The sequence below is a fragment of the Plectropomus leopardus genome, chromosome 5, assembly GCF_026936395.1.
Source record: "Plectropomus leopardus strain MGB_pleo_1.0 chromosome 5, ASM2693639v1, whole genome shotgun sequence".
Classification (NCBI taxonomy): Eukaryota; Metazoa; Chordata; class Actinopteri; order Perciformes; family Serranidae; genus Plectropomus; species Plectropomus leopardus.
The window spans coordinates 18,701,845-18,846,023 of NC_142180.1; the positions used below are offsets into that span (position 1 = coordinate 18,701,845).

The 144,179-nt window shown below is 41.3% G+C and overlaps 1 protein-coding gene across 8 annotated transcripts; it reads right to left on the bottom strand.

The window, feature by feature from the left end:
- Positions 1-15,030: 15,030 nt before the first annotated feature.
- On the bottom strand, positions 15,031-101,882 carry ephb3b (eph receptor B3b). 8 transcript variants are annotated; one of them, XM_088077660.1, is made up of 16 exons: positions 101,160-101,882; positions 69,599-69,663; positions 63,586-64,258; positions 59,255-59,410; positions 57,925-58,260; positions 55,386-55,510; positions 54,568-54,730; positions 53,919-54,027; positions 52,293-52,345; positions 51,903-52,025; positions 49,579-49,826; positions 48,807-49,022; positions 26,086-26,235; positions 25,391-25,590; positions 22,329-22,484; positions 15,031-19,409 (listed from the first exon to the last, which is right to left on the bottom strand). In XM_088077660.1, the coding sequence occupies exons 1-16, from the start codon at positions 101,221-101,223 to the stop codon at positions 19,301-19,303; spliced, it is 2,946 nt and encodes a 981-aa protein (XP_087933786.1). In that variant the 5' UTR covers positions 101,224-101,882; the 3' UTR covers positions 15,031-19,300. The 8 variants fall into 8 exon arrangements, with proteins under 8 accessions (XP_087933786.1, XP_087933782.1, XP_087933785.1 ...); XM_088077656.1 differs by having other exon boundaries at positions 51,819-52,037; XM_088077659.1 differs by having other exon boundaries at positions 55,374-55,510.
- Positions 101,883-144,179: the final 42,297 nt, after the last annotated feature.

The following is a 144,179-nucleotide window of genomic DNA, read 5'->3' on the forward strand; positions in this document are numbered from 1 at the left end:
TATAGTGTTTCATATATATATATATATATATATATATATATATATATGTGTGTGTGTGTGTGTGTGTGTGTGTGTGTGTGTGTGTGTGTATATATATATAAAATATATATATATATATATATATATATATATATATATATATATATATATATATATATATATATATATATATATATATATATATATATATATATATATATATATATATATATATATATATATATATATATATATATATATATATGTATATGTTTGTATGTATGTATGTGTGTATGTATGTATATATGTATGTGTATATATATATATATATATATATATATATATGTCCAACACAGAAATATGAAAAAACCCCCTCTGTACACCAACCAACATGGTACGGTCCAGGTCCCCCCCTGTTATAAAACCCATTGGATGCTCTCACTTCCTGTTTGGCAGTTTGAACCCAGCAGGTAGGCTAAAATGGATGGGAACTCATGCTAACAGACATTTTAGTGTATGAATTGAATTTAAAGGTTGAATTAAATGTGTTTTGTGTGATAAATGAACTAGTAGAAATTTCACCGGCAGTAATGTCTGAAATTATTGTTGTTAGCAGGTTAGAATGCTAACTTCATATGTTCACCATGCTAACCTGTAACTTAGCCTCAGGGCTTAAGCTACATAATGCATAGAGAAGTGGTGCAGTGATAGTTAGCCTAAAACCACAAAAGTAGAATCACAAGTCAATATTGCTTGTTGAAATAAATGAAATAAATTACAAAATTTCCAGTACTAGTGTGACGCTCTCACTTTCTGTTTGACATATGGACCCAGCAGCTCATGCAAACAAACAATTTGGTGACTGGAACTGAATACAACCAGTAAATGATTTTGGAATGAATATATTAACGGTTGAATTAAATGTGTTTGTGTATGATAAGAAAATGTGTTGCTATATCATTGGCAGTATGCATAAGAAAATAACCAGATATAACTGCTGTTAGCAGGTTAGCATGCTAACTTCATATGTGCACTATGCTAACTTAGCCTTGGGCCTTAAGCTACATAACTAATGCAAAGAATAGTGATGCAATGATGGTTAACCTTACTACACAACTACAACAACTCTATATTTCCTGTTAAATGAATTGTAAAATTGCCATTGCTATTGTGTATTTCGGCAGACTGCAACCAACTCTAAAAGGGCACAGGTTAGCACAGTAACTGCTCCCACTTTTGGCTCTGCTACTTTAGTTCTGGTTTTCTTCCCTCCCCAGTGACCTGGAAGATTTCATCAGCCTCCTTTCCTGTAGATGAGCAATCTGCTATACTAACTGGCTGTTGTCCCTCAACCTCTTAGTGGCCAGGTGAAGTGATATTCTGGAATTAGTATTTCTGGAAGCCACCAAAGTGGTGGGCAAATTGACTTACCAGATTTAAGAAAGTTCAGCCTCCTTATTAGTGTGTTTAGCTTCTTCCATATGCTATATGTGAACCCCTGACTTATTGCCAGCTGTATTGCAACTGCATGGCTGTGTTAAGTAGGTTAGATTATAGGATGAGCTGAAGTTTGTTTTGTTCCACTGCAGATTGATGGTGACTGCCATCACTTTCCTTTTTTCCTTTTGACTTCTGGTTTTCTTGATCTTGGTAAAACTATGTCCGGCTTTCTATTGCCTGAAATTACCAAAGGATTGTTAATCCCTTAGCACCTGCGGGAGTCATTCAGATGGCATGTGTCTTTTATTTTCATCTTCTTTTGTGTACTTTTACTTGTTCACTTATTACAGGACAAAGCCTGGGTGGAATATAAGTTACATTACGTAACCTTTCCACCATGTTAACAAGTCTGTGACTTCCTAGGTGCCAAGGTAACCACAAGCCAAAAACCACTACAGTTACACGGAAATACATACTTCTTTAATATCCATACTTGTAGTGCCTCTAATCCTTAATTTCAACCGAATTATTGCATAATGCTTGTAAAACTTATATTGAATAGCTTTGCGGTGAGGTTGGGTGTGTTTTGATTACTAGCTAGAGGCTCAGAGAGGATGTGGCTCCATCCTCCTGTTCCAAAGCAGGTTGATAGCCTAGGAAACAGGGCCAAGCATGCCTGCATGCTGACACTGTGTGGCATGGCTGGGCAAGCGTTAAGCACTTACTGGAGATGGAGTAGGACTGGTTTCCCTCCCATCATGCCAGCTGGTGCACCTGTTGTTATCAGGTTAACAGGCTTGGGACAGGTTACATTGTGCTTACTCACTGACACACACGGCAAAGGCAATAAAGACAGTGACAGTTGCTTCTGAAATGCAGTTTTTTAATTTGTTTTGTGTCTTTGTCAGATAGCCTTGTTTACAAATCAGTAGTGCAGGCACAAATGCATTTATTGACACTTTAAAGGGATTGCCCTGAATTTTTGAAATGCGGCTGTATGGGGTACTTATCCATAGACATGACATACTGGCACGTGCGGGGGGGGGGGGTGCTGGAGCACCTGCCCCTTTTCCTCTCGATGCCCAAAGTGCCCTTTTGTCGAGTATGTGTGTGTGTATGAGGTTGCCCTCGGTCGGTCACATGATCCACGTAAACGTGCCCACACTTCGTCACTCACCGCCCAGACGTGCACGTCTGGGCCAGACGTGCCCGGACGTGCCCAGTGGAGCCCTGTTCCTTCGCGCTGCTAATTATTTAACAGCTGATAGCCCAATGACTCCGGTGAGTAGGATGTGCAGTGATTTGTTTGTGCACATCTGGTGTATTCTTTCATTGAAAGATGACTGACGAAGTAAAGTGAGCATGAGCAAGTGAGTGTGTGCAACTGAGTCTGCACAATGACACATGCTGAGTCAGGCTTCTTTTTGTTTCTATATGTTTCTTTTGTCTTTGGCCGAGTGCATTAGAGAGATGTATAATTTTACTGTCAGTTGCAGTGGTTTTCCTGTGTTTGTAGAGGCAATGAGGCATAGGCTGTACTGTATGTTATTTCAGTAAAACTATGCAATGTAGCCTACATATACAACAATAACAATAGTAATAATTAGAAGAATTTGAATTGTGATTTTCTCAACCTCTTGTTTAAACATATCAGTACACTACTTGTTTCTAGTTGCATACACACAAACTAAATATATTATGCATTAGTATAAAATGTAGTTTTATAAACTTTTATAACTTTGCTGTCAGTCAAACTGAATGAAAGCCCAAATACATCTAAATGCATGATTTTTATATCATTAGATTCATTTTTACTTAATTACTAGTGCTGTGAATCAGCACCATGGAGCAATTTCATGTTGGTTATAGAGTATATGCCTTGAGAAGGTATGAAATGTCACTCTGTGTGTGTGTGTGTGTGTGTGTGTTTTATGCGCATCAGATTGTAGTTCATCTTCTTCATATTTAGTTACATTCTTTACGAATATAGGTTGCTACCATTTAACCAGCTATACTGTAAGGTATGTTTCTCTATGGTGCTTCAAATATGTGCTCCATGTGCCCCGTTTAAACTTTGAGCACCTGCCCCTTCAAAGGTCTCTGCACGGCCCTGATGACATACATGACATTGTGAAGGGGTCAACAAAATGTTTTTTAGCCACTTAAAAAAAGTCCCACTTAAAAAACAACATTAGTTTAAGTGTGCATTAAATTTAGAATATTTTTCTAGCTTTACCTTAGCGTCAGACAGATTTCCAACAGAAAAATGAAGCAGTTACATCACTCTATTCAAAGCCAGACTCCACTGAAGAAAACAGTTATGACATCGCTGAACACAGGAGCTGTTGGTCTACTGCTGCCTCAAGCTGTTATTTTGTTTGTGTTATTGGTGAGTTTTTCACTTAAAATGATTAGTGTGGATTCACCAAAGTCACACAATAACACAAACTGATCAAAGCAGCAGCAGCAGCAGCTCCTGTGTTTAGCGTGCTTTAAAATGACTGTAACTGTAGCATGGTGACTTTGATGAGAGCATAGATGGGAAACTGAAGCCATTAACGGGTTCCCTGTTGGAACAGGCTTGCTGATACAAAGGTAAAGCAGTGAAAATATTCTAAATATAGCATGCGCTTAAACTGATATTGATTTTTTTAGGTGTTCAAATCACTCATTAGTAATCTTTTGATAACATTTTGGATTTGCTGTTGATGAAGTTTGTGTTGTCCTCAGGCATTAAAAAGTGTAATCATCTGATGATGAAAGCTACACAGGGTGGGTACTTCATGCTAAGTAAGATAAACCAGCTGTCGTTAAGAAAGACTGTGAATCATACTGACTCACATTTTGCCAAATTGCTCAGAATTTGCTGCTCACTGGTTTGTGTCTTTAGTCCCAAATCAGCAGGTTAAAATAATACAGTTATCATTAACAAAGGATAACAACCTTATACAATGGTGTAGTAAAACTTATGAAACTATAATTTTACTTCAGCTTGATTAAATTTTACAGATTGATGCGACATGTTCTTATTGCCAGGTGCTCAGTCTGCAAAGTACTCCCTGACAACTTTCAAACCTGAAACAAATTAAGTTTAACTTTCACTGATCTTAGGCGAATACAAATTATCTTAAAATGTGTTTAAAAAGACATCCCATCTTTCACAAGGTTAAATGTTTTTTTTAATGCTTACCACTGATGAACCCCATCAGATTGTAATGAATTTCCTACAAAGTAATCCGAATAGCCTTTCTTCTCAACAGCAATTATATGACTAAACCCCTTCCAAGAGGTGTGTGAACCCATTTCGTGCCCTGATTGAAAGCTATTCATCACAGTTGGCAGTCTCCTCACTTTCTGCACAGTGCATCTACATGTGCCATGTCTCAGTCCTCTGCAAGAAGCTTCTTACTTTTCAGAATGAAGCATAATGGTCTATGCTTGTGTTTACTGCTCAAGGCAAGTTAAAGGCCTTTTAGCTTTCATGTGGTAAACACCCAGCACTCAGGGAATAAATACAAACTACATTAAGTTACTGTGGATGTGTCACTTGTGACATTGGAAGTATTCTTTTGTAACTCTCTCTGGTCATACGCACTCAACATCAAGTTGCAGTCTTCACTGTATGTGTGTAATGCGGAATGGTTGAAGTACATGTTAAATCAAACACCCGGAAGTTATTTTGTACCGTTTAATAAGCCAGCTAAATAGAAGTGGTTATGCTTCACAATTGGTGCACAGAAACAGACATCGAAAATGTGCACAAAAATAGTTCATATACACATACACATTACATGTCTCTAAGCAACCATATGACAGGAAATGTAGGCAACATTTAGGTGAGTAGGCTGTCATATTAAATTGAAATGGTGGGTGAAAAAAATGGTGTTAAAGATATACAGCATGTGCAGTGTTTTTCCTATAGGCTGCACTGATGGCATGCACACTTAATTTCCCCAGTCATGAGTTTGCGTCCGCATGGAGGACGATGGAGGAGAGAGTCAGTGGAGGATTGCAAACATGATCTTGGGACAGCTTTGTAATAAACCTACAGTACATCATGATTTCTCACCAGAGCTGAACTCTATTTTAGTAAACATGACCGCTCTTTGACCCTTGGTGCAGAGGGCAGATGGTGATGAGGATTAAACCAAAGGCAACAGGGAAAGGAGGGGGGCAAAGGCATGTGGAAGGCGTCAGAAGAGGAGCGTAAAGTGAGAAATTAGAGCCCCTTTTAGAGCTCAGCTGTTTTTTTTCTTCTTCTTTTCTATATGCCATAACAAAGACGTATTACCATAATCACCACTTCTCCACTATCATCAAATCGATTCAATTCCCCTCCTCTGTTCTCAAAGTCCTCTGGGAGAAACATCAGTATCTTTGTCTTCAAGGTGAAACATGCACGTTCTTGTGTGCAGGAATCTATGTTTTGTGCGTGCCTATTGGTGTGTGTGTGAGGATTGCACCTCTGAGAGCACTGTTGGTGTGATCATGTAGACAGTGTTTCCTGGCAGAGGCAATAAAGTCTAGCAATAATCACCAGTCCTGTGAGAGGGTGTGTGTCCTTAGGAAAAAATCGGCTCAGCCAGTAACTGCAGCCACATTATCTCTACTACACGCAGTGGCAAGTTAACAGCGAGAGAACTGGGGTTGTGACCACAGGGTCAGCAGTTCAAACCGATTTGGAATTTCTAAACAGGAAGGTGTACAAGATATGATGTTTGCCTCTCAAACTCACCCTAACATTACTATTTTTCTGCCCTTGAGCAAGGAGACGTGACCCTCTAAGTGCTATAAGTGGAGCAATTTAGCAGCTAGTGGCACAAAATAGTGCACGTGCGTCGGCTCTTATACGCGTATGGCTTTCAATACTAATAAGAAAATCTAAATGCTCTTTAACATAATTAAAATCAAATGTTTGCATTTTTTATAAACTGGTACCTATTTACTACAGGTAACTGCAATTAATGAAGTGTTGGCAAACTTTTGTCAGAACAGAATCCTTATGTATAATACATACTTAATTGCAAATGTTCATTACCTGTGGATAATGGGCTTGTAGGTGACATGGGCAGTTGCCTTGGGTGCAACCCCCTATTTTATGTATTTGTTCATTTTATCCATTTATTCTTGTCATTCAAAAAAAATAGAACATGAGGGAAATAGTAGATTGGAGTGTATGTGGAGAACAAGTAAGAGAAAATGAAAAGGTAAAAGTCATCTAGGATGCAGTACAAAAACAAGAGGAAGATGGACTTTTCAAATATGTATGTATGTATGCTCTTATTATTTGGTATTAATTATTACAGTATGTTGGCTATTTTGTTTCTTGATTTCTCATTAGGTCTTTTTTCTTATTAGTAAAAAAAGCATGATAATCATAATAATAATAACATAAATATTTGAATTATGAATAAATAAATAAATAAATAAAGGATTAGTGGGCGCACAAATAGAGTAAAATTAATTTAAATGAAACATGAATTTAGTGGATGTTTCCTTTATTGCCATACAGCTACTTCCAAGGCAATTGTGTAAATATTTCATATTCATAGTCAGATATAACGTCAAATATAAAATTTTACACGTTTCGGCAAACTGCCTATGGAAATAAAGTAAAATAAATAATGCACTATGATAATTGACATCAGTATTATTGAAAGGATTTGGTGAGGTGCAGGTGCTGCCTCTTTTCCACTCAGCGGTACACAGTGTGCCAGGAGAAGTGATAGCTATTGGATTGAGCTGTGTCTGTGCATGTCTTCCAACTGTCTGCCATGCCTCTCAGCCTATGTGATGGTTTTTATCACATCACACGGGACCAGTGGAGCATGTGTGGAAGGAGGTGTGCTTGTATTGTTGTTGTCAAGCATGTCTAGAATTTCTTTTTTCTTTTTAAACCTGCCGCTAATCCTTTTTTCTGCCTCCGTCAGGGTGGGATGGTGTTCATATGTCAACACAGCAAAACCATCTCCTCTGAAGACACGCACATATTTGCAGCTGAGTATGAAGACATGAAAGTAAAAACACGAAAAGCCAGAGGTATGACCACACACAGTCACGCACACACATGCATTGGTTACCTGTCTGGTACATGAGCAACAGTCAGAAGGATGCAAAAATCACAGCCTGTGTAGTTAAACAAATATTCTTCAGTACTTCACTTGAGAGCAGATGATGTCGTGATTCTAAATAACCAAAGTAACTCCAATGAAAATTTAGTTACTGAACTCATTTTGATGATCATACCACATTAATTGTTGCTCACCGTCTTTCTTTATAGCTTCATTTGTAATTGCACCCCAATATACAGTAACCATTAAGTGTAGGATTAAGGGGAGAAGGATTAAGGGTAGATGAGAACAACAGAACAAACATGACACCACTGGTGTTAAAATGGTCTTACAACCAATTTCCTTTAAAGCCTTACATTCTCTTCCCCTGCTATTAATACTTGCAACATAGTACTAGATAAAACTGCCTCACAAATTAGCACATGCTATAATCTCATTATAGAAGCTGAGTTTATGGGCAGCCTTTGATGTGTGGAGCATAGCTTTTATTTCACATTTTCCATGTGTTTAATATGACGGCTCTAACGATCTAGAATGTAATGAGAGGCAATTGCCTGCGCTAACTATGCCTCTATCGAAAGCCTTTATTGTTCTTCATTGGACACCATTTACACCCTGATAGCGCACTCTGCTAAATTAGGCTTGATGCAAATCTTTGTTAATGAGGGATATGTGAGCACTGTGTGTTTAGGCTTGTCTCAATACAGCTATTAAACACAACGCTCGCTGGTGTAGCATGAGGGCAACAACTATCCTTTAAGCGTGAATGTCTGATTAGTTTATTTAAATCAGTGTCTAGTTTAACAGAATGACGGCTTCTCTCTTTACCAGCTGTCCTACATTTCTGCTTTCACCACTGCACCTCCTCCTTCTTGCAAAAGAGGACAGATTTTACCCAAGATGCATCACGATCTGGCCTTTATATGACCCTGTGTGCCACGATGCGAGGGTTTGGCCACGGGCGGGGTCAGTCATCGGTCATTTTTATCCAATCAGATTCTCCGCTGTGACTGAGCGGCCGCGATTGGCGCTGAGCCCGGTGACGCAATTCGTGTGGCGTCGCAGAGCGGATGCAACTAACATACCAGCGGAAAAAAAAAAAAAATCAGACATAACACGGCCGCTGTTAATCTGGGAAATCGGACAATGTCCCAGTTTTCATGATTCAACTTCATTTTTTAGACAATGAGCGCTTTGGCTTTCCCGCTGCGTTTGCCTTACATTCAAGCTGCACCTCTTTTTAACCCTCGGTCTTTGTTTCGTGACAACTCCGGGCGACTCGTACTGTTTACAGGTCATTGGCAGTGCAGAGAGGTGAAGCCAAGTTTGTAATGAGTTGACACTTGGTTCCACATAAAAACACCTCACTAGCCTTCGAACCCACACAGCTGCACGGCCCACAAGAATGTTAGCACATTATCCAACACCCCCCATTGCCTCACTTTTGTGCGCCTGCCACCCGACATTACGCTGCTTCACTTTGGCCTTGTTAGAGGTCCTTAGGAGGGTCAAGGGGTAAGACCTGACACCTGATGGTAGGTGTAGACGACTGTAGTTCGTGTGTGAACAAAACATTAATTTGCACTCTTGATCTGATTTTTATTGGATCGTTTTGATCCAACATCCACCAGTTTGTATAAATGAAATCATAGTACAAGCTGGAATCCAGCTGTCATGGTTTGAACAAAGATAGTGTTTCCATTTGTTCTCATAAGTTGATGTTATGGCTTGCACTGGTTAATTATTTTCCCCTCAATTGTGTGACGGCAATATTTGCTACCGCTTAAGGCTGTGCATATGGTTATTTATTTTACTTTAGAAGTCACAGGAAAGAGAGAAAGAGAAATTCACTTTTAAATTTTGTGATTTGCTTTTAGGGTAGACAATATATTGGCCTTACTGACAAAATAGGTATGTGTTTTGATGGTGACAAATGGTCACGGCAATAATCCCATATTCTTTCCATACCGAATGTAATCGAAAAATTCCTGTGACACCGTAATGTGTAGCCTTTCTGAGATGTGAAATCTTGACACTTTCTTAAACCCCTTGTTTGTTGTGGCAACACAATAATACAACCCGTTACTGAATTTTCGAGAGACAACAAATAGTCGGTCTTTATTGCCAAGTTTGGATGCTGATGCATTTTATCGTGTGCAGTATGGTTGCAATAAGGAGAGATAAGGCAGAAGCTGGGAATGTGCTCTTTTCAAATCCATCTTCTTTTTTTTTTCGCGGCCCTCTCAAACTTCCTCAAACATGCCAGACATTTTTCCCCCCTCTGTAAATCAAGGACAGTGGGGAGGACGAGGTGTGATTGCTTTCACACCCAGGAAGTAATCACACCAGACCTGCCACAGCTCTGATTAAGACTGATAAATATCGACAAGCAGTTAATGAGATGTCAGCCAAGAACAAGGCCCTTCCCTTCATGCCTACCGATGACACCAATGGGGAGGAAAAATGACCTCGACTTAGCAATGTCATGACTGTCTTTCATGTGTGCAAAGCACAAGCTTTAGTTGGTGAGCAAGATTATTAATGGTGCAGCTGGATTATTCACATCAAAGAAATAGTGGCCAGCAGATGCTTGTTAGGATATTATTCTTCATAATTACATCAGCTAAACTGAAAACGATTATTGTAAATTCTCATTCAGCACAGCAATTTTATTTATTTATTTTTTTTTGTTTTGTTAAGAGGTTCAGACAGACAGAAGGTCAACAAAGGGCTCCTGCAGGCAGGTCAATTAGCTGATTAAAAGATTATCCTTTATGTTTGTCTCTTATTGACTGTTTTTGCTCATACAAGCTGACGCCCATCCTTTGAGCTTAGAGTCTGTAAAACCTATCAGTAAAATTCAAGTAGGTAGGGATTATCCATACTGAGGTCATTTATATTTTTGGTAATGACACTGCACTGTTTTTTCTGTAAAATAAACATGCCCGAAGCCTTTTGCAAACACACTGCAGTGCAAAAAAACTCCCTGAAAGACACACAAGTGCAAGCTTGCTGTACGTCTGCTGAACCATGATGAGGACACGAGCACAGCAGGGGGCTGAAAGAAAGTAGAATCATTATCTCGCCAAGCATCATGTATGCATTGCTGTATGTGTGAGCTGTATTCCCCTGAGTAGAAGGCCCCCCGTCACTGCAGTTTTGTGCTAGGCCATGTGATTTATGCATCACGGTACTGGTATTACGCTCTGTTTACAGTGAATTAAAGCTCTATCTTGATAACTGCAGCCATGAGGACATCTTATCTTCCCACGGCGGCATTTTGATGTGCTTGTTCAATGGCCTCGTGGTACCTGAAGGCTGCCATACCTCTCACATGTGACAGATTCCCACCAACTGTCAGGCTTTGACCATGAACTCCAGGTCACCCATGATTCCCGGGCGCAGTCCTGTCGAATATTGTTTCCCTGGCAGGCATACTCAGCCCATCAGGCAGAAAGACCATGCAGCTGCACCCAGACACCCAACAATAGGATGCTTGTTCTGGGGCAGTAAAAGGTCGGGTCCCCTTTTTTTGGGAAGGGGGTGATGTGAGCGGGTGGTCAAATACTTCAGGGGTTTTGCAATAGGATAATCTTTTGTGATGTCGCTTTGAATGGAAGCGATCATCAGTAGCATTGGACAAAGTGAAAAGCTCGTTCATCCACTATAGAAATATTTATTTACTATATACACCCATTACAGTGCGGGCAAAGCAAAATCAGTGATCTCTTTCGAAACACACGATACATGTTAGAAAATACTTGTTGAAAACTTGAAAAGACTGTGAACTGTGTAAGAATGCATTCTGGAGGTAGACCGTTGACTGTTTTTCACCATTTCAATATGCAGGATTTTGTTTGTTTTGTAGTGGGACTAAAAGCATGCTCAATAACACACTGAAACCATCCTTAACATAACCCCTCTCCCGACAATAACTTATGTTAGATTGACAGCAACTGACATCAGAGCACACAGTGTCACTGTTGTATCATTCACCCCTTACATGAGTGCTGAGTTTGTTAGGCTGCTCAAGCTCTCTTAGCTCTGTCAATCTAATAAATACATGATTAAACATCTCTTAATTGCCACAATCACAAAAACGTGAACTACCCATCACTAATGTAACTCAGTCTTTCTGTGCAGACCGGCCACCCAACCCACTGGTGGTTACTGCTTACTGCTGTGGGTGTGTGCTTTGGGTTAGGCTCTCACCTCTTGTTCTTTGGTTGGAAGGGTGTGTGCTTTGCAGCCATTGACTGTGTGTGCTACTGGGTAAGCTGCTAACGTGAATCTGTCGCCACAGCGCGACATTTGTTCTCTGGTTTAGAGGTTGTGTGTGCTACTGGATTAGCTGCTCAGGAGAGTCTGTCGCTGTGCAGTGGCTCGTTCAGTTGCTCATGTTGTATGTTACTGTGCTAATTGCTTGACGTTAGCTTCTAAGGAGTGTCTGTCTTAATGCAGCAACACAATGTCCATTTAGACTCCTTCAGCAGACACACCCCTTGTGTTTCAGAGTAGAGAACACTGATCTTTTTTTCATGCATTTGAAACCTAATTTTGTGTACTTTTTTTTAAATCATTCAACTTTAGCTGGGTGGTTAATGACATATTTTTCTGTGGTGTGATAAACTCATTACACGTTTATTTTTGCTTTATTCTGACTGAATATTCCCTTGTTCTGCACAAAACTCTTGACTATTTCTAAAAACACCTCATGTTAGTTACAGTCCATAATAAAAACGCTAACTAAGAACTGCTTTTGAATTAATCTATTTATAGTTGTGCCTGGCTAAAAGAGAGGGAAAAACATGCTGATATTGGTACAATATGATGAATGTATTGTTAGAGTAACAGGAATTAATCAAATGCCAAAAACCCTGGGAAGTGATAATCACTTCAGTCAGGTTTGCAAGTGAGTGCATGTGTTGGAAAGATGGTGTGGAGGTGTTGTAGAGTGGAATAAATAAAAAAATAAGAAAAGAAAAAAAGCAGTGAATAAACAAAAGCATGGTGTGTGGAGGAAGTCTGGAACGAGCCGAGCTTATCAAACAGGACATTTAATTAGCATTGTCATGAGAAACAGAAAAATATTATAACAAAAACATGAAATGTAATGTTTGACACATGGAAACTGACACTTCACAGATGACCATTAGAAATGTAATTGAAGGAAATTAACAACACATTTGGATTTTGTAGGCAAATCTCTCATGACTCATATCACGCATATTGCTTATTTTGTTGTTTGTTTCACAGGACCCTTAACTAAGGGAGGGAAACAAAGGTGCAGACACACACACACAAACACACACACTCACACACATACACAGTTCTTTGTTGGAAGCATTTGCCAATTAGCAAGTTGCGGGGCTGGAGTGGTAATTAGGCTTTCCAGTCGGCTGGTGTCTGTGTACAGCTTAGCTGAGACAGGTCCGAAGCTAAATGCCTCACTATTTGTCCAGCAATTATGTCAGGTCCCCATGTCACAGTACAGACGTGACCAATTAGCTGTGCCAAGCTAAAGTGAAAGAGAGGGATTATGGCAGAAGAGATGGGAGAGGATGAAAAAGTAGACAGGGAACGGGTGTGGGGGTGTTAGTGGGGAGCTCGTAAGAGGGGGAGAGTGAGGGATCGTCTGCAGGGAATAAGAGAGAATAAAGGGAGACGGAGTTTGGCTTTGGAAATGAGAGGAAGGAGTGGGTAAGGAGGGTTTAAGGGAGCGGATTTCTTTTTTTTTCTGTTGCTGTGTGATCATGTTTTGCATTGATCCTCGTCCTGACCGACATGTGGCTAAGACATGCTAATGCATTCTGATATTTATGCTAATGCTGCCTCACTGACCGAGCGCGGATGAGAAATTGATCTTAATTGACGTCTCAATAATTCCCCCTCGCCTGATATGGCGGTATTTGATGAAACAAGCCTGCATACAATCAATATTCTCCAGCTTGGAGCAATGCGACACCATGTCAATAGCTGTAGTAAAGTTTACAGTGCAGTTCATCTTGGCACTGGTCCATATTTACCTCAGACTGACAGATTATACTATGTATCTAGCACTTAAAGAGCACCCACTATCTGGGCTAGTCACAACAACTCAAAACTGATGATATGGTCCCCAGTCTGCCTCAGGGTGAATACAATTAATTTGTGTTTCTTTACATGGTGCTTTTAAGTTTCCTCTGCGGAAGTTCTGCAAAGAAACTTCAGAATATTTGTCCGTGAAATGCTGCTGGTCCATCTTGTGACAACAACAGTGGAGAACAAGAAGCTGTAGAAGTTGGAGATCTGACATGAAATTTATTCTGCCTGCTTCAACACAAAAAGAACCCACATAATCCTCTGTTGAAACTTCTGCGAGCGCATCTGGGGGGGAGCGTTTCAAAAATATCTGCTCTACCCAGACACCGAGACCACCCGTTCCAAGGCTCTGTATTTAATTGGACAGGGAAAGGGAGAAGAGGGGAGCCAGGGGACAAGGCGAGGGGCGGATGAGGTAGAATCTATGATCTGAGCATCTTTCCTTTTTTTTTTTTTTTGCTGGAAAACAAGACTGTTGGCTCACTGCCTGCAGAGATGAGAGGAGCTCGTATAAATTAGTGGGCTTGAAAGACAATAGGGGGAGCTTTGGTGTTTCATGGTATTGACATAGCTCTATGGATTGCAAACTTTTTGATTTGATTGTGACGTCTCTCGAAAGAAAGGTGACCCTGTTTTGTCGATTACTTTTGTGAAATATATAACATAAATTGGAATTAGCCAGGCACATTTTGTTATTCCTGCAATGTAACTCTAGTGTTTCACAGCTAAATTTGGCAAAGGATAGCGGACTTTAACTTCAATAATGGCAAGGAGCTTAGCAACTAATGGAGCATTAGAAATAGATGAACTCTGGGTAACTTCTCCCAAGGATCAATATCCATTCATCAGGTGCCTGTAGCTATAAAGATGAAAGACAGCATTACAAAAAAATATTTTCACAGACAGTGTTACTCTAAATGTCCTCGGGCTTTTCCAAGGCAAGCGGAAAAATGCAGGCTAAACCTGTCTGAAACACAAACATCAAATCAGGGAGCTTTGGATGAAAAATGAACTCCTGCTTACAGGTATACTGAGAACATTTATAGAGATATGCAGAGGTGAATTCTGGGAGTGTAGTGTGTTTATCTGAGGCAGATAGTGATCTGAACTGAGGCTTTGGTGCCACTTTATCAACAAGAAATGTTAGTGATAACTGCAGAAGTTCTGCTAATGATTATAGGAGCAGGAGACAGCCATAAATGATAAGCAGTGAAAGTGAATGCGTTTGTCTTGGGCAACTACCTGACTGTAGAACATGTGTGATTATGTGGGGTCCGGGTGGAGGGATGGAGAGATATCTAGGTACTGGTTGGCTAGAGGGAAGTTCACCACAGTTTATCTACACATACTACCCACCTTGTTTTGATCCTAAGCTGTTCGAAATTGGCAAAGTATCCCTTTAAGTCTAAATGAAACAATCATCAGTTCAAAACACAACATAAAGACTCAGGAGATCAGGTCACATTTCTTAAATAATTTAATTGCAAAAGGGTCTTTTAAAAATATTTCTACAAGAATGCATCATCATTTTTTAGTAATTTGTTGTGTATGTCTGCACCATTAAATACATCTTAATGCTTTTCCAAAGAGGAATTAACAATTTTCAGCGCTTTACTCCCCTCGCAATTCACTATACATGTACAGTACTCTCTGAAACATCTCGCACTTCTATGTATGTAGAGGGGGTTTTCAAAAGTGACCAAAAGACAGATGTGGGGTGAGCTTGTTAGAAGACAGAAGAAAAGACAGTACGGTATATTTATTTAAAACAGACAACTGAAGAAAAGAAAGCTGTAAGGGAAGGGGTTTCCGTGGAGGGTGCGTGTGTGTCTGTGTGTGTTTGACCATCTGTAACATAGAGAAAGAAAGGTGGAAGGAATGTTGGGAAAGTTTGAATCCTATTGGCACACAAAGAGATAACCACATCTGAAAAAGCCTAAACTTTGCTGATCAAAGTGTTTCTGTATAAATTGGCAATCCTTTTAGTATACACACACACACACACACACACACACACACACATATACACACACATACACAAAACACAACAGTCCATCTTAATTTCAGCAACGTGCAGTGAGAGGGAGTTTCTCTCCTCTCTGTGAATGTTAAGTATTACACACTTCCATGAATGTGTAAAACATCCACTTAAAGATTAATTGTTTGCAGTTGATGTGGTGGCAGTTTAATCATTTTAAGATGCGCAACAGTGCCAGTTGAGCTCATCACTCACAGCCGGTTGACTTTGGTGAACACAACTCCAGACCCCAGCGCGCCATGTGCACCTCATCAATAGTTGATGCAAGCTCCGAAGCACTGCCATTTTTCATGAGTGGGCATGTCTGCCATCTGATTGTGTTTAGCCTCCATATGCCCCCCTTCTCAATTTTTATGCTCATCAACTGTGTCTTATTTTTGTGCCACATGCGACTTTGCAACAGTGGGGTTTTAGCTGATTGAATGATTGAGCTGAGTGCAGGGAGAGGGAGTAATATTGTATATTCCTGGAAGACTTTGGGTGAAAGTGAGCTTCTGATTGCATTAATTCTCCTTTTCTCTCATTTCCTTAAGTAGACGCTGTCACTTTTGTCCAATCAAAATCTTGTTTCACTTTGGGTAGAGACAAAATAATTCCGCAGAATGAAATCAGGAACACTGTTTGTTCATCTAACAGGCACTTTTGACAATTTCCCATCATAACAAATCATTTTGACGAAACCTGCGCCTCTGATTCTCAGTCATTGTATCAGACACAGACACTGATGAAAAAAGTTTAGGATGTGAGACTTATTTCCCGTGTAGTTTGAGTACACAACAGTCAAATAACTACTTGATTGTGTACTACAGCTGTTACAGGTTAGTAAGCCCTTTACTAGCAGTGTACTAGCAGTAGTGAAAACATCTGTATACGGAATGAGATGAAACAATATAAAACGGGGAACACATTGTTGTTTTGCATAATATCCCCCATGGCTTCTGAAGGGACTTTAAAAGAGACTGACATAAGTAATATGGAAAGACAGGCTGCATGGCCACTAACATCACGCTATCATTACACGCCTAACTAATAATATTCACATATTGCATTGATTAGCTCCAACCCCAAATGATACAGAGACTGTTTGGAAGATCACACCAATGATGCAGCCCCATCCCTTAATCCACTACCTTTAAACACCCCTATGTGACATTGCAAATAGTGCAGTCTCCGTGATGCAGCTGCTATCATTTAGGATGAGGGGGTCTGCAGATTTTGGCTGTCTGCGTGCCAGGGCTGTTGATCCTGCATTGTACTAATCATGCAGCAGGCTGAGCTGAGACAGGATGATTGCAGGCCAGACAGGAAATGAAGAGAGATAATGATAGGTCAGCCCGCCGTATGTCTGCGCTCGCTACACGCTCACGTCCTCGCAATGCCAGATTGGCTGCCGCATTAATCGACCTGACAGACAGGGACCAATAGGTTTCTCTGATGGCTCTGGGTTCTCTGATGAGGATCCTGATGCAGGGGGCGGGGGGGAAACTGCAGGTCTAGTGATGGTTTTCTGCCTTTAGGGCAGTTGAAATGATTGGCAGGTAGTCTGTATAAACTCTGACCTTCCCCTTTAACAGTCTAACACGAGATGGGTGGGAGGACCCAGTTGTTGGAGGTGACAGTAAATAAGTTAAATGAAAACCTCGGTTAAACAAAGGGATGTTTTTGAGTGGTTTGTTGGAGGTTTTGAATTGGAAAAAATAAATGTGCCTAGAAGACTATTAGTAACAGTTCACTGTTTCACAGATGCTCTTTGTGTTGAGAATGAGAATAGATTGGGGAAGCTTAATATCCAGTTCAGGTGGCACACAAACTTGACCACACCTACACAGACACTCAACGACAATGGACGGAGAGCAAAAGGGCGCTATGTTACTACCAGCAGTCCAACCACAGGTGTTGTTCATCTCCTCCTCTCTACCTCCAGACATTCACTCATTCTCTCTCGTCTTACTTTCGGCTACTTTCACGCTGAATCAAACATTTCACAACAACCATTTTGTCAAAACACCGTTTTTTCTTTTGTTATTTATCGTATTTTTGTTACAAAACATGTACAGGCTGTTTAGAACAACAACAAAAATACAATATCCAATTTATATTCAATTTCTTTTGTTTAATATTCATCAATTCATTAGGTGAATCCTCTTGGAGTTTATCTTCCTTCTTATTGTTCCACTGTCCCAAATACAGTCCATCTGGGTGTTGGTGGGGGTTGGGGTTGGGTGGAGGGCGAGGTACAAATAAATACATAGGGCAGGATGTCAAGAAATTAAAACAAGAATTTTGATTATTTCTAAATCCAGATAATAGTAAGTAGAAAGTAAGGTGTCCATCGTGGTTTCTCTCAGTTTCTGCATGGTGCATATATATATAATTTCATATATATATATATGTATGTCCTAAGTTCATTTTTTTGGATTCAATAAAAAAGAATGTTTAACAGTTGTCCACAGAATATAGCGTAATTGTTTCAGATATATTTGCTCCATGTCACGGTTCAGTTCATGCGTTAATTCTCCACGGTGGGCAAATAGCAGAAGCTGTATTGTACAGTATACTCGTGTGCAACTTGACACACCCGCACATCCAAGCACACTTAATCACACATACACGCACACATGCGCACGCACACATACAAAAACCCACACAGAAGGCCAAGTGGTCTTTCTATAGTGTTGCCACAGTCCTCGTCTCCCCTTCATCACATAAAGCGTCCAGCAAGGGGGGGTACTTGGGTTTGACCGGCCACTTTGAAACCACAAATCTCCCAAAAAATGTGTAAGAAAGCCAAAAAACAAAGAAGAAAAAATGCGTGTGGACAAACAAAAACAAAACCTTTTTTTTGTGTGTGTGTAAAAACACAGTTGATGAGCAGGTGATTCCAAGCTGTGGAGCTATCCTGAGTCACTTCAGGTCAGAGTAGGGAGGTCATCTTGTGACCTTTGAGGATTCAGCAGCCAAAACAAGTGTCCAAAAATGTGGCTGCCTTCCTTTGACCTTTTTGACCTCTGTCATCCTCTTGACCTTTGACCTCAGCCCATCATAAATCCTCTTCCACCACCTCGCCCTTCTCCAGCAAGTGCCCGTTTAGATAACACCTTCAATATGAAGATGGAGAACGACACACACGTGCACAGTAAAACAACCTCTATCAGAGAAAGAACAGTCTTCGATCTCCTGCGTTTCTGAAACACTTCTGTGTCTTGTTCCACTCGTTTGTGTGAACATTTTTTCACTTTTTTTATTCTTTACTATGTGTTACGTCCATCAAAGCTGGGTCGAGAGGTCACAGGGAGGGGCTCTTGCGTGAGGATCAGAGTGTGACATTTCAGTTACAGGGCTAAGGCCAACCTCACTAAAACACACATGCATGCAAACGTCAACCCACACCAGAGCTGGTGAGGCACGCATGGGATATAAGGGGGTTCTTCCTCTTTCAAAAACACACAAATTCTGATTGGATGGAAAAAGAAACAATGACGAATAACAAAAAAAGCAGGAACAGGAAATGGAAGTGGTAGTGAAATAAAGAAAAAATAGTCAGAGGCACTGCAAGCCAGTTTCATAGCATCTAATTGGCAGAGATGGGTCAGGCAGCTAGGGTTTTCCAATGGCTCTCTCTGGCACAGTTCCTCCCCCCTTTTTTCCTGTCTGGCTGTCCTTCGACTGCATCGGTCTGTTGTCCTGTCGCTCACACCTGGACAGGAAGTGTTTGGTTCATCTGTAGTCTCATGTCCTGAATGCTACCAAGTATCTTCTTCTGATGGCCAGCCAACGTAACCCCTATCCGCAGCAAGTCCCTGTAGAGTGAGAAAAAAGGAGGAGAAAATAAGAACAGGTGGCTCGGTGGTAAAAAAAAAAAAAAAAAAGTAGGCAAACATCACATGTCTGAAGTTAGAGTGCAGATTTCACTTTTCACTTATAAGTAAACACCCGCTCCACCAGGTGGGAACAGGAACAGGCAAGCACCTTGGCAATCACCCTTAAAATGGCTTCCAGAGGGTATGTCAACAGAATAGGGACACTCATCCAGCTATAGTTAATGTTGGTCTTAATGCAGCATAGTTGTGTTGCCCGGCAGGTGGGCAAGAGGAGGGGAGTCAAAGGGCCATAATGTGATAGTTAATGATTAAAGAGCATACTTAAGCTACTGTTTGGCAGCTGGCAGACTTCACAGAGTCACAGGCACTTAGCTACAAAAACAGGAAAGATTTTTTTCTTTTTAAATACTAGAAAGATTACTCAGTTAGGAGCCTGTCATTCATACTTAGAATGGGTCTATGTGTCAGTGAATCAGCTTTAACTTGGCTACTGTTACACAACATTCCTCTCAGTGCTTAAAAATATCCATTAAAAACTACAGCAAAAGAGACTGTAAATTATTCTTTTAGCCGAGGGCTCACATCAGCTAATGCGTGATCTTTAGAGTAAGTAGACGGCCTTGACCTCAAGTTGAGGGTACAGTGGGTAAATATGAAAATATTGACATACAATTGACATTACTACACCATTACAAAGGCCTGGGAGAGCGCTCCTGCTTTGGCCGTTATTAGTCAGACGGCATATCTAATCATCATGGCTATGTTGGTTTAACGCTGTACAATTATATCATGAGAACCTGTCTTTTCCGCTCGCTTGTTTGATTTCCCTAGTCGATAGCTGAGGAGAGAGTGGACGGCGTCTGGGACCGCGATTAGCTGACTGTTGGGGCTCTGCACAGTCTGCGTCTTCTCCGTTCAGTCACACATACACCCACGCGCACACACACATGCACACTAACAAATACAGCATAATCTAATATCACACGCAGACATCATCCACTCTGCTTGTCTCAACTACTTCATGGCCCCATTCATTTTAGTGCAGAAGTGTGCACCTTTACACACACACACACACAAGCACACACATACAGAGCATACATGTGCACGCACAAATCCACGCCGCACATCCATCCTCTCCAAAGCCAAATAAGGGTGCATCACTGCAATTTCACACAAATAAATAGTTTTTTTTTTTTTATATATTTCACCATCCCCATCAGTGCAGCGATGGAGGATGAAATGATAATAAATGGGCACCATTAGAGGAATTACTGGCCATTAAGGGCAACAGAGAGCCACAGTACACCACACCTGTCAGCCTGGCCAAATTGAAACAAATTACCCCCACCTCCATTGCCTATTATGCAGCTAATGAGGATAATTTATTTATCATTATAATCCAAATTCATTTATTTGATCATCACTGGCTTCCAATTTTCATGACTTCCATTACATCATTTCCTGTTTGTAAACACAGCAGACGGTGGGGGAGTCGTCAAGGTCAACTGGATATTGTAGTTAAGGAAGCAGAAATGAGTGCTTGCTGAAAAATTGTACTGCACTGTTAAACTGTGTTTGTTGATTGTGGATCAGAATTATGGCTTTTTGTATGATACTGTACAATGGCTTTTTGTCTGGCACACCATACTATGACTTTTTTTCTTGACTATATTATGGCAGTTTAAACACACTATTTATTATTTTTTCATTGCTATGACAAGGCAATTGTATAGGAGGTCATGAAAAATCATGACAAAGTGACATATACATCATAGTATAGTATGTCATATAAAATTATGATAAAACGTTACGGTAAAACATGTAATGAAAAATCATGAAAAACAAATGTTAGTGAAATATGTCGTGAAAATTCATGCAAACATGTCAAAGAATAGTAGGTAATGGAAAAATCATGAAAAAAGGCATAGGATGGTATGTCATTGAAAATGAAGGAAAAAATTAATATATGTATATTAATGTATATCATAAAAAATCATGAAAAAACTGTACTACAACATGTCATCAAAAATAATTAAAAAAAACGTCATACGATAGTATGTCATAAAAACTCTCAAACATTTCATAGCAATATGTCATCCAAGTCATGAAAGAAAGTTAAGTAAAGAATGTCATCAAAAATTAGTAGTATATTGTTGTTCAAAAAATCATCAAAAACAACATAGTATAGTATGTCGTTCAAGAAATCATCAAAACCATCATAGTATAGTATGTCGTCCAAAAATCATTAAAAACGTCATAGTACACTATGTCATCAAAAATCAGGAAAAACATCATAGCAGTCTGATGTGAAAAATCATGCATTAAAAGGTAGCAGTATACTATGTTGTGAAAATCATGAAAAAAAGATTACAGTTTAGTTTTTTGTTGAAAAATTATGCAAAAACGTCACTGTATTGTATGTTGTGAAAAATCATGCAAAAATTGTCATAGTATAGTATGTTGTCAAAAATCCTACAGAAACCTCAAAGTAGACTATGTCTTTAAAATCATGCAAAAAAAACCCCCAAAAAACAGAATAGTATGTTGTCAAAAATCATGAAAAAAGTCATAGTATACGAAGCCTACTCAAAGTGCCTACTAAACACAAATGTAGTTGTGCAGCAAAATGGTCCCTGACAGCGTTTTCCCATTCTATCTGATGCTTTTGGGTGAATATTGATACCTAAATGTGTATGTATGTATTTCTTTATGTCTGTAATTAATTTGATGTCTGAACCTATTCAGAGCCCCCTTTTCACATGTTATCATGTTTATTTTAGCCACAAGACTATTTTTATTCGCTCAAGGTCAATCTGGACCACACCAATTTGACTCTCAGACTCAGCCCAGTCAATCACTTCAAGCCTGATTAGCTAACTCCACTCCCTCTCCACTCACTCGGCTGTCATCTGTGCCACCAGGTCAAAGGACGCAAATCCAGCGTTGACAAAGTTGTCACGGTAGCGGCTCATCTTGATGGCGTCCAGCCAGTCCCCCACAGTAGTGAAAGTGGTATAGTCAGGCACACAGCGATCAAGCAAGGGCTGGGATACCCTACATTGGGGAGAGGGGGAGGAGGGAGAAAGAGAAACAGAGAGAGAGAGAGGGTTAAGGTCGTCACTCTACTGCCTCTACCGGCCAACCTCACCCCCAAACGCCCCCCGCTGAGCGCCACCTCTCCATCTCTCTTCTCCCCTCTCCTCTCCTCTCCTCCACATGTAGGAGCTGTGTGTTGGGGGGTGGGTGAGTGGGGGGGGTCACTTTTATGACTGGGGAGAGACTGGCTGGAGGCGTGGGTGGTGGTGCTGCAGCTGGTAAGGCAAGGTGGTGTGTGTTCATAGAGCAGATGTCAAATCTTGCCTTGAATGATGACCACAAACATTGAAACGTACAAGGAACAAATGTGGTTTAAATCTGATCTGAGAAGATTGGATTCCTTGCGGTTTTTCCAAGTCAGCTCAAATCAGATTTGGTCTCCATGTATGAACATGAGTTTAATGAGTAGGCAATAAGCCACAAGTGTCATAGTACATTGTTGATGCATGTACAGTACACTGACTCAGGGTGTGTTTGAACATAAACGCATATGTTCTGGAGCATCACCTGAGGTTAGCTGGACAAAAGGCTGCAACACAATCTCACACAGGTGGAAAGACACATTGCTTGAGAATGCTTAGTGACAATGGATAAGTATGAGGGATGTAAATACATTGTAGTGTGTGTGGTTGCATGGTATATCTGACTCATGCACACACTGCCAGTAAGATGGAAGGTGTAGCTCACAAACCTGCAAGCATGTTTGACTGTGCATCGGTATGCATATGAATATACTGTAATTAGTTGTGAGGCTGTTTCTTTAATCGTGCGTGAGTGTCTATCCTTGAAAATGTGTTTGAGTGTGCATTTGCATGTTCCTGCACACCTGTTGACAGCCCAAAAGGTCCTTTTAAAGAAGAACCTCATGTGCTGATCAATGCTGTAGATAGAGAGGCCACCTTGGGAGTTTTAATAAAACTGTGCTACAACTCAGGGAGAAATGGAGCGGATGAACAAGAGGTAGAGGAGGGAGACAGGGAGGTGTGGGGGGAGCTGAAGGAGGAGAAACAGATGAGGGAGCAAGCTAAAGAGAAAGAGCGCCACTGTCTCCCCTTCTCTCTGCTCTGTTGATTCCTGTCATCCTTTTTGATGGCATTAGATTCATTAACAATTAAAAGAGGAATGGAGAGAGAAAGAGGGAGAAAAGAGAACAGGCATAGAGGGGGGAGTTAATAACAGTGATACAGAGGCTCCATTGAGTGGTGTAGATGGAGTGATTTTTAATAAGGCTTGTGCTTCTGAGCCCAAGGCCTCGGGCCGTCGTTAACGCCAGGCTATGGCTTCTCTTAATGGAGTATTGTTAGTCGTCCTCCTCTAAAGTTGGCTTCAAAAGGGTCCAGACCGTTGTGGGCCACATGTGAGCCACAAGCAGAAACACAGCAGGAACGCTGGGTAATATTGTACTCAAACTAGACAGTTACAGGCAAGCCTAAATTCAAGGTCAGGTTGGGACTGTCAAAGTTCCTCTTACGCAGCACACACTTGGAAACAGGAATATGGTCGACGGCAGACAGACCGTCTGGACACCACAGTCCTTTTACCATCCTGCTTTCATCCATTGAAATGATTTCCAGTTTACAGTCTACCATCTGCTTGCATCCATGTGAATGCAGCATTATGTATATTTTTAAGAACTTTAGAGAGTATGAATTTCTGCTTTCACAACCGAGACTCAACAATAGGCCGATAAACACAGAAATGACACTGGTGCCAGAAGCCAAACATCACCAAACGTCATTTGTTCATTCCACTTTACACCTACAATCCAGTATGCAGTCATGCCAAGTCTGCATAACACACACAACCAAAGGCCTTTTATCCCAGACAGTGTTAGCTAACCTCCAGCCACCCTTCAATGCCGACCAGGACGGCGGTATCATCTCTCACTCCTCCCTTGTTAGATCTGTCGGCAGGAGGCCACCTCTCCGCTGGCCCGTTTAAAATCTCGTTAGTGGCTAATTAAAAGGCGCTCCCATCTCTTTTTTGCATCGCCTTAATCGAGCTAATTAACCGCAAGCCTAATCTTCTAAGAACGTCACTCTGGTGGCCAACCGAGACCCTGGTTTCCCCCCTGAGCCCAAACCAGGATTGTCTATGGCCCTCCCTCAAGACAGAAAGACCCTGATGCAGGGACAGATAGGTAGGTCATCCCCCCCTCCCTATCACTCCGACTCTGCCACCTTCTATCCTCTAAATTCTTTCCAAGAAACAGGTTGCGGAGCAAGGTAGTTCAGCTAAATGTAGATGTGACATCATTGATTGAGCTCCCAGTTGGTGGAGTCGCTTTAAGGGCTGTATTGAGCCATGTTAATTTGGATTTGCATAATGGCCCAAGCTGCATTTGTGAGAACTAAAGAGTTGCATGGGAAGAAATCTGCACCTTATAGGAGTTAAGAGATTGTTACAGCTGAGTCAGAGTGACTCACAAACACCGTATCTACTTGGATAACGAATATTTGAACAGTGGAAATCGTTATCGCGGTTGCACGGCTCAGGGGCAAATAAAATGGCTTGGCCAGTGCTCTCACGGCTGAAAAGTCAAGTGACTTAATTCGATAAACTAATGACCTATTACTGTAATCTATCACAAGTCCAGCAGGTCTCCTCCAAATATGAGTGAAGTTTTTTAGAAAGCAATCAGCACTAATATCCATTTTGCAATGACCATGCTAAGACATTACTGCCCTTTAGGAAGATCACTAATCAGCCCAATAAAACCCAACAAGAACCTCCAGAGAAACTATGAGAAAAAGCACCACAGTTTCTATTTCTATTATCACCAGCTTTACTTAGCATACGTAAGATACAAGATTTGCGTTAAAGCTTTTCCAACATACTTTTTATATCAGAATATTAAAACTTACCCAGTGGACTGTGTGCTGTTAGTGACCACCTTGAGGCTGGCAGCATTGCGGATAAGCTTATCCAGTGTGGCCACAATCTGGGTGAATTTGGGTCGCAGGTTTCTCTCTTTCACCCAGCAGTCCAACATGAGTTGGTGCAGTGCTGTGGGGCAGTCCATGGGTGGGGGCAGTCGATAGTCTTGCTCCACGGCATTTATCACCTAAGAAAGGACAAAAGAGAAATCACAATCACGTTTAATCACTGAGTACGGTGTAGAGGGAGGATGGAACACAAGGAGAGAGATGGGTTGATGAAAATAGCAAGTGAGGGAGGACAGAGGAGGATGAATGAGGGAAATGATGGGAGAGTAAGAGATAAACAGGAAAAATGCTTTAGGGAATGCATACTAATAAGTGCCACAGAAAGATCAACTTTGAGTGGTAGTTACGGGCGGGTATATATAGAAAAAAATGGCTTTTGTGTGATAGAAGTGATAGCAGAAGTGGTTAAAACTCTTCTTTCATATTCACATTTACATCTTCAAGTACAAAGTGCTGCTGTTTAATGCTGAATATTTCAACAGAATTACTTTTTTACCACTAACACACACGTATATGTATATACATATATGAGTGTGTGTGTGTGTGTGTGTCACCTTTAGTAACCATGTATCACATTATGTAAAACAAAAAATATCTGCTTCATATCTGCTTACATCTTGATTGCTCATGTCCCAGTACGGCCGCTCGCCATATGACATCACTTCCCACATGACGATGCCGTAGCTCCACACATCGCTGGCTGAAGTGAACTTCCTGTAGGCGATCGCCTCTGGAGCCGTCCAGCGAATGGGGATCTTTCCCCCCTGTGGATATGCGAATGAGTAGGTGAGCATGAAATACTGGAGGGATGGAGCACAAACACAGAGTCACACACATACAAGAGGGAGAGAGAGGGTGAGAAAAACACAGTCTAAGGGAAATGTTGATGCACAACACATGGGCACATGCTGCACGACCCAAACACCACATACACACAAGGTTAGTAAGACAGTTACAGAAAATGACAGATGTACAAACACTTGAAACTAGAAGAATATTTAATGCGCTACAAACTGTAGTTTTCAACATCAATATATCACCATCATAGAATGGCTCATATTACCACCAGATTGTTTTTTTACCGTTAGTAAGGTATGAAATAAATACTTGACAAAGAAATGATGTTGCAAGATATTGGATGAGATATTATGCTGTGATATATTTTTTAAAGCTTTTTTATGACATACTTTGATGTTTTTGTATTATCTTTGATTACATAGTATTGTACAAGTATGTTTTTGGTGAGTTTTGATTTTTGAACGACATACTAAACTTAAACATTTTGGATGATTTTTGAAAGATGTGCTATACTATGACGTTTTTGACGATTTTCGGACGTCATACTGTACAATGAGATTGTTGATGATTTTTGGACAACATAAGACACTAACGTTTTTGACGACTTTAAGATGTCATACTATACTTTGACGTTTTTGTTGAATTTTGGTTGATATACTATGCTATGTTGTTTTTGATGATTTTTGGACAACATACTATACTATGACGGTTTTAATGGTTTTGGGAAGACATATAGTATAACGTTTTTGATGATGTTTGAATGACATACTGTACTGTGACATTTTTCACAGAAAACGCTATGTAGTGTAAAAAACATTACTAGTTACTGATGTTCTGTTTCCTGTTTTATGTTGTATTTTTACTCCTTGTGTGTAACCTGTGTTTTTTCTCTGTGTCTCCCTGTCTCTGTGTGTCTCTGTGTCTTGTGACTCCCAAGCCACTCAAGAAGAAGGTCCATGTTTATCCTCCCAGACACCAGCTCAAGCCCTTGCCCAAGGTCCCCTACAACCAGCTTGCCAGCCACCAGCTTCCCTCCCAGCAGACACCACAACCTCCCTCCCAGCAGACACCACAACCTCCGTCCCTGCTCCACGACTCCAGTCAGTGCCTTGGGTGATCCCCATCCCTGCTCCATGACTCCAGTTGGGACCTGGGCCAATCCCTGTCCCAGCTCCCCAAGTCCGGTTGGCGCCAGGACCGACCCCAGATTCAGCTCCTGTCTCTGCACCCCTGGACCGCAGCCCAGCTCCAGCGCCTCCCGCCCCCCCTGAACTGCTCAGCCCACCTGGACGGCCACCTTGCTGTCCCCCGGACTTCTTGTTCCCCCTCTGACCTGTTTTTTCCCCTCAGTCCTGCCCTCTTGTTTTCCCCAGATTTGCTCTGCCCTGCCCTTTTTGATTTGTTTACGCTTTATTGTACGCCATTGTTTTCTGGTCCGTCATGATTCGGGGGTTTTGTTATACTGTGGACTTTGTTTTGGGCTTTTCTTTCTTCTACTTTTTCCTTGTTTGTAGTTACTGATGTTTTGTTTCCTGTTTTATTTTGTATTTTTACTCCTTGTGTGTCACCTGTACTTTTTCTGTCTCCTTGTCTCTCTATCTCTTTGTGTGTTTCTGTGTCTCTCTCCCTGTCTCTGTGTTTCCCTGATTCTGTGTCCCTCCATCTCTGTTTCCTTGATTTGTTTCACCTGTGTTATCAATTTTTTACTGTCCTTCACTGTCGGTCTCCCCTGCACACGTGTTTCTCGTCTCATTTGCGCCAGCCTAGTGTTTCCAGCCACACCTATCGTCAACCAGTCCCTGTGTTTTATCCTTGGTCAGATCGACTGTTTTGCTCCTTGTTCCTGTTGTGCCTGCTGCTTTGTTACTCTTCTCCCTGCGGTGTTCCTGCCCTGTGTTTCACCTAAGTGCGTTTCATCAACCTGGTTTGTTTATGTTTAATTTTGCTTATGTTTTAATTTCTTCTTTGTATTTTGTATTGTCTGTTCTTTTGTGGATTGTCTTCAGCATTAAAGATAGCATTTGTTGTTTTGTTTGGTGTTCCTCAGAATTTAGAAAATGTTTTGGGCCTTTTTTACAACGTTCTTTAATATGGCGTATCTTGGCACGCTATTTTATACTTTTTTAAAGTGTTTTTAGCAGTTTTTGGGATATGCCATATTTTGACTTTTTTGCCATACTATAGCCTTGCCTTTTCTGCCATTTTTTCAAAATTCAATATTATGGTGTTTTTGGCCGTTTTTGCAACTTTCTTTGCTATGGCGTGTTTTGGCACGCTGTTCTATGCTGTTTTGAGGTGTTTTTAGCAGTTTTTGGGATATGCCATATTTTGACTTTTTTGCCATACTATAGCCTTGCCTTTTTGCTCATTTTTTCAGCATGCAATATTATGGTGTTTTTGGCCCTTTTTGCAACTTTCTTTATTATGGCATGTCTTGGCATGCTATTTCATGCTGTTTTGAGGTGTTTTTAGCAGTTTTTGGGATATGCCATATTTTGACTTTTTTGCCATACTATAGCCTTGCCTTTTCGGTCATTTTTTCAGCATGCAATATTATGGTGTTTTTGGCCCATTTTGCAACTTTCTTTGCTATGGCGTGTCTTGGCACGCTGTTCTATGCTGTTTTGAGGTATTTTTAGCAGTTTTTGGGATATGCCATATTTTGACTTTTTTGCCATACTATAGCCTTGCCTTTTTGGTCATTTTTTCAACATGCAATTTTATGGTGTTTTTGGCCGTTTTTGCAACTTTCTTTGCTATGGCGTGTCTTGGCACGCTGTTCTATGCTGTTTTGAGGTGTTTTTAGCAGTTTTTGGGATTTGCCATATTTTGACTTTTTTGCCATACTATAGCCTTGCCTTTTTGGTCATTTTTTCAACATGCAATTTTATGGTGTTTTTGGCCGTTTTTGCAACTTTCTTTGCTATGGCGTGTCTTGGCACGCTGTTCTATGCTGTTTTGAGGTGTTTTTAGCAGTTTTTGGGATATGCCATATTTTGACTTTTTTGCCATACTATAGCCTTGCCTTTTCTGCCATTTTTTCAGCATGCAATTTTATGGTGTTTTTGGCCGTTTTTGCAACTTTCTTTGCTATGGCGTGTCTTGGCACGCTGTTCTATGCTGTTTTGAGGTGTTTTTAGCAGTTTTTGGGATATGCCATATTTTGACTTTTTTGCCATACTATAGCCTTGCCTTTTTGGTCATTTTTTCAACATGCAATTTTATGGTGTTTTTGGCCGTTTTTGCAACTTTCTTTGCTATGGCGTGTCTTGGCACGCTGTTCTATGCTGTTTTGAGGTGTTTTTAGCAGTTTTTGGGATATGCCATATTTTGCCTTTTTTGCCATACTATAGCCTTGCCTTTTTGGTCATTTTTTTCAACATGCAATATTATGGTGTTTTTGGCCGTTTCTGCACCTTTCTTTGCTATGGCGTGTCTTGTACGCTGTTCTATGCTGTTTTGAGGTGTTTTTAGCAGTTTTTGGGATATGCCATATTTTGCCTTTTTTGCCATACTATAGCCTTGCCTTTTCTGCCATTTTTTCAGCATGCAATATTATGGTGTTTTTGGCCCTTTTTGCAACTTTCTTTGCTATGGCGTGTCTTGGCACGCTGTTCTATGCTGTTTTGAGGTGTTTTTAGCAGTTTTTGGGATATGCCATATTTTGACTTTTTTGCCATACTATAGCCTTGCCTTTTTGGTCATTTTTTCAACATGCAATTTTATGGTGTTTTTGGCCGTTTTTGCAACTTTCTTTGCTATGGCGTGTCTTGGCACGCTGTTCTATGCTGTTTTGAGGTGTTTTAGCAGTTTTGGGATATGCCATATTTTGCCTTTTTTGCCATACTATAGCCTTGCCTTTTCTGCCATTTTTTCAGCATGCAATATTATGGTGTTTTTGGCCCATTTTGCAACTTTCTTTGCTATGGCGTGTCTTGGCACGCTGTTCTATGCTGTTTTGAGGTGTTTTTAACAGTTTTTGGGATATGCCATATTTTGCCTTTTTTGCCATACTATAGCCTTGCCTTTTCTGCCATTTTTTCAGCATGCAATATTATGGTGTTTTTGGCCCATTTTGCAACTTTCTTTGCTATGGCGTGTCTTGGCACGCTGTTCTATGCTGTTTTGAGGTGTTTTTAGCAGTTTTTGGGATATGCCATATTTTGACTTTTTTGCCATACTATAGCCTTGCCTTTTTGGTCATTTTTTCAACATGCAATATTATGGTGTTTTTGGCCGTTTCTGCAACTTTCTTTGCTATGGCGTGTCTTGGCACGCTGTTCTATGCTGTTTTGAGGTGTTTTTAGCAGTTTTTGGGATATGCCATATTTTGACTTTTTTGCCATACTATAGCCTTGCCTTTTCTGCCATTTTTTCAGCATGCAATATTATGGTGTTTTTGGCCCATTTTGCAACTTTCTTTTGCTATGGCGTGTCTTGGAGCAGCTGTTCTATGCTGTTTTGAGGTGTTTTTAGCAGTTTTTGGGATATGCCATATTTTGACTTTTTTGCCATACTATAGCCTTGCCTTTTTGGTCATTTTTTCAACATGCAATTTTATGGTGTTTTTGGCCGTTTTTGCAACTTTCTTTGCTATGGCGTGTCTTGGCACGCTGTTCTATGCTGTTTTGAGGTGTTTTTAGCAGTTTTTGGGATATGCCATATTTTGCCTTTTTTGCCATACTATAGCCTTGCCTTTTTGGTCATTTTTTTCAACATGCAATATTATGGTGTTTTTGGCCGTTTCTGCAACTTTCTTTGCTATGGCGTGTCTTGGCACGCTGTTCTATGCTGTTTTGAGGTGTTTTTAGCAGTTTTTGGGATATGCCATATTTTGCCTTTTTTGCCATACTATAGCCTTGCCTTTTTGGTCATTTTTTCAACATGCAATATTATGGTGTTTTTGGCCATTTCTGCAACTTTCTTTACTATGGCGTGTCTTGGCACGCTGTTCTATGCTGTTTTGAGGTGTTTTTAGCAGTTTTTGGGATATGCCATATTTTGACTTTTTGCCATACTATAGCCTTGCCTTTTCTGCCATTTTTCAGCATGCAATATTATGGTGTTTTGGCCCATTTGCAACTTTCTTTGCTATATGGCGTGTCTTGGCACGCTGTTCTATGCTGTTTTGAGGTATTTTTAGCAGTTTTTGGGATATGCCATATTTTGACTTTTTTGCCATACTATAGCCTTGCCTTTTTGGTCATTTTTTCAACATGCAATATTATGGTGTTTTTGGCCGTTTCTGCAACTTTCTTTGCTATGGCGTGTCTTGGCACGCTGTTCTATGCTGTTTTGAGGTGTTTTTAGCAGTTTTTGGGATATGCCATATTTTGCCTTTTTTGCCATACTATCGCCTTGCCTTTTTGGTCATTTTTTTCAACATGCAATATTATGGTGTTTTTGGCCGTTTCTGCAACTTTCTTTGCTATGGCGTGTCTTGGCACGCTGTTCTATGCTGTTTTGAGGTGTTTTTAGCAGTTTTTGGGATATGCCATATTTTGCCTTTTTTGCCATACTATAGCCTTGCCTTTTCTGCCATTTTTTCAGCATGCAATATTATGGTGTTTTGGCCGTTTTGCAACTTTCTTTGCTATGGCGTGTCTTGGCACGCTATTTTCTGCTGTTTTGAGGTGTTTTTAGCAGTTTTTGGGATATGCCATATTTTGAGTTTTTTGCCATACTACAGCCTTGCCTTTTGGTCATTTTTCAACATGCAATATTATGGTGTTTTTGGCCCTTTTGCAACTTTCTTTGCTATGGCGTGTCTTGGCACGCTGTTCTATGCTGTTTTGAGGTGTTTTTAGCAGTTTTTGGGATTTGCCATATTTTGACTTTTTTGCCATACTATAGCCTTGCCTTTTTGGTCATTTTTTCAACATGCAATTTTATGGTGTTTTTGTCCGTTTCTGCAACTTTCTTTGCTATGGCGTGTCTTGGCACGCTGTTCTATGCTGTTTTGAGGTGTTTTTAGCAGTTTTTGGGATATGCCATATTTTGCCTTTTTGCCATACTATAGCCTTGCCTTTTGGTCATTTTTCAACATGCAATATTATGGTGTTTTTGGCCATTTCTGCAACTTTCTTTACTATGGCGTGTCTTGGCACGCTGTTCTATGCTGTTTTGAGGTGTTTTAGCAGTTTTTGGGATATGCCATATTTTGACTTTTTTGCCATACTATAGCCTTGCCTTTTTGCTCATTTTTCAACATGCAATATTATGTTTTTTAACAACTTTGCTCTTCTTGTAGTTTGTTGCTATTTGAGGTGTTTTTAACAGTTTTGGGATTTGCCATATTTTGACTTTTTTGCCATACTATAGCCTTGCCTTTTTGGTCATTTTTTCAACATGCAATATTATGGTGTTTTGGCTTTCTGCAACTTTCTTTGCTATGATGTGTCTTGATTTGTTCTATGTTGTTTTGAGGTGTTTTAGCAGTTTTTGGGATATGCCATATTTTGCCTTTTTGCCATACTATAGCCTTGCCTTTTGGTCATTTTCAACATGCAATATTATGGTGTTTTTGGCCATTTCTGCAACTTTCTTTACTATATGTGTCTTGGCACGCTGTTCTATGTTGTTTTGAGGTGTTTTTAGCAGTTTTTGGGATATGCCATATTTTGACTTTTTGCCATACTATAGCCTTGCCTTTTCTGCCATTTTTTCAACATGCAATATTATGGTGTTTTGGCCCATTTTGCAACTTTCTTTGCTATGGCGTGTCTTGGCACGCTGTTCTATGCTTGTTTTGAGGTGTTTTTAGCAGTTTTTGGGATATGCCATATTTTGACTTTTTTGCCATACTATAGCCTTGCCTTTTCTGCCATTTTTTCAGCATGCAATATTATGGTGTTTTTGGTATTTTGCAACTTTCTTTGCTATATGGCGTGTCTTGGGACGCTATTTTATGCTGTTTTGAGGTGTTTTTAGCAGTTTTTGGGATATGACATATTTTGACTTTTTTGCCTTACTATAGCCTTGCCTTTTTGGTCATATTTTCAACATGCAATATTATGGTGTTTTTGGCTGTTTTTGCAACTTTCTTTGCTATGGCGTGTCTTGCTGTTCTATCTGTTTTGAGGTGTTTTAGCAGTTTTTGGGATTTGCCATATTTTGAGTTTTTTTTGCCATACTATAGCCTTGCCTTTTTGGTCATTTTCAACATGCAATATTATGGTGTTTTGGTTTTTCTGCAACTTTCTTTGCTATGGCGTGTCTTTGGCACGCTGTTCTATCTGTTTTGAGGTGTTTTAGCAGTTTTTGGATATGCCATATTTTGCCTTTTTGCCATACTATAGCCTTGCCTTTTGGTCATTTTTTCAACATGCAATATTATGGTGTTTTGGCCATTTCTGCAACTTTCTTTACTATGGCGTGTCTTGTTGTTCTATGTTGTTTTGAGGTGTTTTAGCAGTTTTTGGGATATGCCATATTTTGACTTTTTGCCATACTATAGCCTTGCCTTTTGGTCATTTTTTCAACATGCAATATTATGGTGTTTTTGGCCGTTTTTGCAACTTTCTTTGCTATGGCGTGTCTTGGCACGCTGTTCTATGCTGTTTTGAGGTGTTTTTAGCAGTTTTTGGGATTTGCCATATTTTGACTTTTTTGCCATACTATAGCCTTGCCTTTTTGGTCATTTTTTCCACATGCAATATTATGGTGTTTTTGGCCGTTTCTGCAACTTTCTTTGCTATGGCGTGTCTTGTACGCTGTTCTATGCTGTTTTGAGGTGTTTTTAGCAGTTTTTGGGATATGCCATATTTTGACTTTTTTGCCATACTATAGCCTTGCCTTTTTGGTCATTTTTCAACATGCAATATTATGGTGTTTTTGGCCATTTCTGCAACTTTCTTTACTATGGCGTGTCTTGTACGCTGTTCTATGCTGTTTTGAGGTGTTTTTAGCAGTTTTTGGGATATGCCATATTTTGACTTTTTTGCCATACTATAGCCTTGCCTTTTCTGCCATTTTTTCAGCATGCAATATTATGGTGTTTTTGGCCCATTTTGCAACTTTCTTTGCTATGGCGTGTCTTGGCACGCTGTTCTATGCTGTTTTGAGGTGTTTTTAGCAGTTTTTGGGATATGCCATATTTTGCCTTTTTTGCCATACTATAGCCTTGCCTTTTTGGTCATTTTTTTCAACATGCAATATTATGGTGTTTTTGGCCGTTTCTGCAACTTTCTTTGCTATGGCGTGTCTTGGCACGCTGTTCTATGCTGTTTTGAGGTGTTTTTAGCAGTTTTTGGGATATGCCATATTTTGACTTTTTGCCATACTATAGCCTTGCCTTTTCTGCCATTTTTCAGCATGCAATTTTATGGTGTTTTTGTCCGTTTCTGCAACTTTCTTTGCTATGGCGTGTCTTGGCACGCTGTTCTATGCTGTTTTGAGGTGTTTTTAGCAGTTTTTGGGATATGCCATATTTTGCCTTTTTTGCCATACTATAGCCTTGCCTTTTTGGTCATTTTTTCAACATGCAATATTATGGTGTTTTTGGCCATTTCTGCAACTTTCTTTACTATGGCGTGTCTTGGCACGCTGTTCTATGCTGTTTTGAGGTGTTTTTAGCAGTTTTTGGGATATGCCATATTTTGACTTTTTTGCCATACTATAGCCTTGCCTTTTTGCTCATTTTTTCAACATGCAATATTATGGTGTTTTTGGCCGTTTTTGCAACTTTCTTTGCTATGGCGTGTCTTGGCACGCTATTTTATGCTGTTTTGAGGTGTTTTTAACAGTTTTTGGGATTTGCCATATTTTGACTTTTTTGCCATACTATAGCCTTGCCTTTTTGGTCATTTTTTTCAACATGCAATATTATGGTGTTTTTGGCCGTTTCTGCAACTTTCTTTGCTATGGCGTGTCTTGGCACGCTGTTCTATGCTGTTTTGAGGTGTTTTTAGCAGTTTTTGGGATATGCCATATTTTGCCTTTTTTGCCATACTATAGCCTTGCCTTTTTGGTCATTTTTTCAACATGCAATATTATGGTGTTTTTGGCCATTTCTGCAACTTTCTTTACTATGGCGTGTCTTGGCACGCTGTTCTATGCTGTTTTGAGGTGTTTTTAGCAGTTTTTGGGATATGCCATATTTTGACTTTTTTGCCATACTATAGCCTTGCCTTTTCTGCCATTTTTTCAGCATGCAATATTATGGTGTTTTTGGCCCATTTTGCAACTTTCTTTGCTATGGCGTGTCTTGGCACGCTGTTCTATGCTGTTTTGAGGTGTTTTTAGCAGTTTTTGGGATATGCCATATTTTGACTTTTTTGCCATACTATAGCCTTGCCTTTTCTGCCATTTTTTCAGCATGCAATATTATGGTGTTTTTGGCCCATTTTGCAACTTTCTTTGCTATGGCGTGTCTTGGCACGCTGTTCTATGCTGTTTTGAGGTGTTTTTAGCAGTTTTTGGGATATGCCATATTTTGACTTTTTTGCCATACTATAGCCTTGCCTTTTTGGTCATTTTTTCAACATGCAATTTTATGGTGTTTTTGGCCGTTTTTGCAACTTTCTTTGCTATGGCGTGTCTTGGCACGCTGTTCTATGCTGTTTTGAGGTGTTTTTAGCAGTTTTTGGGATTTGCCATATTTTGAGTTTTTTGCCATACTATAGCCTTGCCTTTTTGGTCATTTTTTTCAACATGCAATATTATGGTGTTTTTGGCCGTTTCTGCAACTTTCTTTGCTATGGCGTGTCTTGGCACGCTGTTCTATGCTGTTTTGATGTGTTTTTAGCAGTTTTTGGGATATGCCATATTTTGCCTTTTTTGCCATACTAAAGCCTTGCCTTTTTGGTCATTTTTTCAACATGCAATATTATGGTGTTTTTGGCCATTTCTGCAACTTTCTTTACTATGGCGTGTCTTGGCACGCTGTTCTATGCTGTTTTGAGGTGTTTTTAGCAGTTTTTGGGATATGCCATATTTTGACTTTTTTGCCATACTATAGCCTTGCCTTTTTGGTCATTTTTTCAGCATGCAATATTATGGTGTTTTTGGCCCTTTTTGCAACTTTCTTTGCTATGGCGTGTCTTGGCACGCTATTTTCTGCTGTTTTGAGGTGTTTTTAGCAGTTTTTGGGATATGCCATATTTTGACTTTTTTGCCATACTATAGCCTTGCCTTTTTGGTCATTTTTTCAACATGCAATATTATGGTGTTTTTGGCCCTTTTTACAACTTTCTTTGTTATGGCGTGTCTTGGCATGCCATTTCATGCTGTTTTGAGGTGTTTTTAGCAGTTTTTTGGATATGCCATATTTTGCCTTTTTTGCCATACTATAGCCTTGCCTTTTTGGTCATTTTTTCAACATGCAATATTATGGTGTTTTTGGCCGTTTCTGCAACTTTCTTTGCTATGGCGTGTCTTGGCACGCTGTTCTATGCTGTTTTGAGGTGTTTTTAGCAGTTTTTGGGATATGCCATATTTTGCCTTTTTTGCCATACTATAGCCTTGCCTTTTCTGCCATTTTTTCAGCATGCAATATTATGGTGTTTTTGGCCCTTTTTGCAACTTTCTTTGCTATGGCGTGTCTTGGCACGCTATTTTCTGCTGTTTTGAGGTGTTTTTAGCAGTTTTTGGGATATGCCATATTTTGCCTTTTTTGCCATACTATAGCCTTGCCTTTTTGGTCATTTTTTTCAACATGCAATATTATGGTGTTTTTGGCCGTTTCTGCAACTTTCTTTGCTATGGCGTGTCTTGGCACGCTGTTCTATGCTGTTTTGAGGTGTTTTTAGCAGTTTTTGGGATATGCCATATTTTGACTTTTTTGCCATACTATAGCCTTGCCTTTTTGCTCATTTTTTCAACATGCAATATTATGGTGTTTTTGGCCCTTTTTGCAACTTTCTTTGTTATGGCGTGTCTTGGCATGCTATTTCATGCTGTTTTGAGGTGTTTTTAGCAGTTTTTGGGATATGCCATATTTTGACTTTTTTGCCATACTATAGCCTTGCCTTTTCTGCCATTTTTTCAACATGCAATATTATGGTGTTTTTGGCCCTTTTTGCAACTTTCTTTGCTATGGCGTGTCTTGGCACGCTGTTCTATGCTGTTTTGAGGTGTTTTTAGCAGTTTTTGGGATATGCCATATTTTGACTTTTTTGCCATACTATAGCCTTGCCTTTTTGGTCATTTTTTCAACATGCAATATTATGGTGTTTTTGGCCATTTCTGCAACTTTCTTTGCTATGGTGTGTCTTGGCACGCTGTTCTATCCTGTTTTGAGGTGTTTTTAGCGATTTTTGGGATATGCCATATTTTGACTTTTTTGCCATACTATAGCCTTGCCTTTTTGGTCATTTTTTCAACATGCAATATTATGGTGTTTTTGGCCGTTTTTGCAACTTTCTTTGCTATGGCGTGTCTTGGCACGCTGTTCTATGCTGTTTTGAGGTGTTTTTAGCAGTTTTTCAGATTTGCCATATTTTGACTTTTTTGCCATACTATAGCCTTGCCTTTTTGGTCATTTTTTTCAACATGCAATATTATGGTGTTTTTGGCCGTTTCTGCAACTTTCTTTGCTATGGCGTGTCTTGGCACGCTATTTTCTGCTGTTTTGAGGTGTTTTTAGCAGTTTTTGGGATATGCCATATTTTGAGTTTTTTGCCATACTATAGCCTTGCCTTTTTGGTCATTTTTTTCAACATGCAATATTATGGTGTTTTTGGCCGTTTCTGCAACTTTCTTTGCTATGGGGTGTCTTGTACGCTGTTCTATGCTGTTTTGAGGTGTTTTTAGCAGTTTTTGGGATATGCCATATTTTACTTTTTTGCCATACTATAGCCTTGCCTTTTTGCTCATTTTTTCAACATGCAATATTATGGTGTTTTTGGCCCTTTTTGCAACTTTCTTTGTTATGGCGTGTCTTGGCATGCTATTTCATGCTGTTTTGAGGTGTTTTTAGCAGTTTTTGGGATATGCCATATTTTGACTTTTTTGCCATACTATAGCCTTGCCTTTTCTGCCATTTTTTCAGCATGCAATATTATGGTGTTTTTGGCCGTTTCTGCAACTTTCTTTGCTATGGCGTGTCTTGGCACGCTATTTTCTGCTGTTTTGAGGTATTTTTAGCAGTTTTTGGGATATGCCATATTTTGACTTTTTTGCCATACTATAGCCTTGCCTTTTTGGTCATTTTTTCAACATGCAATATTTTGGTGTTTTTGGCCGTTTCTGCAACTTTCTTTAGTATGGCGTGTCTTGGCACGCTGTTCTATGCTGTTTTGAGGTGTTTTTAGCAGTTTTTTGGATATGCCATATTTGGACTTTTTTGCCATACTATAGCCTTGCCTTTCTGGTCATTTTTTTCAACATGCAATATTATGGTGTTTTTGGCCGTTTCTGCAACTTTCTTTGCTATGGCGTGTCTTGGCACACTATTTTATGCTGTTTTGAGGTGTTTTTAGCAGTTTTTGGGATATGCCATATTTTGACTTTTTTGCCATACTATAGCCTTGCCTTTTCTGCCATTTTTTCAGCATGCAATATTATGGTGTTTTTGGCCGTTTTTGCAACTTTCTTTGCTATGGCGTGTCTTGGCACGCTGTTCTATGCTGTTTTGAGGTGTTTTTAGCAGTTTTTGGGATTTGCCATATTTTGAGTTTTTTGCCATACTATAGCCTTGCCTTTTTGGTCATTTTTTCAACATGCAATTTTATGGTGTTTTTGGCCGTTTCTGCAACTTTCTTTGCTATGGCGTGTCTTGGCACGCTGTTCTATGCTGTTTTGAGGTGTTTTTAGCAGTTTTTGGGATATGCCATATTTTGACTTTTTTGCCATACTATAGCCTTGCCTTTTCTGCCATTTTTTCAGCATGCAATATTATGGTGTTTTTGGCCCATTTTGCAACTTTCTTTGCTATGGCGTGTCTTGGCACGCTGTTCTATGCTGTTTTGAGGTGTTTTTAGCAGTTTTAGGGATATGCCATATTTTGAGTTTTTTGCCATACTATAGCCTTGCCTTTTTGGTCATTTTTTCAACATGCAATTTTATGGTGTTTTTGGCCGTTTTTGCAACTTTCTTTGCTATGGCGTGTCTTGGCACGCTGTTCTATGCTGTTTTGAGGTGTTTTTAGCAGTTTTGGGATATGCCATATTTTGCCTTTTTGCCATACTATAGCCTTGCCTTTTTGGTCATTTTTCAACATGCAATATTATGGTGTTTTTGGCCGTTTCTGCAACTTTCTTTGCTATGGCGTGTCTTGGCACGCTGTTCTATGCTGTTTTGAGGTGTTTTTAGCAGTTTTTGGGATATGCCATATTTTGCCTTTTTTGCCATACTATAGCCTTGCCTTTTTGGTCATTTTTTCAACATGCAATTTTATGGTGTTTTTGGCCGTTTTTGCAACTTTCTTTGCTATGGCGTGTCTTGGCACGCTGTTCTATGCTGTTTTGAGGTGTTTTTAGCAGTTTTTGGGATATGCCATATTTTGCCTTTTTTGCCATACTATAGCCTTGCCTTTTTGGTCATTTTTTCAACATGCAATATTATGGTGTTTTTGGCCATTTCTGCAACTTTCTTTACTATGGCGTGTCTTGGCACGCTGTTCTATGCTGTTTTGAGGTGTTTTTAGCAGTTTTTGGGATATGCCATATTTTGCCTTTTTTGCCATACTATAGCCTTGCCTTTTCTGCCATTTTTTCAGCATGCAATATTATGGTGTTTTTGGCCCTTTTTGCAAATTTCTTTGCTTTGGCGTGTCTTGTACGCTATTTTCTGCTGTTTTGAGGTGTTTTTAGCAGTTTTTGGGATATGCCATATTTTGCCTTTTTGCCATACTATAGCCTTGCCTTTTTGGTCATTTTTTCAACATGCAATATTATGGTGTTTTTGGCCGTTTCTGCAACTTTCTTTGCTATGGCGTGTCTTGGCACGCTGTTCTATGCTGTTTTGAGGTGTTTTTAGCAGTTTTTGGGATATGCCATATTTTGACTTTTTTGCCATACTATAGCCTTGCCTTTTTGCTCATTTTTTCAACATGCAATATTATGTTGTTTTTGGCCCTTTTTGCAACTTTCTTTGTTATGGCGTGTCTTGGCATGCTATTTCATGCTGTTTTGAGGTGTTTTTAGCAGTTTTTGGGATATGCCATATTTTGACTTTTTTGCCATACTATAGCCTTGCCTTTTCTGCCATTTTTTCAACATGCAATATTATGGTGTTTTTGGCCCTTTTTGCAACTTTCTTTGCTATGGCGTGTCTTGGCACGCTGTTCTATGCTGTTTTGAGGTGTTTTTAGCAGTTTTTGGGATATGCCATATTTTGACTTTTTTGCCATACTATAGCCTTGCCTTTTTGGTCATTTTTTCAACATGCAATATTATGGTGTTTTTGGCCATTTCTGCAACTTTCTTTGCTATGGTGTGTCTTGGCACGCTGTTCTATCCTGTTTTGAGGTGTTTTTAGCGATTTTTGGGATATGCCATATTTTGACTTTTTTGCCATACTATAGCCTTGCCTTTTTGGTCATTTTTTCAACATGCAATATTATGGTGTTTTTGGCCGTTTTTGCAACTTTCTTTGCTATGGCGTGTCTTGGCACGCTGTTCTATGCTGTTTTGAGGTGTTTTTAGCAGTTTTTCAGATTTGCCATATTTTGACTTTTTTGCCATACTATAGCCTTGCCTTTTTGCTCATTTTTTCAACATGCAATATTATGGTGTTTTTGGCCCTTTTTGCAACTTTCTTTGTTATGGCGTGTCTTGGCATGCTATTTCATGCTGTTTTGAGGTGTTTTTAGCAGTTTTTGGGATATGCCATATTTTGACTTTTTTGCCATACTATAGCCTTGCCTTTTCTGCCATTTTTTCAACATGCAATATTATGGTGTTTTTGGCCCTTTTTGCAACTTTCTTTGCTATGGCGTGTCTTGGCACGCTGTTCTATGCTGTTTTGAGGTGTTTTTAGCAGTTTTTGGGATATGCCATATTTTGACTTTTTTGCCATACTATAGCCTTGCCTTTTTGGTCATTTTTTCAACATGCAATATTATGGTGTTTTTGGCCATTTCTGCAACTTTCTTTGCTATGGTGTGTCTTGGCACGCTGTTCTATCCTGTTTTGAGGTGTTTTTAGCGATTTTTGGGATATGCCATATTTTGACTTTTTTGCCATACTATAGCCTTGCCTTTTTGGTCATTTTTTTCAACATGCAATATTATGGTGTTTTTGGCCGTTTCTGCAACTTTCTTTGCTATGGCGTGTCTTGGCACGCTGTTCTATGCTGTTTTGAGGTGTTTTTAGCAGTTTTTGGGATATGCCATATTTTACTTTTTTGCCATACTATAGCCTTGCCTTTTTGCTCATTTTTTCAACATGCAATATTATGGTGTTTTTGGCCCTTTTTGCAACTTTCTTTGTTATGGCGTGTCTTGGCATGCTATTTCATGCTGTTTTGAGGTGTTTTTAGCAGTTTTTGGGATATGCCATATTTTGACTTTTTTGCCATACTATAGCCTTGCCTTTTCTGCCATTTTTTCAGCATGCAATATTATGGTGTTTTTGGCCGTTTCTGCAACTTTCTTTGCTATGGCGTGTCTTGGCACGCTATTTTCTGCTGTTTTGAGGTATTTTTAGCAGTTTTTCGGATATGCCATATTTTGACTTTTTTGCCATACTATAGCCTTGCCTTTTTGGTCATTTTTTCAACATGCAATATTTTGGTGTTTTTGGCCGTTTCTGCAACTTTCTTTGCTATGGCGTGTCTTGGCACGCTGTTCTATGCTGTTTTGAGGTGTTTTTAGCAGTTTTTTGGATATGCCATATTTGGACTTTTTTGCCATACTATAGCCTTGCCTTTCTGGTCATTTTTTTCAACATGCAATATTATGGTGTTTTTGGCCGTTTCTGCAACTTTCTTTGCTATGGCGTGTCTTGGCACACTATTTTATGCTGTTTTGAGGTGTTTTTAGCAGTTTTTGGGATATGCCATATTTTGACTTTTTTGCCATACTATAGCCTTGCCTTTTCGCTCATTTTTTCAACATGCAATATTATGGTGTTTTTGGCCCTTTTTGCAACTTTCTTTGCTATGGTGTGTTTTGTCACACTATTTTATGCTGTTTTGAGGTGTTTTTAGCAGTTTTGGGGATATGCCATATTTTGACTTTTTTGCCATACTATAGCCTTGCCTTTTCTGCCATTTTTTCAGCATGCAATATTATGGTGTTTTTGGCCGTTTTTGCAACTTTCTTTGCTATGGCGTGTCTTGGCACGCTGTTCTATGCTGTTTTGAGGTGTTTTTAGCAGTTTTTGGGATATGCCATATTTTGCCTTTTTTGCCATACTATCGCCTTGCCTTTTTGGTCATTTTTTTCAACATGCAATATTATGGTGTTTTTGGCCGTTTCTGCAACTTTCTTTGCTATGGCGTGTCTTGGCACGCTGTTCTATGCTGTTTTGAGGTGTTTTTAGCAGTTTTTGGGATATGCCATATTTTGACTTTTTTGCCATACTATAGCCTTGCCTTTTTGCTCATTTTTTCAACATGCAATATTATGTTGTTTTTGGTCCTTTTTGCAACTTTCTTTGTTATGGCGTGTCTTGGCATGCTATTTCATGCTGTTTTGAGGTGTTTTTAGCAGTTTTTGGGATATGCCATATTTTGACTTTTTTGCCATACTATAGCCTTGCCTTTTCTGCCATTTTTTCAGCATGCAATTTTATGGTGTTTTTGGCCGTTTTTGCAACTTTCTTTGCTATGGCGTGTCTTGGCACGCTGTTCTATGCTGTTTTGAGGTGTTTTTAGCAGTTTTGGGGATTTGCCATATTTTGACTTTTTTGCCATACTATAGCCTTGCCTTTTGGCTCATTTTTTTCAACATGCAATATTATGGTGTTTTTGGCCGTTTCTTCAACTTTCTTTGCTATGGCGTGTCTTGGCACGCTGTTCTATGCTGTTTTGAGGTGTTTTTAGCAGTTTTTGGGATATGCCATATTTTGACTTTTTTGCCATACTATAGCCTTGCCTTTTCTGCCATTTTTTCAACATGCAATATTATGGTGTTTTTGGCCCTTTTTGCAACTTTCTTTGCTATGGCGTGTCTTGGCACGCTATTTTCTGCTGCTTTGAGGTGTTTTTAGCAGTTTTTGGGATATGCCATATTTTGCCTTTTTTGCCATACTATAGCCTTGCCTTTTTGGTCTTTTTTTGAACATGCAATATTATGGTGTTTTTGGCCGTTTCTGCAACTTTCTTTGCTATGGCGTGTCTTGGCACGCTGTTCTATGCTGTTTTGAGGTGTTTTTAGCAGTTTTTGGGATATGCCACATTTTGACTTTTTTTGCCATACTATAGCCTTGCCTTTTCGGTCATTTTTTCAACATGCAATATTATGGTGTTTTTGGCCCTTTTTGCAACTTTCTTTGCTATGGCGTGTCTCGGCACGCTGTTCTATGTTGTTTTGAGGTGTTTTTAGCAGTTTTTGGGATATGCCATATTTTGCCTTTTTTGCCATACTATAGCCTTGCCTTTTCTGCCATTTTTTCAGCATGCAATATTATGGTGTATTTGGCCCATTTTGCAACTTTCTTTGCTGTGACGTGTCTTGGCACGCTATTTTCTGCTGTTTTGAGGTGTTTTTAGCAGTTTTTGGGATATGCCATATTTTGACTTTTTTGCCATACTATAGCCTTGCCTTTTTGGTCATTTTTTCAACATGCAATATTATGGTGTTTTTGGCCATTTCTGCAACTTTCTTTAGTATGGCGTGTCTTGGCACGCTGCTCTATGCTGTTTTGAGGTGTTTTTAGCATTTTTTGGGATATGCCATATTTTGACTTTTTTGCCATACTATAGCCTTGCCCTTTCTGTCATTTTTTCAACATGCAATATTATGGTGTTTTTGGCCGTTTCTGCAACTTTCTTTGCTATGGCGTGTCTTGGCACGCTATTTTCTGCTGCTTTGAGGTGTTTTTAGCAGTTTTTGGGATATGCCATATTTTGCCTTTTTTGCCATACTATAGCCTTGCCTTTTTGGTCTTTTTTTGAACATGCAATATTATGGTGTTTTTGGCCGTTTTTGCAACTTTCTTTGCTATGGCGTGTCTTGGCACGCTGTTCTATGCTGTTTTGAGGTGTTTTTAGCAGTTTTTGGGATATGCCATATTTTGACTTTTTTGCCATACTATAGCCTTGCCTTTTCGCTCATTTTTTCAACATGCAATATTATGGTGTTTTTGGCCCTTTTTGCAACTTTCTTTATTATGGCATGTCTTGGCATGCTATTTCATGCTGTTTTGAGGTGTTTTTAGCAGTTTTTGGGATATGCCATATTTTGCCTTTTTTGCCATACTATAGCCTTGCCTTTTCTGCCATTTTTTCAGCATGCAATATTATGGTGTTTTTGGCCGTTTTTGCAACTTTCTTTGCTATGGTGTGTTTTGTCACACTATGTTATGCTGTTTTGAGGTGTTTTTAGCAGTTTAGGGGATATGCCATATTTTGACTTTTTTGCCATACTATAGCCTTGCCTTTTTGGTCATTTTTTTCAACATGCAATATTATGGTGTTTATGGCCCTTTTTGCAACTTTCTTTGCTATGGCGTGTCTTGGCACGCTGTTCTATGCTGTTTTGAGGTGTTTTTAGCATTTTTTGGGATATGCCATATTTTGACTTTTTTGCCATACTATAGCCTTGCCCTTTCTGTCATTTTTTCAACATGCAATATTATGGTGTTTTTGGCCGTTTCTGCAACTTTCTTTGCTATGGCGTGTCTTGGCACGCTATTTTCTGCTGTTTTGAGGTGTTTTTAGCAGTTTTTCGGATATGCCATATTTTGACTTTTTTGCCATACTATAGCCTAGTCTTTTTGGTCATTTTTTCAACATGCAATATTATGGTGTTTTTGGCCGTTTTTGCAACTTTCTTTGCTATGGCGTGTTTTGTCACACTATTTTATGCTATTTTAACGTGTTTTTAGCAGTTTTTGGGATATGCCATATTTTGCCTTTTTTTGCCATATTATAGCCTTACCTTTTCGGTCATTTTTTCAACATGCAATATTATGGTGTTTTTGGCCGTTTTTGCAACTTTCTTTGCTATGGTGTGTTTTGTCACACTATTTTATGCTATTTTGAGGTGTTTTTATCAGTTTTTGGGATTTGCCATATTTTGCCTTTTTTGCCATACTATAGCCTTGCCTTTTCTGTCATTTTTCAGCATGCAACATTGTGGTGTTTTTGGCCGTTTTTGCAACTTTCTTTGCTATGGCGTGTCTTGGCACCTTGTTCTATGCTGTTTTGAGGTGTTTTTAGCAGTTTTTGGGATTTGCCATATTTTGACTTTTTCGCCATACTATAGCCTTGCCTATTCGGTCAATTTTTCAATTTGCAATATTATGGTGTTTTTGGCCCTTTTTGCAACTTTCTTTAATATGGCGTATCTTGGCATGCCATTTTCTGCTGTTTTGAGGTGTTTTTAGCAGTTTTTGGGATATGCCATATTTTGACTTTTTTGCCTTTTTTGCCATACTATAGCCTTGCCTTTTCGGTAATTTTTTCAACATGCAATATTATGGTGTTTTGGACGTTTTTTACAACGTTCTTTAATATGGCGTATCTTGGCACGCTATTTTCTGCTGTTTTGAGGTGTTTTTAGCAGTTTTTGGGATATGCCATATTTTGACTTTTTTGCCATACTATAGCCTTGCCTTTTCGGTCAATTTTTCAATTTGCAATATTATGGTGTTTTTGGCCTTTTTTGAAATTTTCTTTGCTATGGCCTGTCTTGGCACGCTGTTTTATGCTGTTTTGAGACATTTTCCACAGTTTTTGGGATATGCCATATTTTGACTTTTTTGCAATACTATAGCCTTGCCTTTTCAGTCAATTTTTCAATTTGCAATATTATGGTGTTTTTGGCCCTTTTTGAAATTTTCTTTGCTATGGCGTGTCTTGGCACGCTATTTCATGCTGTTTTGAGACATTTTCCACAGTTTTTGGGATATGCCATATTTTGACTTTTTTGCAATACTATAGCCTTGCCTTTTCAGTCAATTTTTCAATTTGCAATATTATGGTGTTTTTGGCCCTTTTTGAAATTTTCTTTGCTATGGCGTGTCTTGGCACGCTATTTCATGCTGTTTTGAGGCGTTTTCAGCAGTTTTTGGGATATGCCATATTTTGCCTTTTTTGCCATTTTCGGTCATTTTTTCAACATGCAATTTTATGGTGTTTTTGGCTGTTTTTGCAACGTTCTTTGCTGTGGCGTGTCTTGGCATGCTATTTTATGCTGTTCTGAGGCTTTTTTAGCAGGTTTTGGGATATGCCATATTTTGACTTCTTTGCCATACTATAGCCTAGCCTGTTCGGTCAGTTTGCCAACATGCAATATTATGGTGTTTTGGCTGTTTGAATTTTTTTTTGCTATGGCATGTCTTGGCATGATATTTACTGCTGTTATGAGGTGTTTTCAGCAGTTTTTGGGACATGTCCTTTTTTGACATTTTTTGCCATGCTATAGCCTTGCCTTTTCATTCATTTTTTATGACATGCATTATCATGGTGTTTTTGGCCCTTTGTGCAACTTTCACATTTCATGGTATGTCTTGGCATGCTATTTTATGTGGTTTTTGTTACTATACTGTGGCAAGATAAAAAAACATCACAATATAGCATGTCGAAAAAATTTTCAGTCAGACAGTCAGTCATTTTCTGTAACCGCTTGTCCTCGTAAGGGTCGTGGGGGCTGGAGCCAATCCCAGCTGTCATCGGGCGAAAGGTGGGGTACACCCTGGACAGTTTGCCAGACAACCATACACGCTCACAGGCTCACAGTCACCACCTCAGGGCAATTTAGAGTCACCAATCAACCTGAGCTGCATGTCTTTGGACAGTGGGAGGAAGCCGGAGACCTCGGAGAGAACCCACCCAGACACGGGGAGAACATGCAAACTCCGCACAGAAGGGCCCCCACCTGGACCGATCAGTGTTCCAACCGGGATTGGAACCGGTAAATTGCTTAAAAGTAAACAATATAGCTGAAAACGATATAGTGTAGTACAGTGTAGTAGTGTAGTGTAGAAAATAGTCAATTTGGACATGTCGAAAAAAACTGCTGAAAATGAAATATTACATCTTGCAAAGATACTTCATATCATACCTTGTTGAAAAAAAGCGATAATATAGCTGTTTGAAAAAAAGGCTGAAAAAGACATAGTATAGTATATTGAAAAATCTCAAATTTGACAAAGGGCTGAAATCCGCACATTATAGCTTGTAGAGACGCCTCATCGTACAGCATGTCGATGAAAATGGCCAAAAGCATCATAACATAACACGTTTAGAAAAAAAAAGGTTGAATACGACATTGTGAAGTATGTCAAAAAATCTCAAATTTTGAAAAGTCAAAAAAAAACAGCTGAAAACTGCATATTAAAGCCTGTCGAGACACGTCAGAGTGTAGCATGTTGAAAAAAAAGGCCAATAACGTGATAATATAGCATGTCGAAATAATGACTGAAAACGAAATATTATAGCTTTTAGAGACACTTCATAATATGCCATGTTTAAAAAAAGGCCCAAAACCTCATAATATAGCATGTCGAAAAAAATGGCTGAAAACGACATAGTATTTAAAGTCTAAAAACAACATACTATACTGTGACATTTTTGATGAATTTTGGGAAAAATACTATACTATGATGTTTTCGATGACTTTTGAAGGAAAGAGAAAGAGTATACTATGACATTTTTCATGATTTTTGGATGACATGCTATAAGACATAGTATGCTATATTTCATGAATTTTGATGACATACTACATACTAAGACATTTGTGTTATTATTATTATTATTATTATTATTATTATTATTATTATTATTATTACTTTTTCGTGCCAGAGCTCATGCTTATTCATGACCATTGTAGTCAACCTCACAGGACCTTATCCTTTGTGTCTTATCCTGCTTCACAAATTTGACATGTTACATCATAGAATATGACAGGAGCCAGAATCTGTCATATTAGACATATCACTGGTTATTTAGCTGCGTAGCTGACAACGTTTCTAGAAATTTTCCAGGGTCAGTGGACACATGCAGTGGCACCATGGGCAATCTTCCTTAGGCCATATACACAGCTACCAGTGTCAACCACAGGAAGATCTGCCATTTGATACATGCAGCAACATGTCCATGTAAAGAAAATTACATAGCCACAAATGGATCCAAAATGTTTCAAATTCAGATATAAACACAAGTTAAGCTGCAATATATATTTGTTTGATTCATATTTCCAAAAGTTTTTTTTTTTTCCCACCTACACCTTCCATCCATGGTTGAACAGGAAAAAAGTCCCTCTCTTCACATAATGGTCATGTCGTGAGAACAAGCTTGACCTAGATCTATTTTGTAATACACTCCTACTTGGCAATGCTGTGGATTACTTTGAAAAAGAGATTAAAACTATTTACATATTGGTGACATATTGATGTTAAAACATTACATGTAGCACCTTTAAACATTTCAAATGCGAATACACTTACACAACACACAAACACATACAGACACTTATTCTCTGACTCACCAGGGAGCTGGTGTATGTAGGGTCTGTAGGGTCATCCTCGAGGAAACGAGATAGGCCGAAGTCGGACACCTTACACACCAGATTACTGTTGACCAAGATGTTACGTGCAGCCAGGTCTCTGTGCACGTAGTTCATGTCTGACAGGTACTTCATGCCTGCTGCAATACCACGCAGCATGCCAACCAGCTGGATAACTGTGAACTGCCCGTCATTGAGCTGGAAAAGGGAGAGAGAGAATGACAAGGATAGATTGTAGATCAAGGTTGGATGTTCAAAGGAATAATATGCTTGCTCCTTTTCACCCATATGTGTCCTACCTGTCTATTTTTTCAGTGTCTCTTACAGTAATTTCTTTGCATATGTCCTCTTACCTGCATGTTTCATCTCCTATCACTTACACTGTAACGTTTTTGTCTTTTTTACATATCCATCCTCCAGTCTCCCCTTCCCCTTTCTCTAACAGACAATGTATGATGTCACTTTGAGGCAGTGATTCATTGGAGAGTGAGCTCTTTGTAAATGTCACCAATCGCCCAAATGCAGCATTTGTCAGATAACCATTGTGGGCTTTGCAGCAGAGCTTAAGAAGACCTTTTATGTCTCCAAAGAAAGTGAGATAACTAAAAGCAAGATCAAGCAGATTTGCATTGGCTTATTTGCTGGATAGTGTTGCATTATTGATAAAATCACAGATACATGGTTTATAAGAAGTAGCTATTATTAGAGCTGGTCTTGCAAGCAATGTCTTTATTTGTGGTGATATTTCTCTTACCCTTAGGAAAGAGTCCAGTGCTCCATTCTCCATGAACTCAGTCACAATCATCACTGGCCGACTTTTGGTGACCACACCTTCCAGGCGGATAATGTTGGGGTGGTCAAACTGGCCCATGATGGAAGCCTCAGACAGGAAGTCTCGCCTCTGGCGGTCAGTGTAGCCCACCTTGAGAGTCTTGATGGCTACGATGATCTCCCGGCGCCCGGGCAGCTTGAGGCGACCACGACACACCTCTCCAAACTCTCCTGCGAGAGCCCACGAGAGCCAGCCAGAGAAACAGCAAAAGAGGAATAGGAGGAAATAGAGAGAGAGAGGGAGGGGAGAGAGGCATGACGGAAGAGTGAAGGAGAGTGGGGGAAAAGAGGGGAGAGGGGACAGTTAACTGGTTAGAACCAAGGAGCCAGGGAAGGGTAGCAGGAGGGGTGGGACGGGGAGGGAGGGGCGGGGACTGCAAGAGAAGCCAGGACTCTAGGCCATTGTCAAGGGATGATGGTGGTGATAGGGAAGCATACAATGACTTTGTGCTGTTATGCTATTGATTAATAGAAACAGCATGGTGCGTTTGAGGCATGATGACGAAATGTGAGAAGAGTTGAAAAAATAATGCTGATGTTGAGGAGTGACGGTGTGGGGAGCTGAGTGGGGCAGAGGGGGGTGGGGGGTCAGGGGGTTGGGAGGGGAAGCTAAGCTTCGGAGTGGCTGGAGTAGCGGGCACAGGAGGAGGAGATAGGTGGAGACAGAAGCTTGGGGGTTTTCGGAGTTGTGGACGCTTTACGTTTAGAGTCTACACCAAGCGTGTGCAAGAATGCAAGAGAAGTTAGGCAATGACAGCGATGTGTGTCAGCATGGGTGCAAGGGTGACAAAGGTGGGGAGACAGGGAAGGGGACGGAGGATTGGAGGGACGGATTGAGGAGGGGGTAGAGGAGAGGAGGGGGACAGGGAAGACAGGGGTTGAGGGTTTGTCACTTTCAAGGCGAATGCTGGGAAGCGACGGGTTTCAAGTAGTAGCCTCAGAAGTAGAAGTCGTAGTAGTAGTAGTAGCAGTAGTAATGGTAGTAGCAGAAGCAGTAGTAGGGACTCCCATCTCTGCCATCACGACGTCCTCCATTTTGGCTCAGATACAATGCTAAGAAAACTCAACCTTAATTGGAACAGTCCTGCAGCTTTTGAGCAGAGATATTACTTTTTAAATATATCAAATGCATTAAAAATATTTTGCTATCTACAACAACAAAAGTTAGGGAGGATTTCTAAAGGAAGGGACACAACCACATAATGCCAGGAACATGTGTTAAATAGAGTGAACTAGAAGAAGCACTCTTTAATAAAGAGGTTCTCAAGACACTAAAAAGTGGGCAGGGTCAGAGATAGCCAATCCTGGAGAAGAAATATTTTAATGTGTTATACCCCATTTAAACTGGATTAATATTTCGATGGGATGCGGGATATAAATGTTAGGAATTGCTTTGTAAAACTCAACACATTCCCAGGGCTACTACACATAAAACAGTTTAATTTAAAGATAGCCATAACCCATTTGGTGAGCCTGTAGGGCCTTATTCTCCATATGGGCTTTAAATAATAACTCTATGTCAGCAACCAAGTAATGGGGCTGTGTAAAATTCTTTTGTTACACCCCCAGAACTCAAATTGTGGTGACTGTTGACATTTTAAAAAAGAGAAACTGGAAACTTAGTGAGTTACATCCAAATGCGCAAATTGTCTATAAAAGGTCCAACAAGTGTGCAGAAAACAATAGGGTTGTAATTAATACTGAAAGAGATAAGAGTGAAAACCACAAACATTAGCTCGGACAGGATTAACATCTTCCCTTGAGAAATAAATCCTGTCTGTATGGGGCTTTAGTGTTGCATTATCCAAAATCTGCTTCAATTAGATTCAAAAATATTTTTTCAATCACTCAGAAACGACTGCTGGTTCTCTCTCAATCCAGGATTGGTCTCTGTTTTAAGGACACAGGTGAATTTGTGAGATGATAATCCACCATAGGCATTACAGCTACTCTAAATGCATATGGCATGGTAAACAACGTTAAGGGTTCTAGGACTGTGATGGTGCTAACTTAAAGAGGACATATTGTAGCTAGTTATGCTTTAAACACAGAGTGCTAAAGACATCTGTAAGACTGGGAAAAAGGGGGGGTTCCTAAGAGATGACGAGTATGGGAGGGGAAAGGAGCAAAGGAGAGGGCTAGCGATGAATTGAGTGAAAGTACCGCTTGGTGTGAAGTCCTCTAACGGTATGGCCTGGAGGTGACTAGCAGTCTTCCCCCTGTAGCTCAGGAGCTTTGGTGGGTTACCTGCGCCGATGACCTCCTCGATCTTCACGCAGGAGACGTCAATCTCCTTGGCAAACTCGCGCACTGCCTCATTGGGGTCCTCATAGGTGAAGGGGTCAATGTAGACTTTCATTCCCGGCGTTACTATAGGGGATTCAGTAGCAAGAACAGGAAAGTGAATCTATAATGTCAAATACAAATTCAACATTATTCTTTATCATCCAAGTATAAGTTAATAAAAGATCTGTTATTACACTTTATTATTGGATAATGCGTCAATTCATGTTATGTGAGGTGTACCTCAGTGTTTGCAGATGCTCAGTCATGACTTATAGTAATGACTGTGCATAAGTAATGCTGTTAGAATGTAAATAATGCAAAAAGGACGGGCATCTCAGCAAAGAGACTTACTGTACTGCTGCAGTTTCTCTGTGTACTCCGACTCTGAACCATTTCTCTGCTTTCTGTTGAGAAAGATGAAAACACAAACTGAATCATGTGGACTTCACACAGCAGGGCGCAAGCACCGGAAAGGAACAAAGACCGGCAGAGAAAAAAATATCTCCTAATAATGTCTGCAGAAATGTAGCCACGTTACGGTGTGGCTTGGGGAAAATATTTTGTCTTTTTTGCATCGGAAGCAAGGGATACACTGTAGATAAAGTTTGGATCAATGCCTGGTGGTAAAATGATTCATACTTGGGGACTGTAACATGAGTCTAAACAAAAAGATATCATACCATTGTCTGAAGCAGCAAGTGAAAGCCATTCACTCTCAGAACCCCCAAAATGAGCAGCCGAGACAAAAGCAGACTGAAACAGCAAGCTCAGCTGTCTCGCCTTTCTCGCCCTACAGACATCACACTGTTCATTTCAATTCAATCTGCCTCTTATTTTCTCCTTGTGGACTCTCTTTCTATCTCTCTTGCTGTCATTCTCTCTTTCCCTTTTCATCATTGCTCTTCTCTCTGTTGCCCGTGTCTCTCAGTTTCTATATTTTCATCTTCATGCATGTATCCCTTCTGCAACGGGGAGCGGGAGGGAGGACACAAAGACGATGACAGAGCGAGGGGGCTGGGTTGTTGAAATTACATGTTAATATGCTTCCTTTGTTGTCTAACCAGTAACCAGGGCAATAATACCCGATGGTGATTTGCATCTTATTTTAAATTCTAATTCAGTTCCGGAATATGCCGAAGTGTTTCGTTTTGTATTACAACTATTTTCTCCTTCTTCTGTGGCAGTCAGCGCAGTAGTTAAGCCAAGACCCTGAGAGAGACACAATGTAGCGGTGTGAAAATAGAAGAGAGAGAAGAAGCAAGAGGGAGAGGTGGGGGAGCAAGGGAGATTATTATTCAGTCTAGCGTGACCGATGCCCACGCTTGTCAGCCACTGCCTGAACTGGCTTGCGAAGGGAACCCTGTGGGCGCTAGTCAGTGGTGGGTGCCAACCTTTCACACGTATACACACATGCACTGCATTTGCTGTCTGACAAATGAGTGGTATAAGGATAAACGAGTGTGGTTAGACCCAGCTGATGTAGTGTCAGACGTTTTGAAAGGTGTGAGCAGCCGTTCGCATCTTCCCAGTCAATTGGGCTCAGCAGACAGGGGCGCATCTGGGTTCTTTGTGGTCGGGCAAACGCACAGTTGATTCTGAGCGCTGGGCCATGAGGACAGGCCTATCAGGCCCAACAGCTGTTCCACCATGCTGTGTCCAGTGAGCAAAGTAGCATTTTGGCCAAAGTTGTTTACTATTCACAGATTCAGAAGGCTAATCTGGCATTCAGCAGCCTCACAGGTGGCACAGCAGTCCACTGAGACTGTTCTGCGGTGGTTTGGAGGACATGCAAACAAAGTTGACATTTGAAGCTTGAATTTTTTTTCAACTTGAAGGAAAAATATTTTACATAAATGTTTCTGTATGTCTTCAATGCTTTGTATACTACAGAGTACATGAGTCATTTAAGACATGCTTTGCCACATCTTTCACGTGTTCTGTCTTTCTGAAAGGATGAGAGAGGAGTTATATTCTGACCTGAGGCAGACAATAGCAATGACCACAACTGCAATGATGAAGACCAAGGTGGCGGTTGCTGATCCCACGATGAGTGGCAGCTGCTCCTGCCATGACTTTGGAGGGTCGGCTTTAAGGTCAAAAAGAAAGAGTGGTTACTTGGCCAACTCGTCAAACATACACCCACACAAGTCATATGTATAGCTGAAGACTGTGCCACTGTGTGCTCTGCCATGAGTCAAACCGTAGGCTTGTATGCCTCTCACGCCCACGTCATAAGTGTATGCTTATATAGGGAACCATGCCCTTGTGTTCTTCAGGCTGTATTAAGCATAATACAGAGCAACCTGAGACTAATGAATGTGTGTATGAAGACTGAAAGACTATTCACTTACACTAATGATGAGTATGATGTAGAGCAAGACTGAGGCTGATACTTTGACTGATTGCTAGGAAATGGTAGATTTTCGCCAAATCATAAGTCATTTTCTCTATAAGGATTTCAGTCTTTTCAATGAAAAATAGGCAAAGTAGCTCCTGGCTCGATAAGCTTTTGAGCCTCCATTATGTTCATAAGCTTAAGCATAGCACTATTCTCGAGGTATTGCTGCTAAGCCATAAATATCCCAATATATCCCTGGGTAATGAAGTAGGTATAGGAGGAACATACTTTGCAGGTTGGTGCTGAAGTCGGCCGGGCTGCTGTAACGGCCGTAGCCGGCCACTGTTCGGGCGCGGACCTGCACCACATAAGGTGTACCAGCCTTAAGACCTTCGATGCGGGCATTGCTCCGTTGTGCAGTCATGGTATGGGCAATGGCCTCCCCCTGATCCTGTAGAGACAAAGAAAGTCGGTGATGAAAACAATACCAAATTTCAGCCCCCTGTGTTGTGCCATTGATCATAATCCCCTCTCTGATGCTCTATCCTCTCTTACATGGCAGACCAGTCTAACCAAGCAGGGGGATGAAAAATATTAAGACAAGAGCGAGAGACAGAGAGACAGATAGTAGCCGGTGTGTTAATCCAACGGGAGAAGGATGTGACAACACACAGAGCAGATATACACTGTGTGTCTTTGTTCTCTCCCCGAGGAAGATCCAGCCACAACTCTCTGGGCCCCTGGAAAATGCAGAAACTTTCTAATGCATGGATTGAGAGAGGACAGGGTATAAGAGGGAGGGCAAGAGGGAGAAATGGAATTAGGGGTACAGAAAAGGGCAAAGCATAATAGAAATATGGGAAAGGATTGGGAGCAAAGAAAGAGAGAAAAAGGAACGAGGGATCGAGGGATGGGAAGAGGGGAACAAGTAGGAGAGGATGATCACACAAGCTAAGATTGGAAAATGGTGACTTGCCTCACTGCAACCATGTGTTTATCAGCGGAGGCATTGTTTTCCAAATTTACAGAAACACAGATGTAACGAAGACCATGCAAGTCAATGAAATTGGATTGAATTAGAGGTGTTGACTTACATTGCTGCTTACCTTCTCATGGTACTTAATCTCATAATCCAGAATGATTCCGTTGGGTTTCTCTGGAGGCAGCCAGGATAGGCTCATGGTGCTCGCTGTAGCTGCCATCAGGTGAACTGTGGGCACTGCAGACGGAGCTACACAGGGCAAAATAAATAAAGGAAAATCCGTTTTATTTATTGTTTTCTATGTTATGCCTTTTCAAGTTCTACACCCTTTGTATGTCCACAGAAGCCCAAATACAAAGTCTTAGGCTGTGGGCTTTGTGAACAGCTTTGGCCAATAGTTAGTATGCAGAACCATTCCCCACTAATGCTCAAATTCTCCCCCCCAGAGTCCTCAGGGAGGGAGAGGGGATGTCTAATTCTCCTGTGACAAGAGAATCAAACTGCAAAACTGATGGATAAGTCTCTGGTACATGCAGTTCCTTCAACCATGCACCAACTGTAGGCAAGCTTAAGGGCAAGTACACATACAGTCTTAGACTTTTCACTTTTCGTTTTACTGCATGCCTGTTGAATTACTGCTGCATTTTGGCTCCAAACTCTCGAGGAAGTGTTTGGGAACAGTCATGTCTTCCTCTGTTTCTAGTTTTCAAGAAACCATATGTACTGAGCATACTGTTACCACGTGAAAAAATGTGTGTGCACTATATAGATTACATTATTTATATAAAATGCACACAAGTATACAAGTAGTCTTACATGCATGGTTCCTGGACACACACTCACCAAGGAGCTTAAAACACACTGGCACTCCACCCACCTGAGCTTTTCATGCTTTGTTCTCATGTGCCTATTAATGGCCAACTGCTGTCTGTCTCCCTGTCTCTCTTTCCTCTCTTCTAAGTTTAGCCTTGTTTTGCACCTCTGACTCACTACCTTCTCTCAGTCTGCTCCATCACTTTTGTTTCATAACTTGAACTGTCTATCTCCAACTGTAACTTCTCTTCAAAACTTCACTTTTTCCTACACTCACACCAGTCACCTTAAACTCCCCTGTCCTCTTCAGCTCTTCACTTTTCATCTTCCTTTTCAACACTGCAGACCTACATGTCTGCTCAGCCTCGGTCTCCCACCCCTCCTTCAAGCTTTTTAATCCCCAGTCACCCCCCCACCACCCCACCCCACCCCCTGTTTGTGGCCAGACATCCTTCTGTTTCTCTCTCTCTTTCTCTTTGCTCTCCAAACCTTCCCTCTCCTGCTTCTTTCCCTTCCATGCCATCCGCTCAGGCCCACCACATCTCTCTTTCTCCCCCAGAAGACAATGCTTTCTAGGCAGATCCCCTGGTTACTCCAGCCAGGGGATTAGGGGCCCTCCTCCGGGAGAAGACATTGAAGTAACCATGGAGGTGGCCCCTGGGGCTTATCACCGCCCTAGTATTTATTTTGGTTCTTAAAAGGTGAATGCACATGCAGGGATGGTCTTGGGACAACACCAGGGGATAATCTGATCACAGTTGATGCTCTCTTGCCCCCTCCTTTACCTTCACCTCTTATTTTGCATCCAACTGACCCCAAGCATCCAAAGATGGACATTGGTCCCTGTCAGTCCAGTGGTGAACCCCTTGTTAAACAACGAAGCCCTCACGTGGGGCCCTGTAGGGCCTTTGGGTCCTAGGCCCACAAACAGAAGGCATTCCTAAAGCATCTTTTAGGAGGTTAGAGGTGAGGAAGACAAGGCCATGGAGAGAAGAGATAAATGATGGGGGAAGGAAGGAGAAAGGGATAATCTTTGGTGTTGTTTAAGCCTGCAGAGCTAGCAAATTTGACATAGCGACTAAACACATCCAAGGCACAACATAAGAGCCCTGGGAGAACCTTAACAAAGACCAACCCACAACAACTGAAGTTCAGAGTAAGCTCAATAGCACTGAGGTTATTTGAGGTAAATTGAACCAACTGAAATTGCCAAATATCAGTAAGTAATTGCAAAAAAGATTAATCTGCCTACATAACCACTTACCAACCCACATACCTATCTACTGTGCCTATTTTAATCCAAAATCATTAACCCTTAGATTTAATTTACACTTTATATCTCAAAGTTGTGAGATATATAAGCAATAGCTTGTCATTACTACTATGTAATTGTTCTGTTTATAAATTAGCTGTGTATCAGTCTTTTATACACAAAATATTTTATTTTATCTCAGCACTTATTGGCCTAGTTACTGTTGTTGCTGTGGGCTGGAGGAGTGGTGGGTTGGAAGCAGTGGGCAGCTAGAATACTGAGGGTTCAACACTTTGAATACACACTGCCTCGCTATTGCTATTTGCAGCAGTGTTAGTACAGAGCAAGCTGTGGGCGTGTGAAAAAGGTCCCTTTCTAAGCTCATTCAGAAGAATGTCTTCTTTCTCAATCCCTGTTCAAAGGGAAAATATGTAACACACTCCTACATGCACACAAGAAATTGATCTCTACTTCTTAAGCGCAGAACGTATTCTCTAACATTCTTTTGTATCTTCTTCCAGCCTTTGAAAGTCGGCAATGCCAACAAGTTCAATATTGATCTTTGACAGGTAAGCCACGGGGCTGCAGCTGCACCTACCGGCCTGATTTGTGGTGATATTCACTGCAGAGAACTGAGGTGCATAGGGGCTCTTGTTGGAAACACCGTTGACCGCCTGGATCTCGAAACTGTACTGGGTGTGGGCCTGTAGGTTACGGACAGCCACGCGGCGCTGGGTCAGGCCCAGATGGCGCGGTGAGATATCAACGTTGTCGTCACACCGGGAGCACATTCCCCGCTCAGGCAGGCACTTCTTACAGATGACGTTGTAGAAGATGTCTTCACGGCCTCCCAGGTCACGTGGGTCGCTCCATTCCAGCACGAGCGAGGTTTCGTTCACACTGGAGATGACACTGCGTGGTGCAGAAGGAACAGCTGCAAAAGGGAGGTAAAGCGTGGATGAGATGAGGAAAATAGGTTTGGAATGAGAGCAAATTTAATCTCCATGCACAATAGGTGTTAAGAAATTTGTCTTGGTGACAGTACAGAGACATGCTGACAATAGCCAGAGATTCATATTGCAAAACACAGTTTACATATCATTATACACACATACATTCATTATTCCATTGCTGCTATTCGCACAATTCATGACCCAAGAATCTCCCTTGTGCTGTAGTATTAGTACATTTTTCATGCATTAACTAGAACATTTTTTTCTTCCAAATAACAAGAGTCTGTTCCATCAGTTCTTAAAAAAATAAAAGGACAGGAGTTCAAATTTGAATTGCATGCTCATTTCCACTGTGTGTCTGTGTGTGAAGTGCTGGGGGGGAACAGTGAGACAAACTATTGGCAGAGCCTTGGCAATTCTTATCCAATTACCGGAGCCTTATCTCTCGCTGCACTGTGGGAGAATCAGCCCCCCACCCCAGCAACAGAAAAAAGGATCTTCTTCTCTCTTCACCAATGAATTAGCTCCTACGTGTGCGTGTTTGCTGTTAACTAAGGCACTGCTACTAGAAAAATTCCTCCACTGTCTCTCTGAATGGCTGCATCAACAACAGATAGACTTCCCAGCAGAGGTGGGCGGGGGAGGGGGTTGGTTGATAACGTTTCGAATATCATTGGGAAAGCAAGCAGACTTGTTTGCCATCTGTGTGGCATGGTGGGAATGTCCTCCTGAGGGATTTTATCAGCCATTAAGGACAAAATTCAAAAACTGAAGTTTGGGAGGACATTCACAGTTAAGAATTTTTGCTTTATAGATAACAATACATTCGATTACTGCCTGAATATGAGGTATAAATCTATATCTGTCTGGCTCTAAAAGGGATTATAATAACAGCATCTCACATTATCAGTAAGAAAACAAACAAATAAAAACATGCTGATGTTATTCATTCAGTTGAAAGCAATCTTTACTTACTGGTACAGGGGGAATCAGGAGAGTCTGTGTCTGAGCGGTAGTAACCGTTTCGACAGGAGCAAATGCTAGATGCCCCTGAACTGGCACGGCTGTTGGCTGGACAAGGCAAGCAGAAGCTGTCTCCCTGTTTAGACTTGAAGGTACCAGGGCTGCAAGCTAATGGCAAAAGAAAGAACAAATGGAGAAAGAAAAGTCTTTATAATTAAGGTAAAACATTTTTTTTGCTATATTTATATTACATTTGTGTGGGTCACATTTTCCAAACATTTTCTCGTCCCGGAAAGTAAATACTGAATTTAACTTTCATATATCTTTAGCTTTAGCATGCAGTCCTTCACAGCAGGATGTCATGTCTTAAAGTCACATTATGTAGCAAATAGGGTTCATACACTTTGGTGCCTACAGAAGGTCTCTGAGTGCAACACCACTGTTGTACACACATATAGCGCTGTTACGCCTCTCCCTCATGGACAACATGCATTTGTTGACAAGTTAAGGAATGCAGAACCGGCGAAGACACTGTGAGAGGCAAAAGAACCATGCTGACTGAAAACATTCAGTAATATTACTGGATTTTGCGCAAATATGACTGCTAGTGTCTACAACACATTGTTTGCAAATTATTTGCATGTAGAATATGTTTGTATTCAGGTAAACTGTGGCCATGACGTCTTTTGGCTGTGGCTAAACGGCAGAATTGGAGAGGGTTATTTATTACATGCTAGTTGAGACAGGTCTGTTAGGTTCCTTATTCATAAGGCTTACTCTAAGATCGACACCATCAGAGACGTAATGAGACAAGCTAACTGGCCTCTTTTTAGCTGACAACTAGTGTGTGACATTGTGCTGTAAAGCCGTACGCACTGCTCATGAGAGAACCGTGGCCTGCTGGCCAAGTTACATAACGCTGAAAGCAGGTGACCAGGGCACTCTGTGTGAATGGGATAGGCACCATTCTCCCTGTTGAGAGTGGTGTACGATTAGACTGTTCCACTTCATAACGGCTATTTTTAGAGGTGAAAAAGCTAAATAATGCTGCTTTAACTATAGTGGATAATTTTATGGTAACACTATTCCAGCTCACTGGTAAAAACAGCTCATTTGATGTGTTCAGCATGTGCTTGTTTATATACATGTGTGCACATACACTGGATTTGTTCCCTACATGTTCCCTTTTTCCCCCTAATGGAGAGTGCATCTTCTACAAACTGTAGTGGCGAAAGGAGATAGGGTTTTTGAGCAGCATGTAGCTGTTTGTATAAACCCGTGCTCACACGATGAGACTGTCAACCCACATTACATACACGACCCTCAGAGCCAAAACGCTGGCATGGTGCTTTCATCTGTATTATGAAACACATATAAACATACACAGAGAGAATCTGAGAGGCACACACAACACATGCTGAGGTGTACACAAACATGGGTCTGGGCACAACTGTACAAAGATACATGTAAACATAAGCACACTCTCCTGGCCACAAGTCACTCCACACTCCAGTGTGCTCAGCGTTTTGATGCTTTGGCCTGTGAGATCGCTCCCTTTACAGACTGACACAAAACCACCTTTGACATAGTTCACTCTAAACTGGCTCTCTCTTGGTTAAAGCCTAGTTAATCAGATGAAAACACTGCTGGCCTTTGTGAATGCCCTATCTCCATTTATAGCTGCTGTTTGGAAGTTTATAACTCAGGTGATCAGTTGCAGACGTGCAGCGAAACACTGACAGCGGTACCATGATCCAGAACACTTTGGCAGGCTCCATATCTTTGATAAACAGTCTCGTTAAAAGATGAATGAGTTTGCCGCAGTGCTTAATAAAAAAAGACGAGAGCAGGTAAGACAGGCAAAGTTTACAGGGGCCAGTTGATTAGCTGACCCACCAGCGCGTTGCTCGTCAATGTCAAGGACACACTGCTGTGTTTGTTCCTCTGAATGGTAATCATCACCATAGCTCCTGCGTTTGTTTTTCACTCCCTGTTAAAAACAACCAGGGTTGGAGGTCAAATTTACAGCAGACCACTTCCTGCTCTTGCTGTTCGCCTGTTTTTTGTTTTTTTTTGAAAGTTCAATATTAGCACAAAATCGCCAGATGACTGCACCGTGTACATTAGCACTGAGTGTGTTTGTTCTTCCACCATTAATCAGAGTCATCCACACCGCCAGCTAACAGGAAGTACTGTTTGATAAACAGATAAGAAATGACCTCGAGTTTTACCAGGTGGGAGAACAACTTCTTTGATTTGACCAATCCAAGTTTGTTTAAGTTATACCAAAGTACAAGCAATTTCTCAACTTCCATGGGATGACAGTGTTAGTTTTTGAACATGTTGGCCTAATGAAAGATGTTGATGGAGCATTCCCATTAACAGAAGCTTTTTTTTTTCAGAATAGGGTTGAAAGTGCTGATCAATCACTTCCAGTGAGTAAGGGGGTCATCCTCTGCCTTTTATCAATGCTCCCCTCAGAGGATACGCTAAAGAATGGGGAAGAAAGAGAGACAAGGGGCAAGAGAAAAAGGGAGGGAGCAGTGGAAGAGGTGGAGGCATAGAAAAAGCTAATCCTGCAGGCGCTTTTTTCCCCTCTTTCCCCTCTCCCCTGTGTCTTATCCTAAGCTCTATGTTCATGCAGAACATAGAGCTTAAGAAACTGATTAGAATGTATGCTGAAATTGGAAAGTGTGGAGCATGAAGGAAAAAGAAAAGAACATTCGAGGTAAAAAATGGGCAGTAAACGAGTGGAAAGGCAACAAAAAAGGCTCATCGATTAATATTAATGCAGGCATCCTTAGTGTAGCTCTTGTGGCGTATTAATGAGAGCAGCAGCCTTCAGATTAGGAAAGCACAGGAAGGAGAGGTAATGGCTAGTACAGCAAAAAGGGAGAGGGAACGATGTTGGATGCTGCATGTTGGAATGGGGACAGAAAAGCAGAGAAAGCAGAGAAAGCAAGAATCATGGTAAAAAGGTAATGAGAAATGAGTATAGTGAGTGGACCTAAGGAGAACTGAAGTGAGAAGAGAAGAGAGGGGGATTTATCCCATGTGGTTTCCAGTGACGCTTGATTAGAGAACGTTTTATTAGGGCCTAGTCGCCAGGGCTTTAACCTTGAGCTGCCAGGAGCAAACAAATGAGTTTTTAACCACATACACCATCCTTTAGATTTACTATGCTCTCACACATACATGTACACTCTTCGTCTAAAGGTGAACACACATATTCAGGGTCTGCCAGAAGCTGCCAGTGTAAAGTATCCACCCACTCCCTGCTGGATCACTAGTGTGTGAACTTAAAGGTCTTCTCAGTCTCATCTTTTTTTTGCTATAAAAAGAAGAATAATCCCTCTAAACCTGGGCAGGCAAACCACACACAAACTGTATACATGCACAGGCACCCAGCCGATCAATAAACCTGCCGGGTCCCTTCGCTCCCTCATTTTGCCGTCTCCATTTGACCTACGAATCCTAAGCCTAATTTTACGCCCCCATACCCCTCAACACACTCACAATTTCCATTTATCCCTCTCTCTCCTCCTGCTGTCACCTGCACTCTATTTCATTCGGGACCTTGCTGTTTAAATTCACCTTGCTCTCAACCCCTGTGAACCTGTCATGTTTTCCATCAGACCTCAAACCATCATAAGGCCTCTCAGAAACAGACAGCCTCCCCTGCATTTCCATTTATTTAGCAACCAGCTGCCAGGCAAAACTGAGGTCAGAGGAACAAACAGGCTGCCTGCTGACGCTGTCATAGCATGTATTATTCTACCTTGTAGTCATTGGATTCATGTGTCGAAGAATACAAGGCACATAAATGGCACATATTAAAGTGGCAGCTGGACAATCTAGTGATAGAGGCTGTAACCTGTAGCCCAAACAATAGAGGTTCAATCTCCCCAGCAATCGGTTTGTGTCCACAACAGGCGTTTGTCAAGATAAAGCGTCCTTCAGCAAGACTTTGACCCTCTTACTGCTTGCTCATTGTAATTCACCCTGCATAGAACCATAAGATACTGTGTGCCGAAAATGCAAATGTAACTTTTTTCAGCAGTAATAATGTGATACATTATTGATCACCATAGGGAAATCCCCCCAACCCTACCACCATCTTCCAGTAGGGTAAGTAACTGTGGAATAAGATTCAGAATAGCGCACATGCTCTGTAGATTTGTAAAGATTCATGGACTTGCCTGGGGTCTGTTCAGCTGCTAAAATAGTGCTTGAATCTCATGTACCCTGTTGAAGTTTCTCTTTAACCTTTACATTAATCTACCATCAAACACTGTCCAATAAAATCCTGGACTGACCAAAAATACCAATGTGAAAACACTCACCTTGACACTGGGTATCCTTCATGGCTGGTTCAAAACCAGATGCACAAGTGCAGGCTCCGACAGGAACCATCCACTCGCCATCTCCATTGCAATAAAGTTTCAATGGCACAGACACCTCCAGGGCATTGGGAACACAAGTTCCTGGCGCAATCACCAAGGAAGTTGCCTCAGCCCCAGTTGCTGTCTCTGGGAAAACAGCAAAGTTGGCGATGGTGGTCGAGCACTTCTTGTAAAAGACCCTCACTGAGATGAGCGACATGCAAGCACCAAGGTCTTGGAAGGCCAAGTAGAACCCGGCTTTGGACAATGGCCCAAAACTTCGGACTTTTGTGTTTACCCGCCCAGACTCAAGCATGGAAAAGCTCTCATCTGGGGCAATAGTGTCCACTTTGACATAAGGGTTTTCCATCCAGAAAGGGCTGGTGGCTGTGGCCGAGTCTGAGTCAGACTCATAGTAGAAGAGGTTGAAGGTCTCTTTGCAGGAACCGGGGATGTTGGGAATGCTGTTGCAATCACGCACTGTGAATTTCATCTCCACATACACACGCAGCACATCCTTTCGTGGGATGAAGTCACTGCGTAGCCAGTTATTCTGGTTGAGCTCACGTACATTGCAGACTTGGTACGTCCGGATGGGGTTCATGGCGTCATCATAGCCACTCACCTCTTCCCACTGAAAAGAGAGTAGAAAAAAAGATAAACAGGTTAGAGGCTGTAGAAAAGTACTGATGTCTTTGACAGTGCATCTGTCTGATTTCTGTAATGCACATTCACCCATCTCCGGACACCTTGCGTTGAAACTTTTAAAGCTACATTCAGTTGCATTGCAAATAAAGAATGGAAGAAACACAGCAGAGATTAGGACCTAGAGAGAAAGAAGAAAAGGGTTGCTTTTGGGGTATTTTCAATTACATTCCCTTTCCTTTGCCACGCTACGCTTTTCATCTCTGGTTAGTGTAGCGAAAAGCCGGGGACGAGGACTGCAAATTCATCTCAATTACAGCAACCTGTCACCTCCTCACCACAGAGCCACCACAGCATGTTTACCTCGTATCTGTTTGGAAGTAGCAGCCACATTGCTTCACAACCAATTACGCTTCAATTACAGAGCAATGATCGCAACGTCCTCTAATAAAGACGCCGGTTAACCTTCATGATTTTCGGTTTTTACACTCCCCTACATCTTTCAATGCTACTACAGTACCCAGGGGGTGAATTACTCAGGATAAAATGGGATTAAATTTTCTAAACTTTGATTACCAGCTTCATTAAATGAGCGCAAGCAAACTAGACTGTAAAAGCTGTGCTGTGAGACACTGTAATCTAATGCATTTTCAATCTCGAATGAGGACACCACGATTAAATCATTTCACTTCAAATAACGATTCCTGTGTGTATAATATATCTTTGCGCACATGCGTGTTCGTGTGCCGGTGTGCTGAGGGATCTGCTCCCCTTTACTATCAGACAAACAGAGTGCATTTATGCCTGGCAAGTTTATTTGCATAGCACCTTTCAAATACAAAGGCAAAGTGTTTGCATAAGGCATGGCAATGCATTAAAACATTTAATAAACAATGATGAGAACAATTAAATAGAGCAAAATAAAACAAGACAAAGGAATAAATGCTAGAGTGAGGCTGTATCTTAAAATCTGTACTACTGTGCATTGCTGTCATTGGACTTCCTACCAAAATCCATCAGACTGAACCTGTGACCTTATTACAGGATGGTCTTCACATCACTCAGCCCCCATGCCACCCTAAAATACAAAAATACTTAACTCTTAAATGCCTAGAAAAATTTCTAACAAATTTAATATCTATGGTTGTACTCTCAGGACTGAAGTTTGCATCGAAACATTTGACTGTCTCCAAGTTCTTGCATAAAGGCACCAATTTGCTCTCCAGAGTCAGTTGTTTCCATATGAGCTCTGTGTTTCTTAATTGAGGCTGTGATATGGATGTGGTGGAGACAAGGCTATTCATCCAAGACCCTAGAGGCCATGAGGGAGAGAGGGAGAATGGGCGTAGCTCGGCCGTGGCATTAAAACGATGGCCCAGCAAAAGCAAGAGAGATGGAGGAAGCAACCAGAGGGAATCGATAATCACCGACCAGGTCAATGAGATAGCTAAAAGCATGAAGTGTCAATGGGTATTTAGTTCAGTGTAATAAATCACCCGCTGCAAAGCATTTGTGGGTGTGTGTATATGAGGTTGTGCATGTTTGTTTAAATGTGCTACTGTGAGTCTGTCTGCCTGAGTGTGTATACCCTCTTTGTGTATGTTTGTTTGAGAGTACATAGGTGTGCATCTGTTTGTGTATGTGCATGTTTAAAGAGAGGTCATCCCCCGCCAACACACCCGAGTAGCCAAACACTCTGAGCGCCTGCTTACCAAGCCTGAATGAATTAAGTAGGTCATGTGAAAAAGGGTCAAGTTTCTTGGCATCGATTTTCAGCAAGATGAATCGTTATGCAAGATTTGTGATCCACTCCATTTTCTTTGTCCTTTCCAATCAAAGCTTTAACTCTAACTTTCAGATGACAATAAACAATGCGTCTGTGACGCACTATCACCCTCCTCCAAGGTCCAAAGGGCCGCAGGAGAAATATGTTTTGCAATTATTTTGGCAAAACTATGACTCTTTGGAATGAGGGCGCAGTTCATGCTGCTGGAGTTTGAATTATCAACATTTGATGAATTTAAGGTGAAACCAACCTTGGTTGAAACTTAGTATTATTAGCTTTACGCACTAGCTAAAATGCTGTAGCCCCAACAAGCTTTTGTGTGCTTTTATTTTTTGTCTTTTGTAGCTCTCTGAGGCTAATTCTAAGGACATGTCAGCTTGTTCATAACATGTTTAGGCATGCTGTGGGCCTGTGTAGCATACAGTAATACGCTAACAAGAGTTATTATCTCCAAAAGTTAAGGTATACTGTTATCAGTGTATGGTTATGAAACACTCTGTGGGTGTCATTCCAGGTCTAAGGGGAGCCTTGCAATAAAGTGGAATTCCCCTTACATGATCCATCTGTTTTGGAAGACAAATGATATGCTATATGGACTAAGTTACATACAAAACAAGGAGACAAAGTGAAAATTGGAAATCTGAGCAACAGCATGAGTGCGGCTTGCGGTAGGTGACGACAGGCATACGCACACCTTGACTGAGACATGCATGATGCACAGATGCTACAGGCTATACAGACAGACAGTGAGACATAGAAATCTGCATACCAAAGTGCAGACATAGAGGGCAAAGAAAAATACAGAATACATGTACACACACGCACGCACATAATGGTATGTGTAGGACGTGCCTCACACATATCAATAATTGAATGTGCTCTTACGTTCAAACATTCAATAGCTTCCACAACTACCTTTACACCGAGAGCGCTGGCATTAATAGTAGCACTTATATGCCACTTGTCTCTGGACTCACTGTCAAAAATACACAGTTTATGTTTTCTCCGTGGAGCTTTATGTCTGATGCTTTATCTGAATGTGTTGTGTAACACTGTAAAAAAACAGTGATGCTGTGACTCAGACTTGGCTGGACAGCATCCCCGGGAGAGTGTGAGTAGTCTGTGAGTGGGTCTTCTTCTAAGATTTTTTCTTAGAGATTGATTTTTTTTCTTTCATATGCTGTCTCCCTCTCTGCATGGACATTTCTGTGGATTTTACTTAATCTCAGTCTCGCTGTTCCTCCCCTCCCTTCCAGCTCTCTCAGTATGTAGTTGTGTTTGTCCTCTCAGCCACTGTATCAGTTCCTCTTAAACACTAGTCACCCCTAACAAAAACAGGCTGCGACGCTCCCGTTGCTAGACCTCAAAAGCATACAAATAAACACAAGTACAATACATTGCGCATAAAAACAGAAACAGGACATCGGGGCAATGGATTTTTTTGTGTACGAGAAAAATAAAAGGAGGGAAAAAAGGTTGGAAAACTCAGGGACAGCCACTGTCTGTGGCACATTCTGCTACAAAACAAAAAAGGCAGGCAGGAAACTCATCGAGTCTTTGGGTTGGTAATGTGGGAAATCTGGAGTGCAAAAGGCTCTCCACTGTATGTATATCTGTTGAAAAGGAGCATCTGTTGCGGGTTTGCTTGGAAAACAAATGGGGAGGCGTTTTTTAGTTCCTATGCCATTCTGCACAGGACCGGTGGGAGCATCGCTGCTGCATTGTAGCTTAACGAGGAGTAGGGGGGCAGACGGAGGCAAAGGAAGATGGACGGATGGGAAGACGGAGGGACGATGGGGAAGGAGGGCACCGAAGACTGTGAGGGGTTTGTCCCACTGATTGTTGCAGCTGAGGTAGCTAGTGTGTCTGGATTCATTAGTGCTTAGTTACTTGGAAGTAAAGGAAGGGGAGAATAAGGAGGGTGGGCGACTTCGAACAGCTGGGGTGGAATGTTCGTGCAAGTGTGTTGGGGTAAAAACAAAATGTAAAAAATGGGGGCCCGCCTTTCAAAACACAAGGGCCAAGTCAGAGGGCCACACAAAGGCGAGGGGAGGAGTGCTGTGAGTCTTTGAAGTGTAGCTGAGGAGGGGTCAAGACTCTTTTTGCTCCTCTTTAGGCCATTGTGGAGACCACATGGGAAAGCAAGATGGGGCTGTCACAGGCACTTTGTGTGTGGTAGATTTGGATGCCAGGGTGTGCAAAGGGTCAACGGCAAAAAATATTTTAGTGTTTAAAAGGTTAGTTCAGGAGGAAACTGATGTTTTTCACATGTTTTAAGTGCACTGAGGCAAGGGGAAAGGAACATCTGTGACTGGGCGGGTCAGTGAAATTGGATTGCAGTGTATCTTTTTCTATTCGCTAAAAAGCGCATCATGTTGAATACCAAAACATATCCTGTAGACTGATTGACTGGTGAAGGTGTGCAGAACTTTTCAACAAGAGACATGCAGAATGAACACTTAAGGAACAGGGTGTGAGTTGTAGAGGGATTTAGTGGCACCTAATGGTGAGGATTGTAGATTGCAACCAGCTTAAACTTCTCCTGGTTACAATTCCTTCTGTGTGCTTTGTTTAGGCGGTTTTCATCATGAGCTGGATTATCAGCAGAGGTTCTTTTTTCTCAGAAACAAACAGACTAGGTGATTTTAACTGGTAAAAACACTGAATAAAGCCAGTTAACATTACAAATCAGTATCTCTCCATTGGTACATCGCTGATAGGCTCAGCACCTACTAATGTGGGCACACCTTGTTTCTGATCCGGACATTGGGAGGTTTTTGACATAAGCTGAACTATCTGCAGGGGTCTCCTCCTCTCGAACACAAACAAACTTGGTGACTTAAATCAGTAAAAACACTGAACAAAGCAGTTTCAAGTTACAAAATAATGTTTCTCTGACACTGTCTGGCTCATTGGAGACAGACCATTAGCCTAGTACCTGCTAATGTGTGCTCACAATTTGTTCTCATAACTTAGGATCCAGATATTAATGAGTTTTTACTAGGAGCCGAAATAGCCGTAGATGTCTCTTCCTCTCCAAAACAAACTGACCCAGATGTTTTTTTTCCTGACAGGGGTTACTAACTTTGGTGGCCAATGCAAAACCATGAATGCCCCCATCCAGAGCCAGCGTTTGGTTTGTCCATTATGGGCTACTGTAGGAACACGAAATCTCTAAGGACAAGGACTTACACACATATACATGGCTCATTCTAAGGTAACAAAAATGCAACGATTCTTACATTAAAGAAAATACGTTTATTGTATTGTATTCCATTTCTGCCAGGTTTTGTCCCCTAAATCCCACACACTGAACTTTGAATGTGCTCATATAATACAAATATAGAGTCAGAGTTACTGTCTAAACATGAACCCACACGGTTATAAGAAAGAAACAAAAACAACAGCAGTTTTGTTGGGTACACAATTATCTCTTCACTTTAGTCTGTCTTTCACTAAATGATATCACACACACACACACACACACACACACACACACACACACACACACACACACACACACAAACTGCACAGATAACTTACCCCGGTCTCAGGGTGAGAAGTCCAGGCTAATTCTGTCGTGGCCCACTTCGTGTCCATCAGTGTCTCTGTGAACAGAAGCAGAAGAAAACAAGCAGGTCAGACAAAGAGGAACAGGATGACAGAGGAGATCAATAGAACTTTCAATAGTTTTACAACAATGTCATAAAACCTGTAAAATGAGCCGCGGAAAAGATAAGAAGCTCGGACCAAAGTTGTTCTCAGATAACTGGCTGAATAACCGTATGACAGAAGGCGCGGGCTTAGAGTGATATTAGATTCAATTAGCCAAAGAAGTAGTGTACGTCTGTGGGTGACAGGAAGACCAAGAGACAGTGGGAGCGCGATGCATAGATCGAGGTGGGTGATCTGTGAGGTATTGTGTGACATTTATTGCGCCTCCTCGTCTGGCTAATTAGTCTCAATTAGACGTTTGCTTTCATACAGGGGAAAGGAAACAACAGCGAAGTCTCGCTGAGAAATGGTTCCGCTTCCCACAGGGCACCGCAACACACACACACACGCTTGATAACACCCACACACATACAAAGAGTAACAGGTTGTAAAACTGCACAAGATATATAACCCAGCAGAAGGCTTGAATGGAGAAGGGGGGTTATAAAGTTAGGTGTCACAAAAGAGGAGCTCTTGAGCGGAACGGAGGTCAATATGCTTCAATTGGATTCACTTTCTGTCAATACTTGAACACTTCACGTTTACCTAACTTTTATGCCTGTCCCTTGGCACACACAGAGAAACACAACCTGTACCAGTGCACACAAAATGGTGGATCTCCTGCAAATCCCTTCTCTCCCCTCCACTTTCCACACTCTTGTTTCTCCTGGCAGAGATGCCGGCTTTGTGAGAGCAGGGAAGAAACACTATAAATGTTGAGTCTTTTACTACCTGGCGCTCAAGGCGCAGTATGCAGCCACCGTTATTATCTCAACCGCTGTGCTGTTCTACAAGACAGTAAAAGATGATGAAACAGCACTGCTAGAGAGTGAGCTTGAACTGTCCCTGGTCATGGAAGGTGTTACGTACCATTTTTCCTGCCTCAGGTGCAGGGGACAGAACCTGAAGAAGTCTCTCAGCCAACTTTGCTACTCTAGTTTCCAAACTCTAGTGAGATTTTGTCTGCTTCTGTCTTCCTTTTTTTTCCCTGCCTGGTAAGTCAACAGGAAACAGGACTTGGGAATAAAAGAGTAAACCCCAAGATTTCACCTTCTCATCTCCAAATACCTGCTGCCACTACTGCTGCATTCAGGAGCACCACCAGTGACAAATGCAAATACCCTTAAACTCAAAGACCCCTTGGGAATTATGTCTATCTCTGTAGAGATGACATGCTCCTATAGTTGAGAACTCCAATTGAATTCCACCCCCTCATTCTTTGAGTGACAGTGTCTCTGACATGTGGATGCGCCTATTACACCGGTGAGAAAACATAACTTTCAAGAGACTTCCTGCCAAAGGGAGATATGTTCCTGTGCGAAAAAACACACCAAAAAAAACCACAATCGCATTTCAAATATAGCTGTGGCTTGTTGCCCTCAGGCAAAATGGTGTGGAAGCTTCACTTTGAGCCAGTTCATGCAGAGAGAACTGTCTCTCTGGGAGTGGCTCTGGAAGTGAATATCATGTACTCGCAGGTCAAATACAGCTCACAACCTTTGTCGCAAACAATCCTCACCCTTTCTCTCCTGTCAGTCTCTCTCTCAGAGCTGATAGCAGAAATGCTTTCAAACAAATCATGAATTCAGTCTGCTTTCGCCGAGAGCTCTCTTTGTAACCAGGTGCAATGAGCCACGTTTGTCTCTTGAGCAAATAAGGGCCTACTAGTGTTTTCATCTCTGAAACTGTGTCAGTGCATATTAGCTGCGGGACTTCCCCTGACTCATACCATGACAGTGTTTGATTTGGGACCTGTTACCGACAAGCTTCGCAGGTAGGTAAGCTGCTGTGGTGGAAATTATACACCTCTGCCGCCTAGTGTTTATTATTATGACTGGGGCTGTGTGTATGGTGTGTTGGCTTGTCATTAGAGCTGACCTTGCTGAAAATGACAACACGGTGAAACACAATGACATACGGGAAGCGTCAGTGAGGGGGAGATGAGAGAGAAAGAGCGGGAGAACAGAAAGAGAAATATGCAAAACACACACAGATGTGCAGTCTGACTCAGTAGTTTAGACAGTGGATCATTCGGGAGTGCGTGTGCAGCAGTAACCCTTCGCTTCTCGATGCATCGGCATTGTTTAACCTTACCCGCTCTGTGTTTGTGTGAGTGTGTGTCTGTGTGGGAGTGTAATTGTGTATGTTTGGTGCAAAGCTCTGTATTGTGCCCCAAGTGGAGCACCAATCCAGAGTCAATGGGCCAGAGCAAAAGCACTGAGTGACCCCGACCTAACCCGGCCGCTCCCTCTCTGTCAGTGTGTGTGTGTGTCTGTTGTGCTCATTTGTCTCTGCACACTACATTTGTGTGTGTGTGTGTGTGTGTGTGTGTGTGTGTGTGTGAATAACACATCGGACAACAGACTGCAATATTCATGACTGTACAGCAAATTCTGACACCTGTGCAGACACAGAAAACACACACAGTAAAAGAAACAAAACATAGCAGATAATAAAGTGCTATATTCTCATGCACAAAGCAACCATTTCTGTCAAACTCATGCTATATGGATGATATAGGATGAGAGAGAGGCAGAGTAAGACAGATTAAAGAGAGAAAAGGTATTTTTTTTAAAGCAAAACAACCTCTGAAAGCTTCTAAGACCATGCTGGCGGCTTGCCTAATGGGCCCAGTCGAGAGGGAGAGAAAAAAGAAAAATAAACGGAAAGAAAACCAGAAGGACAAGTTGAGGGAGAAACAGCCATTGTGTGACTATAAGATCCTCCCCTGTACACAGACAGTGTTCTCATTTGCCTTTTAGCTCCATACGTTTCACTTCACTCTCTCATATCCTGGAAGTGCAGAATGAGAGAAGGAAAGATTGTAGGTTGTAAAGGGGGGGAGCAAACAGAGTAAATCAGGCAAATGAACATGCAAATTTACTGCCGTAAAACACACATCTGCGCGTACACACACACACAGTGGAGGATGCAGATGTGGGAGGTAGCACTGGATCAGGATACACAGATGCACAAAGCTGTTTAATCCATCTTCCTCGCACGCACTTTCACTTTTTTCTCATTTATTTCCAATCTCTTTCTCATCATCCCTATGAAACGATGGATCTAATTCCCAATCGTTTTACTTTCTCCATCTCTTTCTTTTCAACCAACCCCCTCTTATCTCTCACTACTTTCTCTCTCTTCCCCCAACTCGGAAGTGATAGCTTTGACCTCTTTTCACTCGTCTTTTTTCTCTTCCGTTCCCTTCTCATCCGTCCTCCTCTTCTTGCCAATCTCTATATCTGTGCTTGTGTTTTCACGCTGCGATGTGATGGATGTGACGCACGCAGTACAGGGGAATGTTTTTCAACCTCCTACTGCTTACCAAGGCTTTTCAATTAGAGAGTCGCTGTTTGAGTAACCTGAGGAATCCTTTAGTAAAGTGTTATTTATGATCGGGGTCAAATGCACCTGGGATTAGCATAACAAACACGGGGGGGGGGGGGTGCTTTTGTTTTCTCTACGAACTCTGATAGTGTGAGAAAAAGTGCAGAAATGCAAGCAGACTTGGAGAGATCACATGCAGGCAAATACACACGCACACACACACATGCACACACGCAAAGCCAACCCCTACACTTTAATCCTATAATGACAGGGCAGGCCTAATAACAGGGGAGGGCACTGAAGCATTCGTCCCTATGGCCTCATCCAACACACACACTATCACTTGCACATAAACACACACACAGCACCCACAGTTACAAGCCTCTTAAAATATTTCTTTGTTCAAACAAGCAGACTTCTTAAAAGAAAGAAAAACCGAAGGAGGAAAGGGGAAGAAAGGCTATTGAGAGAGAGGAATGTGTAGTCGTTGGGGCTAAGTCTCCAGGTCGCTATAGGAGCAGACAGGTGAGGGATTTAGCTTGGATCTCACCGCAACTGTGAACTTTTTAGCATTTTCTAGCTTTTTCTATGTTAACGTGACCCTGGTCCAAAAGTGGGTTGCAGGTCCAGTCTGACTGGCTGTTTTTCTGTTTGTTTGTCTGTTGCAGTTGCACAAAATACAGGCCTACCTGGGGCTTATCCCATTGTGATTGGCTATTAACAGATGAAAAAGGCAGATAAATGTGACTTAGTTCATTTGGAATTATATTCAGTTATGTGAGAGCTTAGAGTTTAGCTAAAATGTATTTCTCAAGAATGGGTTCTGAATTCTCACAGCTTTCTCATGCAAAAATCAGTTTCTCAAGTTTGAGATGCTTCATCGCTGCGTTTAGCCACTGAGCCAACTCAGTGGCTTCGGGAGGGGATGGGAGGTTTTGGATTTTACCCCAAATATTTTTAGAAATTACCCAAAATTTTAAAGCAAAAAACATCAGAAAAAAATTTAAAGAAAAAAAAAAAACATTGCCAAACTTTTACAGAGAAAACATGCTCTTGGATTTGGAGGGAATGTCTTCTTTTTTTTTTTTAAATTGGCAATTTTTTTCTACTGAGGTTTGGGCTAAGCCTCCCATTATCCTCAAATCTGAGAGAAACACCCCTGGTTTTAACTAACTGCACTTTATTCTTGCAACATGTTTTATGTTGTTGTGTTTTAAGCCCACGTTATTTACATTTTGTCAAATAAATCGAATATGTGGTTATTTCTCGTATGCGTAGATCTTGAACCAATGACTAAAGAGAAATCTGGCTGAACCAGTAGGGAACCGTTTGTCTAGACAACCCCGGAGATATGAATGTTACAGACCAATGTTTGAAATGTAAACAAAAAGCTGACTTAATGGCTTCCTGTTAGCTTGGCTCCCTGCTTTAGGTGCAAAAAAATGACTTATTCTCATGCTAGCATTAACTGCTGCATTAATGAAATGTGATGACAGCAGGATTTTGTCATTGACCAAAAAAAATTGAAGGAAAAAAGACCCCCCCTCCCATGACTTCTTTCCCTGAATCCTTCAGGCTTCTCCACTAGTTAATTATTTGCTCCCCACCTCTTCTCTGAGTTGCTTTTGTTGTATTCTTCTACAGTCAAACAGACCAAGCACATGGCAACCTGGCATGGGGCAGCCACTCCATTAAAATACTATGCTGCCTGGTTGCCAAACACTTGAGCCTCTGTTTAGCCACAGAAACAGTGAAATGTGTCAACATTGAGAGTGAGGACCCCACGCTCAACTTATTAGCGCTATTAGCCTGATTGCTTTCTGTGCTATCTTTGTTGGCTCTTCTTTTGTCATCCAACGTGAAGCGGAGGCAGAGAAAGAGGAAGAGAGACACAGGGAGGAAAAAAGGAGAGCAGGAAGAGAGATGCTATTCAAATTCAAATTGTCCAAGCAGCCTTTTTGCCTTTGTGCGGGGCCAGAGTGCGATGATTAGGAGAAGTCCCCTCCATTTTATGGCGAGACCTCCCCTTCACCACACACACACACACACACACACACACACACACACACACACACACACACACACACAGTCACAGTCACGGTAATTGGTTGCTGCGACATGGACAGGCCAAGGAGGTGATTCCTCTGTGGAATTCCTGAACGGACTACCCCACCCCCCCACCCCTGACAAACTCCCCCCTCCCCATCGGCACACACACGCACTCACACATACTTCGCCCCACTACCACTCACTGTCAGTCATCCCACAATGGCTGTCACACAAGAGGTTCGTCCTGTGTGTGTGCGCTAACAGGGTTACGCCGTCGATGCCTTGGAAATAAGCTTCCACTCCACCTTTCTGACTCTCTTGTTCTCTCTCCTTGTCTCTCATTTTTATCTCTCCAGACTCCTTTACCCCTCTCTCTCGTATCATCTCTCCCAATTGGGAAGTCTAATGAACGCAAGTCTCTGCCCTCTGCATTTGTCGCTGGGCCCCTGCCCTCAATTATTTCCCCACCGTCAAAAGATACCTCAGGGCTGAATACAGTTTGAGTTGTAACAGCATGCCATTTTCCTTTTTGTCCGTCTGCTTGGCCTATCGTGTCTGCCGAGGCAATTTCTGCCAAGCAGCTCTTGCCCGATGACTCTGGGACTTGTGATAAATAAACAAAAACAAACACAACAATGTTCTTTTCTGTCAGAGGCTTTGAGGGAGCAGAGCAGAGCAGTTGAAATGGAAAAAAGAGCTTTGATCGAGGCAAGGAGGACATTGTGAGCTAGTGCAGCTGCTTTTTGAAATTACATGTGTGAGTGTAAGTGCCGGTATGTGTGTGTCTGCTGCGACCAAGGAGTGTATTGCCTTTTTCAAGGGCTCATGAAGTCTAGTCTAGTTCCTGTACTGCTGATGAACTGGGCCCCTTTGTCTTTACCCCCTCCTTTCTTTCTTTCTTTCTCTCACCCATTCCTTGTCCCTCTCTCTCTCGCCCTCTCTCTGCCCCTCCCTATTCCCTTCTCTCACTAACCCTCCTAATTACAAAGCACAGAGGATCTGACGAACAGGTAGCCCTAAGGGCAGCTGTCTACAAAACCAGGTGTGCCTCCATGTCTGTGTGTGACTGCATGTGCGTCAGCATGTGTGTGTTTGAATGTGTGTGCAATCATGTGTGCATTTTTCAAAGCGGGCATCTTGCTATGATGAGTGAGCAGTCATACGTGTGCCTGTTTAAGTCATTGCAGGCGGAAATGTAAGTGGTTGAAACTGGAGCTTCTGCTTTGTTTACTGTACTGTCACTGCGGCTTTTAACCTTGTTCCTCTCAGGATTAGTCGCTCTAATGTTGGCAATTTAGGAACTGTGAAGCACCATTTGCACCGCCTGTTTAAAGTTGGAATGTTGCACCGTTAATCCACCTTGCAATTTTGTATAAAAGGTACGATCCAGAGTTGTCTCATCAAAGAGGTAGTAATGCACCACATCGTCATCTGTGGGAAAGGGACAGCCACCAGAACAGGACCATGGACAAGATGGGTATGACGTTTTGACAATGTGTTATGTGTGCGACCCACTGCCAGGAGATTTAAAAAGCAGCTGATAGCAGTTAGTCGCTACCTTGAAGAAGAAGCAAACGAAAATGTCAGCAAACTGGGGAGGTCCAGAAGATCTTAACCCTCCAAGGAGAAGATGAGATCAATCACCATGTAACAAAGATGGGAAATGATTGTTATTGCCACATTGTACTTCTGTTGATAAAGTGCTGCCTGACACGTATGTTATATGTCACAGTGGATGCTGATGCTGTTGTGTTGCAAGTCATGCCCATCAGACCTGTTTTGCTTCTGGAACGCCAGCATGTTATCTTAAATCACACACTGGGGCGGCATGATAATGTTGTTGTTTAGTTCTGTATTTAAAAACAAAAAAGCTAATCCGATGTAATGAAGAGACTTCATCGCTGACACTGTGTGATCTTGATGCAAAAAGTTCTTAAGTTACTATAGGAAGCTACAATTTCATTATGGCTTTAATGAAAACGCTAAAAGATGAAGCTCCTAAACTACAGCTCCCCTTAAACTCCCTTTTTGTGTGTGCATTTATGTGTGTGTGTGTGTGTGTGTGTGTGTGTGTGGTGTGAATGAGCACGCATTCTCACACTTCTGTTCCCCAAATTCCTGGTTAACCACCCAACCCCTCACCCTCCCCGAGACCCAGCATTCACAGCTGTCTGCATTGTCCCATGGGTTCACTGAATAGCTCTGTATTCGGTTGCTATTGAATAAGTCACAGCCCCTTCATCAACGGTACTGACAACATAACACATGCACACACACAAACACACACATTCACGGTTAGAGGTGAGCCATTAGCACTTGTTTTATTGGCTACTTGCTCTCTGACAGAGGCACTTTAGATTACCTTCGAAAATCCAATTTTTGAAAGGTTAGATGGGAATCCTCAATAGTGTGAGTGTCTGCATTTTGTCAGGAGTGCCATCTCTTCTCCTGTTAGTTTACCTCAATTTAATCAGCAATTTTCACTGCCCTTGTTTGCCTTTTTAGGAAAGCAAGGATGTTATAATAGTGCAGCAGATTGCCCGAGATGAGCAGTTTAACTTACAGCTGACTGACGTGGTGTTTCCAGCCGAATACTTGAGCTAGCTTTGAACCTACAACCTTTTAGTAACTGCTTCATTTCCCATACTGTGAGAGCTGCACTTAACATTTTGCTCTCAGAGGGGGAATGTGAAAGCTTTTGTTCACCGTCCATAACATTCCACATTTATCTCTGTGTCTCTCCCTGCTACTTTACTCAACATGTGCACGGCTATCTTCACGTGTGTGCACTGCCTGCACAAAACTGCTGATGCAGACCATAGTGACTCAATAACAGTTTTGGGCCTTTGTTTGAGAAGACCTAACCACCCGGTTTTGTTTTTAACAGTCATGCCTCTCTGCGTGACGTGAAGTTTACTGGGTTTCATTACCAGCTGAAATATTCCTCTGAAGGAGTCATCCCAGACCCTGCTGGTTTACGACACTAAGATGTTTGGCCTTGTCATAAGAAATCTAATTAAGGCTGTCAGTACTTTAACTCACCTTTTAATGGAAACAAAGCTAGGGGGTAACATGTTTGATGCTGACATCATGTTAATTCAATATATAACTCTTACATTTACAGTGAAAGAGGACAATAACATTGCAAACTACCAATTCCCTTTTGCATTTTTCCATGGGTTGAAAAAGGTTCTAAAAGAAATCAGACTTGAGTCATAATCGACCCAAGTACTACGTCATTTTAGCAATAATTTTATAAGGTTTGGTGTCACATTTACAACTTGCATTTCATTTTGAAAAGGCATGTTCCTCATGTGCAAACAGTTATGTTCAGGGCATCAGGTCTGCCTATGTTTAACTACCACCAGAAAACAGGCACAGAACCAGATTTCTGTAGGGACACGGAATGTTTACATCACTTAACACGGAAACTATTGCCTCAGCCTTCACCTAAGAGAAGTGATTTTTCATTCCCAACCCTTCCTGGAAATTCTCCATACCTCTTTCTCTCTCTATGTTTTACAAGATTTCATAATTCAGTCTGGGTTCAGATTTTTTCCCCCTCCAATAAAATTCAACATTCAGTCCTGACAGTAAACACTGTATGAACATAACACTCTAGTCATGAATGAGATTGTGACTTATGCACTGTGTGCCTCTGCGTGAGACGCCTTGATGCCATGATGTGATTTCCTGGTGAATGACTCAGCCAACTGCGTCTGAAAAATGCAAACAAGCGAGCAAGGAGCAGGTTCGTTTTTGCCCCAAGGATCTGCATATGGAAATACAGCTCTCCTAGTCAAGTTTTGTGAGTATTTGTGCGTGTGTGCATGTTTATATTAGTCAGAGTGAGAAAGGAAGCGAGACAGAGTAATTTGGCTGTCTGTTTGTGTGTGTGTTTGTGTATGAAGGAGTGTGCGTGTGTGTCACTACAGCTGTTGATTTCATTCCACCTCACCTCACGCTCCCTGGAGGGGCAGCAATACCTGGAATACAATTCATATTTAAAACACAATAATGTGTAACTGCAACCTCAGCAAGCTGTGATTGATTTACTAGTCTGCCGCGCAGATGAAAGGCAAGCAAATACATCACACACATACACATGAGCAGACGGAAGGTGCACATTTCAAACTTCTATAAAAAGACTTCTTTGACACATACCGAGATAACAAGCAGGCGACACACCTCCAAACATCAGCCCTGCCATTACTTTGCTTTCAACCACACCTATTTATATCATATACTGTAAAAACTGCACTCTCTGGTTTTTACTCCGGCATTACCTTCTGTTGTTAGTGGGGACTCAAAGTCTTGCTCAAGGGCAGGGGAGGGGGGTTTGGTCCCCAGGTTTAGCTACAGAGTGAGCGCCTCCCTCTTTCTAACTGATCTCCAACTCTCTAACTATAGAAATTCTGCGATTAATCACAATTTTAAAAAAAATAATAATCTGATAGCCCTAAAAGAAATGAATAGATATATATTGAACAGCCAAATCTGATTCAACTGAAATAATTCTGAGTTGGATACAGCCCTAAAAAAACAGTCCCCGTAAAACATAATTTCAAATCTTCTACAACAGACACATTTCTCTACATCTATCTATCTCATGTTCCATTTACTTAAAGCTTGTTACTGCTGTTCAACAGTTGCCTCATTATATGTTCATCTACAAAGGGAGAGAGACATAAAAAGGGGGGTGGTAGAGTAATTTGCCCAATGAGATAAAGCAATGCCGATATTCTTTGATTTGCTGCTTTGTCTGACCAAATGTGCGGACTGCTTCTTAGTGAATATGGCTAATGAACAAGCGGTGTGCTTTAGCTCGCAACCCTGATAAGAATCATGTGAGGTAGCACAGACGCTAATAAATATGAAGTGCCTCAAAGGTCAAACGAGAAGAGGGAAAGATGGATTATGATTTAATTAGTCTTGATATAAGCTTCATTCTACTAAACAGTCTCATTTAAATGGTGAAATAAAAAAAAAAAATCAAATTAAATTGAATCAAAGGGAGATATGCAGGTATGAGAGGTAGACATCCATGCTCACATACATATTTGTGCATGTAAGATCAAGCATCAGCTGCTATCTATGTATCTTTCTTTTCGTCTTTATTCAAAGAAGGCAGCATCCTGGAATTATTTTAGTCTGTGTCTGTGAGCAGAAATTCACCTGGCGCCTGTGCCTCTCTAAGGGATTTTGGGTATTAGGGGTGCAGGCTAACTTTCTGACGGGTGAGTGTCAGGACTCGCTAACCCCATCAAAGTCACATTTAGCATATCAAGTATGCCAATGGTGTTTCTGGCAGCCAACAAACTTTACCTTCATTAACCCCCTTAGTCACATTTCTACAGATTCTGTGTCCTTTCGTGAGAGCAAAGACTTCTTGGGAGTGTGGCCTTGTGATTACACAGACCACGCTGCAGCTAAAACATTACCGGTTTGATCACCAAGGTCAGTGCGTGTCCATTAATAGACTGTAAAAATGTCCTTGAGAGAGAGAGACCTCTTTTTGTGATTGTAAGTCGCTCTGGAGCAGTGAAATTAAAATGTTGGAACATTCACGTCAGACACAAAAAGCAATGAATGAGGAATGCATGTGGAAACAATAATAGGATATGTGCCAACTCTCGCCTGCTTTTTCAATCCATTACTTCCCAGCCTAATACAGCCACAGCACAAAGGAAATAACTATTGAATATGGGTTTATTTGTCTGGATAAGCAAGGGGGAGGCGAGTGGAGAGAGAAAGACAGGGAGAGAGATTCCCAGCTTTGGGTGTGGCTGCTTGTGATAAAAAAAAAAAAAAAAAGTCATTCAGCGCACTCTCATTTATACCAGCATTGCTTGGAAGTCTCCGTAGATTTCAGCAAAGAGAGAAGACGGGAAAGACTTGGAGTCATGGAAAATAGGGGGATGGCTGGGGGAGCAAGAGACGGGATGGGAGTGCAAAAGAAAAGAAGAGATATTCAAAGAGAGAGGGAGGGAGCAAAGCAGAGAAAGAGATGGGAATGAGAGGCAATGGAAGGGGGCAGTAAGGTAACAAAGAGGGGGTGAGGAGGGAGGATAGAACACAGAGGAGAGAAAAGGAGGGAGAGGAGAGGATGGAGAGCTGGTACACACTCTCTTGTATTCCCCACAGCCCCTGTGCTTCTTTCATTGCCACTGTGTTTTTGGCATGCTGACATGCAGCGGCCTTCAGAGATTGTGTGTCTGTGTGTGAATGTGTGTGCAGACATCTACAATCTCCTCTGTGTGTTTGTGTGTCTGCTTCAAGTGTCTGTGTTTAACATGCAGCCTGATGGGAACTGTTTTTGCTCATTGCCTTACTGCAGCCCAGGGAGCCATCGTCAAATGCTGTCTTTTTTCTACTCTTCTCCTCTCTAGTGCTTAACCCCCCGACACACATACACACACACACCACACCACCACACCAAAACCACCCCCAATACCCCTGTGCCAGCCAGGGCGTCCATTCATAACAGCTCGATAGCTCGGGCAACAGACTGTGTGGAAGATAACAGCACAGATTCCCGGACCAAACACATGAAAATGTGATAGCAGCAACTTGTCCTTGGGGAGTAATGTGTGAATTTCAATGGAAACATTTCATTGGTGCTGGGAATAGTGCGTGTGTGCACTCACACAGTCACCTGTGTGAATGAGTGAGTATCTGCTTGTTTGGGTGAAAGCTGGCGATTATTTGACTGTCTCAGAGGCACTAGAAACATAAGCGTGCACAAATACACACACACACACACACACACACACACACGGTTTTGTTCAGTAGGAGGTGGGCTATTGTGCTGCCTGTGCAGTCGGATTGTGTTTGAGTAGTTACCTCACAGCTCTAATAGCAGGTTTTAAGCAATTTCGTGTGTCAGCAATGGCTGACTCAACAAACAGAACTCAATCGCATGGGAACACAAACCCATACTGTACACTTACACAACGCTAATGCATACACATTATGCATAATACATTATTTAAACAATAATAACACTAACACTCATACAAATAGAAAATGAGACGTATTATTAAGACTCATACAGACATACGCATGTGCACAGACACACACATGCACGCATGCATGCACGCACACGCACACACACACACAAACACAAACACACACACACACACACATACAAATCCTGTTTGTTCACTGGAGGTGTAGCCTAGAAAGAGCTGGAACCGGGCATTGAATAAAAGCCATGGCTTTTTGAATGGCTGAGCACCACAAGAAAAGGGCTTAGCACCCAGCTTTACCATTCTGTTTCAATAGCCACTGAGTCTCTCTCACAAACACATGCACTCTCTCTCTCTCACTCTCTCTCTCTCTCTCTCTCTCTCTCACTCACTCACTATCCCTCTGCCATTGTTTCTCTTAATACAGTCTCTCCTAATACAGTCATCTGCCAACATATCAGATCACCTTACAACGCACTTCCAGTGCAGCATGTAATGATCGTGTTGAATCTAATTAAAGATGGCTACTTCCTGTTACACCCGGAACAGCTGCCTGCACGTCTGCAGCGAGGGGCAAAGCCCCAATGCGGTCCACATTTTCCGAATGCCAGTGGCTTCCAATTACTTTAAAACAGTTTAAAAAATACTGTGGTGGTAGAGACCAAAGGTCTTTGAGGTTTGCTTTTTTCTTTTCTGCTTCTCTTCGGAAACTTGCACAGACAGGATAAACAAAAAACAGAACCAAAATAGGACCTGGGGACTACCCCATTAGCGTGGACGCCAGCTACACATACTAAAAGCCGTCTTTTGGCTCATTGAGCAACCACTCATGATTTATGAAGATGTTGCAGGGTAATTATCAAGTCAATTATCACCGCCAGTCATGTTAATTTCCCAGGTATGCCCTCATTTACCTGTGAGGAGGAAAAAAGAGGAGGGTGGGAAAAAAGAAAAGGAGAAAAAAAGCAGATGGGGATTTTAGTAGAAGAGTAATTATACTCTACCCCCACCACCATCACACATACACATCATCGCTCCCCCACTCCCCTGTCCTCTCTTTTCAAAAGGAAGGATAAGGAGGACCAGGTGACGAGCAAGCCCTGCGGGCAGATTGCTGCTTCTCACATCAGCTCGTTAAGTAGACGGAGGGCTTGTTGCAGTTTACCTGCTTGGCCAGTCATTAGCCACCCAGGTCAAAGACGCAGAGAACAAAAGCGAGGCTAGGGCAGTTAAAGTCAGGAATGCAACCCACCAGGTCAGGGCTCTGCGGGCCTAATACACTCACACGCGCACACACCCTTTCTGTTCCAGCTCTGCAAATCCATTTGCACATGCATTAAAGCACAGATATCTCTCTCTCTGAATCCTTTCAAATAGTTGGAGAATGGCACTTTATGTAAAACAATAAAAATCATAATGTAGTATGCAATGTTGCAGACACAAACTGGAAGGGGAACAATGGCCCAGATGCACTCACACACCAGATGCTGTTTATATAAAACACTGGGCAAGGTAAACTGGGCAGGTCGTCTGGTCTGTCCTTTCTCGTTCCCACACTTATCCTTCCTTCCTTCCTTTTATTTCAGATTCTCTTTTGTCTCTACCTTTATGACAGAGTCTCTTCTTTACACAAACGGCTACCACTCCCATTTCTTCTTTTTCTTCTTCCAAGGTGTGTGTTTGCTGCCTATGCCAGCTTTGGAGCGAAGTAGTTCAAGTTTCCACCCCAGAGAACCTTGGCAGCAGCATTGCTCTCAGTGCATGAGATAGCTGAATACAACACAATTTCTGCCTTTTTTCATTCTTTGCACTTTGAGCAACAGTTAATGGTCTATGATGACAAACAGCTGCGGATTGATTACTGAAAAGGGTTTGTGTATTTATTTCGGGAACCAGGCTTTTATTTCAATTCTGAAGCGGGTGGAGGCAGATAAATGTGTTTATTTGTTATTGGGCATCATTAACTTAAAGTAAGAGGTGCAGGGGCAAGATCATTATTATTTATGACTATTTTGTTTCTCGATGCCACATACCCACAAATGGCTTGGTGAGATTAATCACGTTGATCTGTGTCGGAGCGGAAGCTCTCTCTCACGCTATCTGTGTGTCTTTCTGTCGCTCTCCCCTCGCCTCGCCACCAAGATTCTCGTTGCACCCGCATTCTTAATCGCCACTGACTTAATTAATCTCACACTTGGCTGCTGTAATAACTTGACTTGTTAGACCTCCTCTGTGCAAATGGACTTCGCCTCTTTAGCAGCTAAAAGCACCAGTAATGAAGCAGCCCGGAGATGGGCAATGAGCGAGAGAGCATCAGGAGCATCCATAAAAAGCTTAAAACATGGTCATGTCAATGCTAATATCTGCACGACCTTACATTACATGTACATTTTAGCCATTTAAATTTGCATTCCTGCAAATGGGTTTAGTGTAACTGCAGTACTGGAGAATAAACTCAATTGCAAGATGATATGAGAATATGCAAACATCTGACAGAATTCTGACAACAAATGCAACAAAAACCTTAATGTGACTCTAGAGATATGATGCAATTTGAAGGAAATAAATAAAAGCTGTGGAAAAAGAGAAGTTTTTGCACGAGTTGCTGTATCACTTAAAAATATTATTACCATGTTTATTTAAGCCATTTATATAATTGCCATAATTAACAAAATCACTGCTGGGAAGATTGGCAGTCTCTAACCTCCAAAATACACATCATGTTTTACCACACAGATTCCAGGAGCCTGGCAGTGCAACTTTATGGTGCACAAAGGGATTAACTTTATGACACAAAACAATAACTACATTTATACAATGCAAAACTTCTTTCCAGTTCCCAGATTGCAACAAAATGATCTTAATAAAATGAAAGGTTGTTTTGGTTCTTATTTGTATGTTTTAGTAGCTTTTTTATTCTTTATATAGCACCTTTATATAAAATTGAAAGTGAATGAAGAGTATTTGGGATGTAAATAATAATGTGGATGACAATGACAGAACAGGAAAAAGTTACAGCCAGATTACAGCATTCACTCCACCTGTTCTCAGCTCAGCTCAACATTATCTGGTCAATATCATGGTCAGGGATTGGTGAGGTCCCAAATCTTATTACTTATTAATGTATTTAACCTATGGAGAAACCACTCGATAGATAGCCACAGCACAGAATCCGGGCTCTGGGCAATTAAAAGAAATTGACGGATGGACAGACAGACATACAAGGCTGCTGGGGTCCATATGGCAGGGGGCTTTTAGAGGCCCACTTCAATTACATAAAGACCTCTGTGCATTGGCATGACACACACAGGGCCCCAGACAGCAACACCAGAGAAAGACGGAATAAATCATACAGAGCTTAGCAACACACACACATGGACACACATTTACGCACATACACGTGCACAGAAACAGAGTGGCAAGGACACAAGTCCCAAACTGCTTTACACACTTGCACGGGCAGACATAGCCGCAGCCAGAATGAGCTTTCCGTCTTTGTCTAACACACATACACAAACATCCTGTCATTGTCGTAGTGAGATAGATGTCTAAATAATCGCACCATGATTACAGAGGCACTTGCCTCACCGATCCATACTCAAGGACCCTCACACACTCCAGCAAGTCCACTAAAGCCACGCCAGCTGACTGGCCTAGAGTTTATGTTTTGGCTCCTCTTTCATCTGAAGGTGTCCTGTTGTCCTTAAGGCACCTGAACACAGCATAAATCTAAGAGGCAGAGGCTGGTCGTACTTCAGGACAAGGGAGAGGAAAAGGACACTATCTAAACAGGAGGAGAGGTTGGTTGAAATTTCATGGTTTGGCTAAATGATGTGGTTGGCAAACGATAATAGGGAGGGAACAGAGAGCTCTAGGTTAAATATATATATATATATATATATTTTTTCTTTTAAAGGAAGAAATATAGAATGATATATAGAATGGATGTTTCTAATTTCGTCACCTGTCTATCTTTCTATTCCTCTGTCTTTCTCTTGGGATATGTAGGAGGAATATAGGCTACCCTAGATAATGTATTATTCACTCATCATTGATGTGTAACTAAAGCTGGCAGTTAGGAGGGAGCGGAGTGTCACCAGTAACCCCACACAGCCACTACCCACCTACACATACACACACACACACACACACACACACACACACGCACATACACACAGTAGCTCTAGCCACAAGGCTGCCAGGCACCCATTGATTTATGTGCAGATGACATGTCTGTGCACATACATACACTTACACACACATTTTTCTGTATCTAAAACATGAATTTCCATCTGCATTTGGTGTGCATCTGTGTATCTGTGTGTTTGTGTGTATGTGCAAGGACACAGAAGGTCATCTGGGAATTTCAACAGGACCACAGAAGTATTATGAAGGTGCCACATTATCGCCGGCAGACACCAGCAACTGTGTGTGTGTGTGTGTGTGTTTGTGAATATTGCAGTGTGCTAGACACCCTGGAAAACCAAATGTGGGGTCTAGTGGCTCAAAAACTTAAATAAATAAAAAATAATGTCTGTGTAAACAGAAGAGGAAGGTGTAAAGTAAATCAAAAGGACATGGATTTTTTTTCATACATTTGTGGAGGTCATTACTTAAAAAGGTCATGTTAAAGGGACAAGTCAATACTCAGTGTATACATTAACCTTTGCTGTTCTGACAGGCCATTGAGTTTTAAATAATTGGGATCCACGATACTGGATTTTTTGCCAATATACAATATGCCAATATATAACACCTCATTTGGCTGATAACCGCTATTGATATATCCACTTTTTTAACCCATCTAATTCTACTGATCATCAAGCCTTCTGTAGTTGAACTAACATCACATTATGCATACTCTTATCATGATGGCCCACCAGACATAAAATACAGTGCTTTTCAGTGTATCTAATATTCAATCAATGTGCAAAATAAGAAAAATACTTCAATTTAGGGTTGATGTTTTGTACATGTTCACTTTGACAATTTAAAAATCATAATTAAAAAAACAGTTTGTCATATCAGAAAAAAACAGAAGTCAATATCTGCTAATGCTGATGGCGTGTTGCTATTGTGCATTCCATGTTTTGAAATATTATCTAGATAACTTGGAAACCAGAGAGACTTATGGGATAAATTGTGGCGTAACAACAACAGGTTCTTTCAGTTAAAATGGCTTTCTATGTATACATTTAGGTAAACACAACTAAGAGGAATCGTGTTTGGCGCCAGAGTTGGCCAAGAGAAGCAATGTTTAACTTTTTCGTAACTTGCCCAGAAGTTTCCTCACCTACCCACCTGCCTTATTGTGATCCTTATAACACAGCCTCTGGCAAACTTTGCTAGTTAAAAAATAACAACCCAAATGTTTATGCCTAAGCTCACCCATTAGCGCAAGTGTTCAGCTGGGTTCACTTCTGTTGTGGCCTGTGGCGATACAATCTGACGGGAATGAACAACAACGAGGTGCACGTTTGTTTTTCTCCCCAACAGGGGGACACAGGAAATGAGATGCACCAAAAATATCAGAATGTTTCCATGCAGCTCATATGTGTTCCATCTACCTTCGACACACATGCAAATACATGAGCCAGACCTCTTGGTGGTCCAAGTGAGCTAGGTGGGGTTGGTACTGCTCCAACCGCAGGGTGTGGATCAGCACTGACCTGATTAGTCATCGCCCTGACCCTGAACCAGCATGTAAGAGTGGGTAGAATACAAATGAATCCCCAGGGCTGCTGGCCTGTAAATCTGACTTGGGACCGGTGTTTATGGGATTCAAACCGCACCACACAAGGCCACAACGGATGGGCTTACTGACCCTGAACAGTGACTTCATAGAAAGGAAGGGAAAAAGGCTTTCGGGCAGGGTGTTTGCAGGACTGATTAGTAGTTCCAGTAATTGCAAGATCGGGGTTTTAGTCATGATGTCATGCCACCGCCATACTTCCTTCAAAAAGGTGTTGTGAAGTCAACAGTATACATCTGTTTTTTTGCCTTGCAACAGGGCCCTGTTTAAAAGAAGATACACATATCAATAAATCATGGCAGAGTTAAAACTGCAAAGCCCTCGCTGCTCTGGGAGAGTGTTAATATTTCACCAACATGAAGCCTCCCGTTCTGTTCCTTCAGGTTCTCTTCCATATCTAATGAGTGTCAAGGCTCAACGCATCCGGGCTGCTCTATTCTTGAGTTAATGAACAGGTGAGAAATTACTTAGACAGACGGAGATGGAAATTGATTTTTTAAAGTGTTGCCTCATTATCCCATGCGGGGCACTTTATCCAGTACCACAGAAACACAACACCAGTCAACGTGGGTTGTGTAACGTCAAGGTCATATGGGTGTTATGGTTCTGAGTGTGCACCGACAGAACAGGGGTTGGCGGTCTGGATTGAGATTGTATGGATTGTCTGGAAGCAGGGCCATTAGTGAGGGACTAATTAGGGGAGACCAAGTGGTCTCCAGCACCGGTCGAAGCCAAGATTCATAAATAAGTAAGTGCAGGGGCAGCTTGGTCGCTTAATTAACAAAGCGTGAAAAAAGGGTGTGAATCCCAAGAGGCACAAACCCAATCTGGTTGCAAGGGTGCACAATCGGCAGTGATCCTGTCGATCTTGGTGGCATTGATTGATGGCAAGCCAAATTGAATCTCTAATCATCACCACCGTTTTAGCTCCTGCCCCCCTGGGGATCTACAGAGGCCAAAAGTGGCACAGGGGGTAATGCTTTTGTATCCCATTCCCAACACTACTGGCATAAACATTGCAACCCCCCACAACCTTTCTCTTCTGCTCACTTGACCATCCCCATCTGTCCGGGGGTTATCTGACCCCCGTGTGTGTTCTCGCTCACACTTTCATGTGTCTGATGATTGTTTTCACACTCTAAGCTGTTTGGCTGAGGTATTTAAAACCCAGACACCTCTCACGACTCCCACTTAGACACCCTCTGTCACCTAAAGCAACATATTGCCTTACAACCCACTGAGGCAGTCTTGCTTTTCTTTTTGTAGCTGTGCCTTTTACGCTAATCTTTTTTATTGTCCAAGCTGACAGGCAAGGAACATGTTTTTTGCAAAAAGCCTGGGGTGACGTGTTGAAAGAAAAGTACATGTCAGACCTGTCATGTCAGGAAACAATTTCGGTCAGTGGAATGAGGGGAGATGACATGCATTTGCAATGCCTTTCAAGTGCAGACTTTCCTCTCTCCATGCACAATAGGAGAAGTCCTCTTGACAGTCAAGACCTTATCAAGTAGTAGGCAACAACAAAGAGTCTCTGAGTAGTAAATAGCATCTGTCTGCTAGCTGCTTACTGTCACCGTTGGGAGTTTGATGTCATGAGGACGCGAGATAACAGGGAAAGGAAAATAATACTGCAATTAGGACCTACTGTAACTGTGATAAGCTGTGGTCACAGAGGAGGGAACTGAAGAGGGGCAGAAGGCAGAACGATGGACAAAAAGGATGGGATGAAAGAACAAAGGGCGAGAATGACAGTTAAAGAGAGAAGGCGGAGAGATCATAGACTAAGAGAAAGGCTGGGAAAGGGACAAGGCCAAAGAGAGTGACGGGGTGGTGAAGAAAGGGAAGGTAAACAGCATATAAAAGGAGGCTTTGTCTGCTGAGGATTTTTGCTTAATGCCGACCTTTTTTGGTGGAAAGCCTTGAACCTTTCGGTTCTTCCTCTTTGGCAGGCTGCAGCGCCAAGCTGTCTGGCTGGCACAATACATAAAGGGACCTTGGAGTTGGTGGTACCTGATAAACCAGTGCTGCAATTATAAAGCCTCAAACTTCCTTCAATCAAAGAGCAATAAAATATATTGGTCCATATAAGTCAATGACCATGAGAACCAAAGGTAAACACTGCCAATCTATAAAAAGACACCAAATGTTGAAAAGTGACACCCTGCTTTCTCTCCATTGATAACCTAGATTAACAGGGCTTTGAATTTCTCAGACATATAACCGTGAGCAGGTAATAAAACCACAAAGCTTGGCTATTTCTAAGCTTGCAATCACGGCTCATATTAGATTTGTGTTTACTGACTCGCTCCCTTTGCCTTTTGTGGAACTCTAATTATTTTGTTCCATCTGCCATTGACTCAACCATTCTGACACTATCGGTGATTGCATCTTGAAATTGTCACACAATGTTTCTATTGATCTGCACTAGCTTGCTTGTCAGATTCATTTAAAAAATGCTGGCAGATTCCTTCCAGACTGCAAAGCCCAGACCTTTCATCTGGGACTAATGTGAGTGTATTTGTGAGCGAGATGCAGAGACTGAGGGTATTAAAAGATACAGGTGCAAAGCCATGGATGTCTCCTTCCAGGCACAGTCCTGTATCTGGGAGGAAACTGCATGGTGTGAAAGTGGAGACCTGTTTGGTGGCTTGCGTCCAAGTCAGGAGATTTGGCGTCTCTGCACAGATTGATCTCACAATCTCAGAACCCACTGCTGCTCTGTTCCTCCACTCCTCACACTCCTTCCTCCTCTACTTCCACCCCCTACCTGTCCTCCTTCACCCCCCAACCTTAACATAATTGACCTTGGCTCCCTGCAACCTCTGGTCTGAGCAGTTGCTTCTCTCAACACCTTTTGAAATGAACCGGTTGGCCAATAAAAAGAGGTAAGTGGCTTTTGAAAATGAAAACCCTTCTCTCACCTCCCTCTCTCTCACTCTGCATGGCCTCACACAGGCACACACCTCCAACTTTGAGGGGCTTTAATAACTGATAACCTTTTTGACTTTGACTCGGTAGGTGGGGGAGTGGACATGGAGAGAGTTGGACCCACCATACACATCGCTCACCTAGCCAAGCTTGGGGCTCACACGCAAGTAGGGCGAGGCAGTAAATACCTCATGGCCAAGAAGGGGCATCCCTGGAAGCAAACGAGCTTGCACCTGGCTGAAATCCTCCACCTGCGATGCAGGAATCCACAGTGCTAACACGCTAGTCTCGCAAAGGTAAAAGGAAGGTCAGCTACCATGTATAAACTCGAGGTGATGACGTCTTGCCTTCTTGATCTTTTTTTAATCCCTTCTCTCTCTTTCATTTCACACACATACATACACACTGCTACACACCATCAAAATGCTATATTTCTGGGGAACCAAAGTGGATAAGAAATGAGGAGCGCTTTGAACTGCCTGGATTTTTCAAGCCCCTTCTTCTCCTCTCGATCTCTGAGCTCCCCTGCTGCTCTGTTGGGACGGGGGGAAAGGGGCTGATGATCGATGGGGTCTGACAGCGATGAAATGAATGGAACCAGCTGATTGATTCATTAGCAGAGGAGTGAGTGGACGTGGATGTGGGCTCTGACCCTAAGAGGTGTGCATGCATGCGTTGGTGAAGATTTCGCAGGGGCTTGAGTGCATGTGTATTGGGCGGAGGTAATGTGTGCATGCGTGTGAGATTAAGCAACTGTCACCATTCATGTGTGTTAAGTGTGTGTGTGAGTTGGGAGGTCAGAAGGGATTTCCATAGGGTGTGAGAGGGGAAAGGGAAGCTGTTTATGGCCTGACTTGGCACAGAGGGAGGGGGTCAGCGTATATTGTCCAGTGCTTTCTTCTGGCTCATTGCAATTAGTCTTTCGCAGCACTCGTCAAATTCCTGTTAAAATCACAGCTAACAACACACAGGCATGTGCACATTGAATACATATTTGAATGCGCATGATTTGTATATGAATTATACTTTTTAAGCACAGTTGCTGTTAAACATTTAAGGTAGAACACATATTGGGGACATAATGTAAAACCCTTTGTAAAATAGAATTTTAAAAAATGAATTTAAACAGTTGCAGATGATTGCATCTTACAATCAAAAGAAAGAAAGTCTGCAGAACAGTCTCTCTTATAACATAGGCAAAACAGCTCTGTGATAAAGCTGATGGCAAAGCCACAGGGTGGCCTCCCTTCCCTCCTCTGTCTGCTGCTGAAAGCACACTTTATGAGTGTATCTGTGTCACCCTCACACACGCACCGCTTTATAGCCCTCTGCCATCTACCGCTTTACCAAATGGACAGGTGTTAGGGCCATCTGAGTAACAAAAGACCAAAAGCAACAGCTCCACATTTGCTAGATTGCCCCCGTGAAATGCTCCCCTTAATAATAGCCAGTTTCTGACCTTCCTTTCATTGCCCTCTAAACATTGCACTCACTTAAATATAAAGTCACTGTGTCACCGAAACTCTGTTCCAACTTGAGCTGAGGTTAAATAAATGCTCCTCACAGCTGGCAGTGCCTTCAGGAGGCTGCAGCGTGGAACCATGGGGATTATGTAAATATCTTGACAGGAGGTCACATGTGATCGACGCTGCTGCAGCTGAAATGTGTTGGATTCAGCGTGTGTGAGCTGTGCAAGAGAGTGGGGGTTCGAGATGTTCAGAGTGAATTTGGTGCACTGTTGATAAGAGAGCAAGGGTCTGGTTAAACCTGCTGCTGTTCTCAAGAAGACAAAAAGGGAAAGGGAGAAATATTTAATAGAAGTGGGGAGCCCTCCTCTTGCCTGCAGGCCTTTTGAAGTGTAGATGAAGTGCAGGTGGCGAGTGTTTCTGACACTAAGGATGAGAAGTGGGGCAGAATGAGGTGTAATAGCTGCCTGCTGCAACACTGTACTCAATGTGAACACTCACATGCAGACTTCTTACCAAGTAAAATATACATCGCTCAAGCACTCCTGTTAACCATAATGCATGTGTGAGAACACATGCATTATGGTTAATTACACCCATTGACATTGGGCATTTGAGCCCATCACATCATTCTTGAATTCAGCTTTTCCCTTGAAGCCTTTCCTTTCATCACACTGCGCTGTCTGCTCTAACTCTTGAAGGGAACAAGGCCTGGAGCTAGGCCCTGTGCCTCAGAAGTCCCACTATCCACCATCCAGCTATGGTTAAACCCAACAAAGAAAAATCCCTCCCCATTTCCTTCATCTCCTTTTTATTCTTCTTTTATTTAACAAGATGGGCAAAGGCTGAAACCAGGTGATGTGGTCTTTCTCCCGCCTCAAGGCACACTATTTTACAGCGGCGTCCACTCACCAGACAGATGTAACTGACTATTTTTTAAAGACAAATATCAAAGATCTCTTTCTGCTCCATCGGCAAAATTTGTTACAAGAGTCTGTGGCTCGTAAAAGAAGGTGGGAGGAGGCCCTCAAGTCTACTCCCTTAAACTCCACCCTGCGTTCCTTTGAATATCCCTGCTTCTTCTCTGCTGGCTGAGTGACGAGTGGCATGATGGCTGCCGCATGTCCATGTAGGCCCATATTCGTCTCTCACAAGTGCTACAGGTCCTACATGCAAAAAATACAACTGCACTAATCTGTAGGCTGGCCACGCTGACAAAAAGAAGTCACACGTCTGACCCAGTCTCTGACCGTGCATTTGACCCAGTGTGTTTGTGTGAAAGTTTATGTGTGTCAACGAGCCGTGGAAAGTTGCACAAACGGTCCCTCTAAATATACACACATCCTCTGTGAGTGTATTTTTATTCGCCACTGGAAAAGGATAACCCCTGGAGCTTGATTGTGTTAAAAAGCTATTGTTGAGAAGGAACAAGACCAGCCTTGGGGAGCAAGCCCCCTCCAAATTAATCCAAAAAGACCCCCCCATGACCTCTGAATAGGGGTCACAGTCGTGGGTTGAGAGAGGGTGGAAAGCACAGCAGGTCCTAACTCACTTTATAATGTGGACATTTTTGACACATGGTAATTTCAGCTGCACTTTATGGACATCCGGTGCAGACAGCACCTATAAAACGCCAACTCCGATGGCCATTAATATTATGTCAAACATTTCGTCAGAATTTTGAAAGCCATTACTGTTCAGTGAGGACAAAAGAGGGAGTACATCCCAGTCTGAGTCGTTGTGAAATACCCATCATAAGTTCACATATGCGCACACGCTATAAAGTTTTCCTATGCTGAGCTTTCCCATGACAAAAAATGAGCAGGTTCTGAGTAAGGCATTGTTCAGAAAACCTTTAATGGTTATAAGAAAAACTTTAAGCTGAACCTCTTAGTCAATGACAAGGACTAATACGGATGATGGCGTCACCTCTCTATGCTGCCATCACAAGACTTTATTTCTAATTCAGTCCACCTTAGTAACAGGAGTACACACAGCCTGACATATTTTATCCCCAGCAAAACACAGAAACAATATCCAGCCCCTGTAACCTCCTAAACCCACATATACACACTCCTACCCCCTTGATGTACCACCCATCTTGCTCTCTCTCACTCTCTTTCACTCCGTGTGTGTGTGTGTGTGTGTGTGTGTCTCTCTCTCTTGTTCTGCTCGGCTGACTCCAGACACCAGCAGTGTGTCTGTGCAGTGAGCAGGCCCAGACACATTCGCCCTCCCCTGCTTGCTCTCGACAGTGGGTGTCAAAGACCTGCCATCCCACAAGGCCCCTGTCGGATGCCAGGATGGACTGCACACACAAGTGCCATACACAAAACAGCTATACATGCAAGCTGCACATACAGATTTAGAAATTGTCCAGAAAATATCCTAAGAATATCCTACACTCATAAACCTGACACACTGTGGCGTATTTCATGAATACAAATACAATTACAACAATAATACCAAAAAGGCAGGACCCATTTTGCTATTACACTACTATATTAGTATGGTTATATTTGTTTAAGTGTTAATTGCGGTAAAATACAGTATCCGTTGTACTCGCACACGTCACATAAACACTGGTCTTATTTAACTACGTCATGTGAATGTCTGCATTAAACTGTTCTGAGCATCAGCACTACTGACTCAGAATTGTTTCTGTTATACACATATATACATCACCACTGACATTTAAATCAGCTGAAAATATTTAACTGCATATAAAGGTCACTGAAAACTAACAACCTACAAAACATATTGTATTACTGCAAAAGTAATATGGTTGGTTTTATATTCTGCTTCTGTTGATCCTGTTTCTGTTGATCCTGTTTGTTAAGCCCTAAATAAACACTGTACAACGGACATGACTTGATGACATCCCCAGTGTCATATTTCGTCTTATCTTCACTAAAGACTTCACAATTCAGTGCTAAAGACTCAAAACTGAGTTCACGACATCCTTTTTTTCACCCTCACTGCCTTATTTTCACCAGTCATCCTGCTTCATCCACTTCCCGGTGTGTGTGAAGGCCCCAGCAGGCCTGACACGGCTGTTGCTTGCCTACATGTGAAATTCCAGCTCGGTGAATCTTTCCCCTCCGCCATATGAGCCGTGAACCATCAGTTGGTGCACATGAGCGCTCCTGCAGGCCCGTTGCATCTGTAAAGTCTGTCAACTCTGCTGCTCTCTGGGTCTCTGATCCAAATCCGCCCCATATCCCAACCACCACCTCACTGCAGCCGCCCCCCCTTTTACCATCTCACCCCAACTCCCAACATGTCGTCATCCATGCACTCCCCCTTCTTCCTGAGCGCCTTACGCCAATCTGAACCTAAGTCACTGTACATCTGTTCAACATGGCTGCTGCCTGGTATATGACCTACGGTCTGACTGTGTTCCCCGTCGAGGTCAATACACCGGTTTACTACAAGGGCGATGGACAATATCTTTATGATTTCCTTAATTAATTTATGTGTATGTGTGTGTATAATTGTAATTCACCATGATTCGAAATGAAAATGGAAACATGATAGGACCAGGTACTGGGTTTATTGATATGTATTTTATAACAAGTTTCAAATTGAGTTGACCAATAATAATAATAGAAGTAAAATGCTACTTAAAATACTACCACTACTACAAATAATAATAATAATTATTATTATTATTGTTATTATTATTAATTGTTTATCTTTTAATGCAACATTATATATTAATATTATATATTTTTATATTATTTACAATTTCCCTGTGATAAAATCAATTTGTTGCTTTATTGTTTGTAGGTCTTAATTCTTACTTACAGGATGTAATAATACCAATAATAATAATAATAATAATAATAATAATAATAATAATAATAATAATAGAAATAGAAATAGAGATATTATTGTCATTATTAGCCTATTACTGTTATCATTGTTATTATTATTATTATTATTATTATTATTATTATTATTGCGAACAATTTGTGGCGATCCACATTAGTGACTGCTAAACAGAAGCGAAGTCATCCTTCACCCAGCCAATTGATTCAGGGCGCATTGATAAATGTCCCTTATTAATTGGTCTTGCTTCTAGCAGGAAGACAGGCAGTCTCCCGCATCAAACCTGATTCTGCGGTTTTAAAGGGCTGAGCGACGCTGATTCCCTCAATCAATAGGACCGCATCAATTGACACTTCAAACACTCTTCGTGTGTTGCGTGTGCGCGTTTTGTGGACTATTTACATCTATCTACCAGCAATATCTTATTATGTTTCAAAAGCCGAACTTTTATAAAAATCTAAGATATATTGATAGAAAGTTCACTGATGGTCATTTACCATTTTGCTGACCTCCCCGCTCCCTTCGGGAATGATTCATTAGTAGAACTGCCAGAATGGCTTTGCTTTTATTTTGCAAATTCCCTCTCACGCCTCTTTAGCACATTTCCACTCGGCCCTTGAATGGCGTGTGATAGCCGCCACAGAGTCACTAACAGTTCCCTTTGTCACTTCAATTGTGACCCTACACACATTTGTTCAGTAATTTGCTTTTGAATGTTACGCGGAGAAACTCCTGGAGGAAAGTTTAACATGGCAGCTTCACTGTGAGGACTGCAGGCCACACATGACTGATGCTATAAATCCTGATGAGGGCCTTCGGACAGCAAGTGTGCCGGACAAAATGGCCCCATTACTCTCTTTATCATTCATGGCAACACTCCCAAATACTTAAAAAAAGACCCAAACTCGAATTTTGATCTTTTCTTTTACTTTTTTTTTTTAATTTACAGAGGGAACAAATATCAAAAAAAGTCGCCATGTCTACTTTTTCTTTAAGTCATTAGGGGTGAAAAACACACCAGTTTAATAATATCAGCAAAGTAACATAAAAATAACTCTCTATAATTTCAAGTTACGCGTGTTTTATATTTATGAGAATGTAGTTTACACACGTTTTTCGCTTTTACTGGAAAATCCCCCAAATCATAGCATGTAGTGAAAGGAGAGCGAGATTAGTTTCTTAAATTAAAATCAAATAAATGTTTTTTATTTATTTATTTATTTTTATATTCAACTGTAACAATAATTCACAAACCTCCCTCGCTCACATTTTAGGATTTGCCACGGCTTCACTGCCAACGTCTGATCATATTAATAATAAAATAAGGATAATGGCGAGGGGACCTCCTCTGCTAAAGAAAGAGCGAGGGAGAATAAATCATGAGAGTGAGTTAGATGAGAAATGTGCCAACTGCAAACAGGCACAGGAAAGCTCCCGTGGAGGTGTGATCTCACCCACATAAAAACATAAACATGTGCGCTTCAAAGGGTCCTGTTTGTGCGTAATCACTCCACGAAATGCACCGCCATAAATAGAAAAAAAGCCACGGAGAGAGAGTGGGGGAACCCTGAGCTGCGACCATAAAAGCCCATTTGTCTTCGTTTGGACAGAGAAGTATTCCAGGTGAGAGTTGTTCAACTGGAAATCGTCCTAAGAGGTTTAGGTTTTTAGGATAAAGTGCAAGCATAACCGAGTTGACGTATTCGTCATATTAAATACGCTCTTTTTTTCTATGAACGCAAGTCACTTCAGCTGTGGCACCAAGTTTGTTCACCTGAAACTCCCTCAGCAGCTCGATGCTAGAGTCTGGAAAAGAAACAGTAATATATCTTCTGTCAGGATCATATAAACACCAGAATGTCATACATCAAGGATGCATAATAACAACAAACTCAGATAAACAGCATCGAAGTGGGTGTGCTGCTCACTGCTGACCTGAATATCATTACGGTGCCTGTTTTCGTGCCCTTTTTTTCAGTGCTTCCTCCCTCCATCACAAGTAATTTACACCGAGGAGTAACCACACCGCCTGTGCGCTACACAGGACTGTCATCGACGCAATTTGTCTCCTCAGCTGCACTGATAGCAGCAGTTCAACAACTAAGGCCTTCCTTACACCCACTGAGGCAACTGAATAACCTGACCTCCCAACACAACGATCTGCATCTCATTTGGGCAAAAAAATAATGAAGACAATAACTTAAAGTAGAAATCAAGGTCCTGATTCTCAGACAATTAACACATTTAATTATCTAAACTTTAAAAATGATAATAATGATTTAAAGTAAAAAAAAAAAAAAAACATCCACCAAATTAGACGAGATGTGAGCTGAATATTGCATAATTTAAAACACAGCCACAAACAACCATTATAACATGAATACAAAATAAATCCTGTGCAAAACAGCTGATTATTCTTTTATGGACCTCATTTGAGCCACGCAAACACACCCAGTCAGTTAGCTAAGATAAAGTGAAGAGGAAATGTTGTGTTTGCGGCAACTGGGAGCTCGAAACGGGCGAAACTCTTGCTGTAATAGGCACATAATAAAATAATTAAAAACAAACTTAATTTACAAGATTGAAAGCGTTGGGTTTCACCATTACATGTCAATTTATTCACGGATGTGGGCAAAAAGGAGGGAGAAAAAATATAAAGGAGCGAAAAAAAAAAAAAAGAAAAGAAAACATGAATTCATTAGGAGCACTTCCCCGGGCTGTGTGACCCCGGGACCCGGAGAAACGCATGGTCGAGCTGAGGAAACTTCCACCACCAGGCCGCTTGTTTCTCCCTAAATCGCCATAAAGCCAGATATTCCAAAAAGAAGCCCCAGCAGCGGCCACGAATCTCCCTGCTGTATTAAAAGACTTGGTAAAACCCCAGCCAGGTCAGTGAGGGACAATATATATCATCACGTATGTAGGAAATAGATTATTCTAACGAAATGTATAAACTTCAAGCCCCTGCGCAGCCAACTTGCTACTATTGTCAAAAAACACATCTGTACCTCTTTCTCAACCCCCCCGCCCTCTCTCTCTTTCTCTGCATCTACCTCTGGAGCCCCAAACTTCTGCACACGGAGAACCCACTCATCCATTCAAGCCATGTGTTTTAAGTCAGCGGGTCCCAAATCGGGTCCGATGACCTGCAAGGGTCACTGAGGAGGGACCGGGGGGTCTCTAGCAAAATACAGAACAACAATTCAGGAATAATCTTGTTAAGGATAAGTTGGGATGAAGAAAATCGCAATGCAATGCTTACATACAAAGTCGGGAAGTTAATTATTTATTTTTTTAACAACATCAAACTGTATCTACGTTTGCTTGGTGGTTCTAATGTGAGATATTTGAGCGAACAAGTCACTTCTGCTTTGGGACTCTTATCTCGGTGTTATTTAGAGGCGGTAAAACAACAAACCTTATCAGATAGACTATTTTCCAGCCATGGATATTCGGGTATTCTTTATGCCTCGTCCAGGAGTGTGAAAAGCAATTTAGTCAGACAATTTCATGAAGAGTTCAAGAAGCAGCGTGTAGCTTAATCTTTTTTTCTCAGCACCGACTGTTACAGGCCTATACGGATGTTTCTGTCAAATTAGGGTCAAGACACTGAAAAGTAAGCTGAGAAACATACTTGGATCAAATCAAACATAATCAGTTTAAAGTATTTAGGCTACTTTTGTGGTTGTTGAATAAGGACACGAATTTCCATTAGAATAAAATTAATTAAGGTTTCCACTCGGTGCAATGTAGTCTCAGCCTGTGCATCTCTAAAGGCAGCCTATTCACTATATATAGCTGATGATTGCCTTTAATTTCAAAACTTTGACGTCAAGTAGAAAATTGTCAAGCAAAGTAAAAAGTTGCCTTTAAAAATGATTGCTTATTTTTATGTCATGATTTGCGTACTCCACTTATGTACTGAAGAAAACTCTTAAGATGTTGTGCGGACAGGTCGAGAAACAAGCAGGGAGAGAGAAAGGCGTTCACTGAGCCAGTGGCCCACTGTCCTACTTTCCTACTGGTATCACAAGCCAACCGGGAGCCTCGACTGGGCTCCAGCATTCATAGTTCAAGCTTTAGGCCCCTTTCAACCTTATTTCCACTGTTACTTTTTTTCTGATTTCCCCAATCAGAGTAGAGTGAGACATCTCATGATGTGTGAAAGGGATAATAGAAGAGTGGGACACTATGCCTCGCAGGGGGGAAAAAGAGAGCGAGAATTTCACATCGATTTTACGCACGGCAAACATCAACACTCAGCTAAAACAAATGGTTTTGCAACTGTCATAAATATAACTGCAAATAACCAATCGATGGCACTTTGAGAAAACGCATTAACTCATCGAAAATTAAAATAAATAAATGATGAAATTAATATGTAAAAGAATGAGTGACCGTTAATTTGACTCTGTTTACTAAATAGCATTTTGCGTTATAACGCGTTTTTGAAATAACATTTAAAAAAATCTATTTATATATATAAAACGGTATTTCCAAATAAACTGAGTATCAACAAAGGCTATTACCGTTTTTAAGTGTATACTTTGACCTTAAACTGATAGTCCACATGTCAAAAGGCCACACACTCATGCAGCCCCTAAATACACGCAGCCGACCTGAGGGAAAGTGTCCGGCGGAGCTTAGAGCCGCGACTCCCCGATGAGATACAGTGTGGAGCTAATTTCCTTTAAGTATTGTGGAAAGCGCTAACAGCCGGCGATAGCTGGTGTCACAAAAAAAGAATACACAACCAGCATTGAAATGGATGAGCTTTCGCTGACGCGCATTACAATTGTGTATTGAAACCTGCGCTGGCCACATGCGCTTGGCCGCGTAAAGCCAATAATGCCATCAGCAATCCCTTAAAATAAGCCAGGTGGCTTTTATGGAATGAATTGTTAGTTTTATTCGGGAGTGGTAGATAATGGAGAATTTTGGGGAGACGGGAGCCTCACCCGCTGCGGCGCCCAGCCTCTGAGAGGCATGGGTGCTGCCTATTTGGAGGAAAAAATACGCTTTAGGCATTCTGCAACGCAACGCCAACTAAAGATGACATTTCTTACCTTCAACGGCGGACACCACAGGCAGCAAGAGGCTGCATAAAAGCAGAAAGTAATCCATTGTCATAAAGCAGTCAGGTCGGACATGTAAATAGAGCCACGAGAGAGAGAGGAGGGAACACAATCCTGGGTGATCCGACGCTCCACGCACCCAGTCCCGTCCCAGTCCCTGTCCCAGTCCCAGCTGTGTCAAGCCTCCAGGACCAGAGTTACCCCAATTCACCAAAAACACGCAAAGGCGAGGGAGAAATAACAACCTTGGTGTAAAATGTGTGAGAATAGAAGCCCTTTGCGATTTTCAGTGATCCCCAACGTGCCTTATCAAACCTGAGAAAAGGCAGCGGGCGCAAGTCTCCCAGTCCTTTCCCCTCGCATTGAGCTAATCAGCTGAAAACAGGTAGTCCAGTCCGCGGTCACCATCCGGAGAATATTTCCAGTGATGTGTCGCTGATAGTCAATGAAAAGAAAAAAAAGAAATAAGAGCCTTCGCGAGGAGATCCAAAGACTTTCTCAGTGGTCAGATAAGCAGAGATAGCCGCACTTGTGTCAGAGCCATGCTGTACGGTCCCGAGCCTGGCATGTGCACGCTCACATGCGTCCACGATCAAGTGGTATTCCTGTAAAGAAACAGCCGCGCGGTTTGTAGATATTTATTCCCTGAGCGAATTTATCAGCTTCGGCTGCTGTGTGGACTGTGTGCTCTTCGCTCGGCTTGTGCTGGAATGAAGCGTTGTGGAGGAATAACGAGAGAGAGAGAGAGAGAGAGAGAGAGAGAGAGAGAGAGAGAGAGAGAGAGAGAGAGAGAGAAAGAGAGAGAGAGAATGGGGGGGCACCAGGAGGAGGGGTTACGGTTTTGAAGCAGCTGCGTTAAAAAAAAAAAAAATGTCTACCTTGACAATCATTTAGTCTCACATTTAGTATCAAAATAAAATGATTGTCTGCTTGAAACAATGGTGCATTCAGAACAGTTTTTCTTCTCCCCAGAGCTGTCTTCTTTGTTTACGCACAATTAAAACAGCAAACTAAACGATCTTCTTCCCCAGACACTTGATTCAAAACGCCTCTGTGCGTAAAATAAAGTAATTTGATATTTTTTAGTGTATATATATATCAATTATAACATATAGTTTGAATGATTCGCAAACATTAAATTAATGCCTGGATTTTTATTTATTTATTTTTTATTTATTTATTTAATATATGTAGTGTGTCACTGTCTTTCCCTTCCTGGGACTCGCAGCCTCTGTGCCTGTGCAGACATGGACACACAGCGCCTCCCTGCGGGTCGCTTCGTTTCGATGGAAAGGAGAGAGGAACTTTCTGCTTCTTTCATTAAAATACTTTTCTCTCCGACCGCGCGACTTCAAAATATTAAAGCATTTCGGAATAAAGGAGCTCCGGTGGACAAATTGGACACCCAAATTTAAAAAAGAACCGCTTCTAATGGAATTTTCTGTGAGTATAATAGTGACATCATCACAACCAATGCATTCATATCCCAGACTTCGTTTAAAGAAATATTTATATATATATAAGTGAATGAAAAACGCAATTTAAGACTAAAACTGCAATGATACGCTCATGAGAAACATCAGCGTTTGCCACTAATTTTGATTTAAGCGTCCGTGGCGGCAAAGTTTTCTTTTACATTTACAAGAAAAAAAAGGAAAAACTTTCCTAGACGCGACGCTTTTTCTTGATTGGAACTTTTAAGTTTACAGTTATTTAAATCGATCGTTTCTGTTTATAATGCAATGAGACGTTTGACTCAACTGGTCGGACCAAAAAGGGAGCAGGCGGTGTTTTTTTTCCGGCAGGATTAAAGACCTGCAATTTTCTTTTCCTCTTCCTTAGGTTTGTTGAAGAAGAGGGTATCCGTCACGACCGGGCTTTTACAGCCTTTCTCCTCAATCTCAGTCTTTATGCTTGTTTTATTGTAACAGTAAGTGCTTCGGTGAAACAGCAGTAAACAAAGTTAAAGAATCTGTCAAGAATTATGCACTGCAGTCTAACCGGCAACTTTGAAGAACTTACTTTTAATTTACAGGAATAAATATTGTTGCTTTACGCACATGTATAAGTTTAAGGGGTCATTATTGTGCCTTAAATTGACGGGAATAGCCATTTGGTCTCTCAAATAAAACCCTGTGCTCTGTGGGGGAATCACAGGGCTGTCAGCACACAGGTTATAGGCACACTTTGCTTTATAGGGACCATTTCAACAATATTGACTCTAACTTTAACAATGAGTACTTTTTTGTCCGATTTGTTTTGTTTAATTTAGCAATAACCAGCTAATATATTTAAATTGTCAGACTTACAGTAACAGAGATGACAGCCTTTATATAAGAGGCTGAATTTGGCACACTTAGTTTTAACACTAAATAGTAGGAGTCAGCTACATTATTAATCATGTTGAATATTGATGTGTTCTGGAGATAAGAAAGCAGTAGAAAGCTGAACATTACCCCTCACATAAAGTTATTAAAGTTAATGTACTTTATTCTGCATGCATAGAATAACAATTATGTTGATAGAGTGGAATTTATCGGCCGTTCTGCACACATATAAAGAAATGTATGCGGCGTGTTATGTGGAAACCAGACCTGTGAAATGTCAAAGTGAAGTCAAATGACTGGTCTGTTAGTATAAAGTTGAAAGGTGATTGGATGCCATTTCCTGAGAGGTGTAAGCAGTCAGATGGAAGCATGTGCTCTGTTGTGTGTCTCTGGGTTTTATGGGTCAGTGTTGCCTCTGTCACAAAGTTGGCTGGTAATAAATAGTTTTTAAAAAAGATAATCTTTTGGCTAATTTGTGTCATTTATTTCCAGTATTGCAGTGATCAGCAAAGTCGTTTCTTTTGTTATAACCGAAACGCCCACTCAGTTTAACTTAACTGAATTATTATGAAACTATTTTTTCTTTTACTTCTAAGTTAGTTTTTATGTGAAACAGCAGAAATGTTGATTTTGATTAGAAAGAAATAATTCAGTTCTTTGATTTAACTGACCAAAAACAGAAATTACATTTTTTAAGCATATTGAGTTTAAGCCTCTAAGCCACAGTTTGAAATGTGCTATAAAAATATTTTTTTTCTTGACTTGAATTTAAGAACGAATGCAGCCCACTTTATCAACTTAATTGTCTGAATATTGCAAGGTAATTAAAACTGATTTGGTTTTTTTTTTCAAGAGTTGTTGATTTGTTGTCATTCTGCTTTCAATGATTTTGTTGGCTGAAATGTTCCATCACTTGTAAAACTGCTCTAAATTCCACCCTTTATTTAACACAAAAAAGATTTTATTTGTTTTAGAATTGGATTTGGAGCGAACGTGGAGGAAAATTTGGATGAAAAGGTTGAACCCCTGGATGTGAATAAGAAGTTCTTCAAAGTTTTCCAGCTGGGTGTTACAGATCAACTAGTCAAAGGGATGTTTTCACTTTGTGTTCCCTCGTGTCTGAAAACTTCTTTTATGTTTGCATAATATGATATTCATTTTTTAGAAGGACTATAAAGATAACAAGGGGAAACGATTGATCCACACTGTTTTTACGCACTGTAAATAGAGATCAGCTCAGAGACAAAATATTACTTGAAAAGAAGAACAAGGAAACAATAAACTGCTGGAAGCATAAATAGTGCATTTTTCAGCATTTTTTTTGAACAATTGTTAGTCTGTTTTGCTCCTGTGATTAGTATTCCTGTTGTTTGATGACATAGAGACCCAGTATATGGATAACACACAGTTAGAGATTGTACTATGTTATTTTAACACTTATATTGATGTATGATGTATAGGTGTTATAGACAGAATATTACAGTAGAAATTTCCTGTAACGTACTGTTTACTGTAATTAATATATATATGAAAAAATCCTTAAAAATACATATTCAGAAGAAGTGACAACTTTGTTTTCTTTCAGAAACATCAGATTGATTTTACAGTAATATTCACTGTAAGTGTTTTGTATTTTTACAGTGAAACATTTTTGAAAAACATTGTATTATCTGTGATGAATAATTTCAACATTTTGGTCTCGATGTGCTAAACGACTCACGAATTTATTAAAGGCTCCCTCAGACTTGGTCAAAGGGTTTTCGGGGGGGTCAGTCTCGCCATCTCCAAATTTGTAAGATTCCCACACGAATTCTTGTATAACTCACAACGACATAGTCCGTTTGAAAGGAAAATCATTTTATAAGTGAGGCGACGTGGGTAAGAGGATCTGTGGTGGCTTCAAAGAAGACTGTCTCGTTTGTTGCCAAAACCACCGCAGCCCCAGCTCTCCTGCCTGGTCGCCATTAAAGGGCAACCAGAAGCACACAGAGTTCACAACAGCTACCTCTGTTACTTCTACGGCTGCTCTTAAAAGGAAATGAGGTAGAAAGACTTTAGAGTAACTTTGCTAAGAAAAGAAAACAGAATTTACTGAGTTTTGTCACAGGTCGCTGTCAACTTTGAAGGTTTCTTTCACAAGATCAGAGAGTCTAAATACTTACCAATGATAAACAAAAGGGGGTAAATCTCAGAGAATTGCTGCAATCTCAACTGTTTGCCAATTAAAAAAAAAAAAAATAAGTGTGTCAAACCATAAATATGGGCTTGGTATAAACCAACACACTGGGGGTGGGGGGAACTTTTTCCAATGACTGGAACATCCACATTAATAAATCAAAAGTTCTGTGCTACATAGTTCGGTTAGGTTTTTACTAAACTTTTTGGAGCAGGTTTATTTTTCTACGTTTTATAGTTTGCGTCATTTTGGTCTGGTTTGTCAGTTGAGAGTTTTTCTCCTCTATGAATGGCAGCATTAAAACTGCCGCGTCATTATATACTGACTGTAGTCGGTGCTAAAAACCCACACACACACACACACACACACACACACACACACAGTTCGCCTATTTCCGGAGACGCTCACTGATATTGTTTTTCCTGGAGACTTAGCGTAACCATTACCCATAACCAAAACATGCCTGACCCTAACCATCACCCTTACCTTTACCCTATAATCTCCCCAACGAGGACAAACAGATATTTTAGCTGTTCCTGAATGCAACTGCTTTGAAACCAAATTGTGGACACCATTTTGTCCTGCAGCAAATCTGGTTTGGAGTCAGCAATTTGTTCCAAATGTGACTTAAAACAAACACACATACAGTACAGACACAGAGAAATGGTCCACTAAGTGTTCGTGAGAAGCACCTGGCACACATTAGAAACTCAATAAGTAAAGTGGCAGACATTTTACTGCCATATGGAAATTTCTCAAGCTTACACCTACTGCGCCCTCGCCAGACCCTCACTAACCTCATCCATCCTTCCTCCCACTCATCTCATGCCAAGATATCAGTGTCTCTACTTTCTCTCTTAAAACGCAACACGTAGACACACACACACATAGACACAAGACCTTTTTTGACACACACGCAACTTGTCTTTCCCTTCCTCCCTCACAAATCACATGCCCGGACGCAAACACAAACACACAGTCACCCCCTTTAGCATGCATAAAACTCTGGCAGACTTCACACACACACACACACACACACACACACACACATATACACGTAACACACCCCCTGTAGCCCTTATGTCTGGGTATGGTCTAATAGCAGCACTAATGTGATGTGAGTGTGAGGGGATCGCTTTACTCTGGCAATATTAGGGGAATGGTGAGCCGTTGGTAATGCTGGAGTGTCTTTTGACGTGTGTGTGCGCTCTAGTGTGTGTGAGTGAACAGGCAGGGTACTGGTAGTACTGGTGGAGGAGGAGGTGGTGGTAGGAGGCTCTGGAGAATCTCACAAGGGCTCAAAGCTGGAATCCAGGCAGAGAGGAGGTGTGTGCGCGTGTTTGTGTGTGTGTGTGTGTGTGTGTGTGTCTGTGTCTGTGTCTGTGTGAGGGATAGGGGGGCTGTTTACAAGAGTTTCGGGGGTGGGGAGGGGTGGGGGTTTAATCCTAAAGGCCTTCACCACTGACCGAGCACTTAACACAGGATCACAACTGCAGCCTCGACTGAACCCCCTCAAGACCACCATCATCCACCCCCCTCGACACACCAGCACTACACACACACCCAACACCAAATCCACTGTCTCGCCTCCAGCTGTAAATCAGCACCTCCCCCCCCAACCCCCTCACCACCACCTTCTCTCCTCTTCCCTTACCACCACCAACACCCCAACTTCTGCCACAACCAGCTACTGTCTGTCTCTGGTGAGTATCTATCACCTCTCAGCACCTTCTCCACCGAACACAGAAAAGATCCACTTCACTGTCTCAGGTGACTGCAGATTTATGACTCACTCCCCACCCCCATCACCCCGACCCCGCTGTCTTTGTGCCGACAGATAGACAGACAGGCATTTAGGCAGACAGGCAGTCATACACGTATGAGGATCACGGTGTCATGCAGGCACACACATGCTGACAAACAGCCTGAGCATGCAAATTACACGCTGTGTGGACAAAAAGTGAGAGAAATAACCTCTCAGCACTTTGATGGGATTACGTGGACAGAAACAGACAGTAGTATGACAGTACGTGCACGTGGCGGGACGTTCACGTATTCAGGTTGAGTCAGTGGGTACATGATCTCATTTGCTTCCAGTGCCGCCACCTGATGTTGAGCCTCTGGATCCAGCGGAAACTTGTAACTGTAAACAAAGATTTTAAGACACCTCAAAAACTTCACCCTAACCTCAACCAACATTTCAGCTGCACAACATTAACTGGTGCTCAACTTTCTGTAATTCACTCGGTTAATATCACTTCAAATTAGAATGCCAAGTTTGTCACATATTGCACATTTTTATCCATTTTCAGAATCAGAATCCGCTATTTATTTTATAATTTATTCAAGGATTTTGAAATATACAGCTAAAAGCAAGGCAAACAAAGCCGGACAATAACTTGTTTGCAATCATTATAACATGCAAAATTCAAATGGAGGACTGGAGGTGATAAATCCATCTACTGCATGGTTTCAAAATAAAGGAACATGACTACAATAAAAGAGTTGGATGAACCTGAAGGCAACAGGTATCATCTGAAAACTGAACTCACACTGGATGTGATCCACACAGAATGAACAAAAGTGATTTTCCCCACAGCTTGACAGATTTGCCCTGTGCAGACTCGATCGTCACTTTAAATGACCGTGTCCTTACATTATATGGTGAGCCACTGAAAGCATCAAAGAGTCTATTATGGGCTGTAACTATGGCGTGTGCATTGGGTGGATGACTGAAAGGACAACTGTCTTGTTTTTGGCTTGAGTGTAAGTGTCTTTCATATTTCAACTCTGTAACATTAAATGGATGCACCATTGAAAGGGTAACTTTACTAACTAAGTAACTTTAGATACAAGTCTCTACCAACAAGATCTACTGTTTCCAGAGGTCTGGTGAAATGCCGTTAAAAATTGTACTTCAGCTACACAGAGAAGTTTTTAAAGCACATTCAACACGAAGCATGTTTAACACTTTAACATTAATGTTTGACATTAGTCAACTCTGCTTTTCCAAACTAAAGACTGATTCATATCTGGCGCTGTTTCTCAGTGAGTTCGCCTTTTACTTCTCCCCTTTATATTCTACTATATTCAGAATTTGAAATGCTCCATATTTGATCAGTTAGAAAGCCATAAATAGCTGAAATCATGGGCATTTGTGCAGTGTTTATAATCTTTGCCTCAAGCTGATTGTGCTTCATCTGTACAGCGCACTTATGAATAGTATCAAATGCAAATAAACTATGGTGTAATTGTGCAGAGTGCGAAAGGTGCTGGAAAAATATTGGATAAATCAGAGAAAATCTGGGTAACTAAAAAAAAGCGTACACAAACACACACAACACTATCTCACATAAATATCTTAAAAAGCAAAAAGCATCACCACCTTGTCATGACGTAATCACCTCTCTCAAAATTCTTTCTGTTGCTGTTAAATATCCCTTGTGTGTCAGGCAATTTTTCTAGCAAATGCAAAAGCTGAACTGGGTATAGGTTGAAAAGAAGGTCGGAAAACTGAAAATACAGAGTAAATACAGAGTAAAAATGACACATTTTATTCCAAACAGCATATTTCTTTGGTCTAAAATGTCTGTGGGGCATCTTAAATCATCATATTAACTTTTTTTCCCTAAATGGATTTGGTCTTACTTCCAAAGAACTTGCTTAAAGTAAAATAAGAAAGCAAACACACATCAGTCCATTCACCTCTCAGTTTCTCAAAGGTGTTTTTCTCTGCCTGCTGTTTTGCCACCACCATGCCTCTGTTCTTTGTATTACAGTATTTTGTCTGGCCTGAGTGGCAAAGTACGTGGGGGGAGGTCAAGGCAGACACACTGGCCAGCAGTAACACTTCTGTGCGCTTCAGAGCTTTTCCCATTAGCACAATGGAAAAATCCTGGTATTGCTACTATCATTGCAATTGTAAATGCATGGCCTTCCAAATGTGTGACCTGTTCCCTCTCTGCTCCCGGAGTACGCCTGCCTGTACATTCCAGATTTATATGCTGTCTCCTTACAACCACGGCTGAGCCTGAAATATCTCAAGTCAGACTCGTGCCAACAAAATCGCTTTAGATTCATAAATATTCTGGACGTTTCCATTGAGGCAGTGGAGTACTTTCACGTTGGACTGAAAACAGAGCACTCAATTTACTTTAATAACTAAATGTTTTGAAGAAAATACAGCCGTGACAAATTCCCAGGGACAAATTCCCAGGGACAAAGTCCAGACGAAGAGCGGGAAGAAGGAGCCTCATTTGACGTCAGCCGATATCAAAGGTCCAGGATGAGTAATCACCGGTGCTGGTCCAATAACAGAATGATTGATTGGCCCAGAGCCCCACACTGTCTGAGATAACATTGTTCAAAGTGTCCAAACACAATGTCAACACAGTGTCTCCCTCTTGGGCCACGTTCTTCCGCCATACCTAGAAACCCACTGTTGACCCTTGACCTTTCAACATGTCCAGCTGCAAAATGCAATCTTCCATGCAGTGTTTGACCCTGAGGGTTGCCAACGGTGGCAGATGCTTTCTACTGTAGGTTACTGGAGGTCATCTTAAACATCTTTCAACAACAAGTCAGGAAATTAACTTATTACAGGAATTTTCTGCCATTTGAAAGAACATCAAAATCTGTGATAGTGTAGTTACTACGTGACTCATATCTCATACAAACGACCTACTCGAGGACGCTGACTGAAGCTGAGGTCAATAGCTTTGGTGTCCACTTTTTATGGGCATCAAATCACAACAAATCGTCTCTGTCTATTTACTGTCAGTCCGGTGAAAAGGGATTTTCTTCCTCCTCAGTGTCCAGCTCCACTCAGGCTCTCCCAGAGGTAGTTAGTCATGACAAAGTTTCTAACCACAAAAGCACATGGTTTCAGTTTAGCCCTCGCTACCATTCAACATGGCTCCCATCCGGTTTCTCTCCCTCTCTCTGCATGATCACACCACTTGTATACGACATACCATGAACCAAAAGCTGCGTAATGGGAAGCAGATAGTCTTAACCACCAACACCACCCTCAAATCTGGACACCCGATAGGAAATGTCATCCACATATTTGGGTAAATGCTTGTAATATTTCTAATGACTGCCTTTATGAGTAAGGGGGCTTTGTTGAATCATTTGAAACCTGAATAAATGCATCTTAATGAGACTGTTTTAGAGATTTGGTAATGGTGCAGAGAGTCAGCTGGTCAATTAGTAAGTTGGTCTTTTACTCGGCCCGCTGGCTATTGGGCATGTTGTGAGAGAGCACAGACACCTGGCAAGATTTTGCAACACTGTAGTCATTCAGTGTGTGTGTCTGTGAGTGTGTTTTTGTGCAAGCCAAGCCCTTATTACCTCAACGTGGGTGAGTGTGAGGTGGTCTGTGTGTGCATGCGTGTGTGCGTGCTATGTCCTTATTACCTTGGCACATGTGTAATGTTACCAAAGTACTTATTACCCTGGCATGGCATTGCATGTCTGTGTGTGAGAGCTTCTTTTAGCTTCTCCCTTTATCCCAGATCATACACCCTGAGTACTAGTTAGCATTTACAGCAACAAAACACAGCACGACGGTCACAATCATTAAGAAATGTAGCCTGCATTACAGGTTGGTAACTGTCATGGTACTCATACCGAGACAAGTGATTTGATTTTTAATCTTTTAATATTTCAATAAAAGTTATAAATAATGTTTTTGCTATTTGGTGTCAGCTACCTAAACAACAGGGTTACATCACATCCAGTATTAGCTTGGTTCACCTATAATAATGCACACACACAAAAAACACACATAATATCATCATAAGGAAAACTTAGGTTTTGTTCGTACAGACTCTAAGACATATTCACTTGCAGATTGTCTTTCTTTTTAAAGGAATCCTCCCGTATGCAGTCAGTTCATGCTCTAAATGAAGTATCAAAAAATGTTTATATACATTTTCAGATGACATTTATAATGTTGCACTTGATTGTTCATGCGAAAAGTGACAAAACAAGTTGTGTCAAGGATTACAAAAAACACCTTGAGAGAGAAGTTTAAACCTTGTCTCATCTCTGACCTCTGCACAACTGGCCAGTCACGGCATGAAGAAGGTTAATTTTGGACAGTTTCAGAAAGTTATTTAATGTATCAGACACAGCCTCTTCTAAGCTGGCATCACAGAGGTGCAGGGGGTTTCTGAAGATATTTGAACATCCAACGAGCAGTTCAGATGAAGCATACTGGCAGCTTTACCCTTGATAATCCACAAGTGAGTGCACGCTGATTTACCTGTGTTTGAAAGGCATTTTTTCTAGAAAAATTGCCAAAATTAAACAATTAATCATAGCAAGATATTGTAAAACATGAATTATTATTGGATTTCAAATTTCCAATGGTCCCTGAACACACACAATCTGTGAGAAACGTTTCTGAAAAAACAACTAAATCTTAGCTTTAAAAAGTGAAATTTCTCACTTAAACTTAACTTCAACTTTCTCATTTAAAAGTCCGCCAAAAATAACCAACCAGTATGCTTAACAAGAGTAAAAAAAAAAGGATTTTTCTTCAGCTCCAGGATTTCGTTCCCAACTTTTATCTGTAACTTTCAAATATCAAAAGGGTAAGTTTTTGAAATCTCAAAACAGCAGCAGTGCCAAGTTCCTGATGTTTTTTCAGATGGCTTCTGCTGCCACTGTGGTGTAAAGTTTATTTGAAAAAAACGGTCATTATATTTATATGTTGCTAATGCTGGCTGTGTGTGTGCTGTCATGTGAGTGTGTGAGTGGGTGTGATGTGTGGGCTTATTAATTTTTGCTGGTTTTGTGTGGTAGGACCAGGATTGGTGGCTGTCAAGCACCCACATTCTGCTTAATTGCAAACACAACTTGTGTAATGGTGAGACCTGTAAGGAGGGTTTGCATTTTGCTTAAGAAATTAGCTGTATGTTGTGGTGATAACTGTTTGCTCATTTCACTGGCTCCAGCATTCGACATTAATATAAAAAAATACATTTATTTTAAAAATATGGGTGATGCATTTTGCCCCTGTAACTAAGGCAGTCTGAAGGGAAAATATTTGTCACTTTGGGAAGGGTCAAAATAAAAAAATTAATTAAATAATAATAATAATAATAATAATAATAATAATAATAATAATAATAATAATAATAATAATAATAATAAGTAAATAAATAAAAACAAGGTCACTCCACAGCCAACCCCCTCTTATGTCCTTAAGGTAATAAGGTAAAAGTAAAGGCTTGGTTTTGGGGTGAACCAACTCTTTAATATGTTTGTGATGTATGAAGATCCAAAAATCAAATCATGCAATATAACACTGTAGTAAAGCATGTATGCCAAGATAAAACAATGTGAATGTAATAATAAGTAAAAAAGTAGAGCTGGCAGCACTGACTAAAAGTATGTCTACTATCAAAAAAATTATCTGAACACAAATGTGTTCTCAAGTCCAGCAGCGAGTTATTGCAGCAGTCACAAATGTCTTTTTTCTGCTTTTACATAAATATTGCCTATGAGGACCCCAACACATAAGGATCTATCTATCTATCTATCCATAGATGAAACAAACACTCACAATCACTCTGCGGTTTCACAGTTGTCTTGGCCTCCTCCACACTTGAGGCAGACAAACAAAGCAGGGCAACATAACTGTTTTGCCTCAGGGCTCTGACTTGTCCATACACTTACACGTGATTACATCATTGATATTTGAGGCAACAAGTGAAATTCCTGCTGCTAGGCTGTAACTCATAATATTTCGTATACTTATGAGTCACAACAAGTTATACTGGGCTAGTTGCAGGTGGATTGTTCACACATAATTGCTATCCTATTTTGTCTGGTATCGGAGGAAGCAGCCACTATAATCAGTAATAATGGACTGACGGGAGATGACTTTCAGCAACTATTTGTTGTTGATAATGTTGACTCAACTTTTATTCAACTCGAGACTGAAATGGATTATTTAAAATTTGGACTTGTTTCAAACCTGACAATTTGTGCATTGTTTATCTATTGTTTACACTTTGTAAATGTATATTCTTTTAAAGTAACTTTTGTTTTTTAAAGACTTTTTACTGTCATATGCCCTTCCCCATACAATGTTGTCCAAAAGCTACACAAAATCAGAGCTAAAAACTGAATGACGCCTGCAGCTGGCCGTGCGGCTTTAAATATGAGGTTTGCTATAGCACATTGCGCTCTCACTTTCTCTACTCATGCGTGCTGTGACAACCGACTGGCAGAGCACAAGAAAAGCAAGATCCCTGGCAGTGAAGCTTATTTGGTATGTAATTCAAGAATATGCTCCCATGCACAGACAAGCCTGCACAGTATGCACATGGCAGTAGGGATGAATGCATGCAGTTGTGCAGGCGCACACAAACCCATGACTGTACCCAACAAGCATTTGACAGACAGCGACACGCAGGAGGTGGCCAAGTTAAACCACTCTCTAATTCATAATGACATTTACATGACACACAGGTTGACTCTCTAGGAAAACATTAAAGCAGCTTTGGAAAGTGTGGAGCTGATATCATAATAGTATTTCTGATTTCATGAAGCAAAGCACGCAGTGAGGATGGAAAAAATACCATAATAACTATGGTGCTATATTTACTTGGGTGCAGTCCCTCGTATAAAGATATATCCAACATTAAAATGTCTGCTAAGTATACATGCTTGAATACACACATGCACAGAGACAAGTTATGGATTTGCAGACTTTTTTTCTCCTCTTCCTAAGCAGCCCCACCCATTTTTTATGGCACAAATATACACAGGAAACACTCACACTGCCAGAACCTACCCACACACCAACCCCTAACCACCAGTCAGTTGCCTTATGCCTGCTGCTGATACAAACAGACAACACAAAACGCTCTGCCAAGACGCAATCAGTCAGAAAGAGCACCTCAGTGATTTGTTATGAGCAGGTGCTGTGAAAAAAAAATTGACAGGCAATGTTTTATCAAGACAGAGTGAATTTACTGTCGGTAAATTGATAGTCGACATAATGAAACAATAAAAATGTCTGCAGCACCAGTCGGGACAAGGTGCTCTGTGGTTGTGGCATGTTTTTGTGCGTACATGTGTGTGCGTGCATGTGGTGTGTGTGTGTCAGAAAAGATCCATTGCCCTGCAATTCAGCAAACCAGCGCATTACATACTCTCATTCATGCCTTATTGTTTTCCTAACTGATAAGAAAGTACTTGAGCTGTTTGCAAACAGTGCGTCAACAATAGGAGAGGACAATGGAGCTATTCAAACGCCAGGGAGAAGGAGAACAGGGTAATAATAAGAGGGGGGGAAAAGAGAAGGACGAGTGTGTGTTTGAGAGATGTGTGTGTGGTTTGTGGGGACAGAGAATAGGTGGCATTCAAACAAACAAACTTCACCAAAGTGGCTAATTTTCAGCATTGTAGCATTATATCATGTCTCCCTGCTGCAAGTCATCATAGGGTGTTTAGTGACTTTGCCCAGTGCTCTCTATATACCTCTACCCCTCCCACGACCCAGCCACCCCCACCCACACACAGGTCTGTCACCCATGGCGATGTGAGTGATCTCTGTATGGACGCTGCTGAGCAGCTCAAGGGGGCATCTGGTCTTTTTCCCTTCTCAGTCGCTGAAATGTAAACACCCCAGTTGCCTGGATTTGCCAAATGAGCACCTGGTATTTCAAAGTGGCCTCCTGGCTGTGTGACTTTTTTTTTCAACTTGGGGTGGGAGGCAAGGCTGTTCTGCATTATGGAGACACACAAGCATGCTTGCACGCACACTCGCTGTTGTTCACCACAAATGTAAAGCGGGAGTGGAGACGCGGGGTGAGACAGGCCAGCAGGCCCACACACGCACATGTACACATTTGACACAACTACTTCAACCAAAAAAAAAAAAGAAGCATGCTTAGGGTATGTGCACACTATCCACTCGCACACACATACTCTGCACACTTTGTCATTCCCTCACCTGGCCTTGTGTTTAGTCTATACAAAGTGTAATGGTATACGGTCGGATTACTGCGACCCTCTGAGGTGCTGCAGTACAGCGGTGTGGTGTGTGTCAAGACTGTCTGTCCTTGTCCCTGCGGGCTGCTGCGACTTGTCATCTAAACTGTTAGCCACAAAGAGCTAAACCAGACCCAAAAGCTTCACACTGTTAATCTGAGGAGAAAAAAATTGGGGTCATCACTCTGAATATCAGTTGTAAAAATACAAATGCTGCCTATGCTTCAAAGCAGATGACTGCTCAGCTCACTGGAGGGTGAAGTACCCAAATATTCAAAAAAGTAGAGTGGGTGAGACCATCCTGGATATTTACAGTACAAAATCTATCTAAATTGTTTGGAAAAAAATGGTACCAAACACATTTTGGCATAGGGCTTCATCAGGGTGTTACCATGAGTTTTTTTTACATAAAGATCGCACTACAGGGACCCTATGAAGTGTCTTCTTTATGCCGCCTTTACATATTTTTCCAGAACCAAACAAGGTGTAACAAAACAGCATCAGCACTGTTGGCAATTACAATAATTTACCATTCATGTTATATAGCAGCTGATCTTTTTCTCTACTTGGTGGGTAAAGAGCTCCCAAATTTCATTGTTTTCCTAATTTGTGGAAATTTTGACTGTATTAATGATAAATATGCTGTACAACAGCACAATGCACTGAAGTACTCTCAAGAAAAAAAGTGTCAATATATGTGCCAACATCATATCTAAAGTCATCAGTTCAGTATCTCCTCTTTCCATTATCGATGAGCCAGCATATTAACATACAGTTATGTCCACCCTGCTGTGCTGTATGCTAACAAGCCTATTGTATCCCTCCTACTTCCCCTGCTGCGTTTTTCTAATGTCTTTTTCAAATTGCTAAAAAGAAAGGAGAACAGATAAAATAATTTTATAATTTTGGGGACTCAGTTCTCTGCATCATAAAGGAGCCGGCAGTCCTCTGTGGTGTAATTGCTCATTGTGTTGTTTATGATAACAATTGCCAAGCAACTTTTGGACAGATTTTATTTTGAAACAAATAACATGTCTGAAAAGTGTTCTTCTTCTTTTTGCCAAAACATACAAGGAAGACAAATGAGAGTGACTGTAACGGTCATATCACAACATAAGAAAACAAGTAAAAAGCTATGATATCATTCGGACACCCACAATGCCTCACAAAATGTAATCATTCATATGACAAAACTGCAGCCTGCCGCAGACATACAGACAACATCCCCATTTGGCCTGGGGAGCCTTTTACTCATCCCCCGTAACCGCTTCCTAAAATGGAAAATGTTGTCCTTCGGCTTACACTGATGTGATTTGTGGTCTGATTCACAGTCATGTGATAACTGACGGTGTCATGCCACTGCATGCCTCTACATAGACAGTGACGGGCCAGCGTTGGCTGTCTATCATCAGTGTGCACTGACACATCCTGGCCCACACCCAATCAGACCTGAGTGACGCATCGTGGGTAGAAGGTAAGGTGTCTCCTAAACACATTCTATGGCACTGAATCACCTGAACCACCAGTTTGGGATATGAGTGAGAGTCTGAGTTGTGTTTATAATGTATGTGTGTACGCATATGTGGTGACTGTGGTTACTGGATGAATGAATGCAGAATTTGGGCTTGAGTGGGTGTGTGTGTAACAATCTGTATTGTGGGACAACTGTTTGGTGTGTGAGATCATAGATCAAAGAATGTTTTTAGGTGTGTGTGTGTGTGTGCGTGCGTGCGTGCGTGCATGCGTGCGTGTGTGTGTGTCTGGGTGTCTGTGAGTGTTCTTTCACGAATCAGCGAACAAATCAGGCTCACTTCCCCTCTCTTGCTTTCAGGAAACTTTTCACGAGGGACTGTGATACCCTCCTCTACCCACTCCTGCACAAAAGTGGTGCTCTGCCTTTATAGCAAATCTCTGTTTTCTCAACTGGCTGCATCCACTGGGGAAAACAGAACACATTCTACAGACAAGCCTGAGAAACACCCTGACAAAACAGACTACAAACAGCGAGCACGGGTACAGAAATGCTGATAACGTCAGTCTTCTTTTTTTCATCTCTTTTCCCCCGTCACCATCCACTTCTACTGTATCTGTCATTGTTTGCAATTTTGTCTTGGCTATTTTCTGCTGTTCTGTGTGTTTCCCATGGGTGCTGATGGGAAAAAGAGATCAAGGCAACATCTCATATAGACTCCCCAAGGTTGCAGGACCTTGAGTTCTCCCTCCCAAACAGTGCTCCACCCTTGCTTTTCATTACGTCTCTTTGTCTTCTCTTCTCCTCTTTGCCCTTCCTTTCACTCTTTTTAATCCAAACTTTTGCAAAACGGGAGCTCTGTGGTCTCCTCCTATGTGCTGGGGGCAAAGGTGCTCTAGATTAAAAAGAACCTCGCAAATTGAATTCACACTTGATGAAACAAACAGATTTGCATGTGTCTATCCGCCTGAGACAAGGTGGCCAGCTCCAGGCAAAGAACTGTCCCACCTCTGAACAGTGTAATGCGCTCAACTAATTAATGGGCTGTTATTGGAGAAATGTGTCACAGAGTTTGAGGTGAGGCGATGTAGAGCGCCGCGACCCCAGTCCAATAAAGGTTGAGGTCCTTGCTAATAAGATGGAAACGGGTCACTTCTTAACCTAGTGAAAGTTTCCAGTTTGTACTTCTCCTTGTTAACTTTTGTATCAATCTGCCTCGTTCACGTCTCCGAAAGACAGATTCCTGCTCTGTTGGTCTCTCTTGTCAAAAGGCTTACAGATTCATTTCTTTGTATTATGGTGGCAATATGTAAAGTATTCAGGCTGCTTTGAAGCCATATTGCGGTGACAGCTGTGCATTTCAGTTGACAGCTGAGTCTATTATCCCCTTCCTTTTTTCATCAAAGGATGTGTTTCCTCACATTACATCAACTTAGAAATTACAGTGATATGCTGAGGCAATAAGTGTGTTAGAATTCCACAAGCTCCTGGGTTCATTTATGTGATGCATTTTCTTCATTTGTTGCCTTGGGTCCCAACGGGTGGTGTTATTTTATGATAGCTATTTCTGTAGCGGCTCAGGCCACACACCGCTACGACAAGGCCTGTTTGCCTGGTGTTTTGTTGGCCTTTATGGCAGCCTACCCGCTGGTTGCCAACAGAGGTCAGTGGGGAGATCAGTTGGGCATCGGCGACCACAGATAAACCCTCCTCTCTCTCTCTCTGGGCATGATGGGAAGGCTCATGGGACGAGTGTGGGCAGACAGGCTGACGCGTTTCCTCCCCCTGTCTGTCCCTTCAGCTATTTACCAGACGGAGGTCCCATCCAAGCAGGAATTTCACACCCTATTGACAATGTGGCTTCTGTCAGCTGCCGCTCCAGCACCCATTACCAAGGGCTCATCCTTCCTTCCGTCTCCTCCTTGTTTCTGTCTGTGTCACTCTCTGCCTTATTTTAATCCTTCAAGGGGGTTCTGCCCTGTAGGTTGCTGAAAGAAAAGGCAGGATCCGGACTTTAAAATCAAGGATCAATGGCTGGTCAGGGATGTGTGGCTAGGGTGTGCCTTTGTTTCTCAGGTGCTCTATTGGTTTAGCTGGGTGAGGAGGTGTTGAGTGCTTAAAACAGACAAACTAATGAGACATGTGACCTTGAGGAAGGGAAATATGTTAGGTAATGTTTGGGACAACATTTGGACAGCTTGTAACTACCCGTGAAAGGGTCTTCATTTTTAACACTGACTTTCCAAACCAGGGTCAGGCTTTAATTCACCCAGTAAGGTTATTGGCATCTAACAGTTATCCACCATTCTCATGAAGGTGTTAACCACTTAGTTTCACCTTCATCGTTACCAGGGTGTTTCAGTTTCTAACATTGCCTTAAAAATGTACCAACAAGGGAGCAATTTTCTTGGAGAAGAGAAGTGTACTCTGTTGCACCTGTATCCTGTTACCACACCTAACAGTGATGTCGCAGGATCCTGGCATCCACCTGCAAATCAGTGATGCCAGGTAAAATATTAATCCACTGGACTACAGAAAAGATAACATTTCCTTGGGGTTTTAGGTTACTCTTTAAATTTTCTGTTAGTTCAGACAGAATTGAAAGTTTGGACCAAAGATTTGAAGTGGTCAACCACTCCATCAGATCCACTCAACTTCAACTGTAATATGTATGGAAAATGGTAGAAAGCGCCGGAGAGGCAAAGCAGCTGTGTACAGCGGGGGGTGCAATCAGAGTTGCATATAAAGAATCACAATTGCAGAAATGAAAATGTCAAAATGAAAATGTAATAGGTTTGTGATAAGTGCCACTGCCAGTATGATAAACTCATTCACTTCACTAAGTCCCTCATTATGAGGCCAATATTGGTTCAATTCATCTCGTAGAGGTCTGGTGGGGTGAAGCTGAAGGGTGGGTGGGGCATCTTGGAGGATGAAGACAGAAAGGGCAGAAGCTGTGTGAGGGGGAAGATTGGCTCACAGTAGGCAGCAGAAGACTTAGACCCACTAAGAACTATGCCATATAACGTCTGACCTTGTCAGCCATAAAGTGTTTAAAGTCGCTGTACTTAAATAGGGAGTGTAAAAATATTTATTAAAAAGAATGGGGAGAAGTGATATTGTTTTAAAAATGGAGATAGTGCCACAAATTTTTCAGACAGTCTGTCCTGGAAGACACTCTCAGTTTTGCACTTAGTTGTTCCCATGAGAAGTGACAAAAGTAGTAAAGAATAAGAAAAAGATGGCTGGAGAGAGAAGTCCAAACCCTGGGTGGTTTAAACTTAACACAATCACAAAGAGAAGTCTGTGTGAATGTTGGACATAGTCCCCTCCAATCCAGCGTCAGAAAGATGTGTGTGTGTGTGTGGGGGGGGGGGGGTTTATGAAGCTATTTGACCATACCAAAAACAGCTCTGCATTTAAACAACACTAGGGGCTGCGTTGGAGGGTGAGTGAACTGATGAGATGGCAAAAATGTGACCCAGGAAGTATGTTTGAGTAAAAGATACATGACCCCTGTGTCTCATTTGAAATTTAAACACACTTAACAAACAGCTTTGCCTTGCAAATCTCAGCCATTTTACTATGAGTTGTGTGTCCAGTTTTTGTTACCTCTTTGTTGCAATAAGGTTAACCCATCACCTCTCTTCCTGAAACATAACAATGTTGTAAGGTAAAATAACATCAACTCAAAGGTTTCAACTGCATCCGCAAATGGAGCTGGCTCAGCTGTCCCAAAACAGAGCAATGTTTCAAGTGAAATTACAGAGATGTGAAATCCCTCAATTTGCAATTTGAGTTGCATTTCAGCAGTAAATGTCTGCACATAGAGTACAGGGTTCGGTGTATTCATTCCAAAATTGAATCTTGCAAGTTCTCAAAGTCTGATGAATATGCACCTCGGTGACAATATCAATGCAATCAAAGTGAAAAAAGTTATTCAGTCCACATAACAACACATAGTTTCCAGGTCATGGTGAGGCACAATTGAAAAAAATTCCTGAAGATAAGATCCAGACAAAGATGATATGGACTGTGGCTGCAGTTAGAGTAAAGTTACAGCTAATAATACAGGAGGGAGAGGGTCTTTAAGAACTGGGATTATTAATATTCAGATAAAAGTGCCAATTAAATTTACTAAATGTAAATGTCCACTACGCCTGCCTCATCTAACATATATAATTTCTATAGAGAGCATTGACATGAATCTATCTGTTTGTCAAGCCAGCGTAAAACACACCACACCTAAATAATCCCACTGTCGTGATTGTTATTCTAAAGGAGGGCAACCTGGATTCCCTTGACTAAGGCTGTCATAAAATGTCTCTCATCAGATATAAGTGTTCCTTCCTGAAAGAGAAAGGTCACATCCTCTCCTGCAACGAGACACGTGCAGCGGGGAAAGGGAGTGTTGCTTTCTCTTCGCTGTGTGTTTATGTGTTGGTGTAAACACCAAGACTGAGAAGATTAAAGGTAGACCGCACCTGTTTATTTTACATTTCACCTAGCGATCCGTGGTATGTGGTGTGATCGATAGACATGTCAGTGTAAGCTTAAATCAAGGTGTGTGTGTTTCTTTTGGTTTGTGATGGAAATATTACAAAGTTTCCAACAGCAAAGCAGATGTGAAGGAACGATCTGGCTTGTATAAAATACACACAGATATTTTCAGCCCAAGGCCATTTTATATACCGTCTCCACACCCAGCTCATGACAGACATATTGCTGCATTTCTTGCAATTATACAGATATTAACATGTGATAGGTGACACTGGATTGTTTCTTTTCTAAAACAGTATACAGTATGAAATAAGCCCTTTACCTTATGTTGATAGTTAATGTCATACGGATTTGCACTCTAAATGTTTTGTAATTGAATTAAAGAAAGGATCAGTCACAGTCATACCCTTTTCATTTACAATTATTTTTATTTATTTTTTGTCATTCTTTATTGTACTTTAGTCTCATTTTGGGACAAATATATTTCATATCAGAACTTTCACTCTTAATAACACTTGCAGGAGGGTATTCAAATGGAAAAGCATACATGCTCAAAGTTACTATAAATTAATTTAAAAAAAATAAAAGCGGAAAAGATCTTACATCAGAATATGTTCAGCCAGTCTGCTGGCTCCCTTGCTTGAGAAAAAGTAAAATCTAAAACACTCATATGGTATGCTACTTGAAGCTTGACTAAGACCATATTGCCATGGAAACAGAATATTTTTTGTCTCATAGAGGCACTTTTTTTTCCTTTTTCAGGAGAGACAGTTTGAACGAACACACTCATAATGGCAGGCTCATCTCTGTTGCTAACCGCTTACACGATGCCCAAGAGCAAGGGTTCTGGTAGAAGTGCAATAAGTTTACCTTAAACGTGATTAAAGAAGGGGTCTGGGATAGCAGAAGTGACTAAATGAGATGGAATGGAATTGGTGGAGGGGGAAAGAATTAATTAGCTTAATAAGATTGGGGAGACGGGGAGTGGTCGGAGCAAAGAAGGTGAGGAGCGGGGGCTGCGTTGGTGTTTTGGAGAGGGGTTGCTGTGCTGCTGCGTGTCTCTGGAACATGCCAGAGGTACAATAGGAGTGCTAATCTGGCAAATTGAAAGGTGCTTGCAGGGATGGGTGTGGGTGCGGGAGTGGCACTTTGGCTCCCATCCTTGGAATGAGGAAAAACAAATTAAATTTTTGTAGCCTCAGAATAGTCCTCCCTTCCACCCTATGCTCGTTTCCTTGATTGAATTTGTGCCTTGCGCACAAGCCCGGGTGTAATTTTATGAGGGAGAGAGGGGCTGTAAAGGTAAATTGTGTCTGACATTTTGTAATATGTGTTTTTACGCACCTTTGTACCTTTGTTGTTTTAGGTAAACAATGCTGTGATCTAGGTTTATCCCTGCTAAACAAATATGAAAGGGGGTATGTAAAAATAAATGTCCAAATGGAATGAGTCGGAGCTCCTCCTTTAAAGACACATAGTGTACTGCTGTCAGTGGCAGATATGCTTTGTTTCTTCTTCATGAAATGGGAAATATCCATTCCTACATGAAGTTCATGCTACTTGCAATTAGAGAGTACACCAATACTTTGCATGATCATATCAACATTTCCTCATGGAAGGACTTTTAAAAGCACTTGAGCTACGAGTTGTTGGACTGCAGGAATAAATTTAAGGGCTCAAGCTGATGGTTGGCCATTGGTCAATGTTGCGCTGTCTGTGAGCGCCGTTTGCACCAATAAGCCCTTGTTGCCTTTTTTTTTTTTTTTTTTGGTTTATTCAGCATATTAAATTAGCTTCTGAGTTGGAAGTAAAATCCCCCAAATCTGACCCCCAAATGAAATCAAAATATATATTTTTATACTTATGAAAAAAAGGTCTATTGGCCCTAAATCCCAAAACGAGGGAAAAATGTGTGGTAATGGCTTGGACTGAAATAAGACTAAAGGTGTAACACAAAATTGATTGACAATTTATACAATATGCTTTAAATAACAGTCAAAACAGGGCAGGTTCAGAATGACCCCAGAGGACAAAAGGTGTATCGCAATCGGGAAGACATTACGAGGGTTAAGCAGAAACAGGTTATAATTGTTTGTGTTATTGTTTGCTTATGTGGGAAAAAAATGATGGGTTCTTTCAGCATCGGCTTGTGTTGTTAATGTGCTAACTGGCTTACTAGCATCTTGAATCAGTCCTCTCTTTATTCTGGTTAATCTTTTTGAATGACAAATAACTGCTACTGCCACCTGCTGGTATAGCATGTTTTTATTTTATCACACAGGCTCAGAGCGTATGTGGTAGTTAAGTCTTGACTCTATTTTTTGCGGGCTGTTCATGTGCAACTCTTTGCATGGACACTGGCCACACAGTGGAAGATCTTGATTGCCACTTGTTCTTTGACGGCGGTTTGGTGTATCTGGGCCTTTACTGGGCACAGGGAGAACATGCAGACAGAAAAGGCTTGATACTTTGCCATCAGTTTGTAAAGATTGCTTTAAGATTGCTCAGATGACAATTACATGAAAACTATGACAGAAAAGGCAAGGTGGGCTGAGACTTTATTTAATGGTGAAATAAGTAAAAATAAATCAATAAATGAAACCGAAATATCAACCACTGTCCAATGCAATTAAGTCACAACAGCCTTTTTGTTGTCCCTTTGGCTTTGATACAGAAAATGCAGTTCATTCATGGAGTGCTCCAACAGCCACAAATGACCAATCTGCAACTTAGAAAATCCCCACTCTGCCTTTTAGCATCAATCAATACTTATCAAACTGCCCAAACTCTCATCTGTTAAGATGGCTTGTCAGTTGTTGTTTAAAGGCCAGATAAGCCCTTTCATGAGGCACATGTTTGATGAAATCACTATTCCCTGAAGAGGTGTCTACTCTGCCAAATCTGACAACTTAAAAAAAAATCTGAAGCAGCCTTTGCCTGTGGCCAGTGGCAAATTAGTTACAATTATCCTCTTGTTGTCAGAATTAGACATATTTTCGTCCTCCACCTTGTTGGCAATAAAATGAAGGGGGTGAATGACAAATTAAATTCACCGGTTTAATTGTTGGGTCCTTGATGGATGAGAGTCCGTTCAAATAGGTAGATAATGAGTGAGAAAGGAGATAGGGGAGCTGTTGCTGAGCAGGAAGGAGGACATGTTACCTCTGTGCCCCGAAGAAAGCTTTGATTGCTGAGATTTGTTTGTCAGTTTGACTACCAGGCGGAGACAAGTTTTTTTTCAGCTGCACACGTGCATGCTGTGAGATGTATATATTGTTGGCACTGACGTTACATCTGCACAGGACTGATCTTGAACTGCCAGAAAAACGTCCAAACAGCAGGAACAAGCCTTAAAACATAAAGACGTCACAGGTTTTTACAATGTGGTTTGCTGCTGTCAAGTTAACAGATTTTTTTTGCTCGTTGTCAGCTATGATACAGTATAGCTTATATACAGCATCGTTTCAGCAAGATTCATGACTGAACAGAATATGCCAAACCATGTGTTCTCCTGAAACTGCAAATATACTGAGCAACCTTCTATAGATAGACTTTGGACCATTAAAGCAAGATGACACACAGTTTTCCTGTCCCATGCAGAAAAATGTCCTTGTAATGTTACTGAAACTGTTACTGAAAAGACATTGACAAAGAATTAGTATACATCACATTACATCTGAGATACAGGAATAGTTGAAGTTTTAACATCAAGGGCCAAGAAGTGGAAGGAGTTGCTCCATCCAGCACTCCTGCATATTCCCATCTGAAACAGGCAATGCTGGGCTATAATGTGTCATTGCAATAATATTACTTTCCAATAAGAAGTTGTGTGAAAAAATTACTAACAAAATGTGATTAGTAATATTACAATTGACCCAAAACCAAAAACTGACTGATTTGAAGTTCAACAATCACATCAGTGGATTGATGCTTGTAATTCTACTTACCAAAGCAGCAAGCAACTTTGGTAAGCAGATATGTGCACCATAAGCGACTAGAAATACACCCATTGTTCTCCCATTAGTGGTATTAAGACTCCTTTTACTGTGGAAAGCACAACCTCAAACCTCCTCAACATCCACAATGACCAACAGCACAACAACACGAAGCTCCAGGAAACAGACCCCAAAAAGTGAGCCCTCCTCAGCCACAGAGAATGGCTTCAGCTTTACACTTGGTAAACCATCACAATTTGGTCTTAATTTTAGACACCTGCAGGCTACAAATGACAAAAAACTGTTGAAGCTTGTGGCTTGACATGTGGTGGATAACATGTTGCGGATCTCCACGACTGACTCTGTCTTTCAGATAGAACCCAGAGCCCCCTGGTAAAAAGTGATTTGCAAGATATCTAGCCTTAGCTGTGCTTACAACATGTTCTCACTCCGAAGTCACTTGATGACCGTCGGTCAGTCACCCTCCACGTCAACCTATGACATTTTACTTATCCTTGCTGCGTCAACCTATGCCGCTCTGGGATGCTGCTACAGTGATGTCAACAAATAAATGTGTGGTGGCATGATGAAGCGCGGTCCCTATGTTCACACAACAGCACAGAATGTCACGATGGTTGAGATTAGGCACCAAAGTCACAGATGCTTAAGTTTAGGCAAAAGAGGCACGTGGTAAGGTGTACAAAACACACACACAAACATACACACAGGACGCAAACTCCGGACTCCCGCAATAAAGTCGGTTGTTGGTGAGACATTGTGGGACTCTGACATTCACATAGAGATGCACAAGTTTTTTTGTTTTTTTTAGAGAGAAAAGATGCTATTACCAATGTGGTGGGGTGTAACGGAAAGGTAATATAACAAAGAGTAAATGAGCCCAACACTGGTACAAGGTAAGACAGCAAAAACCCATCTACCAAACCTCACATAATTAAATAGGCAGAGATAATGCATTGTTTGAAAGACGTTTCAGGTCAGAGAGAGGTCTGATGAGACTGCGGTTTGTGTCTAACTGGATTACAATGTCATCGATCTTTTGCAAAACCACAATGTGGAGTTGCCGGTGGCTACCCTTACAAACAAGGAGAGTGGAACTCATGCCAAAACCTTATGGGAGACATCAGCAATTTCTTCGTCATCCCAGTCCCTTTTGAACTCATTCGTATGAGCCTTACTCCATTTCTGTCTCTCATTCTCTCTCCTCTTCTCCTTCCATTGACTCTACAATATGTCGCCCTAGAAAAATGCAAATAAATAATGTATTGCATGATTAAATTACAATTTCCATTGTAAATGCACTGATGTAAATGCGAAAAGTAACTTGCTGGCATCGAATTAAAAAAGAGGCTTCATTACATTATGTAAAGAAGTGCTCTCAGGAGTCAAGAAGAAGTTGGCAATGATATTGGAAGGGTGGACCTGGCTTATTATGCTGTGCGTGTTAGCGTGCCTAAACTAACAACACGTTGATGGAGCCATTTTCAAAAAGCGGTGTATGACATACTTGATGGGTTCTCCTCCATATTTCCTTTACACATTAGTTAAAGTTAGACATTACAACACATGTTATCACTGGGGTTCATCTCTCTCTAAGATGTTTTTATTGTAACCATCTTTTGGATCAAGTCACTATTTAACTCGTGCCCTCTCATCATCAGCAGCAGTTTCTTCATCCTGTATAATGCGGGCTGGTCTGCATCCCAGCAAAACATATGATCCGGGGTTTCTGCTGGCACTGGAATTTTTTTTAACTGCCATATTATGTTGAAAATAAACAGCACTCGCTCCCATTATGTGGTTGTCAGTAAAATGCACATCCATCCCATTAAATAGACCGCAGACAATAAGAGTGGGTGTCAATCAGATGGAGAGTAAGATGCCAACAGGGTGGGGGAGATGAAGGAACCTGAATTGAAAATTCTCCAATTGAAATGCCAACTTTGGATTTAAATGTCTGAGTGGAGGCTCAGTGTGGATTTGTCATTGAAATGCAAACCATTTTGCTTGCAGTGCTGTATACTAAGGGATGAAAATTAACATAAATTTTGATTTTCAACACATAAAACTGGCGCTCTTTCAGCTAACATGCCAGGATTGGAAATGCATTTATTCAGCATGCAGTCATTCATTATTCATGTTTATATGTGTGCACCTCATAATTGCTTTATTCAGAGTCAGGTCTTGTTTTGGGATGGGGCCTTTTGATGGTTTACAGATTAACCCCTTGAAATGTGGTCGCTTTAGATGTAATGAGTGTCTAATGGACACCTGCACTCGGTCTTCTGGGAAAACCGGCCATCCAAAAACAGCTTGGCCATCGTCCCTTTGAAATGAGTCACACAGGACGTCCTGGTGGCCAAGTGGCTCACACCTCCTGCCTCATCTATCACCTCAGATTTTAGGGCCTGTTTTCTGTTACACCAGTCTGGTTCACAGCACAAAGCTGGCTTGTATTGTAAAACCTCTAACCCCTGACCATTTGCACCAATTCGTCACCACAGACAAGACATACCAGACACATTTTGTATGGTTAGAGTCTGTGCAAGTGACCAGAAGTGAGGCATTTCCTCACATCACCGCTGCCATCCTTTCTTTAACCACACTGTCAAAAGTGACCTGGTTCACATGTAATTAAAGAGAAAAACTGGCCCAAGCTTGAGTGGGGTAGGGGATTATTCCTCTCGATCCCCCTGTGCTCCTTTATTCATTCTTTTTTTTCTGGATGACTACATTCCTTTAATATGATGAATGGGAACGCAACAGCCCAGTAATTTCATTCTCCAGCTATGGCCATTTTATTATTTCTTGAGGCTTAAAGAAATGCTGCTGAATTTTTTTGGAACAAAACCACTTCAAAGTCACACCAGACCTCAGGGCTATCAAGTCTAAGAACAAACAGTCTCCAGAATTGAGTTGATAGACAGCGAGCAATGAATTTAATCCTTTACAAAATTCGGACCAACATTCACATGGAGAAGACGGAAAAAAAGAAGGTTATTACCTCCCATTTATGTTCACTTTGCATTTCAAAGACACTGGCTCTCCTACTTGTCACACCCTAGTTAACAGTTTAATCCTGACATGGATGAAGGACGCGGCCCTCCTTTGTGAGTAGTCTGCTAAGTGTCCAATGGCTAGATGGTGGGGAAGTGATGAAATCAGCAGGACAGGATGGGGAAGGAAGGCAGCGAGGGGGGAGAAGATCCGAGGGCTACTTTATCTGCCAGAAGTCACACTGAATGATTGCCATCAATGAGGCGAGGAGATTAGCGAGTGGGTGTTTGGGTGGGTGGACAGGAGGGGGATGAAGTAAAGCATCAGAGACTGCTGGAAGCCAGGAGGTGAGAGAAGAGTGTGTGTGAGCATGTGTGTGCCGCTCTGTCTTCAGTGAAAGGTGGCAGTTACAACCGATGTGTCTGATCCCACTATACTTAACCTCAATGCATTTTTCATAAACTATCCTCATTATTATCAATCCATCACTTCCAACCCATGGGATTCCGAAAGTGAGAGCTTTCCTTTTATCTAAAGCAAGATAAATGTTAACTGCTGATAAGGTGTGAGATGCACCAGTAATAAGTCATTTGTAAGATAGTGCCTGCACTGTACCTTCCACTGAAAACTAAACAAGTGTATATCATTATCTTGTCTGACTAAAATGTTGTTACTATGTATTCACATGGAAAAGACACATCCCTAAGTACTTTTTAGGCAAGGAAATGTATCAATTGTTGAATTCCTTATAACTTCCTGTTGATGGTTACTGCTACAGGGCTGTGCAAGTCCACATGGCATAAATGTCACCATGTACTGATGTCAACAAAGGTCCCAAACTTTGACACCATTGTAAATTAAACAAATAATCCTTGCAGTCATTTTTCTTGAAAGGACAGTCTCCCTAAAGCCCCTGAACACATGGTTTCAAGTCTTGACGAAACAAACTGTTTTCATGTTTTATTTATAAGAGTTTCACAGTCAAACACAGCTATGTTGGCTGTGGTTTGATCACATTGGACTGAAAATGGCCTGGCAATATATGCAAAAAGCACAGGAGATTTTACATAGTCTAATCTGACCCTGGCCTAATCTTGCCTATTGTTGACTGAATGTGAAATGATGTTTGTTTGTTTTGGTTTTTCTTTTGTCGTTGTTTTTTTGTCATTGATCAATATTCTCCTTTGCGACATTGGCTTACAGTGTTTCCACACCATGCAAAGGAGGTACTATGCCAAATTAAAGAATTTGTCTTCTTGACCTGGCAGAAGAATTTATTTAATGGGATGTGTCCCATCCAACAATGTTTGTTTTTGTTGTGTTTAAGGGGTGAATGTGTATGTAGCACTGTGTATAGTGCAAAAATGCAGAGGTGGAGATTGATAGACAGACAGAACACGTCACTTTGTCCAGTTTCTTTGCCTGTATTTCCTGGTTGTAAAAAGAACAATTGGCCCTGAGAGAGAGAGAGAGAGAGAGAGAGAGAGAGAGAGAGAGAGAGAGAGAGAGAGAGAGAGAGAGATCTTTGCTGCAAACAGCTGTTTCTACACGCCTCCCCCTGCTGATTTTGGCAGAGAATTGTTCATAAATTCATAAAAAAATATTTAGCGCTCCGCTAGTCCTACATTCTTATGTGAGGGCTCTGATTAATACATTTATGCTAAAATGAGCTATATATCACTATTTATTGGGAGAAACCAAGCAATTTCATGTAAATGGTGAATGGACTGCATTTATTCAATGCCCTTCTGCCGCTGAACAAATTTGCCTCTCATTCACCCATTCCCACATGGCAAAGCTGCCATTCAAGGCACTGGCCTGGGTTCAGTGTTTTGCTAAAGGACACTTTCATATGCAGACAGGAAGAGCAAGAGCGTAAAACTTCCAAACTTGTCATCAAAGGATGACCTGTTCGACTCCGAGCCCCAGCCGAGACATGTTAATGTCCAGTGTAAAACCAGACATACAGCACTCACATATAACCCAGATGAAATGACCCTTTGCTTCATAACCACAATTCCAATGTGAGACCAGCAGTCGAATCATGCTCCTCTGATTGAATCACCGAATCTTCCAACTATTCAAGGTCAACCCTTAAAAAGACCCCAAATCTGTCATCAAGATGACATCAAAACTCTGATGGTGCATTAAATGCATGACATTGCCTTTCAGGTAGGACCCCATTGCTCACTGAAGATTAAGAAAATACGTTTCCAGGGTTCTTTAAGGTAAACTAAAATAAAGGCTATAGCCGATGATACTTCTTAATGTTGATCACCTTCATACCATAGGTCAAATTATTTAAAATGCTAAGTGTGAATTGCCTCTTCCTTCTGAATTAGTCATCCGTTATCAATAGTCTATCCTCCTGGACTTCGGCACTCAAGGCCTACCACCTGGGATGCAAGGCAAGTGCAATTAACTGCACTCAAAATACGATGACAAATAAAATTAAGAACTCTCTCCAAACCTGACTTGCATCACATTTCCATAGGAAACAGAAAAGTGTCCCCTCTGACTGCTAACATAAAGCAATTTGGCTTATCTATCAGACCAGTCAAACCCAAATGATGACAGAGCATCTAAGGTTACTATCGTTAGAAAGGACCACATGTTGATACACAAATGATGTTACATCCGAGTAGATCGAATAACCAATAAGGTATGCAGAGTTCATCCTCCTTTCTTACTTTTCGCATCAAAACCTGGAGCCTCGTTGGTACACGGCATACTGCACTGCACAGGTGTGTCAAACTATAATATTTGAATCTTATCAAAATTCATCAGACATGCAAACTTCAAATTCATCATCTCATTGCAAATGCTTTTGAATATTTGCAAAGTGTGTGTGAGGGCTGGATAAATGAGGAGGAAAGATATCATTATTTCAACAGCAGACATCAGGGAATCAAACCATGTGGCAGGTTGAGTGAGTGAAGACAGGAAGTAAAAGTGACTGTGTGTGTGTTTGTCTTTTGTATGTGTGCCCATTTATATCTGCATATGTCTGTGGATTTGCATTCATGTGTGCAGGTGTGTATGTGTTTGTGTGTGTGCGCATGACTATGTGTGACAGGGAAGGAAAGAGTTGAGAGACAAAAACAGGAGATTGAGAAGTTGATCAAAGCAGAAACGGGAATGAAATACATGTATGCATTATTGACACACTTGCAAGAGTCCTTGTGTGATTGCGCGTGTGTGTGCCAGTGATTGTCTTTGAAGTCAGAAGAAAAGAGCCTCGTATTTCCGCGACTATGCTTTATTCAGCAGGACACACACATCCACAGGCCTAAACATATCCATAATACACTGTGACTCCGCTCTTTTGGGCAGAGAGAGGGAGGAGTTTTATTTATTCATTTACTTTACAAAGCACATGCACAGCAAAGCACAAGCCAGCATCCATTGTTTGTTTGAGCAACACAAACAGCTTGACTATTACTGGCATACCCTTGTGACCCAATTCACCATCCTGGTGCCCCTAAACTTTGGCCTCCCTGGAAGTGGACTTGATCTTTTAACCTCTCTCCTGCGACCTCTTCCAGTCACATGGTTAGCTAAGCTGTGACCCTCCGCGACCTCAGTGGTTAAAGGAGAGGCAGCTGTGTTGGGGAGGTCAGGGAGAGCTACTGCTAATAACACTTTACACACCTTTAACACTTGAAGCTGCTGGGTGAAGCAAAGCATGCTTAATCACTCCTGAGGTGGATAGACCCACCAGAGAATAGTTTAAGCTCATGGAGAAAGATGCATGCTTAAACAAACAGCCTTGGGGACTGATGTTTTGTGCACCGAATTTTGCTCTAAAGCAAAATCTGGTCGCTCATTTTATTGAATATGTGATTAAATACACTTTGCCTCACTTTACTTGTAAGTTACTTAGATTTTAATATAAATTTGGGTTCCACATCGCAGCCATGACACACGACGAAATGTGTCTGTAGTTAAATGTACAACATAGCATAAAATAACCTTTTATGTACACATTTTCTGCAAAAATAGCAATGGGTATGCAGTGGATAGTGGGTCTTTATTAAAAGTATTGTGACTGATACAATCACAAAATATATCATTCTCTTTCTAGTGCATGTGTGGCACAAATCACTGTTAGCACATCCGGGTCAGCAACTGGCAAAGGCTTTAAAATGCGTAGATATGTGAAATCAGCAAACGTGTTTATTATTGTTGTCATTTTCAGTAATAACTAGCGTTTAAAGATATATAGTTAAACACAGTGGTCCAACCTCTCTTGTTTCGGCTGTGATTATTTAATGTACTTTGTTGCTGTGCTAGCATCTTTTATAGTTGAAATCTACCAGCACATAAGCTTAGCAATGTACAGCTGTGGACGAGAGCACAATGAGACATTTTTCAGTCACCTAAAAAGGCCCACCCCCCAAAAAATTAATATCAGTTCAAGTGTACACTCTATTAGAATTTTTTTTTTTTTACAACCTTACTTTACACATTAGCTGATCAAGGCAGCGGTAGACCAGCAGCTTCCATCATGTAAAATGACTGTTTTTGGTAAAGCTTCATTTCCACATTGCTTTAACAATCAGTTAGCTGACTGTGCTGGTTCAAATGCACCAATTAAAAAAAAAAAAGGATAAGCATGATAATCCTTAAATATAGAAGACTTGTAGGCTTGTCTTCCACCCTGCCATGAGATGGTTGAAACACCTTTGTTTAATTTCTGTCTCAAGCTTGTGACCTTATCATGAACATCCCACCATTATATACTGTAACATGTTTTTCTATTTTTGTGTCAGCAGGTTTGGAGTGAGAGCACTCTAACACACCAATATGTCACTTTGGCCAATGTCAAGAAAGAGATTACAGTGGGGACCTGACCTAATGTGGTCTTGGCTGCAATGATGGACCACACAGTTCACAGTGTGAACAAGCAGTCCACGTGAACACATACACTGTACATGTTTACACACACACATAGTGCCTGCAGTCATTATTTGTGGATTGATTTCATCTACACACACACACACACACACACACACACACACACAGATCTTTTCGGACACACACTAAAGCATAAAGCATTACTGCACTCGAGGTCTGCCAATTTTTTCAACTCCACATTGAGGAGCGAACCCAAACAAATCCAGAGCACGGAGTGTTTCAAGACGTGAACCTGACATTTATTGAATCAAACTGAAATAAAAATAGAGAAATACGAGCCAAACCTCCGTAACCTTCTCTTGGCCTTCTCACAAAGGTTTGAGCTGTTAGAGTTCAGTTTTCCACAGACATCTCCCTGCTGCAACATACACACACACACACACACACACACCCCAAAACTGATGCTCTACCACAAAGTGCAGCTCTGTACAAATTGTTACATATTGCCGCAGTTACTAGATACAGCAGAAAAGGATTTCACAGAGCACTTATAGAAAATCCGTCCTTATTCCCCATAATCCACGATAGACCTGATGTTAAAGGGTCTTCATAGTATTTTCCCTCAGGGCAAGTTCACTTTACACCCAGATTATGTTCAGGCTAGGGCTTTAGACTACTTTATATGAATGGTTTTGTCTTAAGAGCCAAACTGATCTAGGTTCACCTGTGACTAATTCTAAGGACAGTCTATTCTTTAACCCCTTGAACCCTGAGTTGATTGGTGTGATTTCTGTCAAAAACATGATGAAAAAAGGTAATAAGCAACTTGGTAAGAGATGTTTCATAAATTGTGAGAAAAAAAGAAAAAAGCTAGGGTGAAAAAGTCTAGGGACAAAAGAAAAAAAAAAAGCTAAGGAACATTATTCTAACTACAACTATATTTATAATCACCAGAATATTTTAAATAATGTTACAGAAAATGATTGCAGTTTAAAGTTTTTTCCTGGTTTATTAGTTTTACTTTCTTTTTTTTCTTTGCAGGTATTTCTCTTTTTATAACTTCTTAAATTTCTTATTAATTTTTGGTCATTTCTTTTTCAGCTGCTGACTGCCTTCTTTTTTTCTTTTCTGTTCTTTTTTTTCAGAAATTGAGCCAATTGGTAAGGTTTCAAAGAGTTAAAGAGTAAAAACCTGTTTCAATTTACTAGTTTGACTTGGCCAAACTTAACAAACAGCAGGATCCTGCAATGCAGACGAGCCCTAGTGGCACAAACTCAGCACCATGGCACTGGTTTCTTTCAGAAGAATAATACAGTGTGATATTGGGGTCAGTGCCACCGGCTGTCTGCTTCAGCCCTACGTTCAGAAAAAAACATGACTGTTTTCGTTTCTCTGTGTACGTTTTCTGAGCTATGTAATTACCCCTGTCATCTCTATCGCACAGCCACTGCAGCCGTGCCAACACAAATGTCCAACAGCAACCTGGAATTGGGTAAAAAAAGACATATCTTGGCTCATAAAAATCCTCCTAGGAGGAGTTTCAGGCTGCTTTCTTTGTTCAAAGTGTACGTTACAGAAAAAACTGTGGATTGCCCCAAGGGTTTAATTCTCTGTGTGTGCTGTCAGTGGAAGGGACGGATGGGTGGCCCGGGGAATGCCGCACAAATAACATGCTTGTTTATGCTGCTTGGATGCAAATGATAGACTGAGGTCACAAACTTGGAGAGCTTGTGAGACAAAAGACATCTCGCATGCAGCCATGCTTTGTGGATGAGATCGGTGGTTTCGCTCTGAGGATCATCACTACTCCCTAAAGGGTGTGTTTGATCTGGCCCCTCCTCGCCTTGGTGTGATGTGCGGCACTCTGTTATGGCTGCATCGTCTTTGCTTTGCTGCGTATCGTTACAAATTCTGATTCTGAAAGTTCAAACAAGCAGTCCCCGAGGAGGACGGCTGATTCTACACCAGAGCAGAGAAAGAGAGAGGGGGCGCCCCGCTGAGACTTTCCCTGCTTTTCTGAAATCTGGGGAAGGCGAGGGAAAGTGAGGGGGGGTAGAGAGAGAGAGAGGGAAGAGAGGAATGTTTGAGTACTTGATCATCCTCCCATCTTCTCAGCAGCTGTGCAGTAGGACGGGCCGGAGCTCAGAAGTGTGTGAACAAGTGTATGTCTGTGTCGTTCATCTCATGTCAGACGCGAGGAGAATATATAGTAGTTTAGAAGAATGTGGATTAATTTTACAGAACACAGTTTAAAAGAAGCTGATTCTTGTACATGTTTTCAATTGCACACACAGTTGCTCACTCACTAACAAATTGGATATCACTGTTGTGTTGGGGGAAAAATACCAAAAGTCGCATTTCCATCAAAGGCTTTGATATAATAACTTTGGAACCGAAAGTAACACCTACAAAGAGGTACAGACCGACATCGAAGTCTGCACCCCGTTTATTGTCCATAGAATGGGGCTGATGGCTGAATTGAGTCTCTCTTTATGGGATATTAAAAAATTTCAGGCAAGAGCAGGGGTTTGGTGCTGCCTGAGTACAATGAACGAAGCTCTGACATGTTTTTTTGTTCTTTTGCCTCCAAGTGAGGATTAGAATGCTGTTCACATACTAAAGTTGTAATTAATATAGTTTTTTTAAATGCTTGAAGATCAACTCATTACTGAAAGTGCATGTAATCTAAAAGAAACCATAAAAACTGATGAACTTAAGGAAGAATCTAAGGTTTGTTGATGGATTTACATCGTAAACTTATGCACTGAGTAGCATTACAAGTAAACATTCCACCTTAAAAGTTGGCAGCAGTTGGCATAGTGATTTTTTTTTCTTCTCAGTCTACAGCTGTGCTAGATGAAGCGAAACATAATTTTATTCTACAGTTACAGTTTATTAATGTATGAAAAACTTGCCATGTGTGCCATGAGTGTTAATACTCTACTGACCAGTCAACAGACTGCAGTATTTCTAGCTCCACCTTTTAGTACGGAATCTGGTTGCTAGGTACCCCAAGAAGAGGGGTGACGAAAAATGGGGATGTGTCCCTCTCCAAATTTTCACAATGGAAATGCAAAAAAAAAGCATACCCAAATGAAATGAACTAACTGACCTGCTGGTGGAAATGCCCCAAAAGAGAGCAGCAAAAGAAGCCGTAGCAACTGAGTCTGAGTCAGACAGAAAAGGGAAAAGTCCACCTCAGTCTTCCATGATTACTGTTCAGCTAAGACTAAATGGACCACATCACAAACAGACCGGACCTACATGTCAAGTGCATCAATTTCAAAAGCTGGAAAGATGATGAGAGACAGAGCGAAAGGCTGGAGGCAGACGGACAGAGAGGGAGACAGAGAGGGAGAGCAGACCTCTGTGTCAAGTACATCAATCGTAGGATGTGGGAAAATGATGAGAAACAGCCAGAGAGAGGGATGGATGGATGGATGGATGGATGGATGGATGGATGGATGGATGGATGGATGGATGGAGAAAGAGACAGATGACAGCCAGAGGAAACAGGGCAGATGAAGTGAGAGGAAACAAAGAGGAAGAAAGTCCTGGAGAGAGAACAGGCCTCCATGTCAGGAGTGTTGAACACAGGCAGAAAAGTTTTGAGGAGGGCAAATTGTGGGCAAACATGTGAGTAGATGGATGTCATTCCCTGATTTGCATCTTCTTGTGCTTTCAACTAAAAAGCACAGAGTAGATGGAGGATTGATTTTTCCCTGCAGAAAGACCTGGGTGCATGCCTCCAAGACAAATCCCCGTCCTTTAAACGATTAAAGTGATTGCTATTTTAAAATGACAGCCAGTTGAATGTTTTTGTGCTCCCATCATGACAACCTGAGAGTTATAAAGACATCTAGGAAGGGATAATGAGCACATCAATGCTGCATTGTCCTCAAAGCACTTTGCTGTCCCTTGAGAGAATAACAAAATACCATCCATGTAGCAGTAAAGTGAGACTAAACTAAATGACTCTGTGTATAGTATTAAGAGTGATTCTGTCACTGAATCTTTCGTTTGCCTGGGACATGCCATTGTTGGTTGGTTGGTTGGTGTGTGGTTGATGAGTGAGGGGGAGGAGGAGGGGTGAAAGAAATGGGTGAGGAAGAGAGAAAGGGGGTGGTGATGGGGGGGGGGTCCCAGTCCCCTGGAGAGCCTGGCCAGACATTAATCTTCTCCCTTTGACAGCTCCCTGAAAGTTTCTCAAGAAGGGCCATTTCCTTGAGCTATTATAATGCTTCATTCAAGCACAACCCCTATGCTGAGTGTTTGGGGGAAGGAGGGAAGACCGGATGGATAGAAGAGGAGAAAGAGGTTGTTTGGACCTCAGGAGCAGAATATAAGGGATCATTTAGTGGATCTAGCAGCAATCTGTCACATGGAGAAAACACAAGTCTGGGAAGCATTGCTTATTTTTAGAGAAGTATTTCACCAGTATTAAGAGAGCCTTCACATAAAACTAGGCCGTCTCTGCAGTAGAAAGATGCACATAATTTTGAAATTGGTGCTCCGTGACCAGAGAAAACAGAGCAAAAATACACTTTTGCTCAAGAGACAGAAAACAAGCAACTACTAGAATGCATCACACCTTACCAGGTACTCCTGCTGGTGTGTGACATAACTGGTGTGAACTGGTGTGTGTGAAACAATTGCGGCCGACGATCTCATATCACGGTTAAATGTTGAGCAGCGCAGCAACATAATCTTAATTTGTATTCGATCACCTGCTTAAATTTACTGTATGATCGGTTTTTGGTGCAAATTCAGGAGAAAGAGAGAGTGGCGGGTAACCCTCTTGAACAGCTGTGTACTCTTTGTTGGCGCTGTTGGCGGCACGGGTGGTGGAAGTACAGCATGTAGTTCAAGCAACAGCCCAAGAGCCAGCTCCTCCAAGTGATGTAAAATATGTCATGGGGTTATCTAGGCCCTGGTTAGATGGAGGGAAGTTTACCACAGTTCATCTGCACATACTACCGACACTGTTTTAATGCAAATCTGTCTGAAAATCGGCTTAGTATCCCTGTTGTGGTACTTCATGTCAAATGACTGAAACCCAAGCTGAAATCAAGTAATACTAAAGAAGTATGCATCATGCTAAGTAGTTACATGCATACAAATTTTAGGCTGCCAAGACAACGCCGCTGTTTACTTATTTTTCCCTACAAAATGTCTCAGCTTGTACAGTTATAGTAACCAGACAGAATGTTTTTCAATGTTTGTAGCAAACCTCACTTTATAACAGTCAGTTTAAGGCAACATCCAAAACAGCATACTTCCTCCTCAAAAGAAATCCAGGATTTGACATGTCTCACTAATCTGTTTCACTGCTTTAGGGGTTGTTCCATTTCCACACTGAGGAAGCGCTGACTCGGCAGCCGCAGCATGCACACAAACCAAAAATTAATTCTGAAAATGTATTATTCCAATGTTAGTCTTTCATTACTGACTTTGTGTAAATGTACACATTGATTATAAGATCCCCTTTTCCAACTTTAAAAGCCTCCTGTGGGCTTGCTCTGCAAAACCAAATTATTTACTTCCTATGTGTGTCAGTCCCATCACAGGGATATTTGCTGCTTCCCAAATTGTGGAAGACAGCATATGGAGGTAAATAGTTTTCCTAACAGGGGTGCTTAATGTGTCTTTGGAACAAGCATGAAACAGATGCTCTTTTTTATGTTCCCCAAAAATCCCTTAAATTTCCTTCCTGGCTCACCCAGGATGTTTAAAAACCCACTTGTGAACTGTGCAGAGTTTTAAAACATCAATTTTGAGCCAAGAGGAAATTTGCAATTGGAACACTTTGCCCTGGTTTGGGATTTATAGTTCAACTAGGTGCTATACAAAATCAGGGAATGTATCTTTAATCACATAGCGAAAACACAAATTCATTTAGCAAAGTTTACAGTTAGTTGCACTAGCTATCCCCAAAAGCATATGTCCACCTTGTTCTCATTCCAAAGGTGTCAAATATCGCCGCTTTTGCAGTGATGATATGCATGATACGCCACTGGACGGCATCAGGATGAAACGACACCAGTGACAACGTAAATTAAGGATCACCAAGGTCCCTAAAGGTTGCCAGGAGGGCTATGCTAGGTTGCCAGGAGGGGATCTAATAAACCACAACATTTCATGCAGGAGTTCACTTTTTTTTTTCTTTACCATGTGCCTCTCTTGCCTAAACCTAACCATCCGTGCCAGCATGTGCATTTGTTGATGTCCCAGCATTTGTTGCCATGTGCTTTTGCTGCTTGGACATGACCACGTGCAGTGTAATCCCACCATGTGCCTGTGTTGACATCATGGTTGTGGCATCTCGGAACATCAACAGCAGATGCAGACGGATACCTAGAGCGTAATATGAAGATGCAAAAGTCCAATGCAGCAATATGTGACGACTTGGGATGAGAGTGTGTTGGTATGTCCAGAAACGTGAAACAAATTCCTTTTTTAAAGTATGAGGCCCTTGAAAGTGAACTTCTTTGATAAGAGTGAAATATAAATAGCCCACAATTTACATAACCTATTCACGTTCAAAAAGAGTACAGAAAAAGATGTAGCTCTTGGCTTAAATAAGCTCACACTGATTCACAAACACCTGCTTGGCTAATATCCATAAACCTGCGTGCTTCTGCAAACATCAGAATATTGTTGGTTCCACTTCCCGCAGCCCTCAGGGCTTTCACACACTAACACCTACTAATCTGTAAATCTCCTCATCTCTTCCTCTGTCACTCTGTTTTCCAACACATGTAGAGTGACACGGACACTGTATCATGGGTGTCAGGTTGTACCATATGCGAGGTCTTGTTGCAGAGTATGTGAATTATGAAGTGTGAATCTCTGAAGGCTGTCAATATGTCTCTGCCATGATGCCACCAAAACGTGCCTGATTCCAATTCACCACCCATACAAACACAGATTTCTCACACACAGTCAGAACTAGCACTGCCTGCAGAGACGGCTGTCACAGATTGCCCTTCAGGGACGGACAACCCTGGCACTATTACCCAACTCCGACTTCACCCATGATTAAAATTCACCATGGCTCGCAAAGGGTCAGGGCCACTGACTGGGCTGGGTAGCTTCAAAATCAGACAACAAATTAGTTTCTTGACTCCCTCCAGTTCAAGGACAGCAGTGTGGCCTCTCTAGAAGACCAGGCATAGTGATGGTGATAGCTTGACAAAGTGGAGTAGCCCGAATGTAGCATGACAGGAAGAGACGGGGGGCGAAGGAAAATGCTGGGCATACAGAAAAACGGGAGCTCGCAGAGTTAAGAGATGGAGATGAAAAAGAGTTACAGAGTAAGCAAGAGGCATGGAGAAGCTTAATGAGAAGAGTCGAAGAAGAGGAGAAGTTGAAGACAGGTTATAGAGACAGAGTGGGCAGGAGAAGGGTAAGAGAAGTTGTCAATGTGAGAATGTTGCAAGATCCTGTAATTGCTTGGTGAGCCGATGCCTGTGAGTGTTTCTTCTTACCAGATGCTCCTAAAAAGCAGACAGGGCATATTGTTGGCATAATCAAATGAGTGAATACGGAAAGTGTGATGAATCACCTTGGAACAGGTGAAAATTAGATGCTGTGGTGAATAACGATGCAGGAGGGAACTAAAATATTCAACAACTGACAGAATAGAAGTACACATGGTCTTGTGAAGCATTCAGGATGGTACTTAATTCAGGTTTTAGGTTCAGTTTTGAATTACGTTTTAGCCCTTCTATGAGACTGCACATAAATTAGTTTATCAATGACAATTTTCCAAAAAGTACATTACAATTTATTCTTTATCTCCCAAGAAGTCTGTTATTTAAATTCAGACAGATGTGGTGGGAAAAAAGGTAACTTCAATTAAATTATGTCAAAAGTATGACAAAAAAATAAAATGTATGCATATAATTATTAAAAAAAAAAGATGATTTGATAAGAAAAAAAGCCCTCAAGACTCACGACAGAATCCTGCAATGGGTTGTGTACACATGGGTACCCCTAGATACCTTGGTTCTGGATTTCTGGGTTTGGTTCTGGGTGAAATAAAGTAGTGATTTAACATAATGTTTTAATGTGTCAATCAAATGACAATCAAATGTCAAATGACTGCTTATTGTGTGTTGGCTAGAACATGAGAATCCAATCCATTACTAAAACACGAGTTAACTGTGGAGATGTGTGGCTCAGTATTATGAGAATAAGAATTACCTTTGTTTACGTATATAATATCTGAGTATTAAATGTGCAAAATGGCCCAAAATGTTCACTTTACATGTGCTGTGTAATTGAATTATTTGAACAGCGCACAGGTATTATAGGGTTTTGCGGCTTCTGGCCAGGCTGCAGATCTTTTGTTGGCTGGTTGGGTTGGGTTGCAAAAATAATTGGTCATATGTGAAAGTGACAGGTTGATGCGGTATTGCACAGTGGTTTCTGTTCAGGGGTGAGTCTTGAAAATCAGATAAATAAGTCACTCTGACTCAAGGCTAACTTACATTTTTTGTTTTGTTTTGTCTGTCAAACTACTGAAAGAAATTACTTTCATGCTGAATTTGTAAATGAGAGCCTATTTATAATTTCACAGACCTAAAGTCACTTAATTATCAAGCTTACAAACTTATTTTTTTCTATTTAAATTGTGCTGTTTTGTATTATTCAGTGTAAGCAAAGACTTTGTGCAAGACATTTTGTAGTTCATGACATTAATCATAACTACATTGTGTGATTTCTTGGTGTTATGCAGGCAGCAAGTAGAAGTCTCAGAATTACCAATGTCATGCTTGTTTGACTCAGCTGTTTCTCTAGACCACCACTCCTTCATAAGATGATTTTATTGGTTTTCAACTCAGTGTGCGCTCTATAGGGGGTTCCAGCAAACCTTTTACAATGTGCGTTGAGCGATTTGTTCAGTGGGCCATCCTGCAGTCAGTATTCAAACCCTGCTGTGCAGTCACTCATTCAGCCTTTTGTGCACATCTTTTGTGGACCTCAGTCTACAAAAGATGTGCACCAGAACATGTCAGAGGAGAGTGGGTGCTTTTTTCACCGGCAGAGAAAGTGTTTCCTTTTTCATTGCCTTTAATTATCTCCAAACGGGGGATGTGGGCAAAGGATATCTACGTGCACTACTCCTCTTTCATCGGGACCCCAGTCACCTCTCAAAGAACTGTAAATGTGTACTGGGGACACAAATGCACCCACTTTTTGCTCTAAGCCACATAGATGGACAGATACACTCCTACACATGTTGAATGTATACATGATCTCACACAAAAGAATGTGCACACACTATGTACACATGCAAAACTTAACATGCAGCTTCAGTGGTAAAAAGCTCTATTGAGTCCCAACTGCAATACAATGAATTCAAAAGACAATCAAGCAGACAAAAGTTAACTGTGGGAACACTATAATCCAGCACATTGACAATGGGCTGTAAGTTTGCAAGAGCATTTAGTAATTCATCTGAAAGGAGAGAATTTGAAAAAACTAACTGCGACTGACATCAAAAGTCCAGCTGGCAATGTCATTTCAGTGCACTTAATGAGTCCATTAACAGCAAATGTGAGTTGGTAAGAAAATAATTAAGCCTTTAATGTGGAACCACTTTCAGATAAACAAGCAGAGGCAACTCAAAGAGAAATTCAAACCTAAAATCCCCCTGTGATATGTAGGTGCCTGGAGTAAGTCTAACCTCAGAAGAACAACACAGGAGACAGATAACCTGTAGGTGATGCGTGACCGTACGGGAAATTGATATTTAAGTATCAGGGCTCACTCTCCATTTTCCATACCATCATTCAACAAGGGGAAACGGGAGAAAAAAGAGGACAGATTTCAGCCCGAAGATCATAGACAACTTTTCACCGTCATGGTGGTGGGGCAAAGAAGGTATCTTCTCTGACCCTGGAGTGCTCTGCTCATCAATCTTTAGCAAGTCATCAAATGGGCATGGACAGAGAAGGCCAAAGCAATTGGATTCGCCAATCGTGATGGATCCTCTGCTGGTTGCTGGGTGGGTTTTATCTTTTGGAAGGTGATAGGAACAATAGGACAGAGAGCTGGGATTGGAGGCCTTTGGGTCAGTGGTATGTGAGAAGAAGCAAGTATTAAGTTATTTAAAAAAGAAATGGTCTCTTGTGTCCAGAGTAAAAAACTGTTTCTGTCTTATGTTACATAAATGACTCTCTCTCTCTCTCTATCTCTTCCTCTCGCTCTCTCTCTCTCACACACACACAACTTGGCCTTTAAACAAGGTCAAGCCTGTAGCCGGGTAACAATCACAACTCATTAACATCCGACAAGATCCATTGCTCTGGATATTGGCTTGGACAGTCCCTCTGAAGCCGATTGTCTTTGGATGTTTCAAGCCTGTCAGTTCCATCCCATATAGCCTGTACAGCTGAGAGACATCTGCTTCCCAGAAAGACAACTCTGTCTGTTCCCACTATTCCCATATCTGCCCTTCGCTGATAGGCCGCGCTCAGAACAAAGGCTGAATTTTACTCCTGAATCCAAAAAAATAAAAAAATAAGAATAATCCAAGTACCTACAGTGGCAATTCTGAGCCCACTGGCTGTTGCACTGTAAAATTAGATGGCAAGATTGTGCATTGCACATGCTAATTAATTGCCTTTATATTCTCTCGCATTCACTTTTTGGTGCAGAGCAGGAACAGTGTCAGTAATGAGAAGGCTCGTAATGGAAATTGCTTTGCCAGAT

Excerpts from the sequence above, each read along its gene's own strand:
- ephb3b (XM_088077655.1), bottom strand. The coding sequence starts at position 101,223 with ATGACAATGGATTACTTTCTGCTTTTATGCAGCCTCTTGCTGCCTGTG. Across the intron at positions 59,411-63,585 it reads GAAGGATACCCAGTGTCAAG|CTTGCAGCCCTGGTACCTTC; the intron begins GTGAGTGTTTTC and ends TTTTGCCATTAG. Across the intron at positions 25,591-26,085 it reads GGGACATGAGCAATCAAGAT|GTGATAAATGCCGTGGAGCA; the intron begins GTAAGCAGATAT and ends GTCCTTTCTTAG.